This window comes from Aptenodytes patagonicus, chromosome 4 (assembly GCF_965638725.1).
Source record: "Aptenodytes patagonicus chromosome 4, bAptPat1.pri.cur, whole genome shotgun sequence".
Classification (NCBI taxonomy): domain Eukaryota; kingdom Metazoa; phylum Chordata; class Aves; order Sphenisciformes; family Spheniscidae; genus Aptenodytes; species Aptenodytes patagonicus.
Genome location: NC_134952.1, coordinates 1,338,303 through 1,457,824, shown reverse-complemented (window position 1 = coordinate 1,457,824; position 119,522 = coordinate 1,338,303). Strand labels below are relative to the sequence as shown.

The window sequence follows — 119,522 nt, the reverse complement described above, 5'->3', positions numbered from 1 at the left end:
TGCGATTAGAAAACTAATTCCAAAAAAAAAAAAGGTACTGATTTTATTTAGATATGCTGAGCATAGCTAATTAAATGGTTGTTCTAGAGGATATTAGAACAGATGAGTAATGACAGCATTCAAGATGCACACAATGAACAAAAGACTAAACAACCGAACTATGCAGGTTATTCTTCATTCTGCCCTTTAAAATGATCTTCTTTAGCCTACGGTGAGCAATTCCTCTCAAAATCATTTAATTACTTGTATACCTGTCAGCCACTAAAATTAAAATCCTTTTTCTACGCTGCAGCAGTTGCATTGTAGACTTCCCTCGCTCTACCCACAAGCATGCCAGAGGACCCACTCCACATGAAGAGAATTCTTCAGTTCCCAAAGCCTACTGATAAACTTGCTTTCAGGGGGAAAAAAAAAAGTTGACTGGCAACCTAAAGAAAATATGACCAAGATAATAATTTCATTAAACCTTATAGCTGAACTTTGAATTTGAGCCTTTTTCCATACAGTTTCAATGGACCTGGAGTGACACATTCTTTGTCACAACACTCAAGAAAAATAACGTGAAAAACGTCATCTGAACAGGTTTCTTCTACCTGTAGCTTCATATCTTAATCTTTTACCAAAATATTTTATTATAGAATGAAAAAAAAAAAAGCACAATTCACTATCAACTGAAGTCAGCAAGAATCTTCCTTGGAAAAAGAATTTAACTTGAACAAGTCTTGGGCAACTGGGGATAAAATGAGAGTGTAGAAGGATAAAGTACAACTGAGCTTCCACTTTGTGGAAATTTCTTTCCCAGAAGTACTTCCTCCTCCCAAATGCTCCCTTAGCACTTACAGCTTTCAAAACCCATTCATGTCACATTAGAACTTGGAACAGGTTTGACCAGTCTTATTGTGGGAAAACAGAGCCAGAGGTGTATCATATGAAGATCTCTCAAGAAGAAATTGCTGGAGAAATGCTAATGAGTTATGATGCGATTACTACAAATAGCAATATTCTAGAAGATTCAGAGTACAATTATATCCAGCGCTACCAAAGTCTCAAATACTCAGTCACCTAGAAGAGCAGGAAGGAATCAAAGTAGTATTAGTATTGCTAAGAGTACTGACATAGCGCCTTCCATGCAAAGACCCAAAAATGTTTCATGAACACTGATTCACAGCACTACTTTAGAATTTACACGATAAATATTTATCCTCCTTTTACTAGGCACAGAGAACTTAGTGTACAACAATATGGCAAATCAGCAGCAGAGCTGATTCCCCGAGTAGTCTGATCTGACCATAATGCTGCAAACATCTCTTATTTGATGCTCTAGAATTTCAACTGTCTTTGCCTGTAGATTATGAGAGAATGTCAAAAAGAACACCTACAGCACCACAAGCCAAGGAGATTAGAGCATGAATGAGAACGTAAAATAAGATATGAAATAAATGTTTGTATCACAATTAGATAATATGATACCCTTTACCTGTTTTAATATTCCATGTAAGTAGCCGCTGCCATTGTCACAGTGATGCTATAGCACCATGAACACGAGAAGTGGTCTGCACAGTGGCAGACTGTAGAAGAAAGTGGCAGAACCGTAGAGAAAAGATATTTACAGAGCCAATTCCTGTTAAAACATAATTCAAATGATTTTGCAGCACGCACCTCCCTGATCTAAAAAAGAAACATACTTCTTTTTTGTTTAAGCAAGCAGAAAAAATACGATGACAGAAAAGCAAGAAACACTCATTGTTAGTCTCCCAACTCCATCCAGGTTTACCAGTTCTGATTTCTAGCTCGCTGTTTGTCAACATTTCTTATCAAAATGCCCATAAACTATTGATCTGTCTGCAAAGCTATTGGGAGGTGGGAGGGGAGAAGGATTTGAAGGGGGGTGAAGGGAGATGAAGCAGGAGCCCTGAGAAAGGAATATACTGATAATTAGTCAGGAATTCTCCACTGAAACATGCTCCTCGGAAGACATCAGTAGCATTCAACCCAAGAAATCACATGTGGAAGAAAAAATTACCATCAATGACTGATTCTCCCAGGAAGGCAACCATCCTGAAAAACCAGCCACTAATGAGCCAAAAGCTCTACAAATCAAGAAGCAATCCTACCGCTCCAGCTTCAGAGCAGCCCACCTAGCAAATGCTCAGTGAAACCAATATTTACCCGTTCCAATACCGCTATTTAAATCATTCAACTCTTGCACATCATCACAAGAACCATGTCTGTGGTTCTCACAAACTGTATTAGCTATACCAAATACATTTCATAAAATCTTCCCAGAAAAACCTAAGACTTCTTTGGAGGTTGCTCTTTCAAAATTTCCTTCAGAGAAAACAAAATAATGCAGGTTTTGCACAACTGTATATATCCAAATTTTATGCTCTGAAATCAAAGAGAATCAAAAGCCAATCATGCTTGAGATACTGAAGTAATAGGAGGACCTTAAGGAAAGATGATCACTTCCTGAAGTCAAACACTTCCCACTGTCCTGGTTTCAGCTGGGGTAGAGTTAATTTCCTTCCTAGTAGCTGGTACAGTGCCGTGTTTTGGATTTAGGATGAGAACAAAGTTGATAACACACCGATGTTTTAGTTGTTGCTGAGCAGTGCTTACACTAGTCAAGGCCTTTTCAGCTTCCCATGCCCTGCCAGTGAGAAGCTGGGAGGGGGCACAGCCAGGACAGCCGACCCAAACCGGCCAAAGGGCTATTCCATACCATATGACGTCATGCTCAGTACAGAAACTGGGGGGAGTTGGTTGGGGGGCAGCAACTGCTGCTTGGGAACTGGCTGGGCATCGGTCGGCAGGCAGTGAGCAGTTGCATTGTGCATCACTTATTTTGTATATTTTTATCATTATTATTATTATTTTCCCTTCCTTTTCTGTCCTATTAAACTGTCTTTATCTTAACCCATGAATTTTACTCTTTTTTCCCCCCGATTCTCTCCCCCATCCCACTGGGGTGGGGTGAGTGAGCGAACAGCTGTGTGGTGTTTAGTTGCCTGCCGGGTTAAACGACACCACCACACAAATAGGATTCTCCTGCTAGCACCCGAGCTTGACTTGTGTTCTCACATAAGAAATGCCCCAACTCAAAGCGGCAGGGCTTAAGGCCCACACACACATCAGCTGTAGTTTCTCATGCTTGCATACATAAGGCTGTGCTATGCATTTAGCATTGCTCTTTAAAGGAACCTGACACAGCATTAACAAAACACCATAAAGGAAATAATCTCTCCTTTTCAAAGACAGCCAAGTCACTAAGACCTCATGGGTTAGCAGCTGGAAGGAAGCAAAGGAAACAGGCAACAGCACGTTCTGTTTCATTATTTCATTTTTAATCCTCCTTGCAAAGAGCAATATTAAAGAAACAGCACAATGGAAAAGATCTGCCACATATTAGCACTGTGCATACCAGGGCACAGGGTACATAACAAAGCAGTTGCAAAAAATAAATTAGGATTTAGTAAATGAGCATAATCATCTCTGAGGGCTTCCATATAATTAAACTCAAATGAAGAAAATTTAACAAGGTTTTTCTTCCTGAAATCCAATACAACAAAAGTTAGCTTTTGCTGATAAATACATAACAAGAGGAAAAGACAAAAATAAGGCTGAACAACTGCAACCACCCCCAGGCAACACAGTGCCATTAACTTAAATGGTAGGAACAGCAGATCCTGTTTGGCATTCTTAACTGATGCTACATTTCATAGAAAGAAAAAAGAACATTTCTCAGTTTTGAACCACTGAAAGTTCAAATATCCATGCTTAGCTCTCCTTACTTTATTCTGACCTACAGACCACTTAAAATACCCCAGTAAAAATATCATACAATAGAACACAGCACAACAAAGAAAAAGATCTAGAGAGATATGGGAAAGAGAACTCGCTAGATGAGTAATTCTAACAATCTGATCTTCCCAAATCATCAGGAATACACCATAATTTCTTCAAAACACTTCATTTCATCTCATTTCTCCCTCCTAAAAGTGAGAGGTACGTGGCCAGCTTAATTCAGTATAAATCTCTGTTTCAGTTTCCTTATCCATCTGAACATGCAGCTGCAAAACCATCAACCCTGCAAAAACAGGCAGTGGAGTGCAGGACCAACTCTTCCAACATCAGCAAGCCTTTACACCAAATTAAGTTAATCACGTAACAGTACTAGAGGTAGATCCCACTCTGAACTTGCCTTCACTGGATTTCATCTTGTTAACTTCAGGACTTATTTTTCCCCATTTTGTCAAGAACATTCCCGATTCTTATACATTTTCCAAAACATTTATCACTTTCCTCAGCACAGCCTTATCTACTTATTTTCTAGGTCTCACCATCTACTAATCATGCAATTCATCAATGAAAATACTTAACAGGAATAAGCCAGGAAAAAAACATCAAAAACTATACCTGAAATGCCTTCCAAACTTGCTGCATATTTTCTTAGTTCATCCCAAGATCAAAAACTGTTCTGAGATCATGATACAATCATACTCGGCCATCCCTTTAGCTACTAGATCACTTACCCTCTCAAAGATGATAATTAAACACGTTTGAAATCAATTGTCCTTAACAGTCACACCAGGTATTTTCTTAACAGTTTATTTCAAGTGGTTTCAAATAGTTTGTTCTAAATTCTTGCATTTCTGTGCTTTTATCACCTACTCCTAGCAGATAAACAAGCATACAATATAAAAACCCCAATTAATGAATAAACAAACAACATTTTATATTTCAGACAAGCATGAATTTGCCTGTCTGTATACACAATTAGTTTCAAATACAGATGCAGAAAAGTCCCCATCCTACAAACCCCAGGCACATTTGCTGAATAACTGGACCCAAAGTACGTATGACTGAAATCCTTTCACTGGAGGTTTCTTCACAGCTGCACTTGTACTACGTACCAAAAGGTTCTTGTTCTTATTTGTCCATTAGTTTATGTTCAACTTGTAACAACTTTTAAAAAGCTGTAAGAAGTTGTCAGAAAAAATACCTAAATCAAGCTTTCTAGCCTATAGCATGGCTTTGTCCCCGGTCTGGGAAGCCTTACGAAGAAAGCTAAGGTGCGAGCTCCCTCCCATCACCTGTAAGGACAGTGCAGTGCAAGCCTCATGCCGCTTGGAGTCAGCAACCCGCTGCTGCAGGGCAAGGTCTTCCCCCGCTGAGGGGAAGGAACAAAGGAACGTGGAGAAACGGGCACATATTTACCTGTTAAAACGTGGAATTGACCACTGTGTCCCTGAAGATTGAAGAAACAATTTTGCCAGAACACAATGTATGTAGGTCACGCTGTCTTACACCTACCTGCTCATTTCATGGCACAGGGATCAGCTTGTAATGAACGCTCAAGGAAAAGCAAAGCGCGTGTCGTGCAAAAGCACTTCAAAGGCTACATGCAAACTCAGAATTCCCTTAATGCTACATAAATGCGACTGCATTTCACAATAACCCAACAATTTAATTTATCATGGCTTTATAGTCCATATCAACCCTACTTTGTGTGTCAGAACACAAAGTAAAAAAAAAAAACAAACCCTCATTCAAATGCAGAGTAAGTTTTTACATCAGAGATTTTTTTTTGGCCAGAAGCCCAGTACCACAAGTTATATGAAAATTGTTAGCATTTAAGTCCAGCTGCTGAAATCAGTAACAAAATTCCCATTGTCTGCAAATGGTTCAGCACTAGAAGTTCATCTATGAATGTACCAGTAAATAATATAGATCTCAAAAATATTATTAAAAAAACGTAACAATGATCTGGTGCTGTCAGGTATGAGAAACACAAATTATTTAAGCTGTACCTTGTTTTTTCAATAAGGACTGGCGTGCCAGCACTACTTTTCAGACCCACGCCATTCCCTTCTGGCAAAAAAGTAACACCAATGAGTACATCAGGCGCTGTGTAAATTCTGAACTGTTTTATTACTTTCGTTCAACGAACATTGGGCTTTCGAATGGCCACAAGAGATCAGAACCAGCGCAGCAGATCTCAAATACAAGGGAAGATTCATGACACAGTAAATTGTCGGGGATGCGCTGAAAGCGTTCCAGAAAGGCAACCTGTATATTTACACAATATACACTGACATTGCAAAGATTGCTAGTGCATCATTTTGAATCTTTTAAAAATAGTCTTTTCCACTGACAAGTTTCTAACATCAATAGTTTTATGGAGTGTCCTAAAACGACAAGTGGAAAATTAATCGTTGCTAACGTGCAACAAATCTGCCTATTTTTTTTGCTCAGTTTCCTAGGAAAGTTAGGCTTCCAAGGCTGACCATACTCTGTTCACAGTCACACCTCAGCCATGGGCACCGTAAGGCAATCTGAACGCCGATTACTATAATACACCTTAATGCCTGAAGTAGAAGTTTTATTCATGTAATCACAGTGTAACTTACGTTGGAAGGGACCTCTGGAGGTCAACCTCCTGCTCGACGCAGGGCTAACTTCAAGGCTAGATCAGGTTGCTCAGGCCTCATCCTATCAACTTGTGACTACTTCCAAGGATGCAGAGTCTACCACCTGTGTAGGCCCTGGTCCAGCACTTCACCACCCTCCTTGTGAAAAACCGATTTCCTGAGTACCGTGTCCAGCTCTAGAGCCCTCAGCGTAAGAAAGACACAGACCTGTTGGAGCGGGTCCAGAAGAGGGCCACGAAAATGATCAGGGGGATGGAACACCTCTGCTATGAAGAAAGGCTGAGAGAGTTGGGGTTGTTCAGCCTGGAGAAGAGAAGGCTTCAGGGAGACCTTCTTGCAGCCTGTCAGTACTTAAAGGGGGCTTGTAAGAAAGATGGTGGCAAACTTTTTAGCAGGGCCTGTTGCGACAGGACAAGGGGGAATGGCTTTAAACTAAAGGGGGGGAGATTTAGACTAGATAGAAGGAAGAAATGTTTTACGCCGAGGGTGGTGAAGCACTGGCCCAGGTTGCCCAGAGAGGTGGTGGATGCCCCATCCCTGGAAACATTCCAGGTCAGGTTGGACGGGACTCTGAGCAACCTGATCTAGTTGAAGATGTCCCTGCCCATGGCAGGGGGGTTGGACTAGATGGCCTTTAGAGGTCCCTTCCAACCCAAACTGTTCTATGATTCTATGATTCCTTGTCTCCAGCTAGAATTTCTCCTTACTGTAACACATCACCACTGCTGCTTGTCCTGTCACCGTGCACCTCCAAGAAGAGTCTTCCTCCGCCTTCTCTAAGTCCCTCTTCTAGCAGGGAAGCACCACTGCCAGATCCTCACCTTCAGCTTCCTCCTCCCCAGGCCAAACAAACCCAGCCTCCGCAGCTTCTCCTCGTGCACCACGTCCTCCAGCCCCCTGACTGTCTTGGTGGCCTCCACCAGACTCGGGCCATTTTGTTGACCTCTGTCTTGTACTGGCAGCCCAGAACAGGGGACAGGATCCAGCTATGGCCAAGAAGAGGGAATATTCAGTTCCCTCCAGCTGCAAGTTATGTTCTTATTAATGCAGCCCAACGTGTGGCTGGCCTTCATTGCTGCAGAGTGCACTATCAACTTGCTGTCCACCAGGTCCTCAGGCTCTGCTCTGAAGGGCCACCAGTTGGTACTGACGTACAAGGATTTTCTTCCTTGGTGAGAAAGACTCTGCATTTTTCATAGCTAAAACTCATGAGATTCCTCTTGGGCCATTAATCCAGCTTGCCGAGGTCCCTCTGAATGGCAGCCCTGTCCTCCAGCATATCGCCCACTCCCTCCAACTTACCATCATCCACAAACTCAATGCAAGTGCATTCACCCCACCCACCTGGGTGATGACATTACACAGCATTAGCCCAAGGACTGACCCCTGAGGAACACCACCAGCTAGATTTTCAACAGTTGACTAGGCCAACTGGGTAGTAGTTCTTCAGGTCCTCTTTCCTGCCCTTCTTGAAAAAGAGCATAGCGTTAACCTTTTTCCAGTTACAACAAATATCCCCCAGTCATCACAACCTTTCAAAGATGACAGAGACAGTGACACCAGCCAGCTCCACCACCACCCTCAGATACCGTCCAGCCCTATGACTTTACCTAAGCAGTCACTTTCTTGAGCTTCCACCACACCTGGCATTACCTCTCACCCACAAGCTCTTCTACTAGGCACACAGACTAAGGAGGAAGATGTAAAGGAAAATGGGTTGGTCCCATTTCTTTGGAAGGAACATGGATTGCTCTTTCTATTCATTCAGAACTAACTATTTTGGGTTTCACAGAATAGCCCACGTTGGAAGAGATCTCGAAAGATCATCTAGTCCAACCTCTTGTGGGAAAGGGAGCCTAGATGAGAGCCTAATTTGCAATTAGAATAGAATAGTTCGGTTGGAAGGGAACTACAACCATCATCTAGTCCAACTGCCTGAAAGAAGAACATACTAAATTCCTAGTATCTGTTAACACTGTTCCTCCAAGCATCAACCTCTTCTTTACTTAGTCCAAATAAAGACAAAATTTAGTTTAAGTATCTACCCCAGATTTCAGAACAGCTCGTTTCACACAAGATAGCTAAGACATCTTATTTTCATTCCTGTGCAAAAATCCCTTAACTGCTTGCTGTCCAAATCATAACTCCAATACAAACATTTAACAGCGTTCCTCAACATTTTTATGTAATGAGAAGGTGAACTACTTCTTTATATGCTCAGCTTTGGACCACTGAAAAAGCAATGAGTATCCCCTGATTTTTAGATTTTTGTTTGTTTAGATTTACAAGAGCTGTAATTTGGATTGTACTGTCCTCTAACTTTTACAAAAATACTCATTCCTTTATCTTTTACACACCAAATTACCACTGAAATAAAAGGTACCTCTGTCAGAAGTACCTTATTTTGATGTTTCTACTTAGCTTAAAAAAAAAAAGAGAAAGAAAAATTTCTATTAACGATAGACTTTTGGGAACATAGCCATCAATTTGCAGCACTTCAGAATGAGAACCAAAGACTTGACGCTACTGGATCCTAATTGTAATACCTATGCTTAGCTAAATGTAGAATCAAAAACTTTGCAGGACATGGCTCAAATCATCCTCATAATCAAAAATAAACTAAAAGAGGAAACAAACCGTTTTCACTGATAAAACAAAAAACAACATAAACAGTAAAAAAGTATCACTGTTGGTTACAGAATTTCTTCTCACTCTTACAGCCTGATGCCAAAAGTTCCATAACATCTTTAAATTATCATAAACGGGCACGTTGGCTGGAAGATACACTCCCAGTCTCTCTTCAGTAAGCAAAAACTTGAGGTAAGAGTTGAGTAGATATTTCTTAAGCCAATTTTAACCACAGTTAACAGCCCACTGCCTAGCTCCTCTGGTTTGTTGTCTGTTGGAAAATGTGACAAAACAACACAGAGGCAACAAGTAACCAGGGCACAGCAGCACAGGCCACTTCATTTGACAGGCAAGCTGGGGCTTGCTGATTTATGTGGCACTCATGAAACTACAGCCTTGCATGTTGCAAGTTACGAACACAGGTTTTTAGTGTTATTCTCTCTTTGTCAATTGAAATTATAGCTAAAATAGTCTCTTGCAACAGAAATATACAATAAAGGTGTAAGAGCAGCCATACTATGACAGACAGAAGATCCGCTTGGCCTACTGTCTGTCTGCACCTGCATCCCCTTGACCCAGAAGAGCAGTAGTACACCAGCAACAAGCTTGGCTCAGCTCCATCTGCTATTCCCAGAGCTGAGCTCCAGTTGTCAGAGCAGCAATTAAACCACAGTGCAAAACAAACACAGAGAAGGAAGCAATGGCCACCATAAAACAACAAAATTTGATACCCAGAAAGGATCAAAATAAACTGACCTATAATGAGTACCATGAAGGTAAAACAAGAAGCAGGAGGCAAGTTCACCGGTCCATAACTTCACATACAACTTAGACTCATACAGTTAACTGTGAAATTTGTCTGTAAATCAGCATTCAAATGAACTTCATTTCTACTTAAATATATACAAGAATACATAGCAGTGCAAGAACCACTCCTGCTATTCTCTGGCAAATTACCCTTCCTGAAGTCATATGGTGAAGGTCCTTCAGCCTTTTGGAAACTGAATTAAGACTACACTATCCAAGTCCCCATAGCCACATGTTTGTTGAGGCTGGACTTGCCTTTTAACATGTCATATTTATTCACATGGCTGTTTCCATTCTTCACTTTAGTTTCTATTATTTTTCCTGATAAGATTGAAACCTGTACCAACCCGTGATTCTTCCCACGGAACGTTTGTAAAATTTGATATGACATCTACCACTGGCTGCCATTTGGCTGTGGCACCTCCAAGTTCCTTCAGAGCTCTGGGATGAAACTCTGAAGACAGGAGTGATCACTGTCTGATCCTTGCAACTTTTCATTTTGAGTCATCCTCTTGTACCTTTCCTAATACAGAACTGCGGACATGACATCCAAAAACATCTCCAGACCCAAGTGTCCGACATCAGCTGTTCAAGTACCCTGCACAAAGATGCCTCCCAACAATTCGCAAGAGTCAGAACTTGTGCAGGTGCTACAAGCCCTTTACACTTCTGGAAACCCCCATGAGAACAGCAGGACAGTTAAGACCAGGTGCCAGAACAGTGCAATACCACAGGAAGGAAGCTTCCCAATGCTCTCACAAGGGGCAAGCTCAGGAAGACATTCATTCCAGATCATGGGGGTGGCAGAATGTGATGGGACACCCATGATCTCCAGAAATCTCCTCTCCCCCATCTCCAGCATTGATATGAACACAGCAAAGTGCACAGAGCCATCTATGAGCCCTTCTAGGGCATGCATGGCTCCATGGGGCCACTCCAGCCCCACTGGCTCTGACTTCCCAGGAGGGTTAGTAGCCTAACCCCTCCCCAGGGAAGAGTAAGGCGCAAAGGAAACAGGACAATTACACACACGCCCTCCTCCCAGGAGAGGAGGAGGAATCAGACTAGTTACAGCCAGCGCTCTCCCAGGGGAGAATGCAGGGGATGGAGAGGGATCAGGCCGGTCAGAGCCCCCCTTTTCTCCGTGGCAGGAGAAAAGGGTGACAGGTCTGTCGCATCCCCCCTTTTTCTGGGGCAGAAGAATCATCCAGTGATAGCACCTTCCCGGGGCAGAAGGCGAGATAAGGCCAGTTTCCACCCACACATCCACACCCCGCCGCAGTGGAAGGTCAAACGCGAGTGAACCTGCCAGTCACACCCCTCGTCCCCAAGGCCGGAGAGGGGCTGAGGGGCTGCTCAGAGCAGCTACCATCTCCCTGCCGCGCTGCCCCCAAAGGCCGCCTGCCCGAACGCCTCCGCAGACCCCGTACTCACAGGAACCTCCTGCTGCTGCTGCTGCTGCTGCTGCTGCTCCTCCTCCTCCTCCTCCTGCCCCGGCTCCATGGCGGCAGGCAGGCAGACCGGCAGCCCCCTTCTCCTCAGAGCCGCGGGCCGGCGCGAGCCCGCCCCGCCCTGCTGCGCACGCGCCGCCGCCCTGCCAACCCGCCCCGTCGTTAGGGACTCGCTCCCGCCCCGCGCATGCGCAGGCACCGCCTCCTTCGCGAGTGGCCGTTGGAGGGCGGGGCGGGGCGGGGCGGGCGCCGCTGAGCGGCGGCTGAGGGAGCGCGCGGCGGCGTTTTGGCGCGCGGAGCGGCGGCGAGTGCCCGGATGGGAGCGCTGCGGGGCGGCTCTCCACACACAAACCAGCCTCCGGCCCCAACCCTGCCTCCCGGCTCTCAGAGCCGCCCGCTGGGTCAGAGCGAGCTGGAAGTAGGTGCACACTGAGGGGAAATTTCTGGAAGTGAGAGGTTTTTCAAGTGAGTGTGGTGGCTGCATGCTCTTCCTGTGGCGGGGAACCGTTTCCCCTGCTCTTCTGTGGCAGTCCACTTGTAGAGAGGGAATACGTGATCATTGCGAGCTTTGGGACGTGATGATGAGTGTACATTAAAATCCGGCAGCAGACATTTTGAGATAGTGTAGGTGTCACCAGGGAATGAGGTGCGATTTCCTAGGTGGGAAGTCCATTCAGCTTACTCAGAGCTCTCCGCCAGGAGAGGTGGTCTGCCTGTGGCGGCCTGTCAGGGTCCATCTTCCCGGTCAGGCTGAAGAAAGTACAGGCATCGAGTTTGGGGGAGATACTCTGCAAGGGTCCTTTAGGCCTGGGTGTCAGCAGGCTCCCCCGAATTGTTCATTCCTTCCTTTTGGGTGCCACAAAGGAAGGAGAAGCTCCACGTTTCCCCTGGCACAAGCCATAATGCTCTCTCTGAGGCATTCAGTGCAAGTACTGACTATAATGACGTTTTATGTTTCAGCTGGTTGCCAGCAAGGGCAAGGAAGGAATTTCCCCTTAAAAGCACGATTGTCCAGCTATATTTCATTTACTTACCCTTCCTCTAAAGCACCAAGAGCAGGTGACAGTTGAAGCCAGAGCAGCAGAAGAGCAGATCATTCATCTGGCACGGTACTGAGTCCTTCCCCCACGGCTCAAGAAGTACAGAGGAGTGAGAGGAGTCTCCAGGGTCATTGACTGCAGCTTCACGATCCATGTTTCACAGACAGAACGTCGTTTAATCTTTCATAAAGTTATTGAGCTCCTTCTCAAAAGCAATTAAGCTTTTCTCATGTTGGTATAAGCGATATATCCAGCTGTCCATATGAATATAGCTCCAGACTGTCCACCTCTTTGCGTATAAGACAATAAATAACTGCATTAGTTTTCATTCTCTACTAAGCAGAGGGAAGCTGAAGTAGACTGAAAAATAAAGGCGCCTCCATAACGTTCTCTGTCTCCTGAGTTATTTATTCTCCTTGTAGCAGTTATCTGTCATGTATCCAACGTAACATCTCCCAAAAGGCAGTGTATGTTCATTTTTGTCTGCGTTGATTCTGCAGTGAATTGGGTGTTATTTTTCAGCACTAGATAAATCAGAACGCTAAAGTACGTCAAGGCAAACATTCTTTAAAGTAATTTAAATGCTGACAAGAAAATGCAGCTTTATATCCGAGCCCATTTCCTATTACAAATGCAATTAATTTGTTGGTCTCAGCCTATCCTAGTCCTTGTTTATCCACATCCCCAGAAATCATCACCTAATAATTTACAAGTGAGGCTTAAGAAAATAACACGTATCGGGGTGTGTGCCTGAGGTGACTGGGTGGGGAAGAGATGAGGCAGCAATAAAAAAGTAAATACCGCTGTGAGAAGCAGAGATTCCATGCTCGCTTTCCCTGGGAAGTACGAGGAATAGCCTGTTTGATTTCAGTGCCATTTTTCCCTAATTACAGTGGTACAAGGGGGAGCAGAATTTAGCCCGTACGTTGTAGTGCTAATAACGGTTCCAAATGTCACCTGTGAGAAAGCTTGCCATTTGCTTTTCTCTGCTGCAAATGACTGAAGGGCTCCTCTTGTCACACAATACAGAAATTCTGTCATTCCCTTTATTTTTAGAAGAGCAATTCACAGGCAGAGAGGGGAGGAGGAAGGGTTTTCTGAATGTTTATCGCTTACACATCATACAGGAAGCTGTTCACATTCTTTATTAATTTTCTAACAGTATCCAGAGACTTACTCAGTCTGAGATGTAATATGCTAAAATCCTTTCCAATAAAATGTCACTTGAAATGAAAATCAGAGAGGAATTTTAAAAAAGGCCATCGCTGTGGAAGATTTTCAGAGAGAGCTGGACCTGACCAGCCCTGCCCGGTTCAGCTTCCCCCAAAACTCTGTAAAGCCCAAGGGCTTTTAAAGGTGAAATAGAATATATTAAAATACAGCGATTGATTAATATGCTAATTCCAGAGGAGAATATAAAATACAGGTGTCCCTCATGACTGCAAATACCTTGGAGAAAGGAATATTTAAAAATCAGGTCCTGGCTTGTGCCGATGACATGTTAATTGCAAAGCTTTTGACGTGGGGATTCTTTCTATCTAGCGCAAAAGCACCCAGGCGGCAGAGGACTCTGGATGTGACCTCAGTGGAAGTGTTTAATAAAAGCAGATATACAGTACTGTGAACATTACGACCGGTTAATTAGGAGTCCCTGTCCCTTACCACAACCGATGGTCCCGGGCAGCCTGCGAGGGTAAAGTGATCTGCGAATGGTTGAGATATCCTCAGCTGCTGCGCTTTTTAACCGACCTCTTGGCACGCCAGCGGAACTCTAAACTGTTTCTCAAGTATTTTTCTGAAGATCTAATTGAGTTTTCAGGCTGTCGGATTTGGATGTGCTGAGGTAGTTGGAAACATAATTATTGGGAGCTGGTCAACAGGATTCTTTAGCTGGCTTGGAAACAAAATCTCAGCTATTTTAGTGTTCGCGTATTTCAGTATCAGGTATCTCAAAGAGGCTTACGCCTGATGGAGCCGGCTCCACTCTGTCTTTTCCTGGTTTGTGATTGAAAAAATATATGCGGTTTAGTGGGAGAGACCCAGGTAATCTCTACATCTAGTCTTGCTTAAAAAAAAAAAGTGAGGGAAAAAGCAAGTAAGTGAAGATAAAGCGCGTCAGTGGGCAGAATGGTGGGCAGCAAGGAGAAAGAAAGTGCTCATACGTGAGAAGACTTATTAGGTGATTCAATTAGTGAAAGGACAGTGGGAGTGCTCCGTTAAAAGAAGAGCTGAAATGTGTATGTATTAGTGCAAGTGAAGGAGTTCAATCTGCGGATGCAGGACATGAAACCAGGTATTAGGAAAACGATGACAATAATGAGTTAGAGCTCATGACTAGAGCACAGGCACCAAAAAGTCAGTGCTGCTCGGGGAAGATGGAAATAAATGTATGAATGGGGAGGCTGCGCTACGTGCCGTGGTTTACTAGGCTGGAGAAACAGGAGCTGGAACGGGTGGAACAGAACCGGCGTAGGTCAACATGACTTTGAGGAAAGCTGGAAGAAGATTTTTCTCCTCGCTGTCTGCGGTAGCGCTAACGATCTGCCATAATTACTGAAATACTGTCGGAGAAAGCAGGAGGGTTTATTAGCTGATTCTGTCTAAATCAGATTGAGGGATAAACAGAATCTGGGTTTAACTGCCATTTCCAATCTCGAAAGAGCAAATCGGGATTAAACCGAGAAAACTGTTTAATGAGATCATAGAATCATAGAATGGGTCGGGTTGGAAGGGACCTTAAAGATCACTGAGTTCCACCCCCCCTGCCATGGGCAGGGACATCTTCCACTAGAGCAGGTTGCTCAGAGCCCCGTCCAACCTGGCCTTGAACGCTTCCAGGGATGGGGCATCCACCACCTCTCTGGGCAACCTGGGCCAGTGTCTCACCACCCTCGTCTTAAAAAAATTACTCAGCATGCCTAAGATCCTCTCTCTGAGGGTACGTGGTTCCTTCCAGTGACCCCAGAATGTGCCTATGATAACTAAACACCTAAGTTAGGTACTCTGGTAAGATGCCCAAAATTAGGTTAAATAGACCCAAGTTTTGGGGACCTGAACGTGGAGGAAGCTTGAAAATTCTTTCTGTCAGTGGTGCATGAGTTGTTTCAAATTTTATTCCATATACAGGAGGGAAAACCCTGCGTCGAAAGGCCCTGGACCTGGATGAAAAACAACCTTAAAGAAGGTACTGGGAATAAACAGGGACCCTAAGAGAGTGATCAAGAGCACTCATCACCAAAGAAAACTTTATCTTAGGGATCAGAAAGCTTAGGATGCAGTTAGGAGTGTGAAAGGGTAAGCTGGGGTGAGAAAAGGAACCCCAATGCCTTCCTCCCAAAGAGGGGGTAATGCTGAGCCCCCGATCTCAAGCAAAAGGAGAACATTTTAGTCAACCTTTCTCCAGTGACCCAAACTGGGCTGATACCGCTGCTGCAAAGCGTGCTGTTTATTGACATCCCAACCGACAACCAGAACCGTGCAGCTCCTGCAAGTATCGCAGTCACAGATTCAGGACTGGTGTCTTGACTCACGTCTTATGCAATCCTTCTCCTCACTAGGAAGTGAGAAAGAACCTATTAAATCTGCCCACACAGCGTCTCTAATGCCTGAGCTGAAAGTGGTAGGAAATTATGATAGATTTATGGAGCCCTTCCCCAGGTTTCAGGCAAATCAGGGAAAAGTTTCTTCAGAAGAATGTACAACTAATTATGGATTTTCCAGCTGCGATAATGTTCGGAGGTCTAAGTCTTTCTTTAATTAAATCAGAGGTTTAGGACTGAACACTTCCATTTCTGGTAGGAGTCTGTAGGGAGTAGCCTTTGAATTGGTACATCAGCTGCCTGAATAAACCACTTGTCAAGCTAAAACGTTACGTTCTTTGAGTTATGTGCTAAGTTTAAACAAGAAAATAAATAAGAGAATTTAGTGGGGATGAAAAAGGACAAACTGGCAGTGCTGGAAACTGGAGTCTTTCTTTTACCCACAGGATCAGAATAGCTCCTACAGTACCCTTTCTGTCTGTGCCATCCCATCAGCGTGCTCCTGCTCTGGCAGCGGAATCGTTTGCACTCCATCACCCATTCAGACCTTGCTTTCCGTGCAGGAAATACAGTCATTTCTGCTAATTGTACTGGTGGCTTTTAGGCACTTCGCACCTGGTTGTGCCTGGGCTACCTAGTTCTTCAGACTGATCTCCCTGATAAAATCTGCAGTAGCATCAGGGCTCTGAGGCTGTGCCTGTGGAAGCCAAGACATCTGTTTTATCCTTGAAATATTGAGGAGTCTATTTAAGTTTTCCATCTGTCTTCTTCAGTAGCATACTCCCGAGTCCGTCCACCACACCAGTGCCCTCGTGTTGGCATCCAGGGTATCTGAATTACAGACTAAGGGTGGAGCTCAGCTGACAGATAAAAAAACCATCTGAATTTAAGTCTCTACACAGAGGTTTCTACATGTGAATTGTGTGTTTAAACGCCTCTACAATCAATGGCAATGCAGGATGGGATCCAGTTGCCTAAAAATAGCTCCTAGTTCAGTCTAAGGTACTTCCACACCTGCCTGGAGCTGGTGGGGGGAAGGCCCTCACCCTTCTGCTATAGCAACTTTCAGTAATTCCTGAGGCATTCAACTGCCGAAATGTGCATATCTATTCTGGGGTCAGTTGAATCGCTCCTACACTTCACTGGGCTCAACTCTTGTTACCTACCCACAGACATCTAGTGCCACCTGAGATGTAGCAGAGTGCCCAAGACATCCGTGCAGAGCTGGTAAATCCAACACCAGACCTATGGGAGACCTGTGCCCTTATGGAAATGGAGATGTGATACTGCTGGGCATCTCAAGTAGCACTTGCCCTATGTTTGGGCAACAGAATTGATCCTCAGATTTTAATTAACCATAAAGGGAGCTTAGACACCTCATTCAGATGCAGGTGTTCACATGTTCGCATGCTTCTTTTTCAGGAGCCCAGTCTTCTACTTGCAACTCCTAGTCAACTTTCACACTCTCGAGAGGAGCCACTCACTCAATACTCTCCAGACACGTTTTCTCTGATGGCATTTTCTGAAGCAGCCTGCTCTCTTTCAGCATTGACCATAAACCCATAGTCAGTTTTTCCATGACGTCGAGATGACCAGTATTGATTAATTGTTTTCTGCGCTCAGCCATCTCACCTCAATCTTGTCTCCACTCTTCAGTCTCTTCTACCTTTGACTCCTCTGTCCTTTTTCCCGCTGCAAGGTTGCCCAGTCTTAGCTCATCCCTGATACCAGTTCTCTGCTCCCACGTTCAGACTGCAGAGTGTTTGGGGTGGATAGGTAGCATGGCAGTTATCTGAAGTTATATTCCTACAGTACAGACTTCTAATCTGAACTCGGGTGTGTAAGATCGCTTTATAATCTGTGGGGAAAAATCATACTCTTTCAGGGCATGAGTCAGCTGATCTGTTTTAGATCTCTATTTTAGGATGAGATGAAGAATGCCCTCAAGGTTTCTGTTCTTCTGTGTTGACTTTAAAGGGAACCCAGGGTGACTTGCTCAAAAGGAGCTATCTGTGCTGTGAAAGTCTATCTTTGGTCTGATGAATCGCAACAATGAAGAGCAAGGGTGACTTCATCCATTATATATTCATTCTTTTGAGTGGATTCGCTCAATCTCGAGTTCTGCTACCTGGCTAATACAGTGTTAGACTCTTGCACTGTTCACTCCTTGAGGTTCCCTTTATTCTCTGCTCTGCTTCTCTCCCAGGACAGGATCTTGCCTAATACTTCCAAGAGTTTATGGACAAGACATATTGTCACCCTTCCCTACTTCTGTGCTTCCCTGCTCTCAATCTGCCTTTCATTCTTCTCCTCCATGGTTATCAATGCAGGAGCTTCTTGATCGCCCCCACAATTGCCTCAAATATCTCACACTGTCTCCTTTGCGCTCGCTTTCATCCCATCCCCTACTCTCTCCTTAGACCCTCATTCTTGACTGCTAATTTCTCCTCACAGTACGATCACGCTTTAGGTTCTGTCATCTCCAAAAACTCTCACTCAGAAACCCATTTGCCACCTCCATTCCCGCCCCACCTTGCCTTCTCTCTCCACCTCTAAGCTCATTGAACACACTGAACAATTGCTGCCACAGATTCATAGAACAGTTCAGGGCTGGAAGGGGCGTAGCAGATCCAACTAGGTCAGGTTGCTCAGGACTTTGTCCAGTGAAGTTCTGCATATCTCCAAGGGTGGACATACCAAACCTATCCGGGATTCTTCCAGTGCCCATCCCTTTCAGTACCTAAGAAATGCTCATTCCAGAGTCCCTCATAACTTCTTTAAAGTTAAATCTCAAAAGCAATACTTCATCCTCACCTTCCCTGACCTGTCAGTCAATTCCAGAAGTTACACTGATCTTGAAGTCTTGTCCTTCTCTGGCATCTTCCTATTTCTCCAGTGGATCCTTCAGTATGGACTTTGGAGAATATTTCTCTTCTCACTCCCAGGCTCTCTGTGTAGGTCTCACAGAGCCCTGTGTGCTGTGTGCTGTATGGTCTCCTTGTTCTCTCCTCTGGGAGAATCTCATAGACACAAACCCAGGTACTGCCTCTGTGATAGCGACTTGCAGGTCCACCTGCCCTCCTCAGTCTGGAGCAGAAGCCCAGCCTGTGTTTGGTATCCTCATATTATGGATGTCAATTCAAGCTCTGAATGGCTTCTGCCAGCCCTCCTCTACTTTTCTTAGTAGACCATCACTCAGACCTTTCATTTGGGCCCCACCTTTGACTTGGGTCTTCCTCTTGGTCCCTTCACTCAAGCTGTCTAAATGTCTCTGACTCTTTCCACCTGAAGGCTCTGAGATGCAGTCACCCACACCCAACCATCTCCCATCCCAAATGCTGCGATATCCCCTTCTCTGGACTTCACAGCCTAACCCCACCTGTACTTACCCAATGGGCGGCTGCAAAACCTAACATTTTGCTTCTGATGCCCCGCGTCCTCTGGCTCCCTCCTCTCCGTTGCCTTCAACCCGAAGCCTTGCTCTTCATTTTCAAGGCCTTTTTTACTTACTCTCGGCGCATCCCTCACCTTTCATCAGCATCAGGAAGCCAGCTCCCTCTGCCAGCGGTGCCAGCCTTTGTTACCTCCGTGCTAGCGTGCAGACAAGCACCTTCATGCTCTTTCCCATGCCACTCCCTGCATTTTGCTGCGATTCCTGCAAAAAGCTGCCTAACAGACTACTGGGGTGCTGAGCTGACTTCCCGTCATGCTGGCTGTCATTGTATCATTGTTTCCTTGCTTTCCTCCATCTGTCTGTTTCCATCTGTTATATCTTGCCTTATCCTTAGACCGTAGCCTTTGCGAGACAGAAACTGTCCTTTTTATTTCTGTGTCTGTGCAACGCGTGGTACAGCATGGCCCTTGTCTGTGAGCAGGGCTAAAAGACACTTTAATGATAAACGTTCAATAAAATAATAGTTTATTTTACTGAACCCACAGCAGTAGGTGCCTAGCCTTCGACTCTCATGAGAAAGAAGAGAGGCCTTGAATTTGTACAAGACTTGACCTCTATTCCCCAAATACTCTTCAAGGGTAATGGGAGACTACCTCAGTTTTAACCATCTGATCGTCCTTAAATTACTTGTGTTATAATTATAAACCTCCAAAGTAAGACTAATAACATGCAACTGTAGTTCATTTTCAGACTTGGCTAAGAAAAGGCTGTAACCAGACTGAGCAGTTTTAAGTTAAGCGAATTAAGGATATAAATTTAGCACGGTAACTAAAATCCTACGAAACATAAACCATCACCCCATGTTAACTGCACGATCATCTTCTCATAGTTTGATATTACATAGCATCCTTATTTCTTGGTTTCTGACCGGTCTAAAAATCACCATTACAGTATTAGTCATGCAACGAATGTCTGGGAACTTACAATGCTTAACATTTTGTTTCTTTCTTACTTCATGGAAGGGGTTTTTTTTTATTACTTTACTATTAAAGTACAGTACAGTACTATTTTTGGATAGAAACCTTTAAAATTAACTGGGCTTTTATACTTTGCAAAAATAAGAGACCTACATGAGAAACTGTCTATTTAAATGCTCATTCTTCAATTTAATATTGAATAGCAGAAGCAGTAAAAGATTTTGCTCTTAATCGTATTAATGAACTTGATTATTTTAGGAATACATGCTGCCAAGCAGGTTATCTATTTTAGAATGTAATAGCATCATAAACTAAATGTAGCAATTAAAAGAAAACGTGTAGCAAATAACGGATATATGGAAGTTTTGACAGATGGGATGGTTGGGCAGGGGGAGAATAGTATGAAGGCAATCTAGTCCCAGGTATGTGTTTTATTGGTCATTCCCAGTACAGTCAAGAAGGAGACAGGATTTCCTTGAACAGAAATTAGGATTATGTTCTCAGTAGATGTTTTCTACTTGGCCCTCTTTTTTTAATCTTGATATATACCCCAGAAACTTTTCAGATTCTGGATGCAGAATCACTCCGGAGAAATCTAATAATAAAAAGAAATATTTATGTCTTGTCATTTTAGAAGCCCCAGCCAGAAACAAAGTACTAGGCACTGCCCAAGTGCAGGAAGGAGGTCTTTGCTATACAGAGTTACCCACCAAAGACTGAGACAAGAAGTAATTACCAAAACTGCACTGTGGTGGGGACAGTCATCTCTTTGGGGGCTTTGGCTGTTGAAAAGTCCCGTGAACCTTTGCTTCACCACCGACCTACTGGAAGTAGCTTCATCGGCAGTTCCCATCGTGACAGCAGTTGTGAGCTCTTCCTAATCTTCCTCACAAATTCTGCCCCCACCTCCCCGTCGCGATGGGTCACCCGTGCGTTGGAGACAACAGGTTCTGGTGGAGGATAGAGCAGAGCACGAGGACTTGGAGCCTCATCTGTGCTGCTTCCCATTGTACATAAGCCTGCCTTGAAGGCACACACTGATCAGTAGCTGTCTGGAAGGAGAGTTTATGTGATAGTGCCATTAACTTCCCAACATCTCGAGAAGATAAGAGAGAAAATTAGCCTTCGCCGTCACAGCAGTTTGCCAGTTCTAATGAAGAACAATTACTGCTGGGGAATAGTAAATGTTTCCCATTGGCAGGTTTCCTTCTTGCAGCCCACAGCTCCCCGTGAGGGTGGCAGCCACTTGCTTTGCCTAAGCTGAGAGCCAGTCTTGGTGAGGGAAATGATATTCAGGTCTCAGCGTCGGTTCTAAATCATTTGTGCCTGTTTCAACCCACAGATGGATTCTGGTTAGTTTTACAACATGATCTCTTCGCTGCCTGGGAAGAGCTCGCTTACTCATCTGTGCCATTGAGAGCCATCCGCTGATGCAACGTTCAATATGCTGTCCGTTTAGACGGTGTTAGGACTGCCAGCTTAGAGCTGAAGGGTGGTAAAAGAAAGATGAGATGAAACGAAACGAAAGATGATTGATAAAAATATAATTCTGCTGATAATTCCATCTGTCAGTCTAATAACTTGCTCGTAATGGTTTTTTAATAATAATAACTTGTGCTTACGTAACAGCTCCTCTATGTGGCTTTTTAAGCAGTTTGTAAGTATTAATTGAAGCCCAAAACAGCCATGTGAGGCAGGTGGGAATTTGCATCGAATATCGCTATCGTCACTGCCTCATTCCACAGGCAGAGAAGTTGGCAGAGCTGGCTACAGGCTTTGCAGCGCTGCAGGGAAAATTCAGTTTGCTCTGAACAAACTAGTTCCCCTCCGCGGTATGCGGAGACGCAGGCACGGAGCAAGGTCAGATGAGCAGGCAGGAGGGTTTGGGCCACCTCTTGCCAGCACTACTTCATTCAGACTTCAGATGCAGCCGTCCCTGGGGGGAGTCTCTGCTGTCGTGAGCCAGCATAAGCCGGGCAGAGCCGTGGTCGCTGCTGTGACGTTCAGAATTGTCTTCGTCTTGCTTGAAGCTCAGCTTCTGCTGCTCTAGGTAACCACCTACTTTGTCTGTGTCTAAAGACTTCTTCCCGGCAACTGGGAAGAAGTGCTGGGTAATAAATCTGTAGTCAACCCAGAAAAAGAGTGGGTTCTCTTCATACACATCCCTGAAGTATAGATAACCTTCCTCCCCACTGCTGTCCTCCTGAGTGGACAAGAAAAATGCAAGTGGCCCTGAGGTGGATGCTTTGGCAATCAGTTCTCCGTAACTGCTGTGCATTTGAAGCCAAGTCCTGTCAATTCTCCCTTTCAGTCCCTGGACTCCCTGTGATGACTTAGAAATCGCAATGTGTGGTGTTATCTGGATCAGTCCTTTATTATTATTTTTTTTAGTTATTATTGTTGGTATTGTTATTTGGGTCCTGGCTGTAGTCCAACAAAGAAATGGTTCCCCTTGGGCTTCAAGCTGCAGAAACACAACTCCAAGGCATTTGGTCTAAGCTGAAAGAAAACAGGCACCCAAGATGACCCCATTTTACATGTCTGCACATGGGTGCCCGCTTGCACGACAAGCATCCAAGCTCCCATGTAGTCAACGGAAATAAGGCAGCGGAGCCTCGGGAGTGATTCACATCCCCTAAAATGGGTGCTTATATTTGCTGTGCTTTTCTTTATACCGTCTGAGCAGATCAGGTGTATGTGGGACCACAGACAGAGCCTGTTTAGAACTTCATCTACTTATTTAAAAAACCAAGTTTGTAATTGCCCTCTGCAGATTCTGTTTGCTGAACCAAATAGCTACAGTGTGTTCTTTCTCAGGTTTTAAGCTGTAATTTTTAGTTGCAAAGACAAAACGAAAACCCACAATGCAGCCTTAGGAGGGATCACACATGCACTTATGTTGCAGAGGGTCGTCATCTCCTCATTTATATCCCTGAAATCCCGGCACAGAGATTAAATGTGTAGCCCATCCCCACCTATTGACCCTCGCTTTCCCGGTGAATCACTTTGTCTATGCTACTTCAACCTTTTCATGTTCTCCCCCGCTCCTTTCAATATGGAAACAAATCTAAAATGGTGATTGATTTTAAAAGTGCATTTTATTCCCTTTCATGCCTGTTCGGATGTTGCCAGGCTGGTATTTCACACACAGGCGCGTTGTCAAAGCCTGTTACCAAGAAAGCATGATGTTGACTTTCGTCTGGCAGGTCACTCCTAGTGTGGGGGTTTATGAATCAACACTTGAGAGGTGTAAGATGTCCATCCTAATTCCTTGAGCTATCTGAGACATCTATGAGCCTGGCTTCCTTGGAAATGAGGCTTAGGTGACTATGAACAGAACTATGTCTGTTCATCTTCCTAATTTAAAAGGAATAAAGTAATAACTGGCTGGTAGCCATTGGGCAGCTTCAACCAAATGTTGTGAATGTCCCAACCATGGAAGGATTTTTATAGAGTCTATTAATTAGAGCCTTACGAGACACCAGGGGACCCAATTAAGAGCTACAGCTCTGTGGGACGTCAGGCTTCACCGGTTCTACTTATCACTGCCCATCTTGTTCACTTACGCGGTTCATCACACTTTGTGGGCAAAGCTCACCGTGTGTGGAGGTCTCACTTTCCCAGTATTATTCTCAACTTAAACCTGAGTACCTGTCAGGCAAAGAAGTCAAGCAATAGTAGCGCTCTCTCTCCCATCTGCAGCCAGCACACAGTTGCCTATGCTGCGTGTTAGGCGTGCGTCCAACCCCTCTCCAGAAAGAGAGCCTCTGCGCCTTTGGGAAGGACCATGCTCCAGTTCATGCTCTCCAAGCAGAGTATGAGGCCAAATAGACAGCTACCTGCCTCCTCAGCAGATACCCCAAGAGGGCTCATCCCAAGCTGGAACAGACGTTCAGCCCAAGCTACCGCCCGCAGTGGGAAAGAAAAGGTGGGAGAGCTTGGCGTGCATAAGGATAGTTTTGAGCCTGCTTCAGCATCTGGTGCAGAGGGTTTGGTGACCTACAGTTGTCTGTCAGATCTAAGAGGGCAGTGCCTGCTCATGGATTTAAATTCAGAAATGCTGGACTGAGGACGCAGGGCAACCCATCTGAGGGCACTGATGTGTTGAGCAAGACGCATTCCTCTTTGCCAGCTTGCCGTTGTTAGCGATACTCTTCCTCTGAGCTCAAACACAGGCTACCACCCTGTCCCGTCCATGACCTGCCTGTATTGGCACTACTTTCATCTTCCAGAGTATTCTTTATCTGAGAAGTTACCCTTTCTACCTCCACCTCCTTCTCAGCTTCTCTTCCATTACATTACCCTCTTCCCTATTTGGTTTTCGTTTCTCCTTGACATGCCCACGATATGCCAACACTAACTTCTTGATCTTTCACAGTGACTAACGCTTCCGTTTTGCCAACCGTTCTGAATCATTCTGGCTGGTTCAGCACACATCCACAGAACTGACACACATCATTATTCTTGGACGCAAAGTTATATGAAGGAATTGCGTCCCCTCAGGTTGCTTTTCTAGTTGCCGTTTTTGGCTACAGGATCACCCGGAATTTGCATGCAAAAAAAATATGGTAGCCTATGTGTTGTGGGTGTGGTACAGTTTTCAGTAATTTTATCAGCATGATTTCTGTATCTTTCCATCTGTGAAGGAGGATGCCCTTGGCTTATATGTTTGTCATCCACTCTACTAAGATTTTAGAAGGTCCTTTGAAAATCCGTGCAACCCAAGGTCAAGATTTTCTGCTGCAAAACAAAGCCTGCTGTGGCTAACCACAGATCTCGAGAAGACCCTGGAGTCCCACCTCCTCAGAAAGAGAAGACACCTGCTTTTTGGGTTCATTCACTGCTGAAACGGAGTTCAGTCATAAAGGCCACAATATCCATGTTTTTGACCTTGGGGCAGGGCAATCAGCAGGAAGCAAGAGGCAAGACTCGGCACAGTGCAGACAAGTAGTAAGTGCACTTGTGTTACAACATTTTGCCAAGGACAGTCTTGCCGGTACGGAAGCCAAATGTTGAAAATGAAATTTGTTTCCTGGATACAAAGCTAAAGAAACTGTTGCTGTAGATAGCATATACAGTCCGTTGCTGGTTCCTCTTGCTCCAGCTGCTCTGTTCATTAAGGCAGCCCGGCTTTTCCCATTTCCAACGCCTCCTTTCGGTTGCTCAGAACTTCTGCCAAACTGTAATTGTTTGGACAAGAATTTTCTGGGACAAATGTCTCTCTCCAGCTGAGATTTTGTGTAAAGTTTCAGATAAAACAGTTCTGTCGTTTTCAGGAATGAGGGGAGGAGAAAAAGATGTTGTTTTGCTAGATTAGAAAATGTTTTGGAGTGTTTAAAAATGTGTTATAAAATGATCAAGGAGATGCCTATCCCAGGAAAATCCACCTGAACATGCTTAGGTAAACACCTTTGAAAAATCTGGCTTTTTTCCTTGTGTTCAATGAGATTTATGGCAAATCTGCAGGCATGTTCTGTGAACATGGATGAGTCTATCTCAGCCCTCCACAGCTCCTAAATGTGAACAGCATGTGCTCTGCTGCCTGCTCCTGCGGCACGTGGGACATATGTTAGGAATACAGGAGCTCAAGACAACTTTCTTGGCCAGTGCCAAGTACGATACGGGCAAGAGCTGACATGAATAGCAGGAGTCCATCTGCCTCTTCCCAAGGCACCACGGAGGGGTGAGGTACGTATCTCTCAGATAGGAGGACCAAAGGGGTAGGGAGGAAAGGAGATTGGGAGAAAGGAAAGAGAGGGAAGATGAGCTGGGCAGAAATGGAGTCGGTAATAGAAGAGACCAGGGCAGGAATCAGGAGCTTAAACCTTGGCATTTGGTGTCCTGACAGGGTGCCCTGCTTGAGCTCCACCTGCCACTTCAGGAGGGCACAGGTCTTCTGCAGAGCATCCGTCATTTCTGGAGAAGTCAGGGGACACCTCAAATGACTCCAGATGCTGATGTTTGGGCAGCTCAGTCCTTCTCTAGGAGAAAACAGCTCAGGTGCATGAGGTAGAAAGGAGGTACGCCTCACTGTAGCCTCACCCTTGATGTAGATCATTTTGGGACCGGGACCTCCAGGCGTGCTGTACCATTCTCCCGCAGTTTTGACATAGTCTGGTGTCACCCTGCAAAGGACTGCACAGGCAACCTTATTTCTGGCGTTCCCAGTTTGGGACAAGCTGTTCTCCCAGGTCATGTGCTGTGCATGCTGTAGGCAGATAGTGTTTGCATTGCTGGAGGAAATATCTCTGTGAATGGTGGAATAACAGGCTTGGAAGCGCTTAATGTATGCATTGCCTAATTTTCCTTCCAAATTACCCTGTTCTAACAAGTGCTGGAGGTAATAATGAAAAGCAATTACAGACGTTCTGGCAAAGTGCACGATAGGATTTGGAACATCGCTCAGGAGTTAAAGCCTCAGCTTTTAGTCTTCTCTGGAAGAGTAATCCAACACCAGCCACTTTCATGAGTCAGCCCCTCGGTTAGTGTCGGTTGGTTGGCTCCAGTGACTGGCTCGGCCCTGTGATTCAATGGAAATCGAAATGTAATGCCTGCTTTTCATGAACTTCAACATGACAAAGGGGAAGTGAAACCTGACAGTCGGAAACAAACATTCCAGACTCAGATCAGTTCAGGCAAGAGCCTGACATTTGCAAAACAGCGCGGTATTTTATTTAACACATCAGAGAAGTATCAAATGTTATTAATCACCTTATTCCGTGACTGCAGAGGAAGCTGGAGCAATGGGAGGTTATAATCACCAAAGAGAAGGAGGAGAAAGTGCTGAACCACCGTTTCTGATGTAATGAACCTTCAAAGTGTTTCACCACGGGAAAGTCACAGCAGTGCCAACAAAATGTGGCCTCATTTCATCTCCTGGAAACAACAGACACGTGTCTTCCTCTGAAACATTTGGGATTCCAGTGCTTTGTGGTTTTTAGACCTTTTACTACCACTAACTGAACCTGAAGTCTAAAAAGAGGGGGGGGGGGGAGAAAAAAATGCCATGTGGAAGTCAAAATAGAGAATATTAGCACATTCTGTACCAAAACTGGTTGCATTTCAGAGCTAAGAGTAAATACTTGCGATCATATTCAGACCCTAGGGACAGCTGGATTATGCCTAGGACAAATCAAGAAATAGGTGTTTCCTGAGAAATCAGCTTTATTTATTTCATCGGGAGAGGAGGAAAGGAAAAGTCAGACCAAACAGTCATGAAACAAACAAAACTGTGTATAGCATCAAATGTCTCTCTGTGTGTAAAGTCCAAGGTAGGGCGGTAACCTACCAGAAATGTTGGGACCCTTGAAGTCAACAGCAAAATTCCCACCGACAAGTTCCTACAGAAGCCAGGTCTCACTCCTCAAGTCCTTTTAGTTACAGCTCTGCAGGTGACTGGCGGCATGCGTGACCTTGGGCAGAGGATCTTCACCTCGTAGTCCCTTCTAAAACACTTCTCAAGCATTAATGAATTAAATCTCGCAACGTTCCTCTGCATCAGGTCATTATTGTTATCATGGCAAATCCACCCCCAGACTCCGGGGCCACCTGGCAATCGCTCCATCCTCTCTATGTTACAGCAAGCAGTTACGTTTCCCAGCCTGGTCTCAAAAGGGAGTGCGGGGCTGTAGCTCTGCTCCTTCCTCCTGCTTGGTTTGATTAACACAGGAAACAACAATCAAATAAATCTTCCTGGTTTTGGCTCTTCTCTGAGTAAGCACAGGTTGGGAGCGGGGCCAGGGACCGTTCCCAGGAGGCAGCTTGCAGAACCCCCCCCACTGTTTTTGAAGGGTAAGGAGTTTATTAACCAGCTGGCCTCGGTGCCCAAGTTCCCATGCATGTTTAATTCACTAATGTGTGTCATGCAAGTCATCTCCGGAGTCCCCGAGCCTCAGCCAGTCAGAGCGGCTAACCTCATGGCCATAGAGCGCCTACGTACATTTCCTCTCTATAGGCGACCAGGTCATGGAGGGGAGGGATGGAGGGATGATGTATAACCAGGTCTCTTCCCATCAGGGAGCTGAGGGATGATCAAGGCACAAAATAAACCTAGTCTAATTAGCAGAGACTGAAAGGTTGCAGAGGGAGTCGGGTCCTGACCTGCTGAGAAAGGGATGCACCCCAGCTAACTTTGGGCAATTAAATGGGAGCTCAGATCTCACCATTCAGCTGGTAAGAAAAGCTGCTAATTCCAGGTGGCAATGCAAAGTGCCCAAATTTGCAACTGAACTCACTGGATTGTTTTTTTTTTTATCGTGGGATCCTGATCCCCCCCAACACCTAAACTGAGTAGTCAGAGCTCACTGCAGCTCAGCATCCTTTCTGGTGTACCCAGGCTCAGGGGATGAAGAGGAGAAGAGGGGCAGGTCAGTGCATGCCCAGGATTCGCCTTGATATGGAGCTGGGATGGACCCAGAGTGGGAGAGACCGGACTCGGGACTTCCAGAGGATTTCCCAGTTAAAATATAACCTCGGTTAGGCGTGTAGGTACTGTCTAACCTAGATTCTTGCAATCGCAGCGGTCAGAGACAAGTGTGAGCACTGCCTCGAGACCCGAAAGCAGAAAGCAAATTTAAAAAAAGAAGAAATCAAAACTTTCTCTCTTTATACAGATCTAGCAATATGGGGACTCACCTTTGTGTTTCCTGGACGCTTTGGGTCCTCAGTTCTGACTGCATCCTCATCTCTGGGTATTTTTCCTGGCCATATGGGAAAGAAATGTTTATTTTTCACAGGAAATCATTGATTTGGTGATTTTTCCTGGGCAGAGGTTTAAAGGGCCAGCACTGAAGGAGGTGTTCTAGCTTTAGAAATGCCTCCACTTGAGAACATTGCTTTTTATTTTTATTTATCTATTGCCCCACAATTCCTCGAAGCAGACTCAGGTCCTTCTTCTGCTTATTTTTAGTTGTGAACGGGAGCAGTGGAGGAGAAATCGGTGTGAGCTGAGCATGCATCTGTCATCACTAGCTGTCACAACACCAGAGACGCCAGGTCCGTCCCTTGCCTTGCACCTGGCATCGTCTCTAGCAATTGCATCCCACTTTCCTTTAAAAAAAAGAGACCTCAAACAAGGAAGTTTACAACATCAACAGGCTACAGCATTATTCTTGTCATCGTTAAATTAGCATCAGGTTCTCTTGTCAGGAGTTTCTATGGAGACATTGCACTGTCCTGGCAGGCAGTTTATGCTTCATGCCAGTTATTTTTATTTGTATTTGTCAGTGAGCCAGAGTGGGCCAAGCCCTGCTCTGTCCATTTGGAATAACGCAGGATTCCCACTGGCTCCCTCCGGCAGAGCTCTGGGCACCAAGCAAGGAGGCACGCCGTTGTTTTCTACTAACACTTTCTTGTAGGGTTTACTTAATTCTTCGCAGCTCTTGGCCAAGTCTTCTGCAAAGAGAGGAGAGTCCTGGAAGAACAGCTGGCTGCAAAGCTGTCCCATAGCAGAGTTACGTTTGGTCCCGTGCTGGACGCACTGGGGCTGCGGGAATAAGGGGTGCCACAGAGCCCGTAGCATTGGATGAGTTGTTTAGGATGGTTGGACACGTCCCACAGACTGCAAGTGGGATGTCCCGGCTCCGAAACAACCTGTGTGCTTTGTGAGTGGCACACTCTGTTAGTGACTGCCTGCAAACCACCGTGTTACATCCCAATTTGAGATCACTAGCAATTTCTCAACTACTGCGCTTATTTATTAGCTGGATGTAAACTGCGTAACTGATGCTAATGGCTGTAGTCATTAACTGAGATGGACTTCTACGCAAATGAGCTGCCATCAACTAGTCCCAACTGGCATCACCAGCTTCGGGGGATGATGGGAACAGGGTGAGCATCAGGGAAGGCTTGGGGGCCAGGAGAGAGCTGAAGGCTAAAGATAGAGAGTTAAGACAAGAGGAGACTTGTTCATCATCTGAACCTGCAGCGTAAGGAGTGTCCTGGGGCCACCGTTAAATGGACCGCTCTGTTTCCTGCAGCTTCTAGACAGAGACCGCAGGAGTATTTCCTGATGTAAATGTATGAGTGCACCGGACTGACAGCTGCTGTCTTCTTCCATCTCTCCATCTCCCCACCCCGCTGCTGACAAACACAAAGCCCTTCTTCCAGACGAGAGGAATGAGCAGGGAATGGAGGCAAAGGTGGATGCGAGCCAAGGAGTCAGGGGAGATCCGTCAGGAGCACAACCAGTGGGCAGATACAATATCCGGAGCCCAGGACATGAGTCACCTTGCAAGAAGCTCTCCATGAGGTCCTCATCCTGCAGGCTGCTGCGTCGAGGTGGGACGTTCAGCGTTGCTTGAATCCCTCTTCCAGCAGATCCAAGGGAATGAAAAGGCCCTTCTGTTAATTTCAGAGAGGAGCTGAAATCAAAGGCATGAACACGAGTGAATACTCTTGCTGATGTGTGGCATCATGATGATTCATGTGTTTATAGGAAAGTTTCAACCCCTGTCCCTCACTTTCCAGCTCAGACTAATGCTCGAATACAGCTTCCTCACTACGTTATTTAACGATCTGTTCCCAGCTCCAGCTGATCCTAGTAAAAAGGTGATATATGGCCCAGAAAGCATGAGCCAGCCACTGGCATGGTGTTCTCATCTGTGCTTTGCACCCATAAATTTCCAGGTTCCTCTAGAAGGAGCTGCTCTGGCCTGCACCCTGTGCCCGAGGCTCCACTCCGAGCCCGATCGGGAGGGGATGCATCGACTCTTTCCCGTACTGGACTCGTGCGGAAACAGTGTTGACCCAGATGTGTGTTTGAGTGCAAATATAGCCAGACAATTTATTCCCCTCGGCACACTCTGGTACACCTTAGCCACAGTAGTCCATGTTGTTCCCTGAAGGACAAACCTCGGATCGGAGAATTATCCTCTTCTCAGGAACAAACAGGACTCAAACACATTGCCAAGCTGGATGATGCACCAAAGTCCAGATGCTGCCGAGTGTGCGACCTCAGCACAAGATGCTGGACTGTCACGAAAACAACCCAGAAAGGTTTCCTTACTCCTGCACCGTAGCAACGGGATGATGTCCTGGAGCAGGAACGTAGGGTTGGTCGCTTTGAGTCAAGCCAAAGACCAATCTAGCCACGTACTTTGCCCCCTTGACAGTGGCCACTGATGGATGTCTACAGGAAGGTGCAAGGAGGCATCCATCTGCACTCACATTCCCTTGGTATGCCCTTCCAGGTTCTGGCAATCTGTAGCAATTGGCTGCAAAATGCAGCTTAAGACATTTTTAAGGGTAGGTAAAATCAGCGTTCTCCCGTGGTATTTTGGGGTAAAAAAGGCACTCTAGCATATACATTTTAGAGTGACACTTTTCCCATTTATGCCTGGGTTGGGCAGCCTGATTCCTGCAAGTGAGATGGCAAATTCTGCTCCTCTCATAGCTGAACTACATAATAGATATAACTTGTATTAATTTACATACCATACTATATTTAATAGTTTTCCTAATCATATGCCGAGAGACCAGAGCGGTTAATTTGAAGAGTTCCATGAATTTCCACGCACTTCCAACTTTTGGCGTGAATATCGTTAAGTTTTATTAATGTAATTAATACTAGTGGCAAAAAAAAGGACTGCTATCATTTCACTCTTCTATTTTGGATATGAGTGGAGATCATGATACTGTAACCACAAGCAACAAATCAGAACTTGATAGATGGATTTGCCTTCATTAGCAGCTGACGGTGAGAGCCTTTAGATTTACTTGGGAGGAAGAATTGATGGCATAGAAAGCTGACTTCGGAGGCTGATGGTTTTATTTCGTGGAGAGGAGAGTTAATAAATCTTCATGCTGTTCTGATTAATGATTCTGGAGAGCATCTCTCCGGATTCTTGGAAACTTTCCTGAAAAGGAGCAGTGAGCTGGTCAAGGAAGCAAATAACACTCACAAATGAAAAGCTGTTGGATAAATTCATCTCCGAGCAGGCACTGGGCCAGGTATGTGTCCCCCCTTCTTTGCAATCAGAGGGGTAAGTAATTGAGCATGGTTCACGGGCACGATTTGCAGTAGGTGGTTAGAAAAGTAACACAGGCTGCAGGGAGCATGGATTTAGCTCCAGTCTCTGCAACGGGCTCTCTGCAACATCCCTGGTCAATTCACGTAGTTCGCACCGGTGGGTACAAAACCAGCCCTTTTAACTCCGAGCCTCTCGAGGAAGCCCCCTGCCCGTTCCCAGGGTCGATCCCAGTTCCCAGTAATCCCTGTGGGCGTTGGGAAACTGGGTCTCGAAACCAGCCGGGTGCCTGGGGAGGGAGGGATGGGCGGAGGCGAAGCAACCTCGAGGCTTTCCTCCTTTCCCTGGGCAAGGAAACGCGCTCCTCCCTCTCCAGCCAGCTTAGCTTTTCTTACCTGTCCTTCTCGAAAGGGATTTTATTCTAATGGTTTGTTAATGAATGCCTTTATCTGATTGCAAGGCAGCTCTCTTTCGGCTTGACGACACCAGCGGTAAAGGGGCCAACATTTGTTTGCGTCTCATTCGGGGCACGCGTCACTTGCGAAGCCGGAGTCCCGAGGCTGCTGGGTGCCGTGCGAGCCTCTGCTTGCCCTAACGAAACCTGCCCGGGCTGCGGGACTGCGGCGAGCCGAGCAGAAGGGGCCTAGAGAAGACAAACAACTCTCGGTTTTCATCTGCGATGGGGATTGAGATGTCCTGCAGCCTAATGAGGATAGAGCCTAACGATGCTCAGGGCTCGTTTCGGAGCTCAAGCTCCTGTTCAAAGCCCCCTGGAAACTAAAAAATAAAAGTCCAAATGTTTTGCTTCAGGCTTTTTCCAAATAAAACAGTCCAATAATTTGGTTTAAAGAATGCTTTATTTAAAAGTATACATAATTTTTTTAGAGGTGATTAAAACCAGTGTGAGAATGAGTGGAGGAAGACTTATTTGGGGCTCAGTGAATCATTTCATTCAAACTGGAAGGCAAGCTTGCTTGGAAATGTTTCAGCTTCCCAGTCAATACATCAAGGCAGACAGACTCTTAGGAAAAAAAATGTGAATTTGGAAAGAAGTTGAGAAAATTGTCCCCTCCTGCTTTATTACTTTATTGCAGCCAAATCATTGTGTTCCTGACAGCCCCGGCCTCAGCCTTGTGCTTGTACTGAGCCCAATTAATCTTCCTGCCCCTGACCAACGCATGCAAAAGCACATGCTGAAAATATTGTGATTAGGATGCGTGATGAAGGAGAGAATAGAAATACCACTTCTGCTTTCCTCCGGCTCCTCCGAGAGCTCACAGCATTAGCACTTTGCCTTTAGTATTGGGTTTGATTTTATTATTTGGGGGGCAGGGGGGAGCAGGAGATGAGATTATTTCTGACTATAGCCTATTTTTAGGAGGCGATGTGATCGCAGGCGCTGCAGCGACCTCTCCGCTTTGGCAAGCTGCTCTGCCGTCCCTATGTGCAGTCGCTGCCAGGCTGTAATTCCCCTCAGCTAAACGGCAGGTAGCACCCAAATTTGAGGGATTTTACCCCAAAGCTCAGCTGCTTGTGGTAAAAAAGCAAGGATGCGGGAGAAGCGATCCGTAAATTTTAAGGGCAGGAAGAGCCGTTATCGTTAGCTGAGTGCCCAGAGAATATGGTCATGTGCAGCAACATAAAACCTGGAGCGAGATAGCCATCCGCCCCGACCTCCCGCTGTGCCCAGGCTCTGAAATTCCAGCCACCGATTCCTCCCTCGTGCCCGGTAATTAAAAAAAAAAAAAAAAAGCCCCTTTTGGCAGGCATTTCATAGACCCTCACGCGCTGTTTAAATCTGCTGAGGCTGCCTGGGCATGCCTGAGGAAAGATGCTCTTCGGCAAAGGCCCTCAGAGCATCCCTTTGCTGCCATCCCGGGGCTGCCGGCACGGCCGGGAGGTGGTGGTGATCTCCTTCTCGACCTCTCCGGGTTGCCTCCTCTGTCACACGAGCATCCTCTCCACGGCGCCAGGAATAGGTACGCGGCGGAGACGACACCGCTGGTCGCGTGCCAGTTGCCATGGCAATGCAGAGCGATGTATTCTAGAAGTTTTCCTGGAAGGGGAGATTGTTGGAGCAATCGGAGGGGGAGATGGAGGGCAAAGAGATGAGATCCAGAGGCTGGGCTGTGACCTGTCGACATGCCATCTCCAGTGGCCGTCCCAGGAGGAATCGCTGCTCCGTCACTTTGTGACATCCACCACCCCACCCCCCCCCCCCGTTGCAGTCCTCTGCCAGCTTCAAGATTTTGGGATGCCGCTCCCTTCTCCACCTCAGAGGCCTGGTGGAGGGAGGTTTGGGGTTGTTTATAAAGCATCTGGGCTTTGTGGTTGGCTTTTGGTGTGGTTTTTGGTGGGGATGGTTTAAAGGAGATGCTATACATCCAGAAGATGGGAATCATGAAAGGTAATTCAGGGATTCGCATGGAGCACGGGGTGGTACCGGGCAGCTTGCGAGCCATAGGTGCTCGTAGGGCAGCTGCCCCTTTGGGTGCCCACCTCTGCCCCTGCCCCTAACACCATGGGGGAAAGCAACAGCACTTCCCAGGGGGATTTCTTTAAAATACCCAATTCCATCTGCTGGTCAGCCCCATCTGCAGAGCAAACCTGAACAACAAGCAGAAAATCCAAGGGATGCCGTTGGCCATAAGAGGTGGAAATGCTGGGAAGCAAGGGGAGGCGGGCGGTGCTGCAGGGTTGTTGTCTTTTCCCCAGCTTCCAGGAAAAAAATACTTTTGAATCGCAGGAGCGTCTTCTTGAATATTGAGGACCAGAGGCTCAGAGTCAACAGAGCCACTTTGTTGCCCATGAGAGAAGCCCTTGGAAGGGGTTAGCATTACCGGCAGGGAATTTCCCAGCTATACCCATCACCACAGAGAGGTTTTGATCACCAGGAGGAGGGAATTCATCGCCCCGTGTGAGCAGCTGGCAGATTTATCGCACACGCACCCATTTGCTCGGAGGCTTTTCTGAAGCTGCAAGCGTGGAGGCGGTGGGCACGCTCCGAACAAAGAGAAAGAGGGATTTCTTCACCTAAAACTTAGCTCATCTCACAGTGCAGAGGATTCTAAGGGTTCAAAAAGGAATCAGACAGTGGAAAAATCCACTGAGAACTATTAAATATAGGGCATCAGGTCGAATGCAGAAGGTACATGAGCCACGAATACTTGGGGCTTGGAGAAGACACATGGAAATTACAGTTTTCCCTAGATATCTGTCAGCTTTGGGCACAAGGGCCCAAGTTTGGCTGCCAAAGGAATATTGCCATGAACCAATACTCAGCTTTGGAAAAGTGAATTTCAGCCTCAGATCAGTGCTGCCCACCTCTGCCCTTGCCAGGGGCTCTGGGGCTGCCTCCTCTTGCACAGCCTGCGTGCTGCAGTCGGGAAGGTGCTCCCCAGACCTTCCCCCAGCTCCTTGCTGGCTTGTGGCAAGGCAAGGCAGGAGGATGAGGATGTTTTGCCTCCTTTCCACAGCAGCTTCTCCCTTAAACAGGGCTGGGAGTCCCAGGAGCATCCAACCCCCTGTCAAAATCTCCCCAGACTATAGGGAAGACCACAGGCCAAGACCCCAAAGATGAAAGCCAGGGGAAAAACATGGGACAAAGCCAAGAATTAAGGCTTGATTTCCATGCTATAACCCCAACTGGGGGCGCAGACTGGGAAACTGGGGGGGAAGGTAGGCTGATGCTCCATTGCAATGGATTGCATGCGGCGAGGTGGGACGGTCAGCAGAAAGGTGACCCCTGGGACCAAGCTTGCCCCCGGCTCTGCAGGGGAAACATCTGGGTGGATCAGCAGGAGCCAGCGAGGAGCTCGCCAAGCAAGCGCTCGCCCTGGCTGGCGGAGGCGGGCAGGCACCCGGGGACGGTGGCTTATGCCAGCCGGTTCCAGATGGCAGGTGACTGGGGGAGTCCCGGGCTGGCAGCCTGCGCGCTGCGGCACGCTTGGAGGGCTGCAGTCCTGGGCGAGCTTGAGGGCGAGCTTGGGGCTGAGCAACCTGTGCCCTGCCAGAAAGCTCAGAGATGCTTTTCGGCCTCCCAGCATCCCTGGAGCAAAACTGCTCCTTCGTTTGGGGTCATCATTTGCTGCCCCAAGGATGCTCCCACTGCATGGAGGGTGCACGAAGGGAGCAGGAGCCCGAAGCCCTTCTGCTTGGGTGAACCTTTGCTGCGAGATGCCCCGCAGACACACACAGGGCTGCCACAGCGGCTTTCCAAACTGCTTCAGCTCTTAAAGACCTTAAGCAAAGCATCCCGCAGCGTTTCAGGGACCAGAGAAAGAGAGGGAGGACCCAAAAACCAGGGCAGAGCCTGAGCTCCGGTACCTCCCCGGGGTGCCCGCGTGTGGCAGGGGGGACCTGGCCGCTGCACGGATTTCCTCCCCGTATTTTTATGACGACACGTTTCACCCCAGGAAGGCTATCCCGCCTCCTCGCCAGCCAAGTGCCCCTTCTGGGAAGGGAAACGCTGTGCCAGCACCTGGTCCCGGAGCTTGGCTTCAGTCATGGTCACGTTTTCCCATTACCTCATGCGTGGTGTCACCTCCACGGTCGGAGCTAACACAGCCACGCTCCTCCCATGGAAACCGCCATCCAAGAGGGTCACTTTAGACTGTTTTTTTAATATAAGTGGGTTTCTATTTATTTCAGGCTTAAAAGAAAAAGGCATTCATCCAGAGGAAGAGGGCACATTAGACAGTACCTATACAGCCACCCTGTATAGTCAGCAGCGCTCTCCCAGGCAGACAAGACGTATGTAAACCACGGGATAATTGTTTATTTTCTTGTCTGGGGAACTGAAATATCACCACTATTTTAGGATCATCTCTGAGGATGAAGAGAGGTTTACGAGAGCTGCCTCTGCCAAGCGGCAGTAGCAGGGGACCTTCCCATGGCACGTTAGGCTGGCGTCATACAAAAGGTGGGACAGTTTTTTCCATCTCCAGGAGAAAAGGAGAGCTGCTTGTCCTGGCAGCAGTTGTCCCAGGGATGTGCACGGCAGCAAGCGAGAGCGAGGATCTGGACTCCAGCTCAGAGACTGAAGGCTCTACACGTCCTAAAGCCTGACATCCCAGTTAAAATGTGGCACAGCCAAATAAAATAAGAGCGACCAAGATCTGATGGGTCCACCTAACGCAGCCAAGGAGAGGTGAAGAAGAGAGCAAGGACCCCGAGGTCCATCCCTTGGTCGTATCCCACCAGCATCCAGCAGATCCCCTAAGTAGCAGGTTGGGGTTGTGTTTAGTAGCCACAGACGGACTATTTTGAACCTGTTTATCATCTGGGTCCCCATGATGTCCTGAAGCGCTGAGTTCCAGTTTCATCGAGCACTGCAGGGCTAAGTATTGCCTTTGGTTTGCCTGAAACCCACTTTCTGGCCATTGCACTGGGCTCCCCCCAGCTCCTGTGAGATGAGAAACGGTGAATAATTGGATCCCACTCACCATTTTCACACTCTGATAATTTTCTGGATCTCTCTCCATCCCTTCTCTTATTTCCAACCTGAACCTTACAGCTCATTCCCTGACACTCCCTGAATCACCAATGGGCTTAATGCTTCTTTGCACCTCTTTGCCAGCAATCGTGGTGCATTTTGCAGAGGCAACGATGAACAGCCTGCCCCCAACATGGGGAAGCACTGCTAGACACATTTCAGAGTGATTTGCCCAAGGTAACGCAGTGAGTCATTGCTGGAGCCAGGAATAGCACCGGAGCAGGGCCCCGCTTCAGCCACTGTGCCCCGGCTCGAGCATCACTCGGCCCCGTGGACGAGGATGCAGGCACTGCTGCACGTCCCCAACGGATCTGGCCTTCCAGCAAGGGCTGTAAGCACACGGAGGCAGGGAAAACGTGCAGGTAGGGGGGCCAGGGAGGTCCCCTCCTCCTTTCTAGCTCCTTTGCACCCCGCAGCTTTCTCCTGCAGACCCCATTGCGGAGGTAACCTTCTCATCGGCCACCTTGCACTGAGAAGCGGCGGGTTTGTACCTGTAAACATATTTATAGATGTGTTTTATAGTGGGCTCTGAACCCAACAGCCAGATTGCCCAGAGAAAACCTTCTCCTCCCCATCCAAACTGCCTGTGCTGGATGCCGGTGGCGATCCGCTCCACAAAACATTGCCGCTCGTCCAGGATCAGCTCTGAATCAATGCTGGAAATTTGAAAATCTCCAAACAACCAAGCAGGGAAAGCAACAGCCTCCAGCCTTGCTTCACTGGAGGCTTCACCCCACCGCAACGGCTGGGGGAGTCGGGAGGATGCTCAGGGCACTGTGGCAGGGGTGGAAGCACTGCCAGGATCCTTCCGAATCACTGCTTGTGTTGAGTCCGCTCTTAAAACATCCCCCTTCGACGAGCCGGTGGGATTTGCAGTATGGATCTGCTCTCTCCCAGCCCAAATCCGTGCCTATCGCACGCTGGCCTGGGTGAGAGCCATGAACTCGGATGACTGAAACGCGGCGAGGGAGCTGGCCGCAATGTTTGCCTTCTCTTTTTGGCCGCTTGCTCGATCGCAGGAGGAGCCGGCATCCACTTCACGGCTCCAAACCAAAGCAAATACGAAATGCCAGCAGAAAGTATTGCAAAACCAGGCACGGAAAGGAGGGGGGGGGGGGGGGGGAATAGCAAACCCAGCACCTTTCACGCTTCTAGAAGGAACAAGAGCAACAAAAGGCATTCACAGGGAAAAAAATAGCATAAGGCGAATAAGAGCCTGGGGAGATGTAAATCTGGAAGAACAGCAGCCCACGTTGGGAGGGGAGCCAAAGCCCCAGTGCATTGCTGCGGCGCAAGGGCCGGATCCGGAGGGGTGCCCAGCATCCCCCCAGCCCCCAGCCGTGGGAACTGCAGGGGCAAAGCTGAACCTGGAGGAAAGCAAAGGCTGCGGCGCACACGCTTGTGCTTGCACAACGCCTGTGTGCACATGCATGTGCACGGGTGTGTTGATGCAGAAGGTGTGATGGGGGGGATGCGGGCCGGATTGCAGGGGGGTGCTGTGCACACGCACACACACGCACACACACACACAGAGCAGCAGCAGCCGCGGGCCCTGCAGCGATTTGTTAAAAATATCGCGATTATTAGTTAAAAGAGAGAGATGGAAGGGGGGGGGGGGAACACAGAGGGAGAGAAAAGGGGGAGGAGAAGGGAGGGGGAGGGGAGGGAGGGGGCAGCGCGTCACGGGAGAGATTTCCTTATTGGGACTCCCTAGCCTACATCCTGAGTCCATATATGGGCATTTACGTCACGGCAGCCTCACTGGGGACTCCAGAAATGGCTGCGGCGGAAGGTCGGAGCAGCCCCGCTCCAGCTATAAAGGGGGCGGCGGGGAGGGAGAGCCGGGCGTCCGCACGGGCTGTCGCTGCTGCCTGCCCCTGCCTGCGCCCCCCACCCCGGGACCTACCACCCCCCCCCCCCACATACACCCACCCACCCCCCCCCCCCCCGGGGCACAGCACCCCCCCTCCCCGGGATCGCTCCCGCCACCCAGCCCGAGCACCCCCCCACCCCCCCCCCCGCATTGCCCCAAGCACCCCGGAGCATCCCCCGGACGGTCCCCGGCACCTACCCCGAGCATCCCCCGGATCACACCGGGCACCTGGGAGCATCCCCCCCCCCCCCCCCCCCCGGCTCCCCCTGAGCATCCCCCCCCGGCTCGCCCCAGCCCGGCCCCACCGCTCCGGCCGTGCCTCCAGGGGAGATGCTCAACGTTATGGATTTCTCCTGCCCGGACCCGCTTTACTCCAAGTACGAGGAGAGCTGCGAGATGAAAACCGGAGACCTGCAGGGCTTGGAGCAGCCTGAGCAGCAACTTCTGGCGGAGGCCGATTTCCTCGGAGGTAAGGGCAGGGGGGAGCCGGGCGGGGATGAGGGACCTCGCTGGGAGTGATAGCTCCAGCCGGGAATCGGGCATCTCCCCCCTCCTCTGCCCCCAGCCTGCTCCCAGCCCCTGGCTGTGGGTTCAACAGTCCCCCACTAGCCCAGGGTGAGGGTCCTGGGGGTCCTGCTGGGGAAGGGGGGTGATGCCCAGGGCTCCCTGTGTGGTCCCGGGGACCCGGCTAGGACGGGAACCTCACAGTGACGCAACATCAGCCTCCTGCTGTTCCCCTGTATCCTGCCTCCCCCCCCCCCATCCCCGCATCCCTCCATCCCTCTAACCGCCATCCCCTCTGCGTCCCCAGGTGAGCTGCTGGGCGCCCCGATGAGCAGCGGGGCGGTGGATTACTCCCTCCTGGGCAGCCAGCCCTCCCCTTCGCTCAGCTACACCGGCAGCTTCTTCATCAAGGCGGTACCGGAGCATCCCCAGGACCAGGAATCCCTCTTCAACCTGATGTCGGGGATCCTGGGCATCTCCCCCTTCGCCTCCTCCGAGGGCCACCAAAGGCACCTGGATGCTCTTTACCCCTGTCCCGAGGTGGCTCAGAGCCAGCTGGACCTTTACGCCGCCTGCCAGCCTGAAATGAACGGATCCACCCAAGCCCCCTTCCCGGAGCAGGGCTACGGCGGCTTCCCCACGGCGGAGGGTGCTCAGCCCCTCCAGGCACAACCCACCTTAGGAAACACCTCACAGTGCTTCTTCCAGCCCAAGCTCCTGGACAGCAAGCAGGACATCAAGCTGCCCTCTGGTTCCCCACCCCTGGACAAGTTTAAAGCCTCCTGCGCCCAGTGGGAGCCCGTCAGCCAGCATCAGGCCTACTTGCCCGCCGGCTACCATTCTCCCGAAGCCTTCCCGGCTGGGGAGAGCAGCCAGGGGCTGTTCCACCCGCTGGGCTCCAAGATGGAGAGCGTCTTGTCCGTCAGCTGCCAGTCGGAGCTCGGCAGCCTGGCGGAGGATGCTGCCTGCTTCAGCACCCATCTGGGCTTCGGCTGCGAGCCAGAAAACTTCCCGGCCCGCGGGGACTTTGCCGACACCAAGATCCACAACCTCCCTCCTCCGTTAATGCCGGAGTTCGACGCTTCCTTGGCCCAGCCCGAAGTCCTGCCGGGTCTGATGAGCTCTGCCGAGCTCCTCCATCCTCACCCCTCGCCCTCTGTCCCCCCCACGGACTTTTTGGGCCACCCCACCTCTTCCTCCATCCCTTCCCTGCTGCCCACCAACCCTCCTGCCTTGGCCGAGCCCAAGAAGAAGACCCGCCGGACCAAGTGCTCTTCCAAATGCTTCTGCCCGAAACCCCACGAGAAGGCTTTCGCCTGCCCGGTGGAGAACTGCGTCCGGAGCTTCGCCCGCTCGGATGAGCTCAACAGGCACCTCCGCATCCATACGGGCCACAAACCCTTCCAGTGCCGCATCTGCCTGAGGAACTTCAGCCGCAGCGACCACCTCACCACCCACATCCGCACCCACACCGGCGAGAAGCCCTTCTCCTGTGACACCTGCGGCCGCCGCTTCGCCAGGAGCGACGAAAAGAAGCGCCACAGCAAGGTCCACCTGAAGCAGAAAGCCCGGACGGAGGAGAAGCTCAAAGGTTTGGGTTTCTTCTCGGTGGGTCTCTCCTTCGGGGCACTGTGAAGCCCCAGCCTGAGTGCTGGGAGACGGCGTTTCCCCGAGGTCCCCCGAGCATCTCATGGGAGAGCCGGGGTGGGAATAGCCTCCTGGGGTGGCCCCAGAGAAGATGACGGCAGATCGGGCCGTGCCAGGGAGGAGAGGGGCACACGGGAGGCAGAGGCGATGCCGCGGCGCTGGACCACGGGCTGCGGAGGAAGGATGTGGCAGCTCCGGCCACCCGGAGCCATCTCCAAACTGCAGGGACTGAGTCATTTTTATAGCTCCTATTCCAAGGAGGAGGAAAAAAAAAACATGTACAGAGACAAATCCCCACCGAGATGGGTTTTTTTATATACCCAAGCCCACAGACATCCCGTGTTTGTAGCGACCTGACTGTGATTTCCCCTGCCAGCACTTTACGCGGAGCTCCCGGCCAGTTATTTACTGGCCGGCACGGTCGGGGGCTGCGGCTGCACCGGTCCTTTCTCCCGAAGGAGAGAGATACCGCCGGGCTCTGGCAACCGGTGCGTAACGGTCCCTTTGGAAAGGTGATGTTGTTATTATTATTTTCCTGTTTGTTTAAAAAAAAAAAAAAATTCATCTATCAGGAATATTAGAAAATTGTGTCTATTTTTCTAATAAAAGATTTGAGCTAATCTAAGAGCTTGCTGGGGTTGCTCTCTGCCTTTCAATCTCATATAGCAGCCGACGCCAGTGGTATTTCTGTTGCGTTTTTGACCTCTAGCTGCCGCGTATGGGGAAAAAGGCGCTTAAAGAATTAGCAGGGAGAGAAAAATCAATCAGTGCAGCAGGTGGCTTGGCGACCCTCCTCCCGAGCATCCCCGAATCCCCAGAAGGGTCTTGTCTCGGGACAGAGCGGGGAACGGATCCCCGCCCCTCGCCGGTGGTTCCCCTCTGAAAAGTGGGACGTGGCTCCTGGTTTATTCCGATGGGGCCGAACCCTGGAGGGATCTGCCGTACTTGGATCCAGAGCCACGGGGTCCGCCGTGGGGACCCCAAAGCCCAGCCCAGAGCCCCCGCCCCGGGCTCCTGGTCCCCCGTGGGGTATGGATGCCCCGTGCGTCCTGGCAGGCTTCACCCGCAAGAAACGGGGTGAAATACAGGTCCGCTCCCCATCTTCAACCTGGCACATCCCCAGGGCCGGAGAAGATCCAGGCACCATCAGGCAGAGGCAGGATGCGGCCCCCTGTGAAGCCGGGTAGGGGGGGGGGGGCTGGTTGCTCCCTCCCTTTTGGCGTTTTAGACATCCAAGAGATGCCGTTTCCCTTCTCCTGGGACCAGCCGGATGGCTCAGGAGATTTTGCAGCCTGGAAGATGCTGCTGATAGCAGAGCCTCCCTCCTCCAGCAGGTAAAAATTGGCCAAAACCACATATCCCCAAAATCTTGTCCTTCTAACAGGAGATGCTCATTCAGATGGGGCGCACCGGTCTTTGGTTTTAATTAATCGGGAGGAGAAAGTGCCTGTGGGAGCGGAGGGAGCTGGGCAGCGGGGACGGGGCGGCGCGTCCCTGGCTTGGGGCTCAGCGATCGTCATCAGTGCTCAGGCATTTTGGGGATTATTGGCTTTCTCTTGCAGAGGGGGAAACTGAGGCAGGGAAGGGGCGCTGAGCGTGGCTGCAAATCTGCTCTCTCCGGCAGTTTTTGTCCCCTCCACCAGGCCTGGAGAGGGGGGATCTGCCCCCCCCCAACTGTGTTATGGGGGAGGGAGGTCTCCTTCCCCAGGTCCCCTCATGTCCCCCAGCCCTTTGCTGACACGTGGGCTGGAGCATCCTGGGGCTAAACCCCAGTGATACCATTATCCCGGCAAAATCCACTGCCCGGCACCAAGCTTGCCATGGGGTGGGAGGACCCCATGAAGATGGGGTGGGAAGCTGGGCAGGGGACGTGGGGCCCCTGAGGACTGCTAGCAGGGATGGGATGGGGGAAGGGGCCAGAAGGAAACCTGATTGAGGGGGAAATCCTAAATGTCCCCTCGGATGTTTCCCTAAGAGCTCACGCGTCTGATGGCACCCAAGGGTGCTCATGCTCCTCCGGTGGGCACCAACCAGCCCCAAGCACCGCTGGACCCAGCAGCCAAACCATCCCTCGTGTGCGAGAGCCTGATCCTGAGCGAGGACCACTCTGTAGGATGCAGATGACCCCAGGCACCAGGAAAAACCCTTTCTCTTGGGAGCCACCCCGGGTATTGTTAATAAGGACCTCAGCACCCAAGTTTCCTTCAGGAAGAGGCACCTTTTGGGCACCTCTCTGCAGGATGTCAGCTCTTGCCAGGCAGTAAACAGCCCTGCTTTCCTCCACGCCGCTGGCCATGCATGATGCATGAGGCCTTTATTAATACCCCTCTGAAAGTGCATCTATTATTGATGCTGAGTCTGAAAGCTCTGCGAAGGCATCCGGGCTCGAGCCTTCGCCCTCTGCTTCCCCGGCCGGCACTGCCAAGGGAGGGCGGGAGGGAGGAGGGCACCCACCACGGCAGCTGGGTGCAGCACTTCTGGGGTGGGATGGGACTGAGCACGCGTGCTTGTGTTTTTAGGAGAGGAGGAGCGGTTGCACCCCAAAAACCTGGGGCTACTCAGGGATGGGGACAACCATTCACCCCCAGGCTGGCAGCATCCTGGCCCAACGCTGCCGTCTTCCCCCGTGTCCACATCACAGACAAGAAAACACGTCAGTCCTGGATGCCTTCGGTGCTGGGGCCCAAGCGGAGGTGCTCGGGGACCGGATCAGGACCAAGCCAGGGATTAAGCCAGGGTGATCGGGGACCAGATCAGGACCAAGCCAGGGATGAAGCCGGGGTGCTTGGGGACCAGCTGGCGACCAAGCCAGGGACCAAGCCAGGGACCAAGCCAGGTTGCTCAGGGACCCGAACAGGACCAAGCTGGGATGCTCAGGGACTGTTTCAGGACCAAGCCGGGGTCCTTGCAACTGTGGGTCCAGCCTAGGATGGGGAAGGAGCAATGCAGGTGCCCAGGCTCGGCCACACACCCCCCTGGGGAGATGCTCTGGGATGATCCCAGCCGCGAGCCTGCCAGGGGCAGGGGCTTCACTGGTGGGGCCAAAGGTGGGACTGGGGAGCAGAGGAGATGCAGGATGAGGCCGGCGGGCTGCTGCATGGCAGCAAGGCCCGGCGGAGGGCCCGCGGTGTTCGTGGGGAGACAGGCAGAGGGAGCTGTGAAGGAAGAAAGCGGCAGAGAGAAACAGTCCGGGCTCAGGCTGCAAAGGAGGAGGAGGCGGCTGCTAGCGCTCGCCCTCCCTCCTTCCCTCCATCCCTCCATCCCTCCCTCCCTCGCCCCTGCCTTCGCCATGCATAGCCCCCCCTGAGCCCCGCAGCGCCCCGGGGACCTGCCGTCCCCAGGGTGCCCAGCAGCCCTCACCCTCCCGCCACCCCACCGGGGCCTTCGGCCTCTGCCCCCTTCCTTCTTCTCCTCCTCCTCCCGCAGCCACCACCCTCCCTCCTTCCCCAGGGCCTGGCTGGCATGGAGGTGCTGGCCACAGGGAGCCGGATGCTTCCCGCGACTCCTGCCTCCTCCCCGGGCTGCATCCCTCCTGCCCGGCATCCCTCCTCCCCGACAAAGCCCTGAGCCGCTCAGCAGCCGCCTTCTTTGTGCACCGGAGCGGGTGTGCGTGCTCTCCGTCCCCCACCCCGTAGCCCCCCGGCTCGCTCCGCTCGGCGGGGACGGTGGCGGCCGACGGGGAAGCGGGAGAGATGCTGCCCTCACCGGAGGAGCCAAGCGCAGGAGGTCGGCGGCGAGAAACAGGTATGGGGCGAAGCGGGATGCTGCGCTGGGAGGCGGTGGCTTGTCCCCAGGCTGCTCCTCGCCCAGGGCCCCCGGGGAGCAGGGGGACGCAGCGGGGACAAAGCCGCTGCCAGGAGGTGAGGAGGGACCCGCTGCTCCTTGCTCCAGGTGCTGGGGGGCTAGATGCACCCTGGTTTTTCATGCCCGCCTCCCACAAGCCCCCTGCGCCTCATCCCCAGCCACCCTCACCCACCGCGGTGCCCCCACCCTGCTCCTTCCTACCCCGCTGCCATTGCAGCCTTGGCCGGGGAAGGATGGGGACCAGCGGGCACACGGCACCGACAGTATCCGCCACCCCGGCAGCACCCGCCACCACCACCCCTCTTCTCCATCCCCCCCTTCCCCCTTCGACCAGGCAGTGGAGCTGCCTGCTGGTAATTTTTTTTTTGGAGGGGGGGGGGGTGAGGGGGGGGTGGCAGAAAAAATGTTAAACAATGCGAAGAAAGGATCCATGATGAATCGCAGGTAGCGGTGCCGAAGCAGCCCGGGGATGGGTTTCGCCCGCTGCTGCAATCTCCCGGCGGCCGGGAGCATTTCCCGGCTCCGGATGCCTGTGGGCTTTTTTAGCATGGCCGCGGTAGTAATGACTCCGCTAATAATTTGTTTAAAACCTGGTCGTTTTCAGGGAGGGTGGGAGGGAGGAGAGGTTTTGTGGTCAGGGTGGGACCTGCCCAGGACAGGGACCGGGTGGCATGTGCATTCGGACCCGCCTGGGCTGGATCCTGCCATGGCTTACGGCTGGGAAATATGGAGCGAGGCTGATCGGGTACCCCGGGAGACGCGGGCAGGGATCCAGGCCTGAGGTATCGGTGGCACAATGCTGTGGCCCCATCCCTACGGTGGAAAAGCGCTTTCTCATCCCATCGGCAGCAAAGGCGCCCGGTGAAACTGAAGTTGCCGGCGGTGCTTTGTGTTCGCCAGGTTTTGGCCGGGCTGGCACCGGTGATCGCCCAAGCGGGGTTAACGTGCGAGGGTGCATTTTGTAACGACCCCAAAACACAGCCAGACAGCTCCAGAAATCCTCCCGGCACATCTTATTTTTATTTTTTGCACGGATTTCTTGCCTTTACTGATTTTTCCCTAAAAAATGGTTTCCCAAACCTCATGGCCCAGTTGTGCTCTCCAAGGTGGGTGCTGAGCCACGGGGGATGCTGCCCTGGGGATGAGCACGGATGGAGGGTTCGGTGGCAGTTTAGCACTCGCCAAGGCTGGCGATTGTGGGGTGCAGAGGGGCTCGGATGGGTTTTAGGGTGGTGGGTAGAGCCCTTTGTGGGATATTGCAGAGGGATGAGCAAGAGATGCTCCCACCCATGGGTGCCCTCGGTGCTTTGGGGTGAAAGCATTGCAGCAATGCACCCCGACGTGTGCTTGTGCCTCCCACGCTGGAGGAAGACCATGGTGACCTCCTAGGCTGGATTTTTGCTGGCTTATCCCATTTCGCAAGGGTGGGATTTTCCCCCCCCATGATGTCTTGGAGGGTTTTGTGAGTGGGGGATAAACCAGGTCCCCACAGGGACCCTCAATTGTCCAGGTGTGGGAAGCCACCGGGTCCTCTGTATCACCGGGACAGCACAGCATGGGGGGCTCCCACAGCCCCGGAGGGGACCAGCGATGAGACCCGATGGTTGCAGTGAGGGGCTGGAGAAGTAACTAATCCTGCTGCGAGGCTGCACAGGATTTAACAGGACTGGGTCACCCTTTGCTTGGAGGAGGTGGCTCCCAGCACCCCGGCCCCAACGTCAGACACAGGGATGCTCCCGGGGCCTGGAGACCCCTGGCACTGCAGGGGCTTGCTGCATGGTGGTCGGGCAAGAAAGCACACGGGTCACCCCTCTATGGCAAGTTCAGGGTAGATGGAGAGAGGTTTCCCACGGGTTGTCCACCTTCCTGCTGGCCGTACTCCTCACAAATGGTTGTGAACCTTCCCAACGGTTGTGCACCTTCCCAAGGGGTGGGGGACATTCCAAAACGGTTATGGATCTTTGCAAGGGTTGCACACCTTTCCCAGGGTTGTGCACCTTTCCCAGGGTTGTGCACCTTTCCCAGGGTTGGGGATCTTCCCAAGGGTTGTGGGTCTTCCCAAGGGCTGTGCACATCCCCAAGGGTTGTGCACCTTCTTGAGTGTTGTGCACCCCCCCAAGGGTTGTACATGAGTGGGAAGAACACGGGAGCGGAGGGTGGAGGCAGGGAGGGGACCAAGAAGAAGGACCGAGGAGGGACTTCTGGGGACCCACCGACCCTGTATCGCTAACCCCCGCTATCTCTTCCAGCACCTGGCACCGGCCGATGCTGACATCCCCCCCAGAACTGCCGGACCCCTTGCTTCTGTCCCCGGGCTCTCACCCCGCCATGCCCCAGCGGAGCCGTGGCCTCACCACCCAGGGCTCCCCAACCCATCCCACGTGCCACTGGTCCATCCATCCCGCGCCATGAGCGGGGCTGTGCGATTCCCCTGCATCAGGGCGCGTAGCTGAGGGATGGCCTCGCTGGACCTGCCCTACCGGTGTCCGCGGTGCGGGGAGCACAAGCGCTTCCGCAGCCTCTCCTCGCTGCGGGCGCACCTGGAGTACAACCACACCTATGAGACCCTCTACGTCCTCTCCAAGACCAACAGCATCTGCGATGCCGCCGTCTTCCCCCTGGCCGCCGACGGAGCCCTGCTGACACCAGCCACCCGGCGGGACTACTTTGAGAGCACCTCCTTCCAAGGCAAGGACCAGCGCTTCTCCTGCGACCTCGTCCCCGCAGAGGAGCTGGAGCCAGCCCCGTCCTCCTCCCCGTCGCCCCGCTATGTCCACGAGATCGAGATCCCTCTGACGGAGATCTTCACCCGGAGCAAAGCCGTGGCGCCAGCCCCCGCGCCACCGGCCACTATGGACGCTGCCTACGAGGAAGGCTTGGCCCGCCTGAAGATCCGCGCCTTCGAGAAGCTGGAGGTGGACAAGCGGCTGGAGAAGCTGACAGAGGAGGTGGAGCAGAAGATCGCCTCGCAGGTGGGCCGGCTCCAGGTGGAACTGGACCGCAAGAGCTCAGAGCTGGAGAAGGCGAAGCAGGAGAGCCTGCGGCTCAGCCGGGAGAAGCAGGAGCTGGAGGACCGGGCGTCCGAGCTGTCCCGCCAGGTGGACGTCAGCGTGGAGATGCTGGCCTCCCTCAAGCAGGACCTGGTGCAGAAGGAGCAGGAGCTCACCCGCAAGCAACAGTGAGTCCTTTGCCCCCTCTCCTGGCTGCAGGGTGGGGGGAAATTGTCCCCAGCGGCAAGCCCTGAGGAGCCCAACACCATCACCAAACCCTCAGACCAAGTGCTAGGGCACACTCCCCTCAGCAATGCCCATTAGCATCATCGCTCATCAGGTTTTGCATCTTCTCCCACGCGGGCAGTGTCCACGTAGACCTGAACCCCTCCATGTCTGTGACCAAGCTGGGTCACATCATGTCAGACCTTGTCCCAGAGCCACCAGTGCCCCCAGGACATGTCCAGGCTGGGGATGCACATGGCCATCCTGCTGTCCTGCAAAGGAACGTGATGGTGGTCATGTTGCTGGAGCCCATCTCTAGTACCAAAGAGTGTCCTCCAAAAATCAGGGCTGGGTCATCCCCTCTGGCTCCACAGCTGAATGGTCCGGCCCTACACAACCTGAGCAATCTCATCGACCTGTCCCATGGTCATAAACACGAGAGGAGCCACCTTGGCCATGCCTAATTCAGGGTTTTTCTCCCAGAAGGAGGGTGGTATAGCCTGAGCAATATGACCTCCATCTGCTGTTAGGACCATGGCACTGTCATCCTCATTTTCATCTCACGTTCCCCACTCAACACCCCCTTCCCACCCCAGCACTGCTCCTGAATTTCTCTCCAGTCAAGCGTTGGGTCATTTTGCCCATCGGTGTTGCTCAAGCAAGCAAGACCTTGTTCCTCAGGAGTTTCTTAGCAGAGCTGGAGGCCACCACGGGGTCCAGAAAGTCAGTGAGGAGCAGGTTAGTGGGAGACAGTCATGGTTCTGCTGGGCTGGGAGCACTGGTGGGATCCCTCAAGGACTTGTCTTGATCCCCACCATCCTCAGCATGTTCATTAATGAATTTGACTCCAAAATAATGACTGTGGCTCAGAAACAAGGTTCACAGGATTTGCCGATGGTGGGGATGGTCCTGGGGTGAGGAGTGGGATGTCTCTGGGGCTGGATGAGGGCAACACCTCTCGGTTTGGATGCACGTGTATGGGACAGGCAATGGGGAGGTTTGGGGGCTGCCATCAGCTGCCTCGTGGGTGTTGTCTAGGGGCATCTTGGGGGTGCGTGGTGACAGGATGAGGGCCAACGGGGTGGACAAGTCTGGAGCAGGGCCTGGAGAGAGGTGAGAGAGGGCAGATGGAGGGTGACCGATGGGTCAAACACATCTTGTTCGGTCCGTGGCAGAGCCTGGACACTGTTGCCACCTAAGAACCTGGTTCTATACCCCAAAACTGCCTCCTGGACCTCCCTTTCCTTAGAGAAACCCTCCTGCCCCTTGACTGTCCCCATCGGTCCCCAAACTCCTCCAGCCAGAGTGACAAAATCACTTGCCGGGTTGCAGAGGGAGCACGGGAAGAGCTGATGAACAGAGGGTTTTTTTGAAATCATCGGAAATCATTTTCATCAGCAAAGCCGGTTTCACCCTTCCCCAAGAACAAAACATTGCCCGGGACATTTCCCAGCCCTGACGGCTCCAAAACGCCGCAAGGCCATCGTCCCTGTGGGAGGCTTTTTGCTCCTGGGCTCCATTTGCTTTGCCGGGGGTGTTTTTCCACCCGGTCCATGGGAATGAGAGAGATGCAGGTGATAACCATCAGCATCACCTTACACCCACCGTGCCAGCGCCCCATTTGCCTTCCAAATCTCCCGGGGCCCCTCACCAGGAGCCTTCCCCAAATCATTGCCAGCGAGCTCCCAAGCTCGCCTTGCAAATGGCAGGTTTGGGGGCAATTAATTGGTAATTAAATGGCACTTAATAACCAGCAACAGGAATTATGTCGCTAAGGGCTGCCCCCTCCTTTTCCTTCACGCTCCTGTGCAGGTCGGTGCGGCCGGGTGTGCACGGTTGAGTGTGCGTGGTCAGGTGTGCCCGGCCGAGTGTGTGTGGTCGGGTGGGCACAAGACAGGCATGCAGAGCTGTGTCTGTGCGTCTTCAGGGGTTCACGGATGCTGCGTGAAGGTTTGAGAGCGGTTGCGCACATGTGTGTGTGCGCGCACCATCGGCCGTGCGGGTGTGGTCGGTGCCGGGTGTGCATTCGACCGACTGTACATGTGTCGGGGGGGGGGGGTGTGCATGTGCATGCTCGTGATGCTGCCTGCATGCGTGCCAGTCGCGTCTGGCTGCACCTGTGTGTCAGGGTGCACGTCTGTATTTGTGTTTTCACGGTGCTTGTGCACGTAAGGGTGGCTCTGCGCGTGTGGGGGATGCATTTGTGGGTGTGCACGACGGCTTGTGCGCGGGCCTGGGTGTACACATGTGCATTTGCAGGGGTACAAGGGCCGGGTGGGTCTGATTGCGCATGTTTTCAGGACCTGTGTGCTCGTTGGGGGTGTGATGGCTGCGTGTGCCTGTGCGTACACACCCATGTTTTTGGGAAGCGGATGAGGTCGGTGGGTGCGTGTGTACCCGGGGCACACGTGTGTGCAGGGTGGGATGGGGCCACCTTGGGTCACTGAGCCACTGGCAGACCACCCCAGAGCTGGCTGCATTTCGGGGATGACATCTTCAGGCTGTCCTTGAGGTCTTTCCTTTAAGTCTGCCCCGAATGAGGCAGGGTACCACTGCCATCCTCCTCCATCATCCCACCACACCATCATCATCCTCCTCCGTCCGCTCCATTGCGCTCAGGGGCCTGACCCCAGTCCTGGGAGCAATGTACATCCCAGCGAAGATGCTGGGGACATCATCCCCCCAAAACAAGGTGGCCACATCCACCCTGCATGCCGGGAGCATCCCTTGGTCCCTGCTCTGCCCCGAACCATGCCCAGGAGCCGCCTGGGCTGGCACAGACCCAAATCAGGCTGATGATGGAACAGTCCGGATGCGCACGAGCATCCTTGACCCCCCACCCCAGCTCACAGACAGGGATGGAGGTGCTTAACAGGGACGGGTGGGAAAGGATTGGGGTGTCACCCACTGGTCCCTCCACGCAGGGAGGTGCTGCAGATCGACCAGTTCCTGAAGGAGACGGCCGCCCGCGAGGCCAACGCCAAAGTCCGCCTCCAGCACTTCATCGAGGAGCTGCTGGACCGGGCGGACCGGGCCGAGAAGCAGCTCCAGATCATCAGCAGCAGCTGCGGCACCACCCCAAACGGCAGCCTGGGACGCTGCGGCACGCCGGGGGCCAAGGCCGCCAGCCGACTGGTACCTCCACGGGCACAGGCACGGGCACCCCAGCGGCTTCGGGCATGCACCCATGTGGCTTCTCTGATGGCTGCAAAGGATTGAGTGGGGAGGTGTAGGGACCCCCATCTCGTTCCCGTGGGGAAATGAATAATCCTGGGTGGGGGAGCCCAAGGAGAAGTTGCTCCTCGGTGGGTCTGTGTTTCTGTGGTGAGTGTGGGCAAGGCGCTGGGGCGATGCTGGAGATGCTCTTCTGCATCCCACTTGGGCACGGCCTCACCCCAAAACGCAGCTGGCACTGGGTGGGTTATCGGGGTCGTATCCCTCGGCTGCACCATCCACATTTTGGGTTTTGCCACGTTGGCTCCTCTTGTCCCCTTTCCCCACAGAGAGACCGGCACCCGGGGCCGGGGTCGGCTGTGCATGGTCCTTATGGCGTGTCCAACCAGCGCTCCTCCTCCAGCACTGGGTGAGTCCTCTATCCGTCCTGCCTGTTCGGGATTTTAATGGGATGCTCGATTTTTGGTGGGCGAGGGGCTGACGGGAAGGGGATGCACAGCCCGGCAAACACTAAGGTTTGGCATCCTTGTCCCCCAGGGCCTCAAGCCGGGTGAAAGCCGTGTCGCAGAGCTCGGGCTGCTACGACAGCGACAGCGCAGAGCCATGCCCCACCGATGACACCGCCGATGGGCATCCCTACCTGGTGCGGGACGGCGCTCGGGGCTCGGGGCTGCGCCGGCAAGCCATCCAAAACTGGCACCGCCGGCCCTACCGCAACAGCACTGAGGGCGAGGAGGGTGACGTCTCCGACGTGGGCTCCCGCACCACCGAGTCGGAGGCCGAGGGCTGGGAGCCAGAGGCACCGGGATCCGCCGCCTCCCGACCCGCCGGCAGCTGCCGGTTGACGGGTGAGACCACGCCGGGCTCTTCTGGTGGGGTGGGAGGACAGGGAGGCAGGAAGGTGGGGGACGGGGATGGCTCCTCAGCTCTGCAAGGAGCATCCCTTCCCCGCCATCCTCCCCGGCCATCAGTGGCAACTGACGGTGGGTGTCCCACAGCCAGGACAGAGGGGGCCGGGGGCAAGGCGGGCCGGCTGGAGAGGGGCAGCCTGGGCCACTCCAGCGAGGTGATCAGCCCCGAGATCCTCAAGATGCGGGCGGCTCTTTTCTGCATCTTCACCTACCTGGACACCAAGACCCTGCTGCGGGCAGCCGAGGTGTGCAAGGACTGGAAGTTCGTGGCCCGGCACCCGGCCGTGTGGACACGGGTGCTGCTGGAGAATGCCAGGGTGTCCTCCAAGGTACCAGGGATGGGGATGGCACTGCCCGGGGCGAGACCTTTCTTCCAGAAAGGTGAAGCTGTGCAAGCAGCTCGCTTGAGTTGATTGTCATGCCATTATGGTCATGGGAACATGGGTGCCCACAGCTGTGTGCTTGCACCAGCGGCTGGATGCGTTGCACATTCACACGTGCATGCTCATGGGCATGAGCTCACACATGCACACGTTTTCACGTGCTTTTGTGGTCACACCCGTGATTTTGTTGCACGCATTCTTGCGTGACCTCATATGTGCATTTTTACATATTTATGGCATGTGTGTGCATGCAGAAATGCCGCTCTGTGTGTGCGTGTGTGCACAGATCTGCCCAAAGACAGCCAAGGACGGGTGGCATGGGGCATGCTGAGGGCATACCCTCGGTGACAGCCACCCCTGTCCCCCCAGTTCCTGGCCATGCTGTCTCAGTGGTGCACCCAGATGCATTCCCTCACCCTCCAAAACCTCAAGCCACGCCAGCGAGGGAAGAAGGAGAGCAAGGAGGACTACATGAAGAGCACGCGGTGAGTCCCCGTGTCCCGGGCACCCTCGTCCCACAGCCGGAGCCGCTGGTCCTCAGTGATGACGATGCTCCGTGAGCCCCAACGTCCCATTTCCACTGATGGACGTTCATCGCACACCAGCTCCTGCTGTGGGTTTTGGGCGTCCTGGAGCCACGGATCCCCATGGGACGTCACCCTCCTGGGGTGGCCCCAGGGTGGCCATGGGGAATGTGAACGCGGGCGCCTGTGCCTGACCCTTCCTCCATCCCTGGCAGGGGCTGCCTGGAAGCCGGGCTGGAGTCCCTGCTGAAGGCAACAGGCAGCAACCTGCTCATCCTCCGCATCTCGCACTGCCCCAACGTGCTGACGGACCGCTCGCTCTGGCTGGCCAGCTGCTACTGCCGGGCCCTGCAGGCTGTCACGTACCGGTAAGGATGGCCACCAGCATCCCCCTTTGCCCATGGGGACCGTGTGGTTCCCTGGCCGGGAGAAGGCTGGGAACATCCATGGGATGTGTTGGGACTCCTCTGATGCCCATCCCCATTCCCTGTCAGAACGCAGCCCATCTGGTCAGGTGTGAAGGACCCACCTTTCCATGTCCCCAGCCCAGCGGCAGCCCCAGTGTCCGGTGTCCCCAGTGCAAGCTGTCCTTGCAACTCTCATCCTCTTCTGGCATGTTCCCATGCAGATGTTTCCCTTCCAGCTCCATTCCCACCGTCCTGTTACCAATCTCACTCCAGCTGGAGGCGTGACCGGAGTCTTGGTATGGGGACACTGCTTTATGTTAGAGGAGGGTGAAGAAGAGGTGCACCGACAGCGGGGCCCAGTGAGGTCCCACCTGACTGTCACCCCCTGATGAAGGCTTCTAACAGGGAGAAGAGACCTCGGGGTCCCTCTGTCCTAGGAGGGAGGAACAGCTCTGCCATGGGATTGCTAAGACCCAACTTGGAGACCTTGCCCAAGAGCAAGGACACAAGGCCCATGATGGTGTAAATCGGAGGAGGTCACAGGTCCTGGAGGAGATCACTGACTGCTCCTTGGTCTTGGCCACCTTCCAAAGAGGCTCTGCCTCCCGTGGAGACAGGATTTAGCTTTCCTACACTCTCAAGGAGGATGATCCTTGCACCGCTGCGCTCTGCAGACGACCACTTCAGCCTCTGCATCCATTTCACCTGCAGCCAGTGGGTGTTCTCGTCCAGGCCAGGATGGAGAATCCTTCAGGTGGGAAAGCACACCCAGCCAGCTCCTCTGTGTTGGACCAAGCAAGCTCAGACACGGCTCTGATCTGGGGTTCCCACACCGTGAGGCAGCCCAGTGCTGCCAGGTTTAACCCAAAGACTCCTCCATCAGCGCTTCCAAGGGCATTAGAGCAAGCCCAAGCGCTCCTGGCACATTGCTAACCTGTGACTCTGACTCATGCTCTAATTAACCCGCCGCGCTCACAAAGGGCTCTTGGCAGGCGTCTTCAGTGGAGATGTGTGAAATGCACAAGATAACACCCATCATTTATTTTTAGGCTCGTCTGAAGTTTTGAAGTAGGTCGTTTAGAGTTAGGAAGTGCGGCCTCGGTCTTCGGGAGGGAGCCCAGTGCAGTGAAGCAGCCAGAGGCCTCTATCTGGGCTGGTAGCATCAGGACAATGCTCTCTGACATCTCTCCTCCATTGACTCGGTGCAGGGAGCCCACAGCATCAGCAAAAGCTCCTCCGAGCCAGTGGCACAAAAGTTGGGTGGCAGGCAGTGTGGCTGTGCCCGATCAGTGCCATGACTCATGATAAACCTACACCTCCACCATGCCCCTGCACAAATCCAGCAGCATCCCATGAGGTCTGTTTTGATACCTCCAAAAAGACGAAGGAGGAGCCCACAGCAAACCTCTGCAGCAACATTTGGCCAACAGCCACCTACAGATGTGGTAGCACAACCACAGAGCTGGTACAGAGGCCGTGGAGCAGCCACTTCCCTTGGCTGGAACCTACCACCCATCAGCTGAAACATCTTTACCACCTCCTGGCATCTTCCCCATCCAGGCTGGGCAGGTGGCAAGTGAAACCAACCCAATGGGATCTGCAGGGACGTTATATTTGTTCTGCAAGGGTACACGGCCTGGCAGTCTCAGTTCAATCACTTGCCACCTTTGCATCTGGAAGAATTCTGCCTTCACCTTCAACCTCACCTTCAACCATCAACTTCACTTTCAACCACCAACCTCACCTTCAGCCTTTACCTTCAGCCTTACCTCCAAACTCATCTTCAATCTCACCTTCAGCCTCACCTTCAACCTCACCGTCTTCCATTTTTCTTGACATTGCACATCCGTAGTCACAATTCCAGATGGAAATGCCTTCAGCCTTCCTGCATGGGTTGGTGTTGGGACTGTCTGGTTCATGGGCAGATCATGGGTTATAAATAATGATCAGATTTGTACCTCCAGGTGCAGAGAGACATAGCAGCATGGAGGCTGCAGACACAGCCCCTGGGGCAGCATCACTGCTGGTGAGGGCCACCACCTGTCCTCTGTGTTGTTCCAGGAGCTCTACGGACCCCGTGGGTCATGAAGTCATCTGGGCCCTTGGAGCAGGTTGCAGGGACATCATCTCCCTCCAGGTCGCACCTCTGCATCCATGGTAAGAGTCATGCTAGGAGGAGGCCAGGCTGAGTGTGAGGGGCACCACTGGGCTGGAAAGAAATTGGATGCCAGATCCAGATTTGCTTAGGGGAGGTCCTCGTGGGATGAGCAGCAATTCTGGGGGCCAGTTTGGGGGACTGGGAGCTCAGCCCCATCCGTCCCTGTGAAAGTTGGGAGCTGTGGGGTGTAGGCACCTCCCTGCCGAGCCAGGAATGTTTCCGGGGAGGCTGCTAACAGCAGAGATGAAAGGGGAGCCATGATGGGTCTGGTAGGTGACGCTGAACATCAGACACTTGTCTGAGCTCCTCACTGCTCATATAACAGCTGCCCTGAAGGGCCTGGATGTTTTTAAAAGGGTGTCGAGTCGCTGCTTAGGGAGACAACTGCAGTTATTCTCACTTTGGAAAAGCATTTTGGGGGCGTGAAGATGCTGGCAGTTCCCCACCCTGCAGCATCTGGGTGCTCAGGAGTTCATGGCTCACAGAGCAGGTCACTCAGCTCCTCGGCTCCGTGCCATGGGGCTGCCTCCTGGGCATTTCTTCTTGTCCTGGGAGGTTTGTTGCAACGTCATGTCCCCCATCAGCCTGGATCAAGGTGTACAGAGGGGGAAGCCTCTTAGCAGGAGAAGCTGGATGTCAGGTCCCTGATGGCTTGTTTCTTCCCCGGGGGAAACACCACATGGCACGGAGGCTTCTCCGCCTGAGCTAGAGGTCCAGGCTCCCGCTACTGGTTTCATCACTGCAAGCAACAGAGTTGAGGGCCTGATTCAGAGGTGGAGGGTTTGGGACAGAGGGACTCCACTGAGTGCATGGACCTGCCCTGTCCTGGTTGCAACACAACCCAGGGGGGTTGCTCAGATGCAGACGTCTGCTCTGGAGACGCCTCCTTCCAGTGTGGCGACCCCTGGGTTGGTGTGGTGGGAGAGGTCCCATCCCCAACACCACTCATGGGAGCACTCGTGGTGGGGGGGTGAGCTTTTCTGCCAGCCCTCCCCAGCTCTTTCTTCTTCATCTCCCCAGCCAGCAGCCGACGCGTTTCAGCAACCGCTGCCTTCAGATGATCGGACGGTGCTGGCCGCACCTGCGGGCGCTGGGCGTTGGAGGGGCAGGCTGCGGCATCCAGGGACTGGCATCCTTAGGTAGGCGACTCTCCTCTGATGGGACAAGGAGAAGGGGACCTTGCTGGAGGCAGGATATACCCCTAGGAGAAGCCCCATGGGGATCTCAATGGAGAAGCCCACCTCAAGGACCATGGGTGCACCCTGCCCCTCCTTGCTGCCACCCATCCCTCCTACCACCCTGTTCCCATCGGCTGACCTCATCCCTTCCCCATGGGGCGCTGACGGCGGGTGCTCTGTCCTTCCAGCCCGAAACTGCATGCGGCTTCAGGTCCTGGAGCTGGACCACGTGGCAGAGATCAACCAGGAGGTTGCGGCAGAGGTGTGTCGAGAGGGGCTGAAGGGGCTGGAGATGTTAGTGCTGACCTCCACGCCGGTCACCCCAAAAGCCCTGCTGCACTTCAACAGTGAGTAGCAATGCCAGGGGGGAGTGCATAGCATCGTCCATTGACCAAAAGGCCACCAGATATCCAGATCCATGAACCAGACGCTGCCTTCCAGCCCCACCCACAGGAACCCACTGCCAACACTGGAAGGTGCTGGGAGCTCCGTGATGGAAGGTTTCTAAGAGGGGATCCAACAGCCCCCTGCCAAGGATGGGTTAAGAAGAGCTGATCTTGCCTTGGGCCACAGGAAGGATGGAGACACTCCCTCCATGCTCCCCTCCATGCTCCCCTCAGTGTAATCGAGGCCTCAATGTCTGTGGCACACCTGAGGTTCACCCTGGTGTATCTGAGTTTGGAGTCATGCCATTTACTGAAGCCATTTGCTAGGACAGGAGCTCTGGGGGGAAAGAGGTCTGCGGCCGGCAGGAGGGTCTGTTTGAGGTGCCGTTCCTGGTGGTCATGGCACATGTGACTGTGGTTGGACTTGCTGGGAACCCACCTATCTGGGTAGAAGAGTAAGGGTTTCCCAAGTAAGAGGTAGGACTGCTGAATTGGGATGGGACAACTGGGAACCATCTCGTAGACCACCGTCCTCCCTACAGAGGTCTTGGTCACCAAGAGCAGGTCTCCTCCATCTTCAGGGTGAGGTTTCCCCAAATGCATAAGGCTTTGAGGAGCACTGGGTGGGTTTTAGGGTCCATCCTGGCTGCAGGGAGGCTATCTCCCCACCAGGTATGGCGAGGCCAGGTGGTATCTCTGCCCCCAGGTGTGTGCCGGAACCTGAAGTCCATCGTCGTGCAGGTGGGCATCGTGGACTACTTCAAGGAGCCCCACAGCCCTGAAGCCAAGAAGATGTTTGAAGAAATGGTGAACAAACTCCAGGTAAAGGTTGTCATTCCCAGGTCACCCATGTGTCACCAGTCTCGTGTTCCCATGGGATCTGAGGACAAATTCTTGCCCACCGCTGAAGTTCCTCAGCAGAGAACGTTTTAGCTCACTAGGGACATCCTGAAGGTTCTCTATCCTTCAGACACACATGCCCCAAAGGCTGAAACAAGATCTAATATGCTGTGATTCCTTCCCATTGCTTTAACTAGGACTGCTTCTCTGTGGGTCTCTTCCCCGGGGACAGAAAAGGGCTGGTGCCTCCTTCACAGGGCCACTTACTTGCCGAACACTGAAGTGATTTAAAGTCCCCCCATGAAAGCAGAAATAGGGTTAATTTTAGTTAGGCTGAGTTGCAGAACTTGCTTAGCTTGTGATGCTCAGCAGGGTTTGGGCTGTCCTTGATCTGTTCAGGGTCTCCAAGGCAGACATTTCCATCCATGTCCCAAGAGGAAAAAGGTGCCTCCATTTCACTTCATCCTCTGGTTGACTTCATCCTCCAGTAGGTTGGGCTCCCATGGGGACGTAAGGCAAAACTCCCGCGAGATGCAAAGCAGGACTTGGGGACGGAGGCCCACCGGTGCAGTCGGATGGGGTCAGATGGCTCATGTGGTTCCTGCTCCACCGCCAAGCCCTGGCATGGGAACAACAGTGGGCAGCAAGACAGACCCATGTCCACCCCCAGGCTGGTGGTCACCTTTAGAGAAGAACCATTTCGGAAGGGCTTTCTTTGTGTGGCCACTCACCACCGTGCTTTGCAAATCCCACCTGCCCCTGCACGTTGACGTCATCTGCCCCAAACTACTACTGTCCTCTGGAAACAGTGTTTTTAAGCAAGCAGAAACCAAATCCAGAGCTAGCTTCAAGGGCATGGGATTAAGAGGCGTTGCGCCAGTCCTGCAAGGAAGCCAAATCCCCGTGGGATGTGGTGGTGGGGATGGGACCAGGGTGGCCCCCTTCCCATGGTGGGCATTTGACATGTCCTCTTCTCTCTCTTGCTCAACCCGTGGGGCAGCAAGACTGCCAGGTCCTGCACTGACCATGCTCTCTGCTCCTCTTCCAGGCCCTGAGGAAGAGACCCGGCTTCTCCAAGATTTTACACATCAAAGTGGAAGGAGGCTGTTAGACCTTCAGGGAACCACAAAGCACATTCCCTCCTCTGCCCGGCGGAGCCAGAGGCCCCGCGAAACCAAACCCACCATCTGCCGCTCATCCGTTGCCGGACCTGGAGCACGGAGATGCTGGCCCATGCACAAAAAAACCCGAACTCTTGCAGGCCTTAGTGACTGGCAGCCAGCGCTCGTCCCCAGGGCCAGCTTGCGGGCGAGAAGGTGCTACTTAAGGAAATTTTTCGGCTGCCCGAAGAGGCAGGGCTACGCTCTTTTTCCGGGAGGGAAGATGTCTTTAAACCCCCCCCCCCCGTGGCTGCTCCTTGCCAAGGATCCTTGTTTGGAGAATGTGTTTTTCTTTGAACTCTCTTTCTGTGGGGGGGTGTTTGGCCGTTTGATGGCGGGGGAGCTGAGGATGGCTCAGCCTGTCCCTGTGGGCTCTTTGCAGAGCGCTGGGCTCGGCACCACTGTGTCACGGCTGGACCGTCCCCATCCCCTCTGTGGGCTGGTGGAGGTGGGGTGGCAAGGGGCCGTTCCTCCAGAGGAAACGGTGCCCAGCATTCCTGCAGGGTTTCTGCTTGTTTTCATTTCATTTGTTTAACAGAGGGGCACCCAAACCTGGGTAAATACTGCCCAGAAACCAGCAGCCACGACAGCACAAGCCCGGATGGCAAAGCTGCGTCTCAGGGGCTGTAGGAGTCAGAGGACACCAGGAGAGATGATCGCTCTTCCAGAGGTTTCCAGCCTCACCTCCTCTCCATTCAAACCTTCCTGCCAAGGCAATAAACCATCTCCAAAATCCTCGTCCACCAGGAAACACGGGTCATGCTTCTGTCCCCACCAACATCCACCCACTCAGGCTTCCTCCAGAGCGAGTTGACCCATGGGGAGAGAGGGACTGGCACGGGACACCCATGTTTGCCATCTCATCACCTTCCCAAACAGCCTGAAGGAGAAACCCTGGCCAAATTGTCCTGAAATCCAAAGCTGCTGGTGAAAGCACCAACCCAGATGCCCACGGCTGTTTTTTTAATTCTGCTTTTTTCTTCTGGCTGTCTTCTGCCTGCAAGGTCGTCATCGCCCCCAAAATATCCTTTTTTCAAAGGAAAAGGCTTTTGAAAGGCATCTGGCAGGGTCAGGCATCTCCGTCCTCCACCCTGGGGAGAAGGTGCCAGGAGGTGCCCACGCCATGGGGGACACCCATCACAGCACTGCCAGCAGCAGGAACACACCGGCCTTAACCACAGCCCCCTGCCACCCCGAGCCCCAGCCAGGCGTGCTTGGACCCAACATGCTGAGCTGAGAGGAGCCGACTGGGAAAAGCAGATTTTGGGGATTTGTCCTCTCCTCTGGGCCATCACTGGAGGTTTCGGTGTCTGTTGGCCAACATGGCTGCGAGGAGACAGCCCTTCCTCCCAGGGCATCTCCCCTTCCTCCAGCCTTCCCGGGGTGATGGGCTGCCATGGAGCATCCTCCCGGGAGGGAGAAGGCTGCAGACCCATCCTGCTACCACCTTCCTCATCCACGTCACGAGAGCTGCAGACCTCAGCCAGACCTCCCAGCATGCCGACAGCCCACGGGGACCCCAATAGAAAATAAGATTTATTCCAAATCGCTGAAGCTGGTGGTGGGCTGGAGGCAGCTCCTGGGTCTCCAACCCCAGAAGGAACCTCAGGAGACCATTTCATCCACCCCTCATCCCGTCTACGTTGTCTCCTCCAAAGCAGGGTAGGGTTTTTTGGCCATGATCCCCCATTTGAAGCACCTCCGTTCCCCCGCTGACTGCAGCTTTCCAGAAGACGGCTCTTCCCTGTATGCACAAAATGTGGGAGCCCAAAAAAACGCCTGCGAGAAACTACCGCGTCCCACCATGCCCCCATGGGCAGCATTGGACGAGCTCCCCGGCACCAGGGATGAGCTCCCCGCTGTGCCCGCCACGGGTTTACCTCCACCCCAGGGAGGCTGGGACACACGTAATCCAGGGGCAAGAGGAGCAAGGGATGCCCCGACCAGCAAAAAAACCCACCCAGCAAAGCTACAACCCCCCGGGGACCACCCGGCCACCATCCCACAAGCGTGGTCCCAGAGGAGATGTCACCATTCGAAACGGCGCAGAGACTTGCGAAATTCCCTTAAAAAAAAAAAGTAAGTATTTATTTCTATAAAGAAAAGAAGGAAAAAAAAGATTTTAAAGGAAAATTATATACTCAGCATGTTTATACACTCTATGCTTAAAGACTATCGTGTTGGAGAGTCGTGTCCGAAGACTGAAGGTGGCTGCTCAGTGTTTGCTGCTAGCCCGTGCCCGGCGCCTCGCCCGGCTCCTCCCGGCCATGGGGAAGGCGAGGACAGGGTGATGGAAAGCAGGGGGAGATGTTGAGGACTCTTGGAGAAACCTTCTCTGCTCGCCAGCGAGGCCGGAGAGGCTGCTGGTGCCGTCGGTGGCCATGTCTGCTGGCGGCCGCGGTGGCGTGGAGCCGTGGGTGGGTGGGTGGCATCCCCGTCCCCCCGCTGCCGCGAGGGTTTTGTAAGTCACGGCAGGACAACCTCACCCGAATTTGGTGCTTCGGTGTGTCGCCGAGACCAGAGCAAACCATCCGCCTCCCCTTGGCGCATTCCCAAAAAGTCCAACTTCTGGCGTAGCAAAGCCACGTTTTTACAAAAATCCTGCGATGATGCAAGACCTCGAGCAGGTTCAAGGATTAGAAGATGGAAAGTGGGTTTTTTTCCCCATTTTGCCTGGGCTTGGATGGGTCCCTTCCTCCTCCTCCTCCTCCTCGGCTGGGGATGAAGGTGGCTGGCACAGTGACACAGGCTTGGTGGTAATGAGCCCTGTGTCTCCCTGGCCCTCCCGGTGGCCCCTAATTGCCCAGGTCGTTAATGGCAACGAGCTCATTAACGGCTCCGTATTTCTTCCACTGAAATGTCATATTGATGGTTTCCCTGCTGCTTTCCCTCCCCAGCCCGCCGGCGCGTGGCCCCGTCAGCTCCCTCACGAACCCCCATCGCCCACCCCCATCCCTACGGGATGCTCAGGCGACGCTGTCCGTGGCCGTAGGATTCACCGCGTCGGTTGTAGGGTTTCAGCCCCATTTCCTCTGGAAGCGATGGAGATGCACAGAAATACCAAATCCTCTGGGAAAGCCTTGAAATCACGCAGTGTATTCAGGTGCTGGTAGAGAAGGGACTGCTGTAGCGTGAGCTCAACCCCATACTAGACCCTAGAGAAGCCCCAGAGGGGCTCTGCGATGACAATCCCCAGCAAAAGCCAGGGCACAGCCGCCCGACCCGGGGCAAGCATCAGCCGCGAGCAGCTTTCGCTCGGGGTCATGGTGACGACCAGATCTGGCAGGGGCTGGATGGACGGTGCTGCCAGTTCCTGCCAGACCTGGTTCCCATGGGACCAGTTTTGGGGGGATTTAGGCCTTTTCTAGTGAGTTTGCCCAAAGTTTCCCCATGGCCAACGCTCGCGACATTCCTCTTCTCTTGAATTTGGGTGCTGGTCAGGGATCTCAAGAGGAACAACACCAGCAAAGCCAGCTCGGGGGCCAAATTTATCCCAAATCCATGTTTTTCTGTATCCCTCGTGTGTTGGATTTTGCTCGTCATCCATCGCTCCGAGCCCCCAGGAGCCGGGGATGCTCCGGGGACCGGCTGCCTCCTCCTGCCTCCATCCCTGTGCCCCCAGCTTGGGGGGCGGTCCAGGAGTGAAAGGTCTCCAGGAAAGGGGGAACCCCCCCCAGGCTGGCTCCGTCCAAGGTTTTTAAACCTCTTTATCCAGCAAAGAAGGCAAGAAAAAAATATCCCACCTCCCGCCGTGTGTCATGGTCCCAGCTGCCACACAAGGCACAGCCACGGCCGGGTCTTGGACAGCTTGTTTGGATCCTCCAAAAGGCTCTGAAATTGGTTAAAACAGAACAAAAAAAACCCCATGAAAAGTATTGGTAAAGGCTCTTGAAGCGGTTGAACAACATTTTCTCTCGGCTCTTAGAGGAGCCCACCCCAGGAGCTGGCGCATCCCTTCAGCCTCTCATTTTGGGTTGAAAACCTGCAGGCTGGGGTGGAGCAAAAGCATTTGGGAATCGGTGCCAAATGACAAAATGCTTTAAAAAAAAAAAAAAAAAGAAAAAAAAAACCCGAAACAAACCAGGAGCGGGGAGATTTTAGCAATGGAGATGGTTTGTCGCGACCGAGGCATCGCGGGGTGTTGTTGCAAGGTGAGCGGTGGCGATGCACGACCTTCCCCATCAATGGGAGGCAAAAAAAACCCCCCGCCGCCGACGAAACTGTCCTTCCCGCCCCAAGGAAAAGCTGCTGCACATCCTTCCCCGGCGCGCAGCAGCAAGGAGAGGAGGGAAAACTGCCCGAAAGCAGGAAAAACGGTATTTTCTGATCCAGCCTCGGGATTACGCCCCGTGGAGGGGGGGGGGACGAGGCGGGCTGGGGCCGGGGACAAGCGGGTGCAATGGTGCGGGAGGGCGGGATGGCTTTGGGGAAGCGAGCGCGGTAACGCACACTTGCTTAGAGATAATCAGAGGACGCGCTCCCCGTGGGGAGAGCAACATATATATAGGAATCGCAATGGTTTCCCTAAAGCACTTCACGGCGGCGTTCGCCCCGGCGCAAGCTCAACCCCTGTGAGCGATTTCCGAGGGGCCCTGTACAGCGACCTCCCCCCTCCCGAAAGGTAGCGAGTTTGCCTCCTAAGTTATTTTTTTAAATCTATATAAATTTAGGTCTATTTTAGTCTTTTGCAGCAATGTGCCAGTGTCCGGAGAACCAAACGTCCCTTTTCCCCCCCAGCCCCACGGTCCCTTGATACTAAACCAGGTCCTCGATGCTAAATCTGCCGGAGGATGCTGCCCTGGAGGAGGGGGGAGTGGCGGGGATGGGGGCGCAGCCGAGATTGGGGCGCAGCCGGAGGTGGGGAGGTGTCAGGGGGAGGCTCCGGGTGGTTTTGTCGGCAGCAGGGTCCAACGCCGGCCGGGGAGAGCGGGCGATGGGGCAGCTGCTGCCCGTCAGCCGCGTGGGATCATGTTTTTAGCACTTTGGTTGGTACTATCACCTGTAGACGCACTTTGATGTTGTTGCTTTGAAACTTTGCCGAGTGTAAACAATGTGTATTTAAAGAATTACAAAAAAAAAAAAAAAAAAAAAGTGTGTAAAGAGCTATTTTATGATTCCGCGTTGAATAAAGACTCTTGAGATCGAGGTGGGGTTTTCACTCTCCTGGAGGCCACATCGAAGCCAGGCCAGGCCTGGCCAGCTCCAGCACCAAACCAGTGAGACCAGTTGCCGTTTGGGGCTTACTGGAGACATCCCTCCTCCTACCTCCCTCCCTCTCCCTGCAGGCACAGGGGTTTCGGGGCCCACGAGCGTTGGTCCAGCCCCATGGGGCACAAAGCGGGGTACAGGGGCAGCCTGTACCAGGTCTCGGCTGCACGGGAGCATTCGGCAGCACAAGATGGTGCCGGAGAGGCCAGAGGCAGGCGAAGGGAGGGCTTACAGCCCACAGCGGGGCCGAGAGAGACGTGACCCCCCGTCCCCACATCCTTTGGCAATGGAGGGAGCTGATCTTAGACCATCGCAGAGGGAAAAGTTGAGCTTGAACGTTTTTGTGCCAGTTCTCTGCTGAAAAAAAAAAAAAAAAAATTTGATTTCTGAACAGTCCTGGAAGAAAGAGGAAAAGGAAAGGGGGGGGATTAATCTTTGGTGGAGAAAACAGCCCAGGTGGCTGGTGGATTCCCAGTTCCCAGATTACAACCCCGCAGAGTCGGGAATCGGCTTTACAGGTTCGAGAGTATCACGGCGAGAGCTGGAACCCCAGCTTCCCAGACCCTCGCCAGGCGGGTCAGGGTGAGGCAGCCTGGGGTGCAGGGAGATCATAGAATCATTGAGGTTGGAAAAGACCTCTAAGATCATCGAGTCCAACCATCAACCCAACACCCCCATGCCCACTAAACCATGTCCCTAAGTGCCTCATCTACACGTCTTTTAAATACCTCCAGGGATGGGGACTCCACCACTTCCCTGGGCAGCCTCTTCCAATGTTTAACCGCTCTTTCAGTAAAGACATTTTTCCTCACGTCCAATCTAAACCTCCCCTGGCGCAACTTGAGGCCGTTTCCTCTCGTCCTGTCGCTTGTTACTTGGGAGAAGAGACCGACCCCCACCTTGCTACAACCTCCTTTCAGGTGGTTGTGGAGAGCGATGAGGTCTCCCCTCAGCCTCCTTTTCTCCAGGCTAAACAACCCCAGTTCCCTCAGCCGCTCCTCAGAAGACTTGTTCTCCAGACCCCTCACCAGCCTCGTTGCCCTTCTCTGGACACGCTCCAGCACCTCGACATCCTTCTTGGAGTGAGGGGCCCAAAACTGAACACAGTATTCGAGGTGCGGCCTCACCAGGGCCGAGTACAGGGGCACCATCACTGCCCTGCTCCTGCTGGCCACACTATTTCTGATACAGGCCAGGATGCCCTTGGCCTTCTTGGCCGCCTGGGCACACTGCCGGCTCATGGTCAGCCGGCTGTCAACCAGCACCCCCAGGTCCTTTTCCGACAGGCAGCTTTCCAGCCACTCCTCCCCAAGCCTGGAGCGCTGCATGGGGTTGTTGTGGCCGAAGTGCAGGACCCGGCACTTGGCCTTGTTGAACCTCATCCAGTTGGCCTGGGCCCATCGATCCAGCCTGTCCAGGTCCCTCTGCAGAGCCTTCCTACCCTCGAGCAGATCAACACTCCCGCCCAACTTGGTGTCGTCTGCAAACTGACTGAGGGTGCACTCGATCCCTTCGTCCAGATCATTGATAAAGATATTGAACAAGACCAGCCCCAAAACTGAGCCCTGGGGAACACCGCTCGTGACCGGCCGCCAACTGGATGTAACTCCATTCACCACAACTCTCTGGGCCCGGCCATCCAGCCAGTTTTTGACCCAGCGCAGAGTCCACCTGTCTAAGCCGTGAGCCGCCAGCTTCTCTAGGAGAATGCTGTGGGAGACGGTGTCAAAGGCCTTGCTGAAGTCCAGGTAGACCACATCCACAGCCTTTCCCTCATCCACTAGGTGGGTCACCTGGTCATAGAAGGAGATCAGGTTGGTCAAGCAGGACCTGCCTTTCATAAACCCGTGCTGGCTGGGCCTGATCACCTGGTTGCCCTGTTCGTGCCGTGTGATGGCACTGAGGACCATCTGCTCCATAACCTTCCCCGGCACCGAGGTCAGGCTGACAGGCCTGTAGTTCCCCGGATCCTCCTTCCGGCCCTTCTTGTAGATGGGCGTCACATTTGCCAACCTCCAGTCGTCCGGGACCTCCCCTGTTAACCAGGACTGCTGATAAATGATAGAGAGCGGCTTGGTGAGCACCTCCGCCAGCTCCCTCAGCACCCTCGGGTGGATCCCATCTGGCCTCATAGACTTGTGAGCATCCAGGTGGCGCAGCAGGTCATTGACTGCTTCCTCTTGGATTACGGGGGGTTCATCCTTGTCGCCGTCCCTGTCTTCCAGCTCAGGGGGCTGAGTACCCTGTACTCAGTATCCTGACCCAGGATAACGGGTCTGCCTGTTAAAGACTGAGGCAAAGAAGGCATTAAGTACCTCAGCCTTTTCCTCACCCTTGGCGACAACGTTTCCCCCCGCATCCAATAAAGGATGGAGATTCTCCTTGGCTCTTGTCATTAATATATTTGTAAAAACATTTTTTGTTGTCTTTAACGACAGCGGCCAGATTGCGTTCTAGCTGGGCTTTTGCCTTTCTCATTTCCTCTCTGCACGACCTAACGAGATCCCTGTACTCTTCTTGAGTCTCCTGCCCCTTCTTCCACAAGCGGTAAATGGGAGATGGGACCACGCTGCCACCAGCCAGGCAGGAGGAAACACGTTCCTTCGGCTCCCTGCCGCTGGAGGGGAAACACCCTCGGCCCCGAGGATCTGCCATCTGCGACGGGCAACCCACCGGCTGCCTGCCCAGAGGGACACAAGATCAGCCCCCACTAGTCCTGCCTCTACCCCTCCCAGGCTGCAGAGCCGTGTTTTCTCTTGGGAGTGTTCATCTTTAAATGTCACCACTAGCAAACGCCGAGAGGGTTTTACACGAAAGCTGTAACTGCGCTCACTTTTCAGTACAACCGCTCACACACTGCCAAAACGCGCTTCAGCGGAGATGAACAGCCACAGGGGTCACGTTAAGGGACGTGCCAGATGCCTCTACGCCTCTAACAGGGCTCGTACTGGCTGTTGCATGGCAGCGCTTTACGAACAAAGCAGAAGTAACACATTTTGTGGTGTAATGGACCATCAACCTGCCTAATTAAATGAGATCTCAAAGGTTTGATACCACATTTCTTCCACCATCTTCCATTAACACTTTCAACCTACCAGACCCAAGCCTCCCCAAGAGAATTTTCCTGCCAGAGACGCCCCAAGCGCCAGGATCCATCCCTGAAGCGCCACCAGCCCCACAGATCCCCTCCCCATAGCCCCTCACCAGGGCCAGAGAGGTCAGACACAGCCGCTGCCCTGAACCACGTTCCACGAAGCAAAAGGCGAGGTTTAAGAGGCCTGTTAAGCAAAAGCAAGCAGAAATGTCACTGAGCAATAGCGAAGAGCTCCAAGAGAGATAACAAGTGCAATGGGGATCTGTCTCGGAAGCACAGGGAACTGGGGTACACTTCCCAGCACAGCACCTGCTTTTAAAACGGGACAAAAACCAGTTTGAAAGGTTAACCTTTTAACTCTAACCATGAGCTACCACCCTGCAGCAGAGAACAGAGGCACACCCCAGTTTGCCACTGAAACAAAGTCATCTTTTTATTGTGTTTGAGCCTGGGTTCAAAACCCCCAGCAGAAAGAAACAAAAAAACAAAACAAAACAAAAAAACCCGAGTATAAATACAAACAAACCCCGCACTCGCTGCACTACCTGCCAGCGTTAAAGAGGGCTCCCCTCAGCACGGCTTCCAAGCGGAAGGATGAGGAGAGCCTAAGGGGATCAGTGCTGTGCAGGAAGCGTTGGGGCAGGGCATCTCGCAGGAGGTTGTCGCTGCCGAGGCCAAGGTTTGACTCTATAATTAAACGAGGCCAGTGGTTGCCTGTAAGCCCTCAAAATGACCATCTGGTAAACGGCTCGTTAATTAAGCTAGAAACCAATTCTTTTTCACTTTGCACATTGGAAGAGAGCGCCAGCCCCCATCACGCCACCGACAGGGAGCGGGGTCTCAGTGGTTGTGGGGCCTGCCTCGCCCCCGGCCCCGCCCGCTGGGCGCAGCGTCCACAGTGGAACGGGGGTTCTTGATGGTTTCGTCCACGGAGACGATGAGGCAGGCGGCCTCGGAGGCTGCCGTCAGCGCGTTGATGCGCACGATGGCTGGCTCCCACACGCAGGCCTCGAAGTTATCGGCGATGTCCTCGTTGTTCACGTCCACGCCGTACCACATACCTCCCTGGTGGGAGAGAAGAGGGAAGAGGGTCTCGTTATTGGGCTGGTCAGGACTTCGGGGCCAGTGCATTGGGAAGCAAAGACACGCAGACGTTCAGGGAGAGGCAGAGACGGGACCTTGCTGTATGAAGGAAGAATATTTGAGGGCAACGCAAAGAAAAGAACCCACAAAAAGCCTGTGTTGTCAGCAAACAGTGCCAGCGAAGCCTCATAAAATAGGAGGCGTGCTCCATTTCAGAAAGAAGCTGTAGAAGCCTTACAGGACTGACTTCCACTCCACTGCTGTCTCACTCCCCTACCCACAGCCCCAGTTTTTGCAGCCCAAGATACAGGCCACTCATTTCAGGGCACTCCCCCTAACCCCACAATCATCAGCAGGATGAAATGCGGTGAGAGTGACCCCACGGAGCAGCAGCTGCTTCCGAGAGAAGCCAAGGGGCAACCTCTAACTGCCTGAATTAGGGCTGCGTGTGCATGCATGCACACGCTCCATGAGGTCTGCAACGATCGCAAGCAATCAGGACCTTCAATCTGCAGCTCCTCTGGAAAACACACAGCTCGGCCAATCTCTATACTCGAATTACTTTAATGTTTAATATAGAAGCCTCCCTCCTGACAAATGATGCATTTTTAAAAAGCAAATCAAAACTCCCAGCTCTAGAAGTCACCCGACAGCTGCGATCAAAGGGAAACCAGATCATTTCCTTTTATAGAAACCCACACCAAGCCCACACTTGATCTGAAAACAAAACACTGCATTTAAATCAAAGAGGACACAAGCCTAACATGGGCTTAGCTGAATTACACCAGATCCGTCAGGCTCAAAGAAAAAAAAGAAAGAAAGAAAGAAATCACACACACTACTGGCTCTCCCTGACAGCCCTCGGTTCAGAGGTGGGCACCCACCTGCGCGTGCTTGGCTCGGAGCTTGTTCAGTATGTTGGTGGCATCAAAGCCAGCGTTGTCGCAGAGCTGGCGGGGAATGATCTCGAGAGCTTTAGCGTAAGCACCTATCAGCAGCTGCTGCTTGCCTGGAATGGTCCTGGAGTAATCCCGGAGGTATTTGGAAAGCTCCATCTCTATCGCACCACCACCGGCGACAACCGAGTCGTTCTGAAAGAAGAGGGGAAACTCTCACTCTCGTTCCAAGAAGGGAGAGAGCAGGAAAGCCGCCTTTTCTGCGTGTGTTGCACATCAGGGTGATGTAGACACACCAGGCAGGGGAATCTTTAGCCCAGGCTGCTGCCATGCCTGGGATCGCCTGCCACCTTTGCTGGGAGCTCCAGAAACAGGCCAAGAACCTCCGGCGGCAGCTACCGGCAGCTCTTTCCAGCTGTGCACAAGATAAAGGAGCGGTTTGGGAATGCTGTACCAGGGGAGGAATGGCAGACCACAGCTCCCCTGTGCGGGGCAAGTTTCCCTCACTTCTGTAAAGCGTTCAAAATTAAAGGTATTTGCAGCAGCACTTCATAGCCAAGTTCTGCTATTTTTTCCCCCTCCCTATTTGTTTCAGTAGGGAGATCAGGATGTTCTTTCTAAAAGCAAAACAGTTCCAAAAATCCTGACGTGCTTCTTCCCATCCCCCCAGGGCACTCAGCCTCAAAGCTGTTTTTAACCAGAAAACACGTTATTATGCATAACCCAGAAACACCCGCGGTTAGGCAGCATCTATCACACAGGACCAGCAACTCCACAAGCAGAGCTCACATTCACATGTGCCTCAGACTCCTCTCTTGGTGCTCCCAGCCTACCTTCACAGCCAGGGGACAGTGACCCCCTCAGATCGGTCACCAAGAGAAGGAAAAAGTGGGTTTAACAGGTGCCGACACGCACACGAGATCGACCCCGCTATTCAAACCCACTGAAGAGCTACCCGACTCTTGTGTTCCCAAAATCTTGTGTTCCCTTTAGGACGGAGGTGTTTACAGAACACGCCACAACCCAGCAAGCACAAGTTACAACTGTGCTGAAGAGAAGGCAAAAACCAGGCGTGCCTGAAAAGCAGCTGGCAACACTGCAGAGACAACGCTGCTTTGGCCACGGAACAGCACTTGAGTTAATCAGACGCTGCCCGTCTGCACACTCCACTCTACCGGCTGAGAGCTCCCGGTCTCTCCACAGAGACCTCAGCCGAATGCTGGTGCGTGAAAAACGTTTCTAGAAGGAGTTACAGCTGTGCCAGGTCCGATCAACAACCCCAATGCCAATCCAGCAAGGAGGTATCTCCACTGCTCCTTACCTTGATTGCTCTCCTGACTATCATGATGGCATCGTGCAGGGACCGTTCCGTCTCCTCCATGAACTGCTCTGCACCCCCTCGCAGGATTATCGTGCAAGTCTTTGCCTTCGGGCAGCCTGTGAAGAAGTTATACCTGCCAACGGCACAACACAGGAAGGGTTAGGGTGACGGAGAAGCAGTGCTGCTGCTGGACAGGCTTTGCACCGATACGACAGTATGGGAGCAGAGTTCTTCACGAGCCAGATGCATGACTGAAGCTGTTTCGCCCTACGCAGTGCCCCTATCAGATCTTGAGCTAAGAAGGAGCAGAGCCAGGCAATATACAAGTGAAATTCAAGCTGACCCAGGAAAATGCACTCTCTTCCTGTTGCTAGGACTTTGCGCTAAACCAGTGCTCTCATTTTCACTTGGCAGAACACAGCAGATGTTAGCAGACAGCCCCAAAGGGGATTTCTCCTCTAGCAATGTGAAGCTCCCCGTTATATAGTACCCAGCTTCCTTTGCACTGATAGTAAAGTATCACTGTGGGGTATCAGAGGAATGCCACAATCAACCCCAAAATGTGCTGCTTTTAAGTTATGAATGAAAGAACACCACTATGCTTTCTACAAGGCACTGGGGATTAAATATATATTTTTAAAAGCATATAAAAGAGGTAAGATTTAGGTGAAAGCTTACTCCTGCCCCCTCCCTCAGCCCCATAAAAAGCAGCAATAATGCAATCTTGTTTTCACACCATCACCTTGAGAGATGCTCAAACCTGCCAACGCTTAGACCCTAACTTCTCGAACTAATATTAGTGTTTACACAGGACTACAGGTTCACGGCTGGTGTAGTTACCTCTCTCCTCCAATCTGAGTCTCCTCAAAGAGTTCGCATCGGCCCAGAACATCATCCGACAGGGCATTGACACTAGTCTGAATGGAACCGCCGCAGGCCTGCATGGAAAGGCGATAAAGCGCAGCGTTACCAACACTGATGAACAAGACAAGTTTGCTCAGCAGGTTCCCACTCTTCAGAGACAGCCTAGCCTTTTAGCTGATGCAAAACTACCCTGCAGGCCAGATTCAGGAAAAAACCCTTCTACTTTCCTCCCATCTCATGCATCTAGGCAAGCTACCAACATCAGAAGTAATCCTCGACAGCAAGATAGGATTATGCTTCTTCTAAGTGCTGACTCACAGGCTCTAAAGTCCAGCAGTTACACAAAGAAAGCTTAGGAAAAAAACCACTCATGATGAAACAGGCAAGAACTAGGGAAAATAAACCTCTACTGAGGCAATGTACAGACCCTAATATACGACAACATCAGAGAAAGAAAAAAGCAGTGCAGATGCGATGAGCACGTGATTGTCCATTCCATCAAACAGCTTTGTCAGTATACGGCAACTTTACATAACAGCCACATTGGCAAAAAAAATTATGCGATTTTAATTTTAAATCTTTCTAAGGAACAGTGTGTTCAGTCACCGATTGCTGCCCTGTTTTGGGAATGACCAGCCTGGCACTGCTAAAACTAAATCACAAGTCTGTATTCTGAAACAAGGCAGCTCACCATCATAGTTCGCTTGAGATCTTCTTCCGGGACACGGCCAGCACAAAACATGTCTCTATCCGCAAAGTACTGAGTAGCCACATCACCGATAGGAAGTTTGGACAGGACAACTTTGGCTCCCGACTTGTGGATTTTGTCTAGCTTGTCATACAAGATGTTCCACTCGGCATCCACAATGGCCTGGTAGTCCTAGGAGGGACGAGAGAGAAAGGGACAAGCACTCGCGTTAAAGGGCTGCAGATGCCATCCCGCAGCGCCTGCGAAGGGAGAGCTCTTCTCAAACAAAAGCAGCAGTGACACCGCTCTGCGCAGCCCTGGCAGACAACCGCTTTCCAAGACTCATAGGTGATTTTAGGTCACTATTTTATGCCAAAGAGCCATGTCTGTTAAAATGCTTCCAGCAGCAGAACTGAGTCAATAAAGGGACTGGATGAACTGACAGAGAGGCAGTGACCGCTCAAGAGAGAAAGCACAAGGAGGAAGAAGGGATTATACCCATGTCTGAGAGGTGTTTACAGAACTGTGCATGGATGTTGGGGTGGAGAGACTTACAGCATCTATCACAGAGGAAAAACGGATCCTGAGAAACCTCATACTTTACCAGCATGCCCAGGCTCGACAAGCCATACACAGAAGCCTGCCGTGTTCTAACTGTCAGTGAAACACAGCCACGGACAGCTGGGAAAGCTTACAACAGCACGCAGCAGCTGACTACAACAGAAGAGACCATCATGTTCACCATGGCAGAGAAGGGAACTTTAAGGAAACAATTACTGAGATCACAGTCCAAGACCCCAAAAGCAAAGCACCCAGAGATCTTTAGATATCACAATTATGCAGGAACCAAATGCACGCAACATTGCGGTACTTTCCAAGAAGGTGTCAGAGAATGACCCTGTTTCATAAAGGTATTCTGACAAGACGGAAAGAGAACTACTGTCCAAATGGCTACCTTGTCTGCTTAAATATGCAGAGGCTTTCCCAGCATTTAAAGCACTGCTTAATAAGCTTTCCCTGGAAGGCCACTTGTTAGGCATAAAGAAGTCACCACACAGCTGACGACTTATCACGGCATAGCTGAGGGACAATGACTGAGCAGAAACATGCCCTAAACCTGCTGTAATTCAAAGTCTGCCATACACTTCTCCCAAACGAGGCAGCATAACCCACCAGCTATTTTCAGGGGCGGGGGAAGGATGTGCAGATAAATGGCAATCCCATTTATCCCACTGGCTCTCAAGCAGCCACCACTTCTTGCAGGCATGAGGAAGCGGGACAGGCTCCCCTTTTGGCTCTTACCTCCACCGTGTTTACTCTGACTTCGGCATTGTCCTTCTCGGCTTTGAGCTCCAGCTCCACGTTCAGCAAGGCGATCTTGGGAGACTGATACTTCTTGGGCTGCATTTCAAACCCAGCGTAAGAGAACGTCTTCTTAAAGGCAACTCCGGCCACCAGCTGAGAGTCCTTGAAGACAGGGATTTGTGTTAGGCTCAGCCTCCCAAGGTTTTCTCAGCAGGGTTAATAACTCCCACAGGTGACTCCCTGCTTTCAGAGTCCTCATTTACAAAGCGTTCACCAACAGCTGTCTCCTTTGATTAACCCACTTTTAGAGAAAATAAGCAGCAAATTATTTTCTTCTCTCTTCATAAAACCAGCTTCTATCACTTCCTTTCTACCCCTCAACACACCGCAGCGAAAGATGCTATACACAATCTGAACATCAAGGGATGGAGCATCTGTTCTCTCTCTGATGTCTTTCCCATTTCTACCCTTTGAAGATGGATACTTCTCACCCGCAGCCCCACACTCGGGGGTTTTGTTGCCCCGGTTTGTTTTTCCAAGCTCCATCACCACCTCCGGGATTGTTTTGCAGCAGGACTGCCCTGCCCAACACTGTCCCCTGAAGTGAACTTCTTGACTTCATGGCTGGGAGAGAAATCAGCATCTAAATCTCCTACTCCATGAGTATCTAACCACACACTGCAGACTTGGCTCTGCCCAGCCACTGAAGCCCAGAGGATCCCTGTCCCTCCTAAGCTAGGACAAACACAGACTTTCTCTGCTCTAGCTGACAGGGTGAGATGACCCAGGATCTCTCACAAGCCAACCCTGAAAAGTAGCTACATTATTTGCCCCATCCTTGTACAGGTCTCCAAGGAGTCTGACAGCGGAATACAAGGGCCAAACGATGTGGAGTAGGGAGAGCCGCTTTTATCCAGAACAGAAGACACGACCCTCCCCAGGGGACCAATTTCTGCAAGCCTCAGAATACCAGCAGGCCCAGACACCACAAAAACAGATGCTGAAACATTCCTAATTCACTAAATTAGTTGTCTGGGCAAAACAATGGCATAATTATAATGTCTCTTCTCAACAAAAACGCTCATGCAGAGTGTTTACAGACAGTAACAGCCACAGAATAATAATTCACAGAGACTGTGGCGGGCTTTACTTTTCAGTGGAAGGGTCCCAAGCAAAGGGAAGGGTCCCGGGGCCAAACCCACACAGGACAGAGGCAGGAAAGAGCACGGACACACCAGCTGTCCCACAAACCAAGATCAACTCCCCACCAGGTACCCGCATGCAGTCCTGTACACGACAGGTATTCCAGCACTGTGGTATAAACCACACAGCTCATCTGCCCTGCCCACCACTAGATCAGCTCCTTCACGTTTTCTTTGCATTTTTCCCCAACCCAGTACTCATGCATACAATCAGGACTGTATGGCTTTTGGTTCCAGAAGTAACAAAGACTTCCCACAAAAAAAAAAAAACACCCAACTATATTTCATTATTTGCAGAGATATAAATGGAATTTGCATCAGTAACAACATTCGCTGCAGAGGACAGCGAGATAAGAGTGTATTTGGCTCAAGAAAACCATATTCTCTACCTACAGAAAAGAAATCCAGCCCTACTCGCTAAGCTTTTTCCTCACATCAACAGCTTTGTTGCGCTTTGGTAATTCCTAAACAGGCATTACCGAGCCAGGCTGCATTTCTGCTAGAGTCAACCCACCAAAGGAGCTGTGATCGCTGTCTCCTATCCTTTCAGGACAGACTCCGACAGAACTTACTTCCAAAGCACCTCCTTGCACCTTCTTTATCCCAATCATTTTGAGTTGTAACAAGTCATCTAACATCATGACAGCATCTACGACCATCTTGGAGAAAAACTCCTTGCTCTGGGAGATTAGCTTAGAGCTCAGGGCGGTGGCTGCACACTTCTCCAACAGGCTTCTCTGCTCACTGCATGGAAGGAAAAACAAGGTCTTATTCACTTGCCAATTCTTTTCACAAGCTCATAAAACACCGTGGAGGGAGTGATTAATCCACTCTGATAGAGGCAAAGATCAGCTCCCTTCTATCGACAGGGAAAGCAAGGCACACACGTCAAAGCATGATTCTCCCTGAAATCTGAAGTCTGAAAGCATCAGACTAGCACTGACCAGGTCAGTTGGCTTTTAGACACCACAGGCCTGAGCAAAACAGCAGGGCTCAGCATCCTCTCCTTCATCCAAAGGCACTAAGAAGTTCCTGAAACCCTCTGAAGGTGGCACATTCTCTGAAGTATTAACTCGGGTAACGTAACACCGTAACAGAGTGGATGATGCAAGGGACACCAGGGAACTACGGATCCAACTCCCAGGCTCTATCACCTAAGTTACTGCTGACCATGAGAACTACTGTAATTCACACCACGGGACAGTAGAAAGGATACAGCTCGTTTTGGTTTATTTAAGATGGTTACACAGTTCAACTTGAACTTTTACTGCAGGTATTAGTAATGTCAGATCAAGCAGACAGGAGTTTAAAACGCGGGGAGAAAATGAACTCTAGTATTCTCACCTCAGCTGAAGGGATCATTTCCTTACTGCTATTAGCTATCTAACTTCACATATTCAACAGCTAAGAAGTGATCTGATTTTCAGAGAAGCACTGAGCATTTAACACTGCCGCTGACTGCAGCAAAAGCTGCAAGTCTCCACCACCACTGGAAAAAAGAAATCGGGCCACTTATTTTGGTGCCTAGCTTCCTCCATGTGCACTGGAAGACACTGGCCTACATACTTCGCTGCAGCCCAAGTGAGAGCACGGCATCTCCCCCGGAGGAGCAGGAAACTCCGAAAGCTTGAGAATAACCCCGGTGTGGGGCCGCAGCTGTTCGGCCCGACCTCAAGACCTCAGCCAGAGCCACAGCAGAAGTCAGAAACACCCTCACACCAGCTAACTGAAGCCCAGCTACACAACCAGGTCATCTGTAAGGAAAACTTACTCTTTATCTTCCTTCTTCACTGCAACAGCAATGTCTTTGATCTTGTTTACAGCCTGTCAAAACACAAGCCAATAGCTGGATTAATGATTCATGCTCGTAAGCTGATCAGAACTCCAACTTTTCTCTTTGTATTTTATGTTACCTTTTATTCCCTACTTCAGCATCACTGAAGTTTCAGGCATTTGAGCTATTCCACCCCTTCCAGCACAGTAATTCTAAGAAACACATCAACGTAAGTTTAAGAGGATCGAGAAGAGGCTCAGACCTGCTCCACTGTTTTCAGCAGAGATCTGGGGAACCAAGGGGCTATTGAAGGAATTAACCTCCAGAGAAGGTTCAGCTTAGTGGGACTGATGTGCTTCACGAGACATAAGGTTTACCAAGGATTAGCAGCGATCAGAAGAATGGGACAGGAATTTTCCCATTTATTCTTCCTTGGAGGAAAAACAAAGGAAGCAATAGCGCTCAAGAGGTACTAGCTGGTAATAACAGCTCACTGACACCAGAGAAGGCAGCTGACATTTGCAGTAAGACATCATCAGATTGCTACTGTCACTCCCCATGCCCATTCATTATGGACTTTTGCCTGGAAGCGTGTTATTTTTCCTCTCTGGCACAGAACTCCTCTCCCCAGACACTCTGGTGGAGCCCAGTACACCCCTCAGCTCTGCAGCAGGGGCCAAGCCCTCCCTCGGCTACGAGCAGCACTGCCTTACCAGCTGCGTTGCTGTGCGGAAAGCACGGATGATGATTTGAGGATGGAGGCCTTCCTCCACGTAGGGCTTCACTTGTTTCAGGAACTCAGCAGCAAGTAGAGTTACGGACGTGGTACCGTCACCAACCTGCACGGAGAGGAAACGCTCTGTGTCATCCAAACACTGCAGAGCCGCTGCGACAGCAGCTTCAAAACCACACAAGGGCTTCCAGAGGAAATCAGAATTCATCATTTTCTCTGCTCACAGATTTGCAGCTGGATTCTTTAGTGATTAAGAAGGGCTGGGTTCAGACTACATCCCGTTTGAGGGTGAAGTCTCATTCCCCAGTCACCTATGTCCATGAAACGTGAACTTTTTATCTCTGAAGTTTCCAAACCACCCATCAGATCTGGCTGAAACAGCGTAAAAGATTTGAAAGTTATCACAAAAGAGGAGGCGTCAATAAAGAAACCAGAATAAATGCCAGCCCTCCACGAGCAATTCCCACCTGTTGACACAAAGTCCACACAACCACTGATGGGAGCAAGCTTGCCGCTGCACGTTATGCTTCCGAGCGCAGCCAGGCTACCCTCCTACCTCTGCATCTTGAGATTTGGCGATGTCCACTAACGTCTTCGCAGCCGGATGGACAACATCGAGGAGCTTCAGGATGGTGGCACCATCGTTAGAGATAGTGGCTTTGCCTAGGATTGATGTACAAAAGGAAGTCAAGCTCCACTGCCGCGAGTAAAGCTCTGCTCACTCTGAAAGGGCGCCCCAACACCCAAGGGAGCTTTTCAGACCTCAGAGGGACATTAATACAAGAGTAACTTCAGACCAGCCAGTCTCACTGTGCTTCACCAGTTCACCTTCCAGGTCAAATGTGTCCCCAACCTGTTACTACGCTGCAGTGTTCCCCAGTCAAGCCCTGGTCCTGCATCACTGTGAATTTTGTTATGTCTAAACAACCACAGGCTCTCATCCCAAATTTCCACTTGAAAGTAATTTTTCTTCAGCCAAACGACTGTGGGTTTTTTTCTCCTACATGATTTGAGATGCGATCACCACGATATTCTAGTACACTCCTACAGCCAGATACACAACTATAAATTGGCTGAAAAGGAAAGTGAAGGGGTCACCCCCATGGCGAGGGGGAGCCCAGAACAGCTGTTTCACAGCGGGTGCCTCCATTCCCTATCAACAGGGTCTTTTTAGTCCATTTTTGGAGCAGATAAAGTGAATTTAGCCTGAGTGCAGAACAACTCTTCACACAAGTTAATAGAGACTTTAAATTCATTTCCCTCTTACTTCTCAGCAGAGAAACAGATACTCTAGCCTGACACTCACGCAAAGAGAGAGTAGAAATCAATCATAGCAGTTATTAGGTAGATTTAAATCCATTTATCCTTTTTAATAAAAGTTATTACAGTTTCTATTTGTAAAAACTATTTAAAGAGAATACTAAGACCTTCCACCCCACCCTTCAGTACCAGCAATAAAAAAGCCCCACAAACAATGCGTTTGGTGACTTCATGCAAGTCTTTTTGGGAGGGAGGGGCAAGTCTCATCCCTAAATCACACCAAAAAAAAAAATCAGCCCAGTAACATCCACTGACCTCACGCTCAGCCACAGCAAGCGCTGAGTTAACTCCACACATCTTGTGAGCCTCATTTAAAAAATAAATAAATAGAGATGGTCAGGGATAGCTGAAGACCAGGTTCAAGACACACTCGGAAACCTCCTTTCTGGTATGGGCCTGCTCATATCTACTTCCACTAACCCTGGATCTACCCAACCTCACAACAAAGACCACAGCTGCCTCAACCCAGGCAAGTGCACTGCACTTGGAGATTATTTCCGAGTCACTTTTCGACATGGCTGTGAGAGGCCACTGCCCAGTGCTTACCCCGGTCATCCACAATGAGCTTGTCCATGCCCCGAGGTCCCAGGGTAGTGCGCACGGCTTCTGCGATAACCTGGCAGGCATTGATGTTGCTGACGAGCTGGGGGATCCCCTGCGAGGTGTCCGTCCCCTCCTTCAGCAGGATAACCGGTGTTGGCTGAAGAGAGAACCCACAGCAGAGCCGTTACTCCAATCCCAACAGCCTGCGGACAACCGGGAGCTAACTCCTCACGCAGCCCAGCAAGCTACCACCACGCAAAAAGACCAAGACCAAAACCCAGAGCCTCCTTAAAACTCCTCTGCCTTCATGTGACCTAACCGCTTTCCATCTCCCACTGCTCCCACAGTGCAACTGGAATTCACCCAACTGTCTCCAGCACACGCTCTGGGACCGTACCGTAACTGTCCCCCAAAACAAGCGGGCTTCCTCCGTACAGCGGAGTTCAGCGGAGTTCTGCTTTCGATGCTAGACTGGAGAAGACAGTACGTGCAATAATTACTGAGGCAGTGGGGAACTGCACGAGTGCTGCAACCGGATCAGTAATTTTTTATTATCGTGCCAGCAAGACGGTCAGCAGAACGGGCACGACAGCCCCTTCCCCGTCACACCTCAAATCACAAGTCCAAGCTGCCCCAAGGACGGCAACTGCTGAAAGGTGCTTTCACAGAGAGGACGCGGTAGACGAACACAATTTAAGTGATTACACCTGCCTGACAGTAAACCGTGTTGGAGACGGCTTAGAGGGTATCAGAGGCCCCAGCAGACAAGGGCTTCTCACTGTGCTCTGAGAGTGCTTTCAGAAAGCAAACCAAACGTGCCTTACAGGCAAAGCTCAAAGCACAAACACAGCCAAAGTTTGTGAGGCACCCACTTTTAAACAACCACCTGCGGGCAGAGAGCAAAATTATACTATGACTGTTGCGCTAATGAGTGACAAAGCTGGTGCTGAGGGTCTGACGCGTGAGTAGAAGAGCGGTGTGAGGATCACAGTCAGGCCTCCCTAAGCCCTGGAAAGGTCTCGTGGAAGAAAACGTACCGAGTTCTTCCAGACCCACCAGAGCAGAGGTCTCAACGGAAAAGAAACCCTTGCATCCCCGAGAGAGTCAGGGTAGAGGCAGACGCACCGCCCTTGTGCCGCGGCCTGCCTGCTCCTGAGCAACAGCAACGGGGCTCAGAGCCGGGGAGCGCCGGAGCCGAAAGGGACCCGCAGCCGGGGGAGGCGCTGGGCCGTGCGGCTGAGGGGGACGCAGCCAAGGGGCCGGGGCGGAGGACGCGGGCCGGGCTGCACGACTACAGCTCCCAGCACGCCCCGCTCCCACCCAGCCCGTCCCGACCAGGCCCAGGAGCCCGGCGGGAACCGGGGCCCGACTTGCCCCCTTCACGCCCACGGGTAGCGGCAGGCCTCTACGGCAGGGCGGCCTCCGCCATCCCCACCCCTCCCGCCGGCCCGAACGCGCACCGACCCCGCCACAACCCCGCCGAACGCGGCCCCCGGAGGGTGGCGGAGGCCGAGCAGGCCGCCCCCGGGCAGCGGGGGGCGGCGGCGGCGGGGATGGTGGCGGATGGCACTCACCATCATCCCGGCGGCGCTCCTCGCTGCGGCTCCCCCCCGCCTCAGACAGGCCCCGCCCCACAATGCACCGCGCCCGCCGAGAAGCTTCCCCGGGGCGGGAGGGGAAGCGCGCGTTGCTAGGCGACCGCTTCCGGCCGCGTTCTATGGTACGGGCGGACAGAGCGGCCCCCGCGAGGTGCCCCTCCTTCCCGAACAGCCATAGAGAGGCAGGGAGGCCCGGTAGGGCGGCTCGCTATTTGTCAGGGGATGGAGCGGGCACACGGCCCGGGGCGAGCAGGGCTGGTGGGTGGAGCTTTATTCGGCAGCGCCGGTGAGGGGTCGGTGAGGCGCCGGTGAGGGGCCGCCGAGGCCCCGCCGCCCCGGGAGGAATCATCGAGCTGACAGGGACCGAGGGCGCAGCCGCGGCCTGGGGCCGCGCAGGCCCGCGCGCCTGCCCTCCCCCGTCTCTCAGGGGATTGATGGCTGCGCCGGCCAATAAGAAGGCGCGTGCCGCGAGCGCCGCCAATGGGCGCGGGGCGGGGGCGGGGCGGCTGGCGGCGCCGGGTGCAGCCATGCTTCGCCGCTCGCTCTGGCTCTGCCTCTGCCTCTGCTCCTGCCCGGCCCGCGGTGAGTGCGAGCGGCCCGCCCGGCCCCGGCACCCCGCACCGCCCGGCCCGGCTGCCTTTCTCCCCCGTGCACCCCGGCCCCATTGCATTTCCCCTCCTGCACCCCGGTCCGGGTGCGTTTCCCCCTCCGTGCACCCCGGCCCCATTGCATTTCCCCTCCTGCACCCCGGTCCGGGTGCGTTTCCCCCTCCGTGCACCCCGGCCCCATTGCATTTCCCCTCCTGCACCCCGGTCCGGGTGCGTTTCCCCCTCCGTGCACCCCGGCCCCATTGCATTTCCCCTCCTGCACCCCGGTCCGGGTGCGTTTTCCCTCCTGCACCCCGGTCCGGGTGCGTTTCCCCCTTCGTGCACCCCGGCCCCATTGCATTTCCCCTCCTGCACCCCGGTCCGGATGCGTTTCCCCCCCCCCGTGCACCCCGGCCCCATTGCATTTCCCCTCCTGCACCCCGGTCCGGATGCGTTTCCCCCCCCCGTGCACCCCGGCCCCATTGCATTTCCCCTCCTGCACCCCGGTCCGGGTGCGTTTCCCCTTCGTGCACCCCGGCCCCATTGCATTTCCCCTCCTGCACCCCGGTCCGGGTGCGTTTCCCCTTGGTGCATCGCGATCCAGGTGCATGTTCCCTCGGTGCACCCCGGCCCCATTGCATTTCCCCATCCAGCACCTCGTTCTGGGTGCATTTCCCCTCCTGCACCCCAATCTGGGTGCATTTTACTTCCATGCACCGCGATCTGGGTGCGTTTCCCCTCCGTGCACCGCGATCCGGCTGCGTTTTGCCTCCCGCATCGTGATCCGGCTGCGTTTCCCATCACTGCACCCCAGCCCCATTGCATTTCCCCTCCCGCCCCGTAATCTGGGTGCATTTCCCCTTGGTGCACCCTGGCCCCATTGCATTTCCCCACCCAGCGCCCCATCCCAGGTGCATTTCTTTTCAGGGTGCCTCAGTCCAAGCGCATTTCCCCTCTGTGCACCTCGATCCGGGTGCATGTCACCCCTATCCCCTCCGTGGTCTGGCTTCATTTTCCCCTTCCCCTTGTGCACCCCAGTCCCGGTGCCTTTCCCCTGTCATCTCTGTGCTCCTGGGTGCTGGAGCATCTCCCCTCGCAGCACCCCAGGCTGAACCCGGCATTTTGGGTCCTCGGGCCCAGCCAGGAGCTGGCATTGCCAAAGGGCGTGTTCCCTTCAGCGTGGCGCAGTTCAGGAGCGGCAGCTGGGTATTTTCCCTTTTTTCAGGGGTTTTCCCTTTTGTTTTCTCTGCCTCTCACCTCTCTCCACGCAAACCCAGGTTTACGCATCCATGAATACTTGTATTTCCAAGTGCTGAGCCCTGGAGACATCCGCTACATCTTCACCGCCACTCTGGCCAAGGATTTTGGTGGTGTGTTTGTAAGTATTAAGAACTGAATTTGTCTTGGGTCCCCCCCATCCTGATATTTCTCCATTGCGGGGCCCGGTGATTTGAAGCCTCTTATGAAAATGGAGCTAACTGCTCTTCCGTGAGCCTTCCCTTAGGAAGGAGGCACACGCCGGTCCCTGCCTTCGGCCTCAGCAGGCTTTCGGAGGAGAAGTTTGGTCCCACGTGTGTTCAGGGAGCACGCGCCCCACCTTTCCTCCTCCAAGGGCTGAGGCAGGCACAGCCGTGTCCCAGGAGGGCTGGTCGGGCTCCCATGGGGAACGGCAGAGATAAACCAACTGGTCTACAGATGTGAGGCCTTTCCCTGAATAAACCCAGGGTCGGGATGGGGATGCAGGAGCAGATCTGCTAGGAAACACGTGGAACATCGAGGACCAGAGGAAAAGATGCTTTCTGGCTCTGCATGTGTTCCCCAGGAGCACTTGTATGTATGGACCGTGCCGTGCCTCAGTTTCCCCTCCCCATGGTCACACCAAGATCTAGGTAAGCTGTTGAGTGAGGTCAGGATGGCTCTACAGAGGCTGGAAAGGGGCAACCAGCATCCCTGCACCTGGGAGCCCTAAATCACCCCAAAAGCACACCCTGCACGGGGATGAGCAGGGCACGGGACAGCAGGGATGGCCGCGGTGGGGCTGGGGACGGGGAGCAGCCCCGATCGCCCCTCACTCACCCCTGCCTGTCTTTTTCTCGGAGAACACAAGGTACGACCAGATCCACCTGGTCCCGGCGGATCCCCCCGAAGCTTGCGGAGAGCTGAATAATGGCGTCTTCATCCAGGACCAGATTGCCTTGGTGGAGAGGGGGTACGTCTGGCGTCACGGGAGCTGTTTGGGGGGGACCCTCGGGCAAGAGGGGAGCTGCCCGTGGCACAGAGGGTGACAGTGCCATGGCCACATTTTACCATCACCTCCGGCTTCTTGCCTTGACTTACCGCAGGTGGGTATACGAGGGAAACGTGAGGGTGCTCTTACCCCAGAGCGTTTCACGTTGTGTCTCTTAGAAAACGGCCTGTGCTAAGTTGGAAAAAGCCCTATTTTGGTTTATTTTTTCTTAGGAGAAAGTGGCAGAGCGTGGGCAGCCCGTGCCTAAAATACAGACTCAAGGAGGAGCAGGGTTTGGGGGAGGCGGGGGGCCAGGGAGACAGTCCCTGGTTTGGACATTTCCAGGCAGTCTCTGGCACTTGCAGGTTTCGTACCTGCCAAGGATCTGCCTGCGGCCGCCAAAGATTAGTCACTCTCTGCCCCAGGGGTTGCTCATTCCTGTCGAAGACGCGTGTGATCCAGGAGCATGGCGGGCGGGCAGTGATCATCGCAGATAACGCCTACGATAACGACAGCTTCTACATCGAGATGATCCAGGACAGCACCAGGCGGACAGCCGACATCCCCGCGCTCTTCCTGCTGGGCAGGGACGGGTAGGTGCCTCGGCCGACAGACATCTTGTCTTCCCAAGTGTGGAACATCTCATGGGAAGCGCCAAGCGACGGCCTTGTCCCCACAAAAAGGTGGAGGTCCCAGTGATCAGCATGTCCCACCTGGGCGTGGTGAACCAGATTTTTAGTGGATGCAGTCATAATTAATCTGCAGAGTTTCTCTTTGAGCTGGTTTGTGGTTTACGCTCACGTCTGGGCTCCGCTCTCCCAACTCCGGCCGCTCAGGTGTGCCCGTCACCTCTTTATTCTTCCAGGTACATGATCAGACGCTCCCTGGAGCAGCACGGGCTCCCCTGGGCCATCATCTCCATTCCCGTCAACGTCACCAGCATCCCCACGTACGAAATGATGCAGCCCCCCTGGACCTTCTGGTAGCAGCGGGAGGCTGCGGTGGATCGAGGACTTCTCGGTGGATCCCAGGAGCTTGCCCCAGGGACCAGGTTTGAGCAAAGGGTCCCAAAGCGCCCCAGGGATCCCACCGCCCAGCCTCGCCGGATCCAGCAACAAGGAGATCTTTCTGCTGCCGCCGGCATGTGGCTGAAGGGCAAACACCAGCACCCGCAGTGGGAACCTTGAGCCTGGTACCGAGCACCCTTTGTAGTGACTTTCTGGGAGGGAGGTGATGGCCCAGAGCAGGCCAGCACTTCCCCGAGAAACATCTTAACAATGTGTAAGATGCCACCGGTAATTTGTGCTGCTGATTTAGAGGGATGCAGGATTACGTGGATGAGGTCTGACAGGGATGGGAGGGAGAGCGAGATACAGACTCACAGTGGTCTGTACTAGCAGGGCTTGCCCAACATCTGTATTTTTGTCTGAGCTAATGAAGTCTGTAAAAGTTTTAGAGAAAGGGGAGTTTCTCTTTTTTCATCAGCCAGGGGATGAAGGAACAAATCTTATCGCCCCCCGATGACATTTTTCCTAGTAAACTTCCCCAGGTGCCCTCTGCAGCTGGGGCAGGGCTCACGTCAGACCCCCGCGCAGCATGGATCAGTCACGCACCAGGGCAGGAACAGCCTCACGGGACAGCACTGCCTCCCGCATCCGTCCCCAAGGGCGGGCTGGTCGCAGACCCACAGCCCAGACCTCGGCGAGTTTCTATTCCCTCATCCCCAGATCCCCGTGTTCCCACCGGGATCAGCCCTTGTCTCTGCACTCACCACCCTCCAGTTTACCAGCACAAACGACACGGCCCCGCTTCTCACCAGTCTCGGTTTATTATGAACACTGAAGGGGACACAGCCCCGGGACAGCTGGGGACAAGCAGAGAGGTGCAGGGCTGGTGGTGATGGTTGTGTCAGAGGTGCCCATCTACTGCATCGCCCTCGGTCCCAAAGAAAGTGGCAGCAGGAAATTTTGGCGGCTCCCCAAAATCCAAGAGGGGAGGAAAATACCCCAGGTGCATCCCCAACCTGCTGCCTGTCTGTTGCCTGGAGCCATCTTCTCCCTCCGGCCGTGTGGTCCGCAGACAGGGACACCGCACACAGCGGTGTGGCCTCATCGGTGGCTGGCAGCATGGCATGGATGACACGCTCAGCTGCCGGTGACGTCTCCACGCGGGGCCACTCGGTGCAGGGAAGCACACAGCACCATGCTGCGTCCCTGGGCACGGCAGCTCCCGCTCGGGCGCATCCTGCTCCCGAAGCAGCCCGCAGACAGACGGCCCGGAGGGACGGCTCGCTCTCTGCAAAACCCAAAACGTCTTTTGACTTTTGGACGGTGACTTTGCTTATGCAACACCGCAGCCCTTGTCGGCGCTGGGTTAGCAGCAGCCTGGCCCGTTCCCCCTCCCCGAACAGCCCGGCAATCGCTGCCCAGGGCTTTGCATCGTGTCAAGGATGGGGCCAAGGCGGGAGTGTGGCGCCTGCCAGGTCGGCCCCACTCTCCCCACTGGACTTGGGCATCTGAGCCACCCTTAAGGTGTCTCTGTCCCACCTGCAAAATCGTTTTGCCCCTTGCTGCTCGCCGAGCCAAGGCATGGAATGGAGTATATATAAGGACCCCAGCTCCTTAGTGTGTAGATAGTGCTAATATAGACATTAAATAGTACCCCTTGTGCACAAACACACATACACGCACATGCATTCCACTCATCCCTGCGGGTAGGAAAGGACATGCTCCTCCGCATCCACGGCCGGCACAGACACGGTGGAGCAGCCTCGCAGGTGGCCACAAGGTGACCATCGTGATGTCCCAGGGGCTGGCTGGACCCTGCTCTCCCTCCAGCCTCCCCTGCAAGCACCAGCCAGCCCCTCCAGGGACCAGGACGCGGCAGGGGTCCACCGGCTCACAGCCTGTCCTCACAGGGAGGACGGGGACGGCCTGACACACACACGCACACGCACAGCGCACAACAAGGACAGGCGGGAGCAGGGCCTGCCTCCGGCTCCCCCGCTGCCCCACTCTGCCAGACCTCCGCACCCGCCACTGGCACGTGGCCTCCCACCCGACCCCACAACACAACCCTGTTTCTAGTATTAAAGCTGCTGCCTCTCGGAGGATCCCCCCGTCCCTTCCCTCTCCTCTTGCCCGGGGCCAGGATCAAACGTCAGTCATCTCATCCTCCAGCTCAGCATCATCCGTCTCCCCTTCGCCCTCCTCTTCTTCGTCCGACGTCACGTCGGCATCGTCGGCTTGCGCTAGGCACTTGGGACACGAGCAGGTAAACAAGTAGTTCTCCCTGGAGGAAGGGAAGGAAGAAGGAGAAAGAGTGACAGCGTTGAGAGAGGCACAACCCCAACACTGCTGCTGGGCAGGGGGCCGGGGACAGAGCAGCCAGGAAGGGGCTAAATATGTTAAACCCGGAGGAGTTTGCGGGTTCGATCATGCTGGGCTCAGGTGGGGTGGAGGTAGTCTGGGTGGAGAGGGGGCTTTCTCAGCCCTGCAGGGGTGACGGGACATGGGGACGGTGACCATCAGCAGGAACCCCTACCCTTGAAGGGCAGAGAAGGAAAAGGAAGGTGGGTGGGGACAGCAAGGGTTTGCAGAAGCGAACTGCAGAGTGGTGCAAGCCTGCAGAGAAAGAGGGGGAGCCCAAATCCTCAGTCCCTGAGGCTACAACACATAAGAACTGCAAGGAGCTCGAAGCACCGAAAGCACCACACGCTATATGCACAGCCACACACCAGGGCACGCACAGGGCCTCAAGGTGGGGATGTAGCCCAGACTGACTGCCTGGGGGTGCAAAGGGGCGTCGTGTCCCCCCCGGGTTCCTCCAAGCAGCCCCTACCTGAGTATCTTGTTGCGGCTGTGTCTGCTCCGCTCCCTCTGACAGCAGTCTAAATAACTGATGCAGATTTCCTGCGAGCAAAGAGAAACAGGTTGGGCTGAGAATCGCTTCCCACGAACCCAAAACAGCACGATTTGTACCAGTCCCTCTGAGAGTCAGGCAGAAACATGGGGTCTGGCAGCCCCTACATGGGATGAGGCGTGAATTCCTCTGCCAGGACAATGCAAGAGGCAGGAGGTACGGGGCTGGGGTCTGCAAGGGATGTAGGGGACACAGGGACCCTCTGCCAAGGTGCAATGCCACCCCAGGTTCATCCGGGCCCCACTGTCTCACCTCTCCTGCTTCGATGTCCTCCAGAGCTGTCAGATGCAGGAGGAAGTTGTTTTCCGGGAAGGATGTCTCGGCGTTGGGGATGCAGCTGTGGTTACCTACGGGGAAGACGGGATGCGGCTGTGAGGGTGTCTCCAGGGGAAGGGGAAGACAGACGCAGGGTTGGAGACCCCACACAGCCCGCCGGGCTCGCATCTGCCCTTCTGTGTGGCCCGAGCACGCGGGATCCAGTGCCTGCAACTGGGAGGGCCACGGCCTGGCTAAGGATAAGGCAGCACAATGCTGCAGCCACCCCATCTACCTGGGGGACACCAGCGTGACACTCTCCGCTCACACTGGGGACTACGGGGTCCAGCGGAGCAGGGTGCAGGGTCAGGGCTCTCCCTTAGACCATAAAAACCACTTGGAGAGAGTGAGCTGTCCTTGATCAACCCCAGGGATGCATGGCACCATCTCTGCCTCCAGGTGCTGAGGGAAGGGTGCACAGGGCAGCACTTTTTCCCTGCTTCGCAGCTCTCCCAGCAGCCAGTCCCCAGGCCCTGCTTGTCCCCGCTGCGCCACTAACGCTTAGGAGTGAAAGAGAACAGCTCCGGGTGCTGGGACATCCTCTCCTACGTCCCCATGGCCCAGCCTAGAAAGGTTCCCTCCCTTCATGGTTTGTTCACCTCCGTTTTGCTCAGACAAGGACGGATACAGTCTCTTTGCTAACTGCATACGCGGCTCTCGGAGCCCATATCACATCCAAGTCCATTCAAGCCAGGACTGACCACCTCATAGCTAGGTGAGATGCCAGGAGACCCCGAGAGAGCAGCCAGGCCCCAGTGCAGCACCCATCCCATCCCAACCCACCCAGTCCCATCCTACCCATGGATGTGAAGCATAAACCCCTTTCTCCAGAAGCTTTTAGGAAGAGGTGAGCCAGTCTAGCCCAGGACATCTCTCTCCTCACTAGCAGTCTTCCTCCCAGTCCTTGCGTTACTTACAGCAGCTCTGGAGCACGTAGAGACCTGATCCCTCGCAGTTGAGGAACTCTCCCGACTCTGCAGCACAGAGAGGGGGTTAGAGCTTTGCATGGGCCGTTCTGGCTCTTCCACAAGCGCAGCTCAGCACGAGCACGAAGGGATGTCCATCAACGCTGAACGCACCCAGCCAGCACTGCTTTGGGGGCCAGGTGTTGGAGGGTGATTTCCAAAGCACCCTTCCCTCCCCACTGGGAGGGGGTGGAGGACATGACGATTTGCACCCACAGGCTCCCTGGTCTGTCCCTGTACTCACACAGCTGCATCAGTCAAATAAGTGATAAACAGGTCTTTGAACATTCAGTGTAGATGGGACTTTCCTGCACAGGATCCCTCCAGATCAGCCCTCCAGCCACCCCAACCTGCTGCAGTTCACCTGGGCCATGCTGCCCACAAACTTGGACTTGCCCTATCCACGTCGTGAGCCAAAGGCAGCAGGCATGGCTCGCATGGACCAGGGGAAGTGGGATCTCCCAGTCCCCAGTGGAAACCTCTCCCATTCCCTGAATGCTGGCAAGAGTCTCCAGCAGTCTCCTGAAAACAGCACTGCTGGATGCTGCCCACAGCCACGTCAGAGCCTCACCCTTCTCGATGTCCTTGTAGAGCTGGTCGATGAAGGCGTCCAGCTCCTCTCGCTGCAGCATGGGGAGATCCAACGCATCACAAGCGTGCACCCACTGGCTCAGAGAGCTGTCGGGAAGCAGAGGGACACCGTTACAGTCCCGCAGCGCTGTCAGCACACGGTGGGACCTCGCAGGAGGGATCAAGGGTTAAAATCAGTGGCTCTGAGTGGCCAAGGTCTGGCAGAGGGACACGGAAGGGTTGGACACAGCCAAGATGAAGGACTGCTTTTAAGTTTGCCTCTCCATCCCCCTCTCTTACGTCTGAACCCAGCCATTACCCAGGCCAGCGTGGATTTACAGACTGTACATCCCCTCCATGCCACATCTCTGCTGCCCTGCAAGGAGCACCCAGAAAGCCCCATTACCTTGTTCCTATGCCTTGGCCATTGGTCCCAACGAGAGCAAAGAGAGACTGAAAGCCTTCTGGAGTGAACCACTGCAGAAGGGAGATGAGAAAGCAGCTGAGCCCAGGCCAGCCTGCGGCAGCAACCCGCTCTGCAAGTGCCTCAAATCCCACAGGGAGCTTTGGGGGAAGCAAGGAACGGGTAGAGTCCCAGGGGAAGCCCTGGCCTTCAGGGCAGACACGACCCAGGGGGGCTGGCGCCAAGCGGAGGGTCCTGCCACGCTCCTGGGCTAGGCGGAAGGCGGCTCAACTCACCCTGCTGAGATGTTCGTCGTAAAGGGCTTCGGTGAAGAGCAACCGCAGCAGCTCCAGCTGGCCCTGGCAGGACATGGCAACACCGTCAGGGTGGGGAGACGCCGCTGGGAGTCAGACCCAGGCTGAAGGCCAAGCCCAGCACAGGCTAGAAGGCTCAGGAGTCAGGCTCCTCGTCCTTCTCTGCAAGGCCAGAGGCTGCTGCCCTCAGAGCAGCAAAAGCCACCTACTCAGCAGCTAAATACCACCCTGTCCCATCCCACAGCAGAAGCATCTCCACCACAGGAATGAGCAGCGTGTCCCACTGAAGCACCACAAGCCCAAAGCCCTCTAAGCAATGTTTCCTCTCTGTCAGATCAGCCAGCCCCTAATGGGGGGCTTTGCACTCCCACTTCGAGGCTGGGTTTTCCAGTGTCTCCCATCCCAGCTGTAACGGGGCCTCTGCACCCGAGGGCTTGCAGACACAGGCAGGGAGAGGGCAGGCTCAGGGATTCAACACATCCAAGTGCTGCCAGGCTCTTACCTTAAATTTGTCGCCCAGCAGCTTGTGCACAACCTCCTCTTCTTCGTTTGCTGTCTTACTGCAGAACTGGGAGAAGGCCTTGATCCACCAGTCCTTGTCTTTAGCCTGACAAAGGTATCAAGCAAAGGCATTGCACCAACACTGCTTTCCTCCCCAGCCAGGAGAGAGGGAGGAGAGGACAAGCCCCGCTGAGCTCAGAGGTATCCAAGCCTGCTATCAAGAACCACCAGAAGCAGCTGCATGGTGGTAGTTTATTGTCAGAATAAATGCTGAGAAAGCCAGGCCAAAGAAACAGAGCCAAAGGAAAGGTTCAGTTCTGACTATTTTGGTACGGAAAAAAAGACCTGCTTGGCTCAGGACATAGGAACCTCCTTTCCTGCCTGCTGTCTCCATCACCAGGGACCACTAGATGTTGAAATCTATTCAAGCAGGACCCCGCCAGCCGCTGGAGAAGAGATCAGTCCTTGGGAATAACAGCCACAACGGGATGAGGAAACCACACACCGGCAGCTGTGGCTCCAAACTGCAGACATACCTGTTTGACGGTGGCGACCATTCGGGCCATCAACATGATGCTGGAAGTCTCCGGTGGATAATGCATGTTTCTGGGGGATAAGAATGAAGAAAAGAGATGAGCAGATCCGTGCTGGTATGGAAACAAAAAGCTGGAGGGAGGCAAAGGCAGCTGCCATCCATGTGGTCAGGCCCACACTCATCCATCACACCAAAGCAGCCAGTGCAGCATCGCTGCGTGGGGATCCAGCACCGCTTGGGGCGAGGAGAAGCCTGCACCCACCTGCCTGCTCTGAGCATACAAATAATCCCCTGCCATCCTGCTAAACTAGGGCCTGGGTCCCATACAAAGCCCAGGACTGCAGCAAGTGCTGTAGTTTGTGACGATCTTTGGGTCAGGGATGCCGCTTCTCCCTTCTGTGCCCATTTTGCCATCTGCAAGCAGGGACAGCGATTTATGTACCCGCAGGGGTGCTACGAGGAGGATCTCCCAGAGGCTGGAGATCTGCAGGAGCACTATAAAATTGCAGGAGTGAGGGATGCGCAGCTCAGTGCTTTGTAGCTCTTTACTGGGAGAAAAATAAGAACTGCTCAGCTGTGTCTCCAAGCCCTTGCGCTGCCAACACAAATACACCTGCTGCCCAACCAGCAGCTAGATCTGGGCAGTGTCCCACGGCCGCCACCACCCTCCAGCCACCCCATGCAGGGATGCAAAGCAAGGACGGTCCTCAGCCCTGGTCCCAGGCAGCATCACCCAGCCCAGGAGAGCCACCTCCTCTGCCCGTGGAGCAACAGGCAGGTCGGTCCCCTACCTCCATGCCTCCTGCAGCTTGTTGAGGGGGTGCGTGGGGTCATCACGGGACGGGCCAAGGCAGAGGACCTGGTGGTACTGCTCCAAAGCGGCCTGCCTGCATTCAGCGCTGCAGTACGTCACCTAGAGCGAGGGGCACAGCGCCCGGCATTGGCTACAGCAGCAGAAAAAGGGGGTCCTAGGCCCAGCTGTGCCCCCTCCCTGACCATCTGAGCCCCAGCTCTTTAGCCATCGCGATGCAGAAGGGAAAGGCAAACACCCATCTCGGGGCAGCGCAACTACCTGGCTAGATGCTGTAAAGGAGTCAGCGACCCCAACAAGACCACGGTCCCTCCCGGCAGCCCCGTACCTGGCACCGGGGACACTGCTGGTGTAGGTCTTTCCGGATGCTGCACTGCTCTGGGTGAGGGAGCACCAGTGAGCTCTTCCCCAGCAGCCGCTGGGCGTTTTCCTCTGCCGTCTCCAAAGCCCGCAGGCAGTGATCGCAGGCTGCAGGGAGACAAGACGCATGGATGCCACAGTGAGACCACAGTCTTCGAAAAGGAAAGGGACCAGAGCCTGGGGCAAGACAGCACAACTGGTACCAACACCATCAGAGTGGACCATCTCCGAGCTGGAGGCACCAGTCTCTTACTGCTCCCTCCATAGGAAAGACCATTTCTGCTGCAATTTAAACCTCCCCAGCCCTCATCTGCTGCCCTGTAACGCTGGGAAGACCGTACGATGGCAAGCGTCCCCATGTCGCTGACCCGCGACGGAGCTCAGCACACAGCAGGCTCTACATAGGACAAAAAAGTTTAAAATCCTGCTCTTAAAACACTCATTTTTTGTTCTGATGCCTCCAGAGAGCACTGGCACCTTCGCAAGCTGTACCCAGCCACGGTGAGATTGGGATAGGACCCACGCCACTAAAAAATCGGGGTTCCCATACAGATGGTGCCCAATGGTGGCACGTGGTGCTCTCCTCCAAGGTTGATGGAAGTCACCATCCCTCAAACGCCCCCAGCATTTTCAACTTGTCAACAGTTCATTTAGTGCAGAGGTAGAAATGGCAGCAGGGCCACCTTCCCAGCGGTGCTAAGACAAACCCAAACCTCCTTGAAAACCAGGCAGCTCCTTCGGGACTCCGCGGTCACCTCACCAGGGCAGGTGACGGGGACGTGCCACCACCGCCGGCCACTCACCTCGGTAGTTGTACAGGGCGTTCCAGAGGAACTGGGATGACACCACCGGCCTCTCCACGAAGACGGTTTCCCCTTTGCGGATGTTCTTGGTGGCGAACAAGCCTTTCCCCTGCCGAGGGAGAAGCGTGGGTCAGGGGACGCACCCGAAGCCAAAATCCACCCGTGGGCTGAGGGTACACCCCCGCCCAGCCTGAGGGGACGCTGCCGGGTTTTTACCCCCTCTTCCCCCAGAAAATTGGCTCTGCCGCAGCGTGAGGGAAGGGAGGGACCCCCGCGGCGGGGGAACCGGCCGGGACCGCCGGCCTCACCTTGGCGCTGCTGATGAACCGCGCCTCCGCCGCAGCCCCGGCCCCGGCCCCGGCCCCGGCCCCGGCGCGGGCCCCCGGCACGGTGCCGCACACGTCCCCCGCCGCGGCGGCCATCTTCGGGCGGCGACTTCCCCGCTCTGACCCGCCGGGGGTGGCCAGCGCCTCTTCCTCTTCCTCTTCCTCCTCCTCCCCCTCCGCCCCCCTCACCCACGGCCTCGCACGAAAATGGCTGCCGGCACCCCCTCGGGGGTCCGCGCCCGCCGGCACCCCCCTCAGCCCCAGGGCGGGCGGGAGCCGGCCGCCATCTTAGCCCTCCCCTCAGCCCACCGCCACCTTCCAAAAACACCGCCAGAAAGCCGCGAAACGGGGCGCTTCCACAGCCACGCAAAAACCAGACAGGAGTTTTGCTGCCTCTCCCCTGTTAATTATTATTATTTTTTAACCGTACAGCCGGGGGGGAATAACCTTCATATCCCCCTGTCAGGTGGGAACGCAAGGTACCCCCTCACAGGGCGGGGAAACATCAACAGCTGTCCCTGTGCACCCAAAACTGGCCCAGCTTTCCCCCCAGAAAAAAAACCTTCAAAACACACTAACGTGGCCCCTGCACCCTCACTACCTCCTGCTAGGCTGTCTGCAAACACCTGAAATCAACGAAAAAGCGTATTTAGTTGTATTTACTAATTCACACCGGCGCTGCTAGTGCCATTCAGACTCAGTCCCACTCTTCATCAACCAGGCGGCTGCAGTGGGTTTGGGAATATGGGACGATTTCATATTCGGGGCGTTTTGGGGTGTTTTTGGAGTCGCTAGATGTCACTGTCGGCTCATGGCGGGGACACAACACCGGGTGGTAACGCATGGCTGGCTGGATCCTGCCGCCTCCATGCCCAGGCCAGCAGCCCATGCGGGAGCATGGCCACAGAGCAAGAGACCTCCCTGGCCATCCGTCCAGCAATGAGAGACAGACAAACTGCCTGGGACACCTTCTTCATCTGTATTTTGTGGTCTGGCCCCGGTGAACCCAGCAGCGGGCTGTGCAGGGCACTGCGCCGCCACGCATGCCCATCCCGGGGGTCTACAAGGACCCAGACACAGATGGAGCAATGCTACCTTACGACTCCTATTTCAATTACATCTTCATACCAATAGTAGGAAGACTAGCCATTACTGTAATAACAGCATTACGTGTCCTGTTTTTCTAAGGTTTCGGGGCTAAGTGGCAGGGCGTTTCACACGTAGAGCATCAGCTTGAGTCATGGCCCAGCCAGCAACGCTTCGAAGCGTCCTTCATGTCTCTGAACGAGCCCTGGTGCCCACAATATTAATTTGGAAGTATTTGCGAAGCTGGACTGGGATTGCTTCTGCTTCTGTATTTGCAGAGCACAAGGGGAACCTTCTCCTGGACTTCAGTTTGCTGAAGCATCAGCCTGGCAGAGCGGGAGCTGCACAGAAGGTTTGGCCGCATCCACCTGCAGATGGAGGTCCTTGTTCTCCGGGAGCAGCAGCCCGAACCCGAGCACCCTGTGTTTACCAGACGTTATGTTTCATACTATAAAAGTAGTTCTATCTCTGCAGGAACTGGCCCAGAGATAATAACTCATCTTACCTACTTTCACCCATGATATGGGGTCATCAATCAATTTAAAAAAAAAAACTTTTTTTAGCATTTATTTTGCCCAAAACAGCTTATTAAGCAAAAAACCCTCAAACTCAAACTTTTGGGAAGGATGAAAATACGTTGGTTTTTTTTTTTTAATAATTTCAATTGAAAATTAAAAAGAGAGTAATTGGAAATGTGTTTTCCTTCTGATTTTTGACACAGGTTTTCAGCTGATCTGTTTAAGAGCTGTTCTTGTTCCATTCCAAATGTTCAAGGTTGAGATGAGTGCACAGGTTTACCAGCAAACACACAAGTGTGGGAAAAAAAAAGTGCTTTCATATTTGCATTGGCATGTCAGGAATGGTAACATGCAAGAGAAGAAATCACCCTTTCAAGATTTCATCACCCTTTCAAGAAGAAATCACCCTTTCGTGACTTCTGCTGTTAGAAAGCAGCTATTACTTTTTGACAACAGGGGTCATCTTAGGGGGAGGAAAATGTGCATTTCTTTTCTCTTTTTTTTACTCCAGTTCCTCAGAAACACAGCAAAAAAGATCAGTAACCCATCCCTGGCAGCTGTGGAGCAAGAAGCCACTGAGGCATCGCTGCCTGTTCAGAAACCAAGGAGCTGCCCAACCCTGCCTCCCCCCAGCCAGTCCCATCTCTTTTTAAAATAAACTAGATTTTTATTAAGAAGCAAAGCAAATAAATAAGTGACACTTATTAAGGAAAAAAAAAAGTTATTTCTATAAATAACAATATAAGAGTAAAGTGATATACAGTGTTCTGGGTCAGAAAGAGACAATAAATTATCCTGAGCTGACGGGACGTGGTGCCTGGTACCCTGGGCAGACCTAGGAAGGCGAGGTGACAGCCTGAGCGCTGACAGCCTGGCCTAAGAGCACTTGGCTGCTAACACACAGTCGGGGAAGGTCAAGTACTCAACTCGGTCCTGACCCCTCAAAGCCCTCCCACCCACCAGAAACACAACTGCTAACTGCATCGGGTGGTTACAGATGTGCTCGCCGAACACTCCAGGTGCCGTTTCCCATGGCACCTGGATGTATAATGAGGAGAGAACAGAGCAACTGCTGTCTGGGCCAGAACTGGCACATCTGGACGAGGGGCAGGGGGTCGTCTGAAGCACCAGAGGTGTTGGAAAGCTGCCTTTTTATAACAGCCCCGATCCCCACACCTCGGCCAGCCCGAGTGCCTCATTCCCTGCTGCAGCAGCATGCGCACACCTTGGCGAAGGAAGGCAATGCCAGAAAGCAGAGAGACCCACCAGGTTCTGCCCTCCGGGTTTGGGAAGCCAAAACAAAGGCACAAAAACTCCAAGGCACCCGACAAAAGGAGGCACTTCTGTTCCAGGGGCAGGATCAGACCCTGTTCATCTTATTGCAAGAGTAATGATGCAGTCTGCGGGTGGGAGCAAAGGGCTTTCCAATTTTTTTTTGTTGTTGTTGTGATCTAAGCATCAAACATGGGAGTCAAGTTAACCAGGAAAAACAATCAGGGTTGATTTTCCTCCCAGCACAGGTCTCCCTCCTAGGAGCACACAGCCACACACAACACAGGTGACCCCATGTTCAAATGCCCTTATGCTCACAGCCGTCAGAGACACCGTCTGATTGTCACCCCAGCCTCTCTGCTGGAAACCGTTTGTGTGTCCTGGTGCTTCAAGAGCAAACAGGAGATCACATGCCTTGCCACAGCTATGGCACCATCAAGGACAACTGGCCTGGTGATGAAGTCCCAGGAATTACAGCACATGGCTACCAAACAGCAGCCAAACAATATTTGGGGGGGTTGCTCCCAGCCAGCTGGAGTTTGGTCCTGCAGCTCCAACTCTCGCATTGAGACCGTAATGTCTCGCTTGAACCAAAGAAGCACAGACATGCCTGCATCCCCAGTATCTCCATCAAGCAGACACGGCTCAAAGAACAACAGCGGCAGCTGAATCTCATCAGCTGTTCAAAGCTCAACGTCCACGGTGTCCTCCTCGTGGTCCTTGATGTCCGTCGAGTCCGCGGTGGCAGGCTGTATCACCCTGAACTGTGACAGCTTTGCCGCCTTCTGCTCCATGCTCTGCTTCCTCCATTTGATCCTCCGGTTCTGGAACCAGACTTTCACCTAGCAGGAAAATGGCACAACAGCTTAATCCAAGGTCTCCAGGAGCCCCTTTCCAATGGGGGCCGTTGCCACATGCTTCCGAGGCAGATGTCTCCAAAAAGCAGAGTTCCTTAAAGAAAGGGGCATGCCTCTTCTCTGCTCGGGGCACAGTGCATGCGAGCAGGAGGAGGTGACACTATGGTGGGCAGAGTGGTGCTGGGAGAAAGGACCAGGGGAGAGGGGGATGCAGGTGCATAGAGGAGGCTCTGGCCAGGGGAGCGAAGGAGGTGCCTCCCGTAGTGAACCCATCCCTGGGGCCACGGCTGCCAGAGGGCATGATGAGACACCCACCTACCCCCTGCTCCTGCTCCCTGTGCTGTTCACACCCTCGCTGTGCCCCCCAGAACTGCCCTTGCTTTGCTCTCCCTTTCCCCAGCTGAATTTGGATCCCACCACAGAAGATCACGTGGCTCCTCCTTTCCACAGTAAATAAGCAGTTTGCAGTGGGAGGGGCAGAAACTCACTGGGAAGGGCAGAAAAAAATTTAGATCCAGCGCCACAAAAGGACACTTAATACAGAGGATTATAACAATGTAGATACGTTAGTCCAACCCAGCTTGAACTCTAAAGCAAACACGTTTGTGCTCCTGAATGCTTTTTGTTCCACTTCATGGATTAAGAAAACGACGTTCTTACTCATAAACCATCTAAACCTATCTTGCATCCCTCCAGGCACATGGGTTCAATGTCATCTTGCAGCAGGGAGTCCCACGGGTCACTTTGCATCACGTCCTCCTCCCACTGCGCTTCACAGCAGGGACATCACCACGGACCAAACCCAGACCCGGGATCTCTGCCACCATCCCCAGCTCGCCCATTTCTTACCTGAGTCTCTGTGAGATGCAGAGTTGCAGCCAGGTCTACTCGCTCCGTGCCCACCATGTACTGCTGCTTGAGGAACTCTTGCTCCAGCCGCTCCAGCTGCTCTGGTTTGAAGACGGTGCGGACCCTCTTCATCTTGCAGGGCCCCCCGGACCTCCAAGGCACAGCAGGGCACAGCGCGTTGGCCCCTACACAGTGAGACAACTCCAGACCTGCAAGCAAGAAGCAGCAACTGAAGGGGTCTGCATGTTTGAGGCCATTCCTCCAGCCCTGTTGATGTGCCAAACCCAGCTTGCTTCAGCTGTAGCTGAAATCCAAATGCAGCTGCTCTGTGCACTGAAGGGGGCTGGGAGAAAGTAGCACCAAAAAGAAAAGCAGGGATGTCCCTACACTGTCCCTACCTGGATCATCTCATCTAGGCTCCCTTTCCCACAAAAGGTTGGACCAGATGATCCTTTGAGGTCCCTTCCAACCTATTCCAGGATTCTACCCCATAGGTACAACCTAGGACAGTCCTGGACATGCAGCCAGACCCAAAGAAGTCGGCACTCAATGAGGTGAGCAGGGTTTGACCTCCACCTGTACAGGATCTTTGCAACAGAATCATAAAGTCCAAGAGCTGCCGAACACAAAAATCCCCCCTCCGTCACAGGAAGTCCCTAATCACAAATGTCTAAAGTTTGGGGGAGTTTACCCCATGCTGGCCCCTGCTTTTACCCTTCCCTTGGCACCCGTAGTCAGCCAGTGTCCAGAGGAAGATACTGAAGCTGGCAGACTGGCTCGATGAAGACAAGAGTCACCAGCCCTCGCGCAGGTCCTCATCCCGGACCTTAGTCCTTTGGTCTCGGTAGGTTCAACGGATCCATAAAGTTCCTCGTGTGCAGAGGCATTAGCAGGACTAACAAGTGGATCTGGTCTCGGTCTCCTATCTAGCTGTGGCCTGATGATAACCATAAGTACCTAATTAACATACAATACAACATCAGCGCTGCCACAGGACCAGCCGGCACCAGCCCAAGAGTGGTGCCGTCTCTGGTTTCTGAAGCCCTCATCCTGCCAGCACAGACTTTGATTCACACACATCTCGATATGTACAAAAGGAGCGATATGTACAAAAGGAGCGTGTGACTGCTACCCCCAACCATCCCCCCCCCGGAGCCACAGGGCTCATCCCAGCCAGCTCTGTCCTCCTGAAGGACCTTCACACGAGCCAGACCTCACCGCCAGGAGGACCGCAGGGTGGAGAGACCACAGGCAAGGGCTGAGGAAAGGGGGCTGCAGCCGTCAAGGCAAAAAACCTCCAAGATGCTGGTTCTGGAGTTACGACATGCACAGGAACATTAGCGTAGACTTTGCACGTCTGAGTGTGAGGCGTTGGAGCGACAGTCGAGCCCCTCCTGCTCGATGCCAAAAGCTACTGGATCAGGGACTCTGCTCCTGTTCCGAGCCACAGAAAGACTCCAGGCAGTGGGACCTGCCTGCACAGGCAAGACCGCTGGGTGCCACGAGAACACCTCCAAGTGTCAAAGTACGATCGTGAAGGTACTAGGAACCGGATAAGGCCAGCACTAAGATAGGTGTGATGGTACCACAGCTTCTGTCCCGCCAACACCCAGGCACACGCTTAACTTTTAAGAAAAAGAACCCACCAGTACAGCCAATGGGACTTTTCTGGGTGGAAAGCAGTATGCATCTGCAGGATCAGGCCATTAATGCTCCCCACCGTCGCTGTTTTGAAATCGCAGCCCCTGGGCAACGCGATCTGGCTTTGAGATCAGCTCTGCTTTGAGCAGAAGTTGGATTCAGCAGCCCGCAGAGGTCCCCCCTCAGCCGGAGTCACTGCACACTGTCACCAGGGTACAGCAACAGCAGCCACAAGGGACGCTGGACTGGTGTGATGTATCGTGGCAAGGCAAGCTGCTCTTTTATGGAAATACCGCACGTAATGATGCCGATTCACACCCGCTACTTGTCTCTCCTTTCATGACTGACGTTGTCACGTTCTCCAGGCACAAATGGGCACCTTGACCTACTTCATTTCATTAATTGGGTGTAAGTTCTGCGCGTGTTTAAGGATTTGTGGGATGGAGACCTGACAGCTTAACAGCCGTAATTGCACTTAAAACTATTTTCATCATTAAAATAATTTCACCTGTCACATTTTCTCTATTTTAATACTGGGATAATAGCAAGTGTAATTTCAAACATGAAATACTTTGTGGAAATAGCTTTGCAAGTTGTTTTAACTATATTTTCATACCTGTATATTTGATATAATACATATATTAACACACAACTATGCAGATGCTGTCTCGTAAAAGAAATAATAGATTAAATAGTTATGCTAAGTAGTTAAAAAAAAGATCAAGAGTAGCAAATACTTTTGGTATCAGGATTTTTTGTAGCTATCAGGATCAAATTAAGAGTTCCCGATACAAATAAAATATGTGCTTGGCTGCAGGTTTTGCCTGGGCAACAACGAGATCAGGCTCTGAATGCTAAAAAGATACTTAAATGTCAAGAAAAGTAAGATATAGTAGAGGCACTTCATTAAAACAGAGGAGTAATTTTGCTTATGAAGAGTTACAATGCTCCTCAGTGAAAATACAGGGAGCCTGATGGATTCGCCGATATCATCCACCACCACTGTGTAAATTTTACTCATGGATTAACAACAAAAAGCTTTTTGCTTAGGTGCTTTCGCATTAAAAATACGAACGGTTTTTGGGGCCGGGTGCTGCGAAATACTCAGCATTTACATTTCTGCGAGTGGTCCCAGGGAGAGCGAAATTACAGATGGACGAGGGCAGCTTCGGGAGAAGAGGGGACCCCACACAACAGCAGAGGGGTGCTGGCATGGTGGGGAAACTACTTTCGGGGATGAGGCTTTGGGAAATCGCAGCAGGTTTTCGCAGGCATGATGAAAACACAGGCATTGCGGTGCCCTTCTAGGACATGAAAAGAGAAATAAACGCCAGTGTGTGCAAAGCAGCCCTTAAAATGCAGGTGGGGGCTGAGGTGGGCATGGGGGGACTGTCCCTGACCCGAAACCTTCTACTGAAGTCAAGCCTGAAGGACGCGAGTCGTGTCGTTAGGGTATCGCTTCAGCCAGTCATTAATTGTTGCGGGTAAATGGCTAATATTAGTTATCGATCACTACAGAGGGGAAAAATAATTGTTAGGAAATTCTGCCCTCCCCCTCCTTCATTTCCCACAGCCCCAACCCAACTCTTCACCCTGGGGCTGGTCGAGAGACTGCGGGAAATAAAACTACAGCCGGGGGGGGGGGGGGGTGTGTGAAGGCATTTTTGGGTGACCCAAACCCCCTTATTTTCCAGTGCGGGGGATGCCAGCCAAGCGCCCGGCTGGAAGGTCCCCGCAACCCCCCCGCCCCCGTCCACAACAGCCCCCGCTCCCTGCCCACCCGCCGGACACGCTCCCACGCTCACTCCCGCACACACCCCCACCCGTGACGGTGGGGCACACACTGGGGCACACACACACGCACACGCACACACACACACACGCACACCCCGCTCACCTGCACCGCCCCGCCCGGCCGCGGCGCAGCCCCAGCCCCAGCCCCAGCCCCAGCCGCCCGGCAGCGGCCCCAGCCCCGCTCCGGGGCCCGGACCCGCCGCGGGCCAGCGCGGGGGCGGCGGGGGAGAAGCGGCGGCGGGGCCGCGGCGCGGCGGCTCCCGGGCCAGGAGCGCTTCGATGTGGAAGGGGGTCTTGGGGGGGGGCGGCGGGTCGGGCCGGGGGCGCGGCGGGCTGCGCAGCATGGCCGGGCCGGTGTGGCGGCCGCCGGTCCCGCCGGCTTATATGGAGGGCGCGGTGGGCTGGGATGAGCCGCGCTCCTATGCAAAGCGGCGGCGGGGGGGCGGCGGGGGGCTGCCCCCACCCCCGCTGGCCCGCAGCGGCATCCCCACGGACACCCCTTCTTCCCCACCGACACCCCCACGGACTCCCCTCCGTCCCTGCCGGCTCCTCCGCTGACACCCACCGGCACACCCGCATCTTCCCCCCGCAGGCACCCACTCTCCTTCCCCATGGACCCCCACGCCAACACCTGCTCCTTCCCCATAGACACACTGACGCCCACTCCCTCCCCACGGGCACCCACGGTGACACCAGTTCCTTCCCCGCGGACACCCACACAACACCCGCTCCTTCCCCACAGACACCTGCTCCTACTCCATGGACACCCACACCAACACCCACCCCAGACAGACACCCACGTGGACACTTGCTCCTTCCGCCACAGACACCTCCTCCCTTCCTCATTGCCAGCTACACCTTTCTCCCACAACCTTGCTGGCTCCCTCACCTTCCCCCACAGACACCCACATGGACACCTACAGCTCCCCACCCTGACCCCACTGACACCCAAACCCCCCTTGACACCCACACCTTCCCCCCAGGCCTCACAGGCGCACCCGCACCATCCCCCTGGCCGCACTCCGCAGGCCAGCCCAGCCCTGCCCGCTGCCCATGGGCACCGACGTACCCCGGGACCAGCTGTGCGAGCCCGTCCTGCTGCCCTGCCGAGGGGAACGTGTCTGTGTGTACCCACCCGTATGTGTCAGAGCGTGTACGTTTATCTGGGATATGGGAAAAACACATCAGGAGCTCGCACAGCCTAAAAGGCGACTGTGCTGTGGAAATTTAACTGTTCGTCTGGTTTGGGTGACATGCTCGTGTGATACCCCCGGAGCCAAGTGCAAACGCATGGTCCGATGGAGAACTGAGGATGGCACAGACACCTTGCCCAGATGTGAGCGTACTCAGCAAACAGTGTTGGGGACTCGCAGCCCTGCGCGCACACAAACGTTCCTGCTCAAATCTCTGCAAGCACCAAATTCGCACTGAAAATTCACTCCGGTGTATGCAAACACGGAGAAATCCCCAGACCGGAGTCTCCAGGTTAATAAACACGGAGCAAAAATCCCCCGCGGCTTAATAACCCAGCATGAAACGTCTCTGCGTGCGCAGGCTAGCTGTCCGTATCCAGTAAATCCTGCCTTAAATCAGAGATTCGTGCCATTTAAAGTTTCTCTTCACTACCCAAGCCGCAGAAATAGACCTTGTTGTAATTGAGCACCTCTATATTTTTGAGCGTTTCAAAGCAAATGGAAATTATGGGAATGAATGGGCAGGATTATCCCGCTCGCGAGGAAGCACCCTGGTGACGGGCCACGGGAACCTCGGGGAAGAGGATGCCTGCGGGAAACAAAAGAGTCCCTCAAGTTTGCCTTTAAAATGCTTTTTTTCTGCCGTTTAGCATCCTGTCTTCCACAGCAGCTTCAAAATAAGTGAATAAATACAGCTGCTGGTTTATTGCTCCTTATCCAAACAGTCAGCCCCAATCCTGCCGCCCTGTAACTATGTGCTTAATTGAAATCACACGTTCAAAGCTGGGCAAGTGCCGAAGCCTCTCCCGAAAAAAAAGGCCGCCGCCGAGAAAAAAAACCTGCGGAGATTCACAGCTTCTGGCTTTGCTTGCACAGAGGTTGTGTGGATTAAAACACGGGTGTCGTCATACAAGTTTTTGATTTGTTTTATTAAAAGCCTGTTAAACCTCTTCATTATTTTCCCTCTTTATAATAAGTCGTGACTGCCACTGTAATTCGGATATAGTTTCCCGCGGAAAGAGATGTTGGAGATGCTCGGGTTATTCACGGAGCAGTTTATGTTGCAGTTGTTGGGACGGGCGAGCTGTCGCAGAGCAGGGGGTTACGGTGAGATGCTGCTGGCAGGAAGGACGGGCAGACGGATGGACAGCGAGCCGGAGGGACGAGAGATGGGCAAAAGCACCGGCTGGCTTTTCCCTTCAGCTTCTCCCGCTTGGCCGAATTCGCTGCCTAATGACGCGTCCTGTTTCCCATTAGTACTGTGTGCTCAGCTAATGCATTTCGGTTCGAAAGCTGGAAATTTTCACTCGCTGGTAATGACTTGGGAAATATAGCACCCAGCAGCCAGGCAGAGCGGGGGCTCGGGCCCAGGGAACCCCCCCGCCTCCCCCTGCCCGCGTGAGGTTGAACCACCGGCTCCATCCCCACCCCATCTGCTCCAGCAAAGGAGACTTTTGCAGGAGCTTGGGCAGGGGAGATGAAAGGATGGACCCCGATCCTCTTTTTTTTTGGTGGTGGGGCTTTGGTTTGTGGTTTTTTGGTTGTTGTTTTTTTTTTTTTAAATTCCAGTTTTGTTTTTCAAGAGCGTAGAAAATAAAAGGGGAGGGGGAGTTTCTTAGGGGGGTAAAAGAAAAAAATCCCAACAACAAAACAACAACAAAAAAAGCCCCCAGCCCTTTGTAAACATCCCCCCTGAGCAAAGGGAAGGAGGTGAAAAGCATTTCCTGATAACTCCATTAAAGAATGAGGCTGCATTAACATTCCAAGTACCTCGACAAGAGATGAAAGTGGGGAACTTGAGTTCAGCCTCTCCTTGCTCCAGATGTTATTATGGGCTCCCTGAAAGGTTTTTTTATTTCTTTTTTTGCAAAGAGACAAAGATGTTGCCTACTTCAAACGGGGCTAATTGATGCTAATGACTATCAGATAGAGTGGGGGCCCTTATTCCCCCCTGCAAAGGGGAACGGGAGAGTGCATTTTACAATCCCCTCATAGAAAACGCCCCGCTCTTCAAGCCAGGTTGCTGCTTTGCGGATTTTTGTTTCTCTCTGGCTGCTGCTTTCTCTCCTCCTCCGCTCCCCCCCCCCCCTTCATCTTTTCTGTCCCCCTTCTTCTGGGCACCCCGCAGCTCTCACTTGTTTGCCCATGAGAAATTTCACACCTCGCCTCCGTCGGTGGGGAGAGCCTGGCTCCATTTCCATCCCTCTCCAAGCCGCAAAACCATCCCAGCGGGCGAAAGAAGTGGCGGAAATTTCCCCAAACCCACAGCAAGCACACGCGAAAACGTGACGGGGATTTTGTGCATCTGTAATCCGGGGCGTGAATCCTTCTGCAAGTGGGAAAACATCTTCTCGACCGAGAGCATCCTTTCAGTCGCATCCTATTAGGGAGAAGATGGATCCCAGGGCTCCTGTTGCTGATTAGACAGGCGTGTGCTTGCGCTCATTAGGATAACTAGCCCAGCACTGCCAACCTAAGGAGCCTGAAATGATGAGCTCATGCCTTTTACTCTTAAAAAAATAAAAACTGGCTTAAAAATAGGATTCTGAACACTAACTTTAGCTTTTAGCTTTGTGTCAGATTTTTGCAGCCATTTCTCCTGTGATAATCCATAGTAATAATAAATAATAATCCATAATCCAATAATAAAAAGGCAACGAGGAACGTCCCCAAATCACGTGGCTCCTGGAGCTGGTGGTTTGCCCCTTCCCAAGCTGGATCCCACTGAATCCTGTAGAAATCATAGAATCATAGAATCATTGAGGTTGGAAAAGACCTCCAAGATCATCGAGTCCAACCGTCGACCCAACACCACCATGTCCACTAAACATGTCCCTAAGCGCCGCATCTACACGTCTTTTAGACACCTTCAGGGATGGTGACTCCACCACTTCCCTGGGCAGCCTGTTCCAATGTTTAACCACTAAGGAAGAGGGGAACAGGGATTCATCTTCGCCGCGAAGAGAGGAGCACGAGGCTTCTCCCCGGCAGGTAACTGATGCATGTTCGTTCCTTCATCATAAAGTCTAGAAAAGAGAAATTACTCGGGCTAACAATAATTACTGCGCATGCGCTCTGCTCCGGGAGCACCCAGCGGTGCCGGGTGCCGAGGTGCTGCCCTGCCTTGGCTTTGCCACCTTCGACGAGGTGCTGGGGAGCTGCAGAGAGCTCCAGAACAAGGTGCTGGTGTCGATCGCTCTTGGCAAACCCCATCTCTCCTGTTTGCAGCAGGATCCGGCCACAGTTCGCTTTGCCTTCTGGATCCTCAGCACCTTGCAGGGTCCCGTTAACAGACCCAAACCGGGGTGAGGACAGGAGCGATGGCACGACACTGTCTGCACTTTGAGGGCATTACACAGCAATGGGAGCCCCGGTTGCGGGTGGCAAGAGCATGGCCAGCCCCATACGTCCCCCCGTGAGAGCCCAGCACAGGGACAGCCACTGGCTCCGGGGAAATGCTTCTTCTGAGATCATGGTTACTTTTCAGCTGAGTGCTCCCCAGTTTGATCCATGCCCAAGCACTGGACAGGCCGTGAAAGCCCCGTGCAAGTGGCAGCGTGGGATGGACATGAGGATTTGGGAACAAAAGAGTTTCCTCCAAGAAGGATACGCCAAACACCAGTCTGTGGAGGAGATAGCCCCTCTCCCCTTACTCCAGCTCTGGCTTGGCAAACCTCTCGGGGAGCCGATTCAACACGCTCATACAATGGAAAACTAACCCTGCGAAATGCAGGGCCCTTGCTTTCAGCTCAGGGGTGCGGGCAGAGGGGAGCTGGTGCGGGGGTGGGGGGCAGGCAGAGGGCAGCATCCTTCTCTCCCCCCAGCCCCAGACAGCCAATACACACCCCAGCCGCCCTTCAGACGCTGGCCCCGGCTGCATTGTCAGGTTAATTTGGGATAATGGCCTGCAAAGCACCTCAGCCCCATCCAGGTCTCATTAGCACTTGGTAATATCAAGCATCCTGAGGAATTGCGGCTCTTCCCCCTCCTCCCCAGGGCACGGAGCCCTGCACCCAGCCAGGGCCGGGTGTCCCTGGGCATGGGGACAAGACCTGCTCCTCTTATTACTCCATTGCCAAGCCTGTGGGGCAAAGCACCTCTCCCCCCATGGCCTGGGGGCTTTCCTGTGATTTATCACCCAGGATGATGTTTCCAGGCAAGGTCTGAATTAAGCCCACGCTGCAACGGGGGTCAGCAGGGCTGGATCCTGCCCCGGCCTTTCGACGGGGAGATGTTGTCCCTGATCCAAGCGGGGCTGCTCCTCGGTGTCACACCCCTCGGTGTCACATCTGGCCTCATATCTCAGCCAGATGTGAAATGAAGGAGTGGGTCCTGCTGCATCCCACCACCCTCACCCTCCCCGGGTGCTGGGGGCCCATCCACCTGCCTGGGGTCCTTCCAAATACAGCGTGGGTTGAGTCCACGAGTTGAGTCCGCGATGGGGCTACACCCAGCTGACAGCAAAGTCTGGGTGACCCCCAAAAAATAAGCTAATACCCTCCCGCAAGGCCTCGGAGGATGCTCCGTGGTCCTCCCGTCAAGCACAGACCTGAACACCACCGTGTTCACAGGGGTTGCAATTGCGGGTGTTAAGAGCATCCCGAAACCACGCATTTAAAATTATTTGGGAATTATAAACAAACTAAGCATTGAGGCAGCCCTGGTACAGGCCTGAGTGCCCGATCAGCCCGCTGCTCCCTTCAATTATCTTTTTTCTCCCACATTGTTCTCTCCTAATGAGGAGGCTAATGACCAAAGGATGGTTCATAAGTGGTTCCCAGACTCTCCTTGCCCAGGGCAAACACCGTCCACAATAGGATCACAAATTGTAGGGAGAAGCCCCGGCTGATCACATCAGAAACGGTGCGGGGATTTATCTCTCTGCCTTAACAATAACAGTATGTTCTTAATCGCCACTCCAAAGGGACAGCTAGCAGGGGATCTGCCCGGCCTCATCATTAAAAGCTGGCAGCATCTTTGCTAGCGCTGCCCCTTTGTTCATCTTTCATTATTCCAATGCTCCGGCCCCGTTAATTCCTCTCCATCTTATTAAATCAATAGAGATGGAGTGGGGGGAAGGATGAGGCAGAGCAGGGGTCGGATCTGGCACGGCTCTCAGCAGGGATGCTGAGTGGGAGCAGGATCAGACCCGGCCCGGATAAGCATGAGTAGAGCTGATACCACATGTGTCCAAGGCTGTATTTACCCGGCTCCTGCAGCTGGGGAAACTGAGGCACAAAAGCATCACAGCCTAAGTCCCAGGAAGAGGCACTTTATCTGACTGCCAGTCCTGCGCCTCCCGGCGAGATCCCCTTATTCATCCCGTACCATCGGGGCTTACTTGATTTAATGATTTAATCAACTTTTTAAAATAAAATCACACCTTCGCAGAGGGTGTCTGGTGCTAGGGCCCCCGGTACACCCCCAGTGAAAGCCCAGCCCAACTGTGCTGGGGCGGCAGTGCCACAGGGCCAAGGGATTTTGTGCCACAAACCATTTGCAAAGGGGGAGATGGTGCAGTTTTCATCATTTTTTCTCTTTTTCCTAACAGTTCGTCTCATTGAAACGAAGCAAACTGGTTTCTGGCAGGCCCTGCCATGTGCGTGGCTGGGAGCAGAGACGGGGAGGGATTTCCTCCCAGTCTTTCCATTTTTGAGGCTGGGATGGGAGGCGAGAAAGGAGCGGGGAGCAGGGGAGCCGGTGGGGTGAGCACCAGCAGCTGTTTAAGAGCTGATGTGCCCCGTGGCAAACCCAGACCAGGGCTGATGGTGTTCCCTTAACAGACCCCGAACCACCCTGTGCAGCTCTACGCAGGATTTAGGGACGGCGCTGCTCGCTCTGGCTCTGACAGCGCTCAGTGCATGGTCCTGGTCCACAGCCCTGTGTTTCTTGTTGCAGGATAAATACCTTTTAAACCCGGGATTTTTAAACCCAGAGGTTTTGGCCGCTGCATTTCTCACCCCATATGAGGGGTTTCCTTAATCACCCCATTTCCCTGCTGCATTTCCAGGCAGGTCACCCTGTTTCACCCTTATTTTCATGCATCCAGGAGCTACTTCCTAGCTGAGAGTTTAATGCAAAGAATCGGTGCCTTTGCTCTTTGGCTGAGCAAGGCAGCTTGGGGCAAATTCATCCCAGAAAGACTGCAAATGTCGGGATGTCGTGGCGTTTCCTCCCATTGTTCGTGATGTCTTTTTTTATTTCCACTGAAACTGGGCAGCGCGGAGCCAGCAGAGCTGCCCGGCAGCCTCAGGAAGCTTTATTTGATGTTTCAATCGGGAATTAAAGGGGAGGGAGAAGCAGGGGGAAATGCTCCCTGACCATTTAACAAGATTACACGACGAGACGGAGCCTGGAAACATGCACAGTCAACCCCGGCGCCCCGTGTCCCGGCTTGGGTCGAGCTTTTGCCTTGAACCTCTGCCGCCGGCAGGTTGCCCTCCCCGGCACGCTGGCCCGTCCTCGGCACGCGGTAATCCCATTTAGCAAAACCCCACGAAAAGAGAGCGCGAGGGAGCAATCAGCCAAGGACAAGGGGGCTGCCGGCTCGGGGAAGGGATGCAAAAGGCGCCTGGGAAAGCGGCTGGGTCACGGGGACTGGGGGGCTGGAGGGGTCCTGCTGCTCCAGCATCCAAACGCCCCATCCTGCAAACTTCTACCGTCCTGAGTAAACGCGACTCGTGCAAACAAATCGCATCCGTCGCCATGTGCTCAGCAGGAATAATCCTGGCAGGAAGGACAGCGGGGAGGGGGACATGGAGGAGCCCTACGCTACAGCTCCACCCTCCACCCGGTTATCCCTTCTCCTATCTCTCCATCCATCTCCCATCCCACCCCATTTACGCAGCCACCCATTTGCACCTATCCGCCAGCGCCCTGCATTCATTCCCGATCATCCACCCATCTGCCTATCCACACGCAGACCAGGCTGTTCCTCTGGGCAAATAGTCCACCCTAATACATCCACCCACCCGTCTCACAACCTACCTGTCCTCCTACAGGCCGCCTACTTATCTACACAGCGGAGGTTTGCTGGGGAGGGCTCAGCACCGCATCTTTAGCAGATAACCTTTATCCTCTTAATAAGGCTGCTTAATTCTCACTTCCTTATAATTATCTGCCACCGAAAGCCAACCTGTTTTTTGCAGACAAGTGAAAAAAACCTGCCTTTAAGAAAGCGATGTGATATGCAGGATTGGGAAGGGACTAGTGGGGTTTTTGGGATGTGCATGGGGTTTGGGTAAAGGCACGCAGCCAGAATTTCTTATTCTGCACAGGCTTTCCTGGGGCATGAGAGGAGCCAGGGCTCTGTCCCTGGTGGGCTGATCCAGCCCAAGACCTTGCCAAGCTCTCGCAGCACCTTTCTCCCTTATTTTCCAAATCACTGTGCCCGGGTTTGACCCTAATCCACGTGCCCCGCTTGAGCTGCCAGGAGTTGGGCTCAGCTGCAAGACCTGCTCCCTGGACTGGGGAGGGAGATGTCTCCCATGGGAGAAGAAAACTGCATTTCTACCCCCTTTCTGGGATGCCAGGGCCAGTGGGGGCTTGGCAGGGCATAAAATGACCCAGCTGAATCCAGCTTTTCTGAAAACCATCAACTCCATCCCATTATCAGGGTCAGACCTGGCATTTGTCTCTTCTCATCCCCACCGGAGCAGTAATCGGCTGCTTTGTCCTGCAGATACGGTCCCTTCCCCACCCTAAGGAACCTGCAAACAGGTTACTCACTGGGTGGGAGGAAGGCAGGGGATGGCCTTCCCCGGCACCCGGCTGTCCTGTGGCAGGTGGGAAAGGGAACCCAGATGTCCTGAGCCCTGTGCACCCCCAGGGACCTGCCACCCCCTCAAGGATCATCACCCGCCATGAGAAAAGGCTCCCAGCCAAAGCCCAAGGTGCCAGAGGGATGGATGTGGTTTAATTAATCTCGTATAAAAGTCACCTTTTGAAAAACTCAATCAAGCCCACCAGTTTTAATTAAAGTCATTTCCCTGGTCAGATGCTGCCCGCAGAGGGGTCCGAGCTGGGCAGACCCTGCAGGAGCATCCCCTGGAGAGGGGACGGGTCCCCCGCTGCCTGCCCCGGAGGAGCCTGGCACCGCCGAAAGGCCCAATCCTGCCCGAGGCGGAGCACTGCCAGCTCCCAGGGGATTAAAGGTGTCCTGAGAACAACTTAACTCTCGCAATCAGCTCGGCCCCTGGCCGGGCGATATTAAAACATTCCCCATAAGCCCTGTTGTCTCGGGGATGATCGCAATAAACCCACTGGCATGCGAGATTAGCGGGTTAAACCCGCCGGCGCAGCCTGGGCTCTCGGCAGACATGTGAAGACATTAGCACAGTTTGGGCTCTTTGAGACGCGCTGGCTAATCCCGGCTCTGAAAACAGCCGGAACAAAGGGCAGCTTCCGTCACATCGTCCCCTTCTCCTGGCACCATCCCCTTCTTCTTGCACTGTCCTCTCTCCTTGCACCATCCCCTTCTTAATTGTCCCCCCTCTCCTTGCATTGTCCCCCTTCTCCTTGGATCATCCCCTTCTCTTTGCCTCATCCCCTCTCCTTGCATCAGGTTTCATATCTGCCCAAATAAACCCTCCACCTGGGTCCCTTCTTTCTCCAGCCCCAAGCCCAGAGCAGACATGGCGAAAATAGGGTTAGCAGGAGCTGGTGCTGCCCAGGTGAGCACCCAGATGTCCCCATTGGTGCTCTTATCTAGGAGGTCCAGGGCCGTTGGTACTCGCTTGCCCCCCACGGAGCCCACCCTTGGCTCATCCCCAGGCCAGTGTCCAGCCCAAACCTGATGGATTTGAAACCTCTACATCTGCCCTAGCAGGGCCAAGCAATTAAAAGTAAAACCTGCTAATCTTCGCCCAGCAGAGACGGCACCCCAGGTGCCCAGCTCACAAAGCCACCACCAGCTCTGCTCTCCAGGTGCGTTTTCCCTACTTTCCTGACTCCAAAAAGCCCTGGAGAGCGGGCTGCCGTCACTGGGTCGGGATGTGTGAGCTGTGGGCAGAGCAGGGTGTTAACGGTGAAGATGCTGCTGGCAGGAAGGAAGATGGAGATGGATGGACCATGAGATCGAGGTCCTCTACAGGGACCTGGGCTCTGTGAAGGTCCTGAGCTATCTTAGAGCACAAGGAGGGATCTGAGCACCCAGCGCCTTTGGGATGAGCCTGGCTATGGGGCTGATTGTGGGTGGGGTGCGCGGGTGGCCCCCACTCCCCTGGGCCTCCAGGGCTTGCTCCCATGAACAAGCCCCCACTGAACGCTTGCTGCCACTGCAGGCATGTGTTGTTCCTCCTCCTCCTCCTGCAAAGATGAGCCCAAGAGCTGCATAAATAATTTATTTTCGCACTGCAAAAATAATTGGTGCCCTGTATATATTAGATACGCTCATTGTCAGCTATGATACATTCATATAATACACACGGAAAAGCAGCCCGAAGGGGCGATTCAGCAGCTCTTTGCCACAGTCTGTGCAGTTGCTGTCCCTGAGCCCGGGGAGGAGGCCGTGTCCTCCTGGCCGTCCTCCGGCTCCGCTGGGAAGTCTTTGTCCTCCTCGCCGTGGTGGCTCTGCGAGTCGGGGCTCCTCTGCGGGGTGGCCAAACCCATTTTGGCCAGTTTGGCTTGTTGCTGTTCCAGGCTTTGTTTCCTCCACTTGATCCTCCGGTTTTGGAACCAGACTTTCACCTTAGGAAGAGGTAAAGCTTGGCTTTCAAACCTGGTTTCTCCATGGACCATGGGGTCATGGTCTGCTAAACCCCCGTGGCTCAGGCAGTGCCCAGACACCCCGCAAACCCTTCGGTGCCCGCAGCCTCAGACATCTCCTGGCTGGCCAGGACAGAGGTCCCCTGCTACGCTCTGTCTCTAGCAAGATGGAAAACTGTCCCCTGCAACCCAGGAGCTGAGCGTGCATTGGTAAGCTGGGACCTGCCAGTGGTGGAGAAGGTCCAGCCTTTAAGATGGACACAAGTTCAACCCCTCCACGTGGCCCTAGGACAGCCACTTTGTGACTCAGTTTCCCCATCTGTGATCCTCCACCCTTTTAATGTAAACTATCTGCAATTACTATCCCACACAGCTCCTGCCCCAGGCTGAGGGACGTGGCCCAGGTCCCACCCATTGGCACACAGGTTTGGGAGCCTCCCTGGACCTGCTGGTGGGGGCAGGTGGAGGTGGAGATGGAGCATGGTGGGGCTTACCTGCTCTTCGGTGAGGTGCAGGGAGGAGGCGAGCAGGCACCTCTCCGTGCCCACCATGTACTGCTGCCGTGCAAACTCCTTCTCCAGCCGGGCCAGCTGGTCACTGGTGAAGATGGTCCGGACTCGCTTGGCTTTGCCGGTCTTGGCTTTGAAGATGGGGAAGCAGCACTTGGAGATAAGGAAGCCTGAAGGTGAGAGAGAGAGAGGGGAGGTCAGGGTGGATAGGCGACCTTGGAGGGGTCCCCTTTAGAGTGGGGTCCCCCCTTGGAAGGTCCTTTCTTGGAAAGGTAGAAAGGATCTTCCCATTTGGAGGTGTCCCCTTTGGAGAGGTGAAGGGGTCTCTTTGGAGGGGGTCCCCTATTTGAAGAGGTGGGAGAGGGTCCTCCATTTAGAGAGGATCTCCCTGGAGAGGTGAATACAGGTCCCTCTTGTAGAGAATCCCTTTGGAGGGGGTCCCCATGAAGAAGTAGAAGGAACTCTGCCATTTGCAGATGTCCCCCTGAGAGAGGCCAGAGGGTCTCATTTGGAGGGGCAGAAGAGGGTCCTTGTTGGTGAGATCCCCTTGGGAGGGGGCAGAGAAGGTCCCCCATTTGGAGACATCTGAATGGGAGATGTGGACAGGGGTCGTCCCCCTGGAAAAGGTCCCCTTGGGAGAGAGGTCCCCCCCTTGGAGAGAGGAAAGGAGGTCCGCCATTTGGGGGTGTCTCGAGAGAGGTGGGCATGGGTCCCCCCCCCTTGCAGAGGTGAAAGGAGATCCCCATTTGGAGATGTCCCCATGGAAGAAGTGGATTCAGGGCCTCGTTGGAGACATCCCCTTTGGAAGGTGTCCCCTTGAGGAGGTAGAAGGAGATCACCGTTTAGAGATGTCTCCATGGGAGAGGTGGATAGGCGCCCCCCCCCCAGAAGAGGTCCCCTTGAGCGGAGTCCCCCATTTGGAGAGGTGGCCGAAGGTCCCCCCTTGGAGTGATGGAAGGAGGTCCCCCATTTGGAGATGTTCCCATGGGAGAGGTGGATGTGGGTCCCCCTGGAAGGGATCCCCTTGGCAGGGGTCCCCCCTTGGGGAGCCAGAAGGAGGTCCTCATTTGGGGGTGTCCCCACGGGACGGGCGGAGGGGGGGGTCCCGGTGCAGGCTGTCCGGGGGGGGTCGGCGGTACCTGTTGCCCCCAGCCGGGCGGCCCAGGCGGGCGGGACCCCGCAGCAGGCGGCGCAGAGCGGCCGGGGGGCGGCGGGCGGCGGCGGCGGCGGCGGCGGGATCCGGGCGGCGGCGGGGCCGGGAGCCGGGGGGGACCCCCAGAGCGGCGGCGGCGGCGGAGGCGGCGGCGGCGGGGGGGAGACGCGTCCCAGCAGCGCCGCGATGGTGAAGGCCTGGCCGGGCCGGGCGGGGGACGGCGGGGCCGGGGCCGGCATGGCGGGCTCTGCTCGGGGCCGTGCCGCCTGCCTTTATACGGCCGCCCCGACCGGCCCCCGCGGGACTCTCGTCCGTCCCGAGGAGACAGCGGGGGGGCGGAGGGGACGGGGCGGGATGGGGCGGGCGGGGACCGGTGGCATCGCCCTGTGCCCTGCCCGGCGGGCGGCGGGGCGGGGGTCCCGTGTCCCCTCCATGTCCCCCTGCCCTCGACGGGGATGTGTGTCCCCCCCCCGTGTCCCCCTGCCCCTGGAGTGGAGACCCCCATGTCCGCCCCCCCAGGGCGGCTTTGGCTCTGAAATACTCCGGCAGGAGGATCCAGGCGCCCAGAGGACACCACAGGACAACCAGTGTCACCCCAAGGCCACCAAAGCCCCCGGGGGGGGGGGTCGGGGTCCCCCTTGGCACTCTGAGTCCATCACGCTGGCATGCACCCCACTGCACAGCTGCTTTTTTTTTTGGGGGGGGGCACAGCTGTACTCCGGGCCAGTGAGGTGAAGGAACAGGACCAGGGATGCTCTGAGAGGTGGTGGCAGAGGCAGGAGGCTGTCCCTGCACCCCCTTCCAGCTCGCCTCTCTCGGCTGATGGGATTCAGATGGTCATTAGGGTCTGAGATTCTTAAAATCGCGCGGCTTTTCCTAATGAGCTGGGAAAAGTCACACCTCGGGCCCGGCACGGCGGGGGAGCGAGCCCCGGTCAAAGGACTCCACCGGGGCTCGGGGGTTTATTGGGGAGGAAATGGGGCGCGGGGGAGTCGGGGGGCCAGGGGGCCACATCTGCACAGCAGCAGCCTCCCTCGCTCGGTTTTCACGATGTCCCCGGGACCCAGCACACGCGTGTGCAGCCCCCCAAGCTGGGAACCCCCCCCCAAAAACTCAAGGATCGTTCTGGTGCTGAGAAAGTCATTATGGGGCTCTGCCCCGGTGGGGAGCATCCTCCGCTCTGCAGCTGCGTGGCCACCTCGGGGATGGGGACGGGGATCCCCTGGCTCCACGGTACCGGGACACATCTGAGCCCAGTACTGGCAAGTGAAGGGTCCCCGGGGGTGTCTTTACAGCAAAAAAGCCATAAAAAGCCTGTGGTGGGCACCATGTCGGCGATGGTGCCACGCTCCCCAGCTTATCACGGGGCCGTCGCCCCGCAGCCACTGCGGTGGGGGCAAATAAAGGTCCGGGGGGGGGGGGGGGGCAGAGATGAAAGGGCGGCAGATTTGGCGTTATTAGGTCTTAATTACAGTCTTGAAAAGGCCAAGATAAAAAGGCAGGAGGCCCCCGGCCAGGCTTGGTGGGCTCGGGTGTGTTTGGTTAGGAGGTGCTTTCCCTTTTTTTATTCCCTTTTTCCTCTCCCTCTGTTTGATGGAGCTCAGCAAACACCCCGTACCACCCCCCCCCCCGCCCCCGGCACCCCCACGCAGCAGGGTGGCCCCAGGACGGGGGGGGGGTGCCTGGCACCCCTGTGTGGATGGGATGCTAATGGCATCCATGGGGTTGGGATCCGGGTGATACGGGGCCAAAATGGGGATACTGGTACCCAGTGGTGCTTTGGGACAGCCAGGTGGGGAAAAAGCCTGTCCTGGAGAGATTGGGGGGGGGGGGGGGGGTGTTAGTAATTTGGGGTGGTGGTGCAGTGAAAGAGCACGGGAGGGCTGGAATTGGGGGGTTCGCCTCCCACAAACCGAGCACCTCCTTTTACCAGGTCCGGATCCAGAACAGGGGTGTGAACCCAGGGATGGCTCCTGCTTAATTTTGAGGCCAAATTGCCCCAAGGCTCCGGCTCCTGAGCTAATTAATAACAATGCTGCTCATTAGCCCATGGCCGGGCTGTCTGGGCAAGGTGTGGATTGTCCGTCTGCAGAGGAGTGGGGCCTCCAGGGTCACCCCCCTGTCCTCGGACAGCCTAAGGGGTGACCCCGGAGCCCCAGAGCCCCCCCTTGGTCTTATGTCCATCCCCTGTCCTGCAGCATCCCTCTGTCTGGCCGTTGTCCACCCGTCCATCCCGGCTCTCGGAGCCCTTCACCCACAAAATCCCTTTGCATCCGATTGCCGATACACCGTGCCGGTTCTGTGCAGGGGGGTTGGGATGGGGGGGCTACAGACACCCACAATTTGCAGGGAAAAGGGGTATTTTCTACCAATTCAGCTGAAATTATTGGAAAAAAGCAAAGTGTTTGGACACCCGCTGCCATCAAGTGGCTGAGGAGGATCCAGGCCTGACCCTCCGTCCCTCCCGGATCATTTTATCTAAATCCCAGATCCACCCCCCCCAGTTAAATCCACTCTTCCTTTGGTGTTATTAAAAGTCTTGTCGCCCGGATTTGGGACGCAGAGCAAAGCCCTCCCTTAAGCATCGTAAGGTATGCAGCTCTGCTTCTTCTCTCAATAGACTTGACCCAGCTCTAGGGAGGTTTTCTCAAGCAGGACTCGTACGTGCACCGCCACCACTGCCGGGGGCTGTTTGCAGGTGCTAAGGCAGAAAAAATAAAGAGAAAAAAAAAAAAAAAAAAATCTTTTTTTAAAACCCTGCGAGTGGTCGACCTGGGGAACTCCTTGCCCAGGAGCTCTTGGAGGTTGAGAGCTCCAACAGAGGAGTTTCTGCAAATAATAACATCTGTAAGTGTATGACACAGGATAAAATACGCCGTGCCCCAAACCACGGGAGTCCTGCAGCAGACCTGGGTGTCTCGGGGCTGGGACGGGTCCCCCCCCGGGCTGGGACCAGTCCCCCTCTCCAGCAGACAAGCGGGATATAGAATTGAAGCAGGAGGGATATGTCTTCTTTAAAGGTTTTTGCACCTTTCCACGCACCTGAAGGAAAACTGGTGGTTTGTTTTTTTTCCCATAATCTTCCTTATTTCTGTTTCGTGGCTTTTTAGAGCTGTGGCTCGTGGGGTTTGTGGCTAAGGACAAATCCTGCCCTGTTCACACCGATTCGGTCCCACTCTGTACCAGAGCTCTTTCGGATGCTGGCAGTGGCAAAGCAGCCGCTTCCAGCAAAACATCTGCTGCTCGGAGCATCTGGGACCGATTCCCAAAGGCACCCGAAGTGCTTAGCATCTCCAGCCCACACGGACCCCGGAGCATCCCAGTTAGCAGGGACCCCAGTTAGCAAGCACCACCGTTAGTGGGCGTACCAGTTAACAGGCATCCCAGTTACTGGGCTTTTCAGTCAGCGAGTATCCCGATTAGTAGGATCCCAGTGAGTGAGGATCCCAGTTGGTGAGCGTCCTGGTTGGTGAGCATCCCCAGTAGCAGGCATCCCAGCTAGCGAGCATCGCAGGTGGTGAGCATCCCGGTTAGCGGAGATTCCAGTCAGCAGGGTCCCAGTTAGCAAGTCTGCCAATTAGTGGGGATCCCAGTTAGTGAGCGTCCCATTTAGCAGGGATCCCAGTTAACAGGCATCCCAGCTAGCACGATTCCGGTCAGCAGGCTGCCAGTTAAAGAGGGTCCCAGTTACCAAACATCCCAATTAGCAGGCTGCTAATTGGTGGCGATGCCAGTTAGCGTAGGTCCTGCCCGGTGCATCGCTACTCACCAGAGATCCCAGGTGTCGGGGATCCCACTTAGCAAGCATCCCCGTCAGCGGGCTCCCAGTTAATGAGGGCCCCGGCTGGGAGGTACCCCAGCGGGCACGGTCCCGGGGGGGTCCCGGCGGGGTCCCGGCGAGCGGCTCCCGGCCGGGCCGTTCCCCCGCTGACCGCCAGAGGCCACTGCCCGACCGCGCTGCGCCCCGGCGGCCGCGGCAGAGGGCTGGGGCCGCGGGAAGCGGGGACCGGGGGCTGGGGGACCGCGGGCTGGGGGACAGCGGGCTGGGGCCGCGGGAAGGAGGGACAGCGGGGTGGGGGACAGCGGGGTGGGGGACCGCGGGCTGGGGGACAGCGGGCTGGGGCCGCGGGAAGGGGGGACAGCGGGGTGGGGGACAGCGGGGTCGGGGACAGTGGGGTGGGGGACAGCGGGGTGGGGGACCGCGGGCTGGGGGACAGCGGGCTGGGGCCGCGGGAAGGGGGGACAGCGGGGTGGGGGACAGCGGGGTGGGGGACCGCGGGCTGGGGGACAGCGGGCTGGGGCCGCGGGAAGGGGGGACAGCGGGGTGGGGGACAGCGGGGTCGGGGACAGTGGGGTGGGGGACAGCGGGGTGGGGGACCGCGGGCTAGGGGACAGCGGGGTGGGGGACAGCGGGCTGGGGCCGCGGGAAGGGGGGACAGCGGGGTGGGGGACAGCGGGGTGGGGGACCGCAGGCTGGGGGACAGTGTCTGGGGGACAGCGGGGTGGGGGACCGCAGGCTGGGGGACAGTGTCTGGGGGACAGCAGGGTGGGGGACAGAGGGGTGGGGGACCGCAGGCTGGGGGACAGTGTCTGGGGGACAGCGGGGTGGGGGACCGCAGGCTGGGGGACAGTGTCTGGGGGACAGCAGGGTGGGGGACAGAGGGGTGGGGGACCGCGTGCTGGGGGACAGTGGGCTGGGGCCGTGGGAAGGGGGGACAGCAGGGTGGGGGACAGCGGGGTGGGGGACCGCAGGCTGGGGGACAGCGGGGTGGGGGACAGCGGGGTGG

At 53.6% G+C, this 119,522-nt stretch overlaps 7 protein-coding genes across 9 annotated transcripts; 3 read left to right on the top strand and 4 right to left on the bottom strand.

Annotated features, from left to right (window-relative positions):
• Positions 1–39,885: 39,885 nt before the first annotated feature.
• EGR4 (early growth response 4) lies at positions 39,886–42,367 on the top strand. Its single transcript, XM_076337554.1, has 2 exons — positions 39,886–40,069; positions 40,412–42,367. The coding sequence occupies exons 1-2, from the start codon at positions 39,931–39,933 to the stop codon at positions 41,737–41,739; spliced, it is 1,467 nt and encodes a 488-aa protein (XP_076193669.1). The 5' UTR covers positions 39,886–39,930; the 3' UTR covers positions 41,740–42,367.
• A 2,604-nt stretch (positions 42,368–44,971) lies between these two features.
• Positions 44,972–64,726, top strand: FBXO41 (F-box protein 41). 3 transcript variants are annotated; one of them, XM_076335642.1, is made up of 13 exons: positions 44,972–45,495; positions 47,805–48,733; positions 51,695–51,905; positions 52,274–52,353; positions 52,482–52,792; positions 52,943–53,184; positions 53,608–53,723; positions 53,978–54,130; positions 56,231–56,326; positions 57,348–57,466; positions 57,694–57,852; positions 58,598–58,713; positions 59,780–64,726. In XM_076335642.1, the coding sequence occupies exons 2-13, from the start codon at positions 48,012–48,014 to the stop codon at positions 59,840–59,842; spliced, it is 2,388 nt and encodes a 795-aa protein (XP_076191757.1). In that variant the 5' UTR covers positions 44,972–45,495; positions 47,805–48,011; the 3' UTR covers positions 59,843–64,726. The 3 variants fall into 3 exon arrangements, with proteins under 3 accessions (XP_076191757.1, XP_076191756.1, XP_076191758.1); XM_076335641.1 differs by having other exon boundaries at positions 51,695–51,923; XM_076335643.1 differs by lacking the exons at positions 58,598–58,713; positions 59,780–64,726 and having other exon boundaries at positions 51,695–51,923; positions 57,694–57,860.
• Positions 64,727–68,600: 3,874 nt separating this feature from the next.
• On the bottom strand, positions 68,601–81,568 carry CCT7 (chaperonin containing TCP1 subunit 7). Its single transcript, XM_076335638.1, has 12 exons — positions 81,497–81,568; positions 79,926–80,079; positions 78,616–78,722; positions 78,040–78,165; positions 77,324–77,376; positions 76,125–76,296; positions 74,348–74,512; positions 73,049–73,237; positions 72,334–72,431; positions 71,494–71,626; positions 70,161–70,367; positions 68,601–69,258 (listed from the first exon to the last, which is right to left on the bottom strand). The coding sequence occupies exons 1-12, from the start codon at positions 81,500–81,502 to the stop codon at positions 69,034–69,036; spliced, it is 1,635 nt and encodes a 544-aa protein (XP_076191753.1). The 5' UTR covers positions 81,503–81,568; the 3' UTR covers positions 68,601–69,033.
• Positions 81,569–82,040: 472 nt separating this feature from the next.
• On the top strand, positions 82,041–85,795 carry PRADC1 (protease associated domain containing 1). The gene is made up of 5 exons (XM_076335640.1): positions 82,041–82,102; positions 83,385–83,485; positions 84,207–84,316; positions 84,760–84,927; positions 85,200–85,795. The coding sequence occupies exons 1-5, from the start codon at positions 82,048–82,050 to the stop codon at positions 85,318–85,320; spliced, it is 555 nt and encodes a 184-aa protein (XP_076191755.1). The 5' UTR covers positions 82,041–82,047; the 3' UTR covers positions 85,321–85,795.
• A 1,485-nt stretch (positions 85,796–87,280) lies between these two features.
• Positions 87,281–94,254, bottom strand: SMYD5 (SMYD family member 5). Its single transcript, XM_076335637.1, has 13 exons — positions 94,141–94,254; positions 93,833–93,941; positions 92,998–93,137; positions 92,650–92,771; positions 91,860–91,929; positions 91,325–91,429; positions 90,805–90,867; positions 90,512–90,582; positions 90,107–90,213; positions 89,488–89,544; positions 88,508–88,602; positions 88,175–88,245; positions 87,281–87,625 (listed from the first exon to the last, which is right to left on the bottom strand). The coding sequence occupies exons 1-13, from the start codon at positions 94,252–94,254 to the stop codon at positions 87,487–87,489; spliced, it is 1,263 nt and encodes a 420-aa protein (XP_076191752.1). The 3' UTR covers positions 87,281–87,486.
• A 3,463-nt stretch (positions 94,255–97,717) lies between these two features.
• Positions 97,718–98,872, bottom strand: LOC143159994 (homeobox protein not2-like). Its single transcript, XM_076337553.1, has 2 exons — positions 98,741–98,872; positions 97,718–97,876 (listed from the first exon to the last, which is right to left on the bottom strand). Exons 1-2 carry the CDS (start codon positions 98,870–98,872, stop codon positions 97,718–97,720), a joined length of 291 nt encoding a protein of 96 aa, XP_076193668.1.
• A 13,946-nt stretch (positions 98,873–112,818) lies between these two features.
• Positions 112,819–114,974, bottom strand: LOC143159993 (uncharacterized). Its single transcript, XM_076337552.1, has 3 exons — positions 114,722–114,974; positions 113,568–113,752; positions 112,819–113,055 (listed from the first exon to the last, which is right to left on the bottom strand). The coding sequence occupies exons 1-3, from the start codon at positions 114,972–114,974 to the stop codon at positions 112,819–112,821; spliced, it is 675 nt and encodes a 224-aa protein (XP_076193667.1).
• Between the last annotated feature and the right edge of the window lie 4,548 nt (positions 114,975–119,522).

What these genes read in the sequence shown, in the direction of transcription:
- EGR4 (XM_076337554.1), top strand. Translation starts at nt 39,931, where the DNA reads ATGCTCAACGTTATGGATTTCTCCTGCCCGGACCCGCTTTACTCCAAG. An exon ending in GGAGGCCGATTTCCTCGGAG is followed by an intron (nt 40,070 to 40,411) that starts GTAAGGGCAGGG and finishes CTGCGTCCCCAG; the next exon opens with GTGAGCTGCTGGGCGCCCCG.
- FBXO41 (XM_076335641.1), top strand. Translation starts at nt 48,012, where the DNA reads ATGGCCTCGCTGGACCTGCCCTACCGGTGTCCGCGGTGCGGGGAGCAC. An exon ending in GACTACATGAAGAGCACGCG is followed by an intron (nt 53,724 to 53,977) that starts GTGAGTCCCCGT and finishes CATCCCTGGCAG; the next exon opens with GGGCTGCCTGGAAGCCGGGC. An exon ending in AAATGGTGAACAAACTCCAG is followed by an intron (nt 58,714 to 59,779) that starts GTAAAGGTTGTC and finishes CTCCTCTTCCAG; the next exon opens with GCCCTGAGGAAGAGACCCGG.
- CCT7 (XM_076335638.1), bottom strand. An exon ending in CCAAATCTCAAGATGCAGAG is followed by an intron (nt 78,166 to 78,615) that starts GTAGGAGGGTAG and finishes CTCTCCGTGCAG; the next exon opens with GTTGGTGACGGTACCACGTC. An exon ending in TCCGAGCCAAGCACGCGCAG is followed by an intron (nt 69,259 to 70,160) that starts GTGGGTGCCCAC and finishes CTCTCCCACCAG; the next exon opens with GGAGGTATGTGGTACGGCGT.
- PRADC1 (XM_076335640.1), top strand. Translation starts at nt 82,048, where the DNA reads ATGCTTCGCCGCTCGCTCTGGCTCTGCCTCTGCCTCTGCTCCTGCCCG. An exon ending in CTGCTCCTGCCCGGCCCGCG is followed by an intron (nt 82,103 to 83,384) that starts GTGAGTGCGAGC and finishes ACGCAAACCCAG; the next exon opens with GTTTACGCATCCATGAATAC. An exon ending in TTCCTGCTGGGCAGGGACGG is followed by an intron (nt 84,928 to 85,199) that starts GTAGGTGCCTCG and finishes TTATTCTTCCAG; the next exon opens with GTACATGATCAGACGCTCCC.
- SMYD5 (XM_076335637.1), bottom strand. Translation starts at nt 94,254, where the DNA reads ATGGCCGCCGCGGCGGGGGACGTGTGCGGCACCGTGCCGGGGGCCCGC. An exon ending in TGCTGGGCGACAAATTTAAG is followed by an intron (nt 90,868 to 91,324) that starts GTAAGAGCCTGG and finishes ATGTCCTGCCAG; the next exon opens with GGCCAGCTGGAGCTGCTGCG. An exon ending in CTACGTGCTCCAGAGCTGCT is followed by an intron (nt 88,603 to 89,487) that starts GTAAGTAACGCA and finishes TCTTCCCCGTAG; the next exon opens with GTAACCACAGCTGCATCCCC.
- LOC143159994 (XM_076337553.1), bottom strand. Translation starts at nt 98,872, where the DNA reads ATGAAGAGGGTCCGCACCGTCTTCAAACCAGAGCAGCTGGAGCGGCTG. An exon ending in TGCATCTCACAGAGACTCAG is followed by an intron (nt 97,877 to 98,740) that starts GTAAGAAATGGG and finishes TTTTCCTGCTAG; the next exon opens with GTGAAAGTCTGGTTCCAGAA.
- LOC143159993 (XM_076337552.1), bottom strand. Translation starts at nt 114,974, where the DNA reads ATGCCGGCCCCGGCCCCGCCGTCCCCCGCCCGGCCCGGCCAGGCCTTC. An exon ending in CGCCCGGCTGGGGGCAACAG is followed by an intron (nt 113,753 to 114,721) that starts GTACCGCCGACC and finishes TCTCACCTTCAG; the next exon opens with GCTTCCTTATCTCCAAGTGC. An exon ending in TGCACCTCACCGAAGAGCAG is followed by an intron (nt 113,056 to 113,567) that starts GTAAGCCCCACC and finishes CCTCTTCCTAAG; the next exon opens with GTGAAAGTCTGGTTCCAAAA.